Genomic DNA, 110,808 nt, shown 5'->3' on the forward strand with positions numbered 1-110,808 from the left:
CTTTAAAAAAAATGTGCTTAACAAATTTGTATATAACATTTATGCATCGGTCAATATTCAGTCATGGTGACTTATGATGAGAATCATCTGTTAACACTCTTTAATGGCTACTGGAAACACTAGATTAAGGTGTCTTGACATAATACTGTTTGTGTACATACATAATTAAAGACCAGTAGAGATTGCAAGAATGTATAAATCACCTTTAGCAGATAACTGGGACAATTAATACCCTCAGCAAAAGATGAATTGAGAATATAACACAAATTACTTAATGCTGGTTTTGTGAAGGGTTTTGGCATGTCAATTTGTGATGAACAAAATACTTGAACAAAATACAACAAAGTTTCTCTCTTCAGGATGCACAAAATCATGTCTCAGTCTTGGATATTTGTTTCTTAACATCTCCCTTCTAGAGAGCTGATTATTCCTGAAGCCAGAGTCTCCATGTGGATCTAGTGATTTTGCTAGATTGGCACACATAGAGCTTCTAATTAGATTCCAGTACAACTAAATATTTATAAGCATAACAATTGCTAGATGAACTCAGGGGAAGACATTGCTGTCCGTAAACAGAAACATGTCAATGACCTGTAGTTTAAGACCTGATATTGTCTAACCCAAATAACTGGCTCAGCATGTTCCTTGCCAGTGAACACACTAGTAGGCAGTGTCCATCTGTCACTCACACTTTGAGTATTTGCATAAGGCAGTCACCACGATTTTAATTGACAAACACCACATGTAAAACACCCAAGTTGCACTGATGTAGCAGTACCATCATAGCTGGAAAAGGAAAATCTGGCAAAATATAAATGCAGTTTTACAGTATGAAAGGCTTTCTGAGGGGATGTGCATTCTCAGAACATACAGGGATAAAGCACTGCGTTATACTTGTAACTATTTGAGTAAAATAGCATATCCGTGACTTTGATAATCACACCAATCTAAAATGTATACATTATCTCAAGGACTAAAACCTTTTCCATAATTTTCATGTGAAAATTAAATTTACGCGCAAAAAGTACTATTCTGCAAGATGAGAGGAGATAGGCTGGACTCATTTCTACAGAAATTTGAACTGAATGCACTTGTTCCACTAGCTGCTTACAAGAAACAAGGAAATTTGGCCCGAGTTACTTCTTTGTTTTCTTATTTTAACTTAATGATATTATTTTTAAAGGTAAAGTTAAAATGCAGTTCTATTCTGAAAAGGAAATCTGTAAATATTGTTTTATTATGTTTCTCTAACTGCAAACTACTCTTTTATTCTTTCTAATCGACAGCAATAATATCACCTACCTGAGATGCTTTTTAAGGCAAAATAGGTTTGCTGCAAGGTTTGTAAGCTGCAAAGTTACCATTCTGCAACTGAAAGTTAGTCAGTACCTAAGGTGAAATACAAACTAATTTGCAGATCCACTTCACTCCGGACTACTTTCCTGTAATTTTAACTATGCATTTTTAGCAAACATTAAAAAGCCTCTTATTTCTGTAAACAAAGAGACAAAGCTTACAACACATGCAGATAATAAAAAAAACATTGCTTTACTGAGACTTAATTTAGAATAGAAGTATACTTAAGTCTGCTCAAAATGGAGCTAATAATGATTTGTTCATATGTGGAGTTTCAATCAGTTACACAATTGCGTCTTCTTATTTGAGTCAGGTTTATTCAGCAGAAGGTCCTCTACAATGTCCAATGGCAATTATGACTGCTGGAGGAAAAAAAGATCTGAGGGTTGAGCATGAAATGTGTAAACATGTGAGAACCATAAACAGAAATTGAAGCACTATGCAAAAACAGCAATGATGAAAACTTAACATTAGTCCATATTTCAGTTGAAACAGATTGTACTCTACACTTCTCCTTGGGAGATACATCTAAATTTACACTTCAAATCAGTAAAGTGAACAAAAACCTGAAGTCATATCTGAATTTCTAAGCTCATGGTGTCAAACACTGGGGTGAGGTGCAGAGCAGCCTCTACACTCTCCCAGTGGTTCATGTTCACAGCCCACCCTGGCGTGCTGAAGCCCCGTGGCCTTCGGACAGCCTGCTGGAAAAGAGCTGGCAGGCAAAAACTTGCAAAGAACCTCCCTGGGACCTCCCTGCCCTCACTCAGAAGATGCGTTTCAGCTCAGGACCTCATCCTTTGCCTTTGTTCCCAGCCTCGCGTCTTGCTGACCCCATTGGCTTCCTGGCTTGGCCTTGGACCTGCCCCTTGTCTGGGACAGGTATGATGGCCACAGGTCCCTTGGCTGTCTCTGGTCATGGTCCCGACACCACACCACTGTCCTCGTTGGGGTGATGGGCCTCTGCTCTTGCTGGTGCAGCCGGCCTCCTTGTCCTTGTGGAGCTGCCTGCTCTCTTGCTGCCTGATATCTGTACTCAAAACAGATCTGGTCTTATATGCTCAAAAACAATTAGGTGTGAACTTTTTATTTATGGCTGTTAAAGATATGACAAATTAGGATGAAAAACATAATCACATGTTGGATGTTATAGACGCTCGTGACAAATTGGAGGAGCCAATTTGTATTAAATAAAGGATTGAATTTATTAGCAAGTGATAAGAGAGCAAAACAGTGCTGGGCGGCCAGGGAGGCAGTGCTCCGCCAAAAGCTCGCAACTTTCTGTTATAGCTACATTCCTTTTATACAGTTTATGCACCCCTCCCTTGTCAATCTTCACCTTGTCTTGTTTCTCTCCTTTTTTTTTTTCTTTGCTCGTGTAGGTTCATTATTGGGCAGATTCAGTCCATCTTCTCAAGGGGAAGTGTCTTTTTGATGTAGAATGTCTTTTGTTGTGGAGATGTGCAGTCGTGGTAGAGTTAATTCCCTTATCTAGTAAATTATAGCTGTTGTCTTTCTCCTCCTTATCGAGTAAGTTATATTTGTTATTTTTTTCCTTCGTGACTTTTATGCAACATTTAAGCAAGCCCTGCTTTTCTTTTTTTTTTTTTTACACAAAGCATTCGTTTAATCACAATGTGTGTCTTCCCCCTTCCCGATTAGTATGTAAGTAAATTATCATATTGTTGTTTTAACACCATTAGTCGAATTGATTCTATTCTGCTTTGAACAAGGGCTACAACTTTTATCTAAAATACATGGACGAAAGGTCAAGATTAGCAGTAAGACTTTTAGGGGTAATTGTGGAGAATGTCTCTACCCCCATGTGCGATTTCATGAACAAAGTTAACCCGTTCATTACACTGGAAGTCTATGTGTTTAAATTAATCTCCTATTTGTCAACATTAAACACAGCCCTGCAGTCAACTGAAAAATTATGTACAATTTTAACTGGTTCACACTTCCAGTATCTACCATAATAAGAACAAAAAAAACCCTTGGAGCTCACAGAAATTCAGCACGTTTGCTTAACTGTTTCTACTGCCACTACAATGCCGCTGTAATTAACTGACTGAGAACTCGAAACCCAAGACAGGCACAAGACTTTCTTAATCAAACTATGGACCTTCCTGATGGCACTGTCAAACTTAACTATACCTTTAATTCAAGAAATTTTTTTTCTTCATCTAGGCTATTCTAGAACTCAAAATTTGCAAAAGTGCCAAATAATGAGTCAGAGTTAATGCACATATTTCATGTACTCTCATTCAGTTCACATTTTCACTTGTGGATCTCACCTACCCAAAGTGGTTAAGTAATTATTTTCAGAATCATGGTGTCAGACCCAGGTGAGGGTCCAGGATCTTGGAAGAAGAAGAAAATAAACCCAGTAGCTTTGTAGGGAAAAAACTCCACAAATGTAAAAAAGGTCAAATAATGCAAATTGGATTAATATTAATCATAACTTCACAAAGATTTAACTGACCATTGCAGCACAAAATGTCACTACACTGTCACCCAATAAAATTCCTGTGACTGATTGAAAAAGAAGTTCATTTTTATCTCCTGTCATGAACTATTAAAGTGTTATAGTAAGCTATGTAAGTAGTAAAGAGACTGTTCAGCTTTATCAATTTTGACAGCTCACCCCAGGAAACATTTGCTTCCACAATAATTCAATGTTCTCATTATTTGTTGTTTATACAGTTTTTTACCTTAATCAGCTCTTCTTGAGCTTTCCAAAGGTCCCACCTCTACACCTCTCTAAAATATCAAACATATTACAGTATGTAGTCAGTATATAGCAGGAGTTTGCAGCATTATGCCTAATTCAAACAGGAAGTTTTAACATGCTTCAATAGCCAATAGAGCTCTTCTGAAGAGCTCCTTAACTACAATATTTTTGCCTTCTCCTGTCCCGTATCCAGTCTGCTGTTGTTTGCTTTTAACTTCCTTAAAATTCAGGGGGTTTTATAATATCTATGATTAAAACTCTCCTGCTAGATGTTGGTCTTCTACAGCAATTTTATTGCCACTTGTCTAGGTTATTATTACCTTTGTTTGTCCCTTTTCAGTTCAGAAAGTCACTCTCAGAATCATCATTCACACTTACAAATCACAGTATTTTGGCTTCTTAACTCTTGTGATACAATTTCTGACTTCTCATAAGCCTATGTTATCCTCCTTAATTTCTTTTCTTGTTTGTTTTTTCCCCAGTAACCTCACTATCTTACCAATTCTTCAGTGTTACATCTTTGCCTGCTTAAGGCTTCATGCCTTCTAATACGGCTCCAACACCCGTCCTAATCTGCTGAAAAATGCCACCTCAGACAAACAGGTGCAACAGTATATATATATGATCTATAATTGTCCGTGCATGACAACTGGCCATTAAAGCCATTCCACATATTTGAAATGTGCCAGATAGATAGCAAATCTGTGCTTCAAACAGCTAGAACAGTCAGCCTCTTCTCCTGTACCTTGGAAACTGACTGCACAGTCTCATTTTCTTCATTGCTGTTCAGAGTTATGCAGCTATTTCTCATATCTTGTGTAAATTGCAAAATCTTTGGAACAAGAAACATACACTTCACTCATGTTGATAAAAGTATCATTTAGAGTGGCCCTACACAGATGTGCTGATTGTGATTATTTACTAAGGTCTTAGGTGAGATCTTCAAGCTTACTTCATTTGCAGTGAGCTGTAATGCAAAATTTAACACTCACTGTAAGTTCCTCTGCTGGCTTTAATCAGCATTTTGTTCTGGACTTGGCTAGAGCTATCCAAAGATTAAGTTGTTTTCTATCCTACCTTTTCTATCTGAACCTTTGTAACTACTGCTAAAAAAAATGGCTCTTTGCATAAATCAGTACAGTTTCACAAATTGGCCTCTACCATTTCACATGGTGTTTTACTCAGGATGAACATCAGGCAAGTGGAAAAGTTACAGTGTCTTATGCTTTCCTAGTTGATATTCTTGCCATGACTCATTCTTTCTTACCTTCTAAAATTAAATCATAGTAAGCAAGCCTAAAATATTAATCTTTTATTCCACAAGTGCATATATACTTTAAAAAAAAAACACACATCAATTTAAAAAGTATATGCATTTACTGACATTTATGTTACTCTGTTTCACTGTACAGCCTTTATCACCTATGCTTTATTACCTATGAAACTAGTATGGTTTAGTCATGTCTTCCCTCTGAGGAAAATTAGATTTAATACTGCAACCATTTAATTTTTACTATCCCCTACAATTTAATTTTGATTTCACCTTGAATTGTTAATAACTTCTTCCCTTTATTCATTTGCACTTAAATAAAGGCAGAAAGTTCATTGGCAATGCAATGTCATTTCATGACTTCTACCTTTGTTCTTTCATTTTAATGTCTTTCACTTGCTTTATATTTTTTACTTTGAAACTGTTTAAAATTATTTTTCAAGGCTCTGTTCAGCTAGTAGTTAATTTCTTGTCTCAGGTTCAACACAAACACAGAGACCTGATGTTCCAGAGTCTGTTTTCCCATTAGCTACTGAAGAGCCTTCTCCACATAACAGTCTTCACTTTTATTTCCAGACAAAGTAAGAAAGCTCCATTTTAATGCAAAATAATGTCTGATGGTGTTTTGCTTAATAGATTTGCTTTTTGCAGTAGTCTTCTTAGTTAAAAAAAGAATACGAATGAATGAAAGCATCCGGGCAACATCTCATGGTGCATTTACCTTTTGTAGAGAGGTGTTCTTTGAAAGGAGTGATACACTCACTAGATCTGATGCATGACAATAGAAGTAAAACAAAGGCTGAATTAATCCCTCAGCAGAGAGTGACAAGAAACATCTAAGATTAGTCAGAATTGAGCTGTTCAAAATAAGAACAAAAGGCAATAGCTCTTCCCCTGCTTCAGTTTATTCCCTGTGTAGCATGTTCAGAGTCTACTAACTAATTCAGAGAAGAATGAATGGAATTGTATTCAAATTCATCAGCCAGAAGTGACATGTGCAATCACTAAGGTACTACAATTATGTTCAAATAATTACATTAATTTAAAGTTTTCTTACAAATTGCATGTAGATAGATGGAAAAAAATAGATAGATATAGCAGCAGGGGAGTTTAATTTTCCAGTACCCATGAGACCATCAGCTATTTTTAAAATAGTGTATACTGGGACTACTGGCAATGGTAATTAGGTAAAATTGACAAGGTACTCATTGTAACATATTATGACAGGGAAGAATTTGTATTACATGTCTACTTTAGCACTTCAACATATTATAATCAATTAGCCTTATGGCCTCAAAAGGATATTCAAGTTCCCTCTCCTTTAATGTTTTGTAACTCTATTATCTTTTCTAGGGTATTACTATGAGTATTTCTGTACCATCAAGCTATTTAGAGGAGTCTCTCTTTAAAATATGGTTTACATCTCCTAACCACTGGCTTGATGACTTTTATCCCAATGCACAGCTAAATAGAAGAGCTCTTGCTAAAGCAGAAAAATCTTGCAGCATAATTTCCTGTTTACCTTGAAATACAAGAAAACTTTGACACTTCAAAAGTACTCATTCTTAGTGTTGGGCTTTTGATTTATTATTTGTTTGAGAATTATGAAGTTTTGATCTTTTTGCTTTTGTTAGTACTTCATTTTGGTGTTTCTCTGAGAGAGAGAGAAAAAGAGTTTAGGAACATGTTAAAACTGACTCAATACTTTACAATCTGTGCTTGCTTGAAGCTATTAGTAACACACCATCAGAAACACTAGATGCCTGCCTAAATTTTACACTAATGCCTCCTAGATTAAAGGATTTTTTGACATGTAAAACAGCACAGGCAGGCAGCCTAAGAGTAACTACAAGAGAATACTGCATTTCACTTGATTTTTTGTTTGTTTGTTTTAAATTGGTTTCTAAAGAAAATTAATGGCTTTCTGACTTTGATCATTATGCACCAGTGGAGAGGGAAGTGAAAAGTGCTTTTTCCTTCAACAGTAGTCACAACCCCTATTAATTTAAACACTGTGGAAGTCTTCAAAACCGCCTATAAGCTATTGTTATTCAAGCAATAGTTCAGTGTCCTTAGCTGAATTGGAAGCTCTCCAACACAGGCAATGTGCAATCAAGCATTTAAGGAAGTTAATACAGCAAACAAGTCTTCTGCTTTTTAAAACTTAGTGCCCATGGAGCATGGATACATCTTTGTTCTGTGCCAGATTTTTTATAATTCAACAGCTTTCTACGAAAATTCCTACTTAAAAATCTTGACAGATATAAAAAAAACATAATTCATAACTGTAAAGCTAGAGTATGTAACAGCTAAGACTTTCTTTTTGGTCTATGCAATAGTCTAGCCCAATTACAAGAGAATTGCTTCAGTGGTACTTTGTGTGCTCCTTAAATGCACAGGAGCATATATGGGAGGCAATCTCCTTTTGCCACTCATTTGTCTTAATAATAAATCACAAACTCCAGGTTCTCTGAATAAAACCACTGTATTTGGCTAGCACCAGCAGTATCTTTTCATGCAGACTCTGCACAGGGCTGCCAGTTCATTTGCTTTCAAAAACTAGTAAAGCAGCTCTTCAACAGGAGGACAGCTATAAGAAATTCTAGGTGATACTGCTAAGCTTCTTTCCATAGCTTTACCTCACAAAAGTCAGGTTAGCAACATAGATCTGGTTTTAAAATCACATTCTTCTCCATGTCATACAAAATGCTAAAGTAGCCACTTGTGTTTCAGATCATGCGTGAGAATTTTACGTTTTTAGTAATACAACTGGCACCATCTGGAAAGCTGTTGTACAACAGACTGAGCAGAACTGCTGATGGGGTCTCTGAAAACACTGCTAGTCTGCACTAGGCAGTAATAAAATTCAGAATTTCAATATGCTAAGTCTGATAACATTACACTTACAGCACTGATCAAGGAACTTCCTGCACACATAACAGTAGCCTCAATCGCACGTGCCACTAGTCTAGTATCTGTGGTGTAGTAAGTCTCAGACTTTGATCACATAGTATTTTCACAAAAGCTACTAAGATCTGAACTTTTGAAACAAGTTCTCTTTAAAAGTCTTTTTACTCTTTCTTTACCATATCCTCCCAGTGTTTTTCTCCTGATGTTCATCCAGTAACACAGGATATGCAAGTCAGCCAATGCATTACCTTCAGGAGATTCAGACCTAACAGAAAAAGTTTGAAGTAATAAAGGAAATGAAAACAACCCTTTTCTTTCTTCAGCTGTGTACTGAGAAAACACCCAGAAATAGGAGGCACAGTCTTGAAAAGGTTGTCCTCTGGTCAAGGCAAAGGACTGGAAGCCAACAAATTTCAGTCTTTTCCCTAGCTCTGTCTCAGATTCTTAATAACCTTGGGAAGTTTTCCACAGCTGAAAACAATGATGATAGTAACTGCCTAACAGCCTCAGAAAGTAGTCATGAAATTTTATTCTTTAGTGCTATTAAGAACAATGAAGTGTTTTTCAGAAGGCAATGAAGTACACAACACTATTCTTTCCACTTATAGTGGACTGTAAGAAGCATGACATCTGGCAGGATGACCACTTTTCGTTCTGGGTTCATGTCTACAAGTATTTAAGACTGACACCTGGGACTCCCCCATTTTTAACAGTTTTTGAAGTATCACTTCAGTTCTCTGCTTCTCTGAACAGAAAATGAGAAGGCCCTACCTGCTCTCCACAGGATTTTCTGTATTTTATAGCAGTAATGTAAGATTATTGACTAATGCTATAATCATTTAACCTTGTCTGCTATTGTTTCCAAAGTGTGCAGACGACTTTTAATATACAATTGTTGGCATACCTCTACACAGGACAGTATTGTCTTGCTTGCAAGACAGTATTGTGCAAACAAAGTTGCAGAGTGTGAAGGTGTACAAATTGATCCACATTTGAGCATGAAACTAGGCATATGCCATCTATGGAACTGACTGAGCAGCAGGTCAGAATTAGATTATTGCCCCCAAATACTAGCTTCTAGTTAAAAACACTTTCAGACTAAGTAGTTGTGGAGAAAATGGTGCCTACAAATGCTTCAGGATCAAAATTAGGAAGAACTGAATTCTGTATGTGGGGGCTAAGAACAGAGGGGAAAGGAAAGGCTGGGATTCATTGTTTTTGCATGTTTATGTTTGACATGCAAAACTCTTCTCTTTTTCCATTCAGTGTAATTACTCACAATGCTCATAGTACAAACATGTCAATGACAGAAATTGTATGGAGTCTTTAGAAACAAGTTTCTTGTTAATTTTTACTAGAAAGAACATGACTGATATTAGATCACCAGTTTCTAATGAAATGTTGGTCTTCCTGAAGGTTGTTGGATTCTGATTAAAATTTTACTAGAGCTACCACAGCTCCACATCTTTAGTGAATAAATAGTTGTTTTATTAATATTACTCCCAAAGCTTATTGTGAATTTTCCACAGGAATTATTTTACCTAAAAACTGATTTTCCGATGTAAAGTCAAAATCAAATATTTCACTGTAGGTTTGCCAAAAAGGACATTCTTATTTTTGAAATAACAAAATATTAAATAGCATTTCCCAGGCACTATACTGCATTATGGAAATTATATGTCAGGCTTCCATTCCATTTTGGCCTAGGGTCTCCAGATAACGTTTCTCACAATGCAATAGGAACTTCTCTCCATTCAAGCTGGCTGGTGCTACATGAGGGAAAAATTTGAATTCATCACAGAAGGAACTGGAAAGCAGGAAGGACCCTGGATGCAGAGGCATTGCATAATGTGTTCACATTACTCTTTTCTTCCCTTGTTGACTGCTGAAACACTGAAATGCCATCTTACATTAATTTAAAGAAAAAAAAGCTGAGACCTGACTGGTATCTCTCAAAGCAGTGTCTGTCTGAACTCCTTTCTGGACAAAACAGATCCTAGCCTCCATTAATCCTCCTTTGCCACACTTTGTACATACTACACTCTTTTAACTCGTAGCACAGATTTCACTTTCTGTGTTGGACCATGCTGCAAATACACCAACTTTGCTATCATTTAAGTGCATTCTTGGTGTGGAAGTAGTTTGTGTCAGACTGCCACTGTCAGAGTCCCTTTTCTTGGCAGCCCATGAGTGACCTGCCAACATGCTCTAGAGAAATTGCAGCTTCACAGAATTCTAAGAAAAATTTCACTCTTTTAGAAAAATATCCTATACAATTTTATTCTCATACCCCATTTATATGTAAAAACCTTTAGAATTTTCTGACAATACTTGTTTGCCTTTTTTTTTTTTTTTTTAATGAAGATCCAGAGACATATCAGTTTCACTAAATCTCCTTAAGAAACAGCATTTTCCTAAAATGTTTCCACCAGAGTCTTGATGAGGTGGGAGACAACTAGTACTGAAAGTTCTTGTCAGTGAAACCTAGACCAGCTCTAGCAGAGTGCCATATCCTGACAACTCTTTGGAGCATCTTGGCTGTTGTGAGGCAAGTGCTCTCAGAAGGATTGCTGCCCACTGAGTCCCGGTAGGTGATTTTCCTGTGAAGCATGACTTAGTCCAGATCAATAGACTGGCAGATCTATTTGCAGACCACAATCTCTAAAACACCTTTTGGAACCTGAGAATAACCTCTCAGCCTTTTTTGCTGCCTTTCTTCTTTCATAAAGTTGGTTAGAGTTTTTCCTGAGAGAAAATATGTAGAATAAAAGTGAGTGCACATTCGCATGTCTGGTGGTGTAAAGAGAAAACATTGCAGAACGTTGTTGCCTGACCACAGTTTCAGGGGACCAGAAACTTCTTTTTATTTCTTTTTTCCTTTTGGCAGCTCCATTTCATTGTGAGGCCCAGACAGGGCAGGGAAATAAGGGAGTACAGAAAGTTCAAATATGAAACAGATGTTGGGAAGAAGTGTTGAAACAATACTCAATGTCCCAACAGCTATTTGTTTCAGCACCCTTAATATCCCCAGATTCTCATGAAAATATATTATAACAAAGCATATATTAGTATGGTGATGGAAATGAATACCACATCAGCATTTAAAAAGTAACCTTATAAAGTAAAAGGTACTGAAAACAGTATTCCATATTTGAATAATTACTTATGAACTAATTGATTTGTGAGTTACATAATTACATTCTAACCTAACAATACAGACCTTGGTAATATGATTTTATAGAATCATAGAATCATTTAGGTTGGAAAAGACCTTCAAGATCACCGAGTCCAACCATCATCCATGCCCACTACACCATGTTATGGAGTACCCCGTCTACACGCTTTTTTGAATACCTCCAGGGATGGTGACTCAACCACTTCCCTGGGCAGCCTGTTCCAATGTCTGACAACCCTCTCAGTAAAGAATTTTTTCCTACTATCCAACCTAAATCTCCCTTGCCGCAACTTGAGGCCATTTCCTGTCGTCCTATCTGCAGCCACCTGACAGAAGAGACCAGCACCCACTTCGCTACCCCCTTTCAGGTAGATGTAGAGAGCAATAAGGTCTTCCCTCAGCCTCCTTTTCTCCAGACTAAACAGCCCCAGCTTCCTCAGCTGCTCCTCGTAAGACTTGTCCTCCAGGCCCCTCACCAACTTGGTTGCCCTTCTCTGGACACGCTCCAGCACCTCAATGTCTTTCTTGTAGTGAGGCGCCCAAAACTGAACACAGCACTCGAGATGCGGCCTCACCAGTGCCGAGTACAGGGGAACAATCACCTCCCTGCTCCTGCTGGCCACACTATTTCTGATGCAGGCCAGGATGTCGTTGGCCTTCTTGGCCACCTGGGCACACTGCTGGCTCATATTCAGCCAGCTGTCAACCAGCACCCCCAGGTCTTTCTCTGCCAGGCAGCTTTCCAGCCACTCTTCCCAATTTTGTAAGTAATTAGACAGCAAATTATTCTGAAATTAAATTTATAGGTAAAAACATAACTGAAATGAGAGTTAGCAATTAAAAGCTAACCTTCCAGGAGCTCCAGCAGGAACTTTTGTGACTACCATGGTAGTACTCATAGAGTAAACTAAATGCCATATTAAATCACTAATGAACACAAAGACTTTTCTGAACTGAAAGTCCTATTTTGTTTCAACAGTTGCAATGTTGACTGACCCAACCGAGGATATTCATGCATCATTTTTATCTCTACAGGCAAGCTAACTGCCATTTTTATTTAGAGGAACACAGCCATGTCTCCACTGAGGATCTCAGAGCACATATAGCAAGACAGCTTTTCTATCACACCGTTATATACACTTCCTGCTCCATATGATACATGAGCTTGAGAAGAGAACATGCCCTATGGAATACTTGCTCCTTCATTTTCTTCCCTTGTAAGAGTTCTATGTCATGTTGCATCCAGGTGATTGCAGGTGGTTGGTTAGGCTGTCTAAGGGGTTTTCAAGGGCAACTTGTCCAGATGTAGTTTTCTGAAGGGAATGCCACCTCAGACCCATTACTGCTTGCTATCATACCATGTAAAGAAGTCAAAAGGAACAGCTGAAGAAACATATTTCTTACCTTGGTTGCGCTGCATCTGGTTACATATCTGACCACTTCATATACATGTTCATGTATTTATTATATTGGTTGAGTTGTGTTAGAGTATATATCTCACTACTTCATGTATTACAAATCTTGAGGTTTGCCACTTTTTCTGCAGTAGTAAAGAGGTTTTTTTCTAAAAGAGTTCAAACATTTGAGTAATTTTTAAACTCTACACTCTTACTTCAGCTGCTGTAATGTGATGTTGCAATTTTGCTTTCAGCTACTGCTCATCATATTCTTTGCCACAAACCATACTGGCAACAACCATTTGTAATGACAGCTCTCCTACAGAAGGCTGCTGCAATAATCACCCTGGTATCAAGCAGCTGGAGTGAATCAACACTAATAGTATTGTTAGTATAATTCTGTTCCTCACGTTTCTTGTTCTGTTGAGAACTAGAGATTACAGACATGAGTTGGTGTTCACATCTAAACCTGAATAACAATGACTTGTAGATAGAAGGATTGATTTTACATATTTCAGAAGATCCCAAAGTTCTAACCATAACTTATTTTTACTTACAAAGAGGTGAATATTAAAGTAACCTTTAGACAAACCTTGGTGGACTTTTTAAAGAAAAGTTTTATATTCCCAAGAAAGTACAGGATTTAAGGATATATATACAAAAGTGATTTCTACCACTGTACAAAGCTGCAGGGTCTTCATGAAAGAAGGCAGTTTTACAACTAAGTCCCTCTCTTTGTAAAAACTGAAATAAATCCTTAAACTCAAGATCATATCTAAGCATTACATTATATGCATATATATATTTTATACATATGAGTTTATATATGTCTACTATATGTAAATATATACTCTAAATAAACCAAAGCCTAAATTTTGGAAGAACAGATGTTAAACTTAAAATACTAGAGAATATTTACTTACAAAACAAAGTAAAAACACCTGACTGGTTTCTTGTAACTTTAAATAATATCAAGGATCTTGTGATTGAACTCAGCTTTCAAAAACTTATTCATAGATTTTTAATTTACTCAGGTATTTTCTGGGTCCTAGGTATTAAACACAGTTAAGTGAAAAAACTCCAGGGCAGTAAAATCAGCTAAAGATACACAAATGTTAAGAGTTTTATCTTGAAAAAGGGATCTCTCGTGACCTGAACATCTCTGCATCTCACCCCTGCTGTCAAGATTTCCCTTGAAGACTGAAAAAGAAATAATTCTTTTAATCAGTGTGAACTTTCAGAAAACTTGTGTGAACTTATAGAAAGCTGTCCCTTCTAGCAGTGCTAAGCCCTTCAATAACTCCAGCAGTAGTCTTAATTTTCTTTCTTATAAATAAAAGGATTTCAGTATCAACACAAAAAGAGGGGACACACATGCTTATAAACACTTAAAAGTCTCCTTCCATCAGTGAATACTTCCTTCCCAAGGTGCTTCCAGGTTTTGGTGGTAGAAGACAGGCTGTTTGTTAGTAGGCAAAATTTGTAAGAACTGTAATACATGATGAGATCTGACTGTTGAGTGACGTCTGAGGGCATTGCTCGGTGATATTAAAAGCTGGAGAATTTCTACTTCCATATCCACCTTAATTAGTAGTTGCACAACATAAAGTTACAAATATCAGCTTTACATTTTTCATCTTTCTTGTAAAAGAAAGGACACTTACTGTTCCAATACATGTCGTGTGCCCCATAGCCCGTATCATGTCGCTAACTATTTTCACAGGCTACTATTGTTATCATGTAGAAATACCACACATCAGACCTGTGACATAAAACCTGCTCACCATACTTTAACAAGCACTTTCATGGCTTTGTATTCATAAAGCAGACAGAATTTTGCCAGTATTCCTTTCAAACTATCATAAACTATTTTCTCTCTGCTGACTTAAGCAGACTGAAAATCCATTTGATCAACATATCACAAAAAAATATGCCACAAAATGTATCTGAACATCCATGTAAATGAATGTTGGTGGTTTTTGGACCTCCCACTGATAATAGCCAGTAACAAACTCTGTAGGATTTCTTCGTTTAGATGCATCATCTTAATTGCAAATAGGCTGAGAGTCATATAAAATAAGTTTTTACAAGATTAGTGCATTTTTTCAGCTTTCAAACCATTAGGGGAAGTACTGACTTCTGGTGCCAGTATAATCATTCCTGAATTTACTGAATGTGTTCAAAATGTCTTTAACACTTCTTGCCATTGAACTGACAAACATAACAATGAAAGAAATTTAGTTACAGAGGCTCTAAATGATATCCTGCAGGGATGAGCAAATGTTAATAAATTATTTGCTGAAAAATCCAGCTGTAGCCAACTGAGAGCTATCAAAATTTGGGTTAATCTTACTCATTTCAGAGAAGAAAAACAGAGGAGTAGAAACTGGAATTCAGAAACTAAGGGAGAAGATATTGTATCATTTACTCAAAGTCCAATGGTTGGGTCTATTTCTACTTTATCCTTCAACACAGGCACCAGAACAAATATTTCCTATGCTAGTAATATAAACATCATGTTAGGTTATATTCCAAGGCGGATTTTTTTCTTTTTGAGGTCGCTCCATGAATGTTTTTATCGGATTGAAGAGACAGAGAAAGTGAGGAAGACTCTATAACCCATTCCTTAAGGAATATAACACAGAGAATACCAAAACCTGGACTCTATACCTTGCTGTAGTGAACAGTAAATTTGCATAACTTCAGAAGGCAGATACGAGATCAATTCATAGAATAGCTCAGAAGTTCATTTATAAGATCTATGAGGACAAACCAAGAGAAACTGCAGTTCCTAATGCATGATCAAACTTAAAGTTTCTATAACAGACTTGATGGAAATATTCAATATTAATATTAATTAATTAAGAATGTGAGGAGATATTTTCTTGTGTATCAAGAACACATATGCTTTCTCTAATGTTCAGGATGCAAAGGGAAAACTGCTGAAGATATCTAAATTTTGATAAAATCAGAAAATGATAATTTATCACTTCGTAGTGATAACATTACAAGAGTAATCTACCACAGACAACCCAAATCAGGGGCCTCAGGTGGAGCAGGCATCTTATGAGTCAATAATAGAATCATCCAAAGCATCACACAAGGCAGCAACTGGGGATTTTTAACCATTCAGACATCCGTTGCAAAAACAATATGGGAAACCAAAGACTGTACAGCAACTTCTTTGAATAAAGTGGTGGTAATCGATTGAAAAATTCTTCTTTTCTAGATGCTCTTCTAAATGCTATTCTACACAATAGGAAAGATGTGGTTTAAATGGGAAGTGCAAAATCGGTGTAAATGACCACTATTAAAATTTATAATCAGTAAATTCTGAACTTTTTTCCTTCAAGTTTCCATGTTTGACACTAGGCCACAAAAATAAATTATTCACACAGCATTTTTCAGGCTACATGTGAAAGGTGAATCTCCTCATTCCTTCTGCTGTACTTGTATAGTCCATGGAGGCTCATGTATTACTCTAAAGCCTGTATAATCATTCAAAAAGCAGTGTGGAAATTGGCTTCTGGTCTTTTTCACTGATTTTTCATTTTAATGGCTTCATGAACAAACTCATCATTTCTAAAAGTAATACCTGCTAGAAGTAGCAGAAAAATCCCCATCGGTCAGATCATTATAATGAGACTAACCCTCTGTCTCTCTCAAACCACTCAGGACTCTAGAGTAATCTTAATTAGTGAGCTTTAACAAAAGACTTGAAATTAATTTGTATTAAAAAGGTCTGGCTAAGTGAATGAATTACTTACATGAGCTGAAGCCAAACTCTTTATGTGCAAAGCCTACACACAAGGGTGCTTGTGTGCTGCAGATTTCAGATACACTGATTTCAGCCACACCGATTTCAGCCTAGATTTTCTGGTTCCCAGTTGAGCTTATGATCAGCAATTAGTTTTTCGCCAGTTTTGAACTTCCAGCAGCCCTGAAATTGGGTTACTTGACCCTCACATAAATCAAAGCACCCTGATAGCCTGCTGCCAGTAACTGCAGAGAACAATTCATTGGCTAAGAGCTATCCTGACCTTGCTTCCTTTCCCCAGGAGCTTCCACGTCAGGGTGAGGAGTACAATCAGAAGTTATGCAGAGAAGTCATATGGAGGCTGAGCTACCAACTTTCTATCTACTTTCCAAAATCATTGCATTGCACAACAGTCATGCAGAGTCAGGCCTTTCACCTATAAATAAATGAATGAGGAACAGAAGAAGGACTGACATAACCTTCCTTTGGAAACTAGTAGTTAAAATGTTGTTAATGCAGTAGATAGGCCATCAAGCTGAAAAACAGACACCAAATTTATTTCCTTGGCTTGATCATAAATTTGAGCACGAACTTTGAGCAAGCCATTTAGGACCTTAACAAGTTAAATTCTTAAATCCTGAGCAGTCTGAAAAGACCTTCTTAACATGTCTGTAATGGCTGTCCTTCTAAAATTACCCTGAGGTGGGTATGCATCATTGGACAGCAAGAAATCAGAGGATGTGAAGTCTTTTCACGGGATTTCTTATTCATGTATTCATTTGAAAATTGCTCTTGAAATATGCTTCTTCCTGACTGGAACAAACGGAATATACTTGTTCATTTTGCAGGCATGACTGCCATGAATGGAAGAATTACAATCAGATATTAATCAAGATACTATTACAGGCTGTAGGGATTTTGTACGTTCATTGGCAGAGAACCAGACAAGATCACTATGCGCATGCATTTCTTCATAAAATAACTGCTATTCATTCAGAGCCTTATATCACCATAACTGCCATCCACTTATGGATATTCACTTATGGTAACCATTTTCAGGAGAACTCATACACATATTTACTTACTATATCAAACCAGTCATCGCTTTCCAAAACTAATAAAACCCAAGACCCTACAACCAGTCCCAAAATATTGCGACTGAACGATTGCCTGCCACTGTTGTCAATGCTTTGAGGAGTTTTCTGTTGCAACAGAAGCAACAGAGGGGACAAGTAATTAACTTAGCTGCTCTGCTATTCTATTTGCTTCAAAAGAAACAAAATCTGTGCAGAGCTGTGTCTGCATTGTCAGCTGTGCAGATGCTGTCTCATCAGCCTTATGAAGACCTTGTGAATGAATTCCTGTAAATTTGTCTCAGTAGTACAAAAGACTTTTTTATTTATTCTCTCATGTAGTATCAAAACAAAGTCACAGGTCTATGGCGCACATGTGCGCACACACACATGGGAGTCAAACAGGAATAAAAAAGAAACACTAATGTATGATATCTTCTTTATTAGCAGGCTTGACAAATTTGCTAATGCTAAAAAAACAAGATAAAAAAGCAAATAAGAAATTAGAATATTCTTCCTACAGTTATTATAAATTAAAATGCCGAGGTTAATAAAACTGCTGAATTGCTGGCTGAAAACATCAACCATTTGCAAGAGAAAACGAAAAACAACAGACGTTACTACTTACACATTGTTTCACAGCTTATTGCATCAAAGACAGGCTTTTATTACAGAAATGAATGATAGATCAAGTTAGAACCAAGATGAGATGTATGTAATTTAGGCAATTTGAAAAAAGACAGGAAGAAAAATCAGGAATTCCCTGACAAGCACCAGGCATAGGTTGCACTCAGTCTACCCTTCAATGGACTGAAAAGTCAGGCCTACTTTGGAAAGTGTGAAGAAAACCGTGGCAGGTGCCCAAACTATTTATGCAGTAATAGCATCCATGAGTCTTACATGTTCTAGCATATTCCTCCACTTACTTGCTACAGAAAGAGAAGTCCACCTTCTTAGAAAATCACATGCTGGAAAGTGAAAAGTCAGAAATAGGAATGCATCCTCTTTTGTCCACAGCATTCAAGTCTGTTGACTGACATCTCTTTACCATTCCAGCAGAAAGCCAGATGACCAAAATACTAGATTCTACCACTGATGTGTTCCCCCAAGATGTGACATTAAAATTGCTCAAAAAAACCCAAAGAATTGAGACTTGCATCATAAACACTGATCAGTTAGGAACTGCATAGATACTTCTTTCCATCACTTTCCTATGCTCTATTTCAAAATAGAAAAATAAACACCCAAATCTTACTTATACCCAGGTTTTGTTACTACTATCAGTTTGTGCCCACTGTCTTTTGTCCTATCAGTGGGCACCACTACTTCCATCAGGTATTTATACACATTGCTAAGAGCCCCCTTAGCCTTCTCGAGGCTGAACAGTCCCAACTGTCTCACCTACTCCTTAATGCTCTAGTCCCGTAATCATCCTCATGACCCTTCACTTAACTTGATCCAGGATGTCCACATCTTTTTTGCACTGGGGAGCCCAGAACTGGCCTGAGCACTTCAGATGTGTCTCACCAGGTCTGAGTTTAGGGGAAGGATCACCACCCTCAACCTGCTGGCAGCACCTTTCCCAATGCAACCCAGGAGACAGCTGGCCTTCTTTGCCATGAAGGTGTATTGCTTGCTCATGGTCGGCTAGTATCCACCAGGACACCAAGGTTCTTTCCTGCAAAGTTGCTTTCCAGCCTGTCAGCCTCCAGCATAGATAGGTGCAAGGGTTTACTGCTTCCCAGGGACTGGACTTGATAGTTTTCTTTGCTGTATTTCATGAGATTTCCTCTCTGTCCATTTCTCCAGCCTGCCTACATCCCTCTCAATGGCATTACAACCATCTGGTGTACTCTTCCCAATTTTTTATCTTCTGTAAACTTGTTGAGCATGCGCTCTGTCCTACTGTTAGTGAAGACGTTAAATACTATTGACCCAGTACTGACCTCTGCAGTATACCAACAGTTACTGGCCTCCAGTTAGGTGGTCTTCATGCTGCTATCAAAAACATTTTTGCTCAGCAGTCCAGCCAGTTTTTGATCCACTTCACTCTCCCTTTAACTAGTCCCTCCTACTTCAGTTTCTCTGTGAGGATGTTAATGGGACACAGTGTCAAAAGCTTTACTGAAGTAGAGATAAACAACCACTGCTCATCTTTCCCACCAAGCTAGCCACAACACTGTAGAAAGCTATGAGGTTAGTCATATGTGGTTTCCTCATTGTAAATCTATGCTGACTATGCCCAATCAGCTCTTGTCCTCTATATTTTTGTAAATGGTTTTCACTATTATTTGCTCTGTTCATCACCTCAGCAATTGAGGAGACGCTGCCTGGCCTGCAGTAACCCTGATTTTCCATCTTGCCTTTCCTGAAGATAGGAGTGACATTTGCTTCTTCCAAGCTGTCAGGAATCTTCCCCCTGCTCCCCCCAAGTTGGTCCCACCAGGACCTTTCAAAAATGACTGACTAGTGACAATGGACAGCTTCCCCATCAACTATGGGTGCATTCCAACAGGTCTCATGGACTTGTGTATGTCCACTTCCTTTAAATGTTCCCTAAATCTGATCCTTTAAACCTGATCCTCCTCCACCAAGGATAAGTCTTCCTTGGTCTGGACTTTCCCACTGGTTTCAGGGACCTAGCATCCCTGAACGCTGCTCTTGCCAGCAAAGACTGGCAGGAAGAATGATTGATTACCTTGGCCTTTTTAATGTCCTTTATCAGAAATCTCCTGACCACTCATCAGTGGGCTCACATTTTCCCTAGTCTTCGTTTGGCTGCTGATATTCCTGCAGAAGCCCTTCATGTTGCCTTTCATGCCCCTCACCACATTCAACTACAGGTGCTTACCTGGACAGTGTCTCTGTATTCCTCCCAGGTTATCTGTCTCTGTTTCCACCATGTATGCTTCTCTTTTACATTTGAGTTGGTCATATTCTTTTTGTTCGTCTTGCAGGCCTCCTGCTGCTTTTGCTTGAATTCCTTTGTGTTGGAATGGTTCATTATCGACGTTAGAGGTGGTGATACTTGAAAAATCAACCTCTCCTGGACTCCTCTCCAGAACTGTACCCCCATGAGATTCTTCCAAGCAGCTGCCTGAGAAGGCCCAATTCTGCTCTCCTCAAGTCCAGGGTTGTGATCTTGTTTCTTTTTTTTTTTTTTTTGTTCCTTTCTCTCAGGATCCTGATTTCCACCATCTCAAGGTCGCTGCTAGCAATGCTGCCCCTGACCTTCGTCTTGCTGATCAGTTCTTCCTTGTTTGTATATATCAGGTCCAGCAGAGCATCTTCTGTGATTGGCTCCTCAGTCACCTGTGTTAGAGAGTTATCATCGACACTTTCCAAAAACCTCCTGCATTGCTTGACAGCTGTGGCTTGTACTGCTGCTGCAGATAGCGGGGTGATTCAATTCTGCAAAAGGCTGTGGACATGAGGTTTCTTTTAGTTGTCTGAAGAAGGCCTCACCCATGCCCTAGGGAGTGTATGCACAGCCACAGGGGAAAGCTGGTGGTGGGGAAAGTGGGGCCAGGTGAGGGGGCTTAGGCCAGCACTGGCACCAGTGCTGGCAGGGGATAGTGTGTGCAGCCACACTACCCTTAATGTGCCCAGTCTGGAAAGCTAAACAGGGACGGGTCTGGTTAGTACTGGGGTGGGAGTCCAGGGACACCCTTTTGCCTCTGCTGCTTTCCGTTCTGTTTTTTCCCCTTCCACTCTTGCCCTGGATTTCGCTTTCCTCACACACTATGTGGAAATTGGCCAGATGGGTGCTAACGGGTGTAGGGCCATCCTCCCACCTCCTTTTTGTCCTGCCAGTGTCGTGGTCCACTGCGTCAGCACCTCTCGTGCTGGCATGTAGGCTGGGAGACTGTTAAGGAGGCACACACAATCAAATCCAACAGGTGTTAAATATTTATTCTTCAGTAAAAAGTTAGAACTCTGATAACATTAGTGAACCACAGACTCAATGATGTAAGGGGAATTAGTACTACACAGCCTACTTAAGAATCCTTAAGATTTAAAGGTGATGACTCAAAATGCATATATCACTCACCTAAAAGCTGAGGGCTCCCTCCCTCAGGGAGTTACCTCAGGCAGTGCCCCGATCCAAGGAGGTGTCCCTGACAGCAGACCGCTGCTCCGAGGAGGACTGATTCCCACATGTTCTCCGGTGGGACCCCGTTTATAGCCCTGTTGAATCTGACCTGTGGTCATTTAATACCTATTGGCCAAGAAGGTCACCTCAGTGTACCTGGCATGTCTTAATCGGCCAGTTCAACTTTCAACCTGCAGCCTCTAGGTTTGGGGTTTTTTTTCTCTTCTCCCTGCCTGGAAAAGTTTTGTTTCCTGCTGGGGGGAGCGTACTGACACAGAGATGCATCCTCCACCTCCTTGGGGTGGGGGGGTAGAGGTATGAGGAGGTCTTTCTGCCCAACCAAGGTGGCGGGGGAGCTTCCTTCATCCCCTCTGAGGGGCTGGGGCAAGTCCCCAGACCTGGCCTGGGTGGAACATGTGATGTCCTGGGAGGTGGTGGGACGCAAAGGCAGGAGGAGGCAGGCAGGGCACTGACGGCAGAGCACCAGTGCTGTGGGTGTGGGTGGGGAGCACGGTGGAAATCGGACACTAACCTAGGCTGGGCCTTGCTGGTACACAGCACCCTGAGAAGGCAGGCAGCTATGGTGCTTTGGCCCGCAGCACAGTGCACCGCTGTGGGCAGCTTTTGTGCGGCAGGAGCTCTGGAACTTGGGGAAGTTGTGCTTTGCGGAGGGGATGGGGTGCATGAAGTCATCTGGAAGGGGGGCTTCATCTTTGTGTCAAGAAATAGTGTGGCCAGCAGGACCGAGGAAGTGATTGTTCCCCTGTACTCGGCACTGGTGAGGTTGCACCTCAAGTGCTGTGTTCAGTTCTGGGCCCCTCACTCCAGGAAAGACATGGAGGTGCCAGAGTATGTTCAGAGAAGGGCAACAAAGCTGGTGAAGGGCCTGGAGCACAAGTCCTGTGATGAGTGGCTGAGGGAACTGGGGTAGTTTAGCCTGGAGAAGAGGCTGAGGGGAGACCTTATCGCTCTCTACAACTACCTGAAAGGAGGCTGTAGCGAGGTATCAGTCTGTTCTATCAAGTAACCAGTGATAGGATGGGAGGAAACAGCCCCAAGTTGCACCAGAGGATATTTAGATTAGACATTATGAAAAATTTCTTCATTGAAAGGGTTGTCAAGCACTGGAACAGGCTGCCCAGGGCAGTGGTGGAGTCACCATCCCTGGAGGTGTTTAAAAGATGTGTAGGTGTGGTGCTTAGGGACATGGTGTAGTGGTGGGAATTGCCAGTGTTAGGTTTGCAGTTGGACTCAATGATCTTAAGGGTCTTTTCCAACTTAAATGATTCTATGACTCTATTAATTACCTGAGAACAGCCCAACACTAAAAAAAACAATACTGCCTATGTCAGGGGAGTGAGAGACTGAAGGAGTTAATGTCTCAAACATTGTGGTGGGGCAAGTTCTGCTTAATGACTAACTCTGCATAACAAGGAACTCTGCCTAGCAAGGAACCACAGGTGAAAAGAAGCCCCTCATGTAAGAGAAACAAGCCTGCGGACACCAAGGTCAGTACAGAAGGAGGGGGAGGAGATGCTCCAGGCGCCAGAGCGAAGATTCCCCTGCAGCCCACGGGGAAGACCCTGGTGAGGCCGGCTGTCCCCCTGCAGCCCATGGAGGTCCACGGTGGAGCAGATCTCCACCTGCAGCCCGTGGAGGACCCCACGCTGGAGCAGGTGGGTTCCCAAAGGAGGCTGTGACCCCATGGGAACCCCACACTGGAGCAGGTTCCTGGCAGGACCTGCAGATCTGTGGAGAGAGAAGCCCACGGAGCAGGTTTTCTGGAAGGACTTGTGACCCTGTGGGGGACCCACGCTGGAGCTCCTGAAGGACTGCAGTCCATGGAAAGGACCCATGCTGGAGCAGTTCATGAAGAACAGCAGCCTGGGGGAAGGACCCCAGGCTGTTTATGTAATACGTGATCCATTGGCAAAGATTAAATTTACTGAGCTTTCAAGCTGATTGGCTCGGCCTTGGCTGGCGGTGGGTCCGTCTTAGAGACGGCTGGTATGGGCTCTCTCTCTCGAACACAGGGGAAGCTTCCAGCAGCTTCTTACAGAAGCCACCCCTGTAATCCCGCTACCAAAACCTTGCCAGACAAAACCAATATATTCCACTACCAAGCCCCCCCAGCGGCACAGGGGCACATCTCAGCCAGACCCAATACAGCAGTACTCATCCAAACTCTGATTATGAAAAACTCATTTGAGTTACCAAACTAAGGCTTCACTTGAAAAACGAGCAGCCTCCACCAGCTCACCTTCTGGTCTGTGGAGTTTGAGGAGTTCTTTGACTCAACTCCCTCCTCGAGAGAGGAATGCTGGCTAAATTCTGCTCAGCTCCACAGACAACTCCTAGATCAGTTTTAAAGGAGAGAGATAACAGACAGAGAGCCTGATTAGTCAGATGCCCCTTGGAATACACTATGGGACTCCAATCTCCGAAACGCTTTTGTATGTAAACATGATGAGAGATGACACTGACTCAAACACTGACTTTTAATTACCCCGGGGAGCTCTGAGGAAACACCTTGCGGTATCTGGAGTAAATCACATTTGTTTGTGATTTCAGACTTAGGTAGACAGTAAATACCAACTACACTCTTCATATTTCTGAGCTTTTCTTCACAACTACAACCCATGCCAAGATTCATCCTACCTAACCTATTTTTAATTGAGGTATTGTAAGTTAAGAATCTAGTCACCCTACACTTGTATTACCCTCAGCAACAAGATCTTAGATATGCTTAAGTGCTCTCTGGAAGTATCCCTTTGTCTCCCTCTGAAGGGAATGGAAGGGACAATTAATGCTGATTTGACTTCTCATTAAGCATCCCGCTTAAAAGCCTAACATTGGATGTAATGAACTTTGGCCTTCAGACTTTTCAATACAGAAAATTTATGCTTACAAAATTTAAATACTGCAATAAAATGATTTCTGAATTGTCAGAGTACAATGAAACTATGATGCTTTGCTTTATATTTTCGCATAAGTAGCTAAAATTATTCTATGGATGTTACATTCTCTTCCATTTTAGCCAAGAAGTTTCTCACCTATTCACCTATTCACACCTCTCCATTTGCACTAATGACTCCATGCTATTCCTGATCCCACTTACTTTCAATTTCATACTACAATTTACCCTTTCCTTGCCCACTCATTCTCTGCAGCTTTTTCTTTACAATGCAGTCAGCGGACAGCCCCACTAATCCCATCAGTCACCTCAGCTACTATTCCATAAACCCTTTCCCTGTTCACCTCCAAGTTCCATTGCCCACTTCCGAATTCCCTTCCAGGGACTCAGTAGGACTCTTCCTATATAGCTTTCACCCTAGATGCCATATAGACTCCCAGTGCATCTTTTACTATGAATTCCAACCTCTCTCTGAGCAAGAGTCAGACCTGCTTCACTCTCTTCTTTTCCAGCATGTCAGCTGTTTGTGTACTGTGGCAAAGACCCACCGTTAATCTTGATACTGTATGCTCATGCAGCTTCTGCCCATTGACTCTCTTAAGAGTGCTTCTGCAGCATTAATTTTCAAGTGATCCTCCTGCAAGGGATTGGAGAGGGCTCAGTCTTTTGTCCTTTTCTACCCCTGAATCTTACCATCAAGTAATCTTTTCTGCTATCAAAAATTCAGCAGTCATCTCTGGACTGATACATACAGGTGTACCTTTCTAGTCCAAATTCGCCCCTCAGTCAAACTCGTGTTTCAGCCTATCTTCCTGCTATCTTGTCAGGTCTAACCACCAATGGGCTCCTGCCCTAATTTTACCCTCCAGCCATTTCTCCCATGTCCTTCCTGAACTGATGACAGCAGCACCATCCTTTCAATAGACATATACTGGGCATCAGAGCCCATATACTGGGCCTTGAATATTCAGGGAACTTGCTGCCTAAGGCATAATGATTTTGCCTCAAACATACGGTCTCTCCTATCCACTCATGGAGCCAATACTCTCATCAAAGGTTCTGTTACCACTTTTGTATTACTATTATTGCCACATCATAGTCCATGCCCTTGACTAATGCAGTTCTGTTCCTTTCCACTGTATGCATAGATCATCTTCCTAAAAAGTAATTTTCACCTTACAACCCTTCTCTTTGCAGACTTCCCTATGCATTAAATACAAGCTTCTTATTCTCACCTTCAAGATCTTATATTCTTTCCCAGACACAACTGGAGTCAACAGAAAACTGTGTATAGACAGTTATTACGGTGAGGTGAGGAAGCAAGCAGTGTCAAACCTGAGGTCTGCCTCTCAGTGTCGCTCACTAGTGCAAGCAAGTAACAGTGCCATAAAGATGACATTCATATGGCTTCTGGACAACTCAGAGCAAAACAAGCTTGAGTCTGCTTCAAATACGAGCAAACAGTATTTGAAATGGGAGAACAGCACTTTCATGTCTGTTCACAATGTATTGTGTATTTACAAGGTAGTATGAAAAGGACAACAAACACACATTAAAATGGCATTAAACTAGGAAATGCAAGAAGGCAATAATTCTTTGCAGAAAACCAACTATTACATGCCCTTCCTTCTCTGTTAGATGTCAAGCTACTTTTATACTTTGAAGAATCTTGATTTCTTGGTATTATTTGAAAAACCATATTTTGAAATAGGCTTTTTACTGTCTTAGAAACGTTATTAAAATGCTGGCACCTTTCACACAAGAGGTTTTCCTCTATGCCTTTGGAATTACTGCCACCGTTCTGGAATACCTTTTAATAGCAGTTTCAGTTGGATACATTGACAGAATCCACTGCTTGCAACGCAGCTACAAAAACAGCTATACCAGACAACATTACTCCTCTGATGGAGTATTTCTAGACTCTCCTATATTTAATATTTTAAACTTTTACAAAGTCTTAGCCCATCATATTAAAAAAAAAAAAGATTATTTTTAACATGTGAAATGCTTTCCATTTAAGTTTCTTGTATTATATTCTCAACACACAGAATCTACTATGCCATATGTGTATGTATGAGTCCAGTTATAACTGGACCTTATTCCAGTCAAGACAGCATGCCACAAAATGCTAGTGTCATTATTTTTGTAAGGGTGTGTTTTGTGAATGCTATGTAGTTGCTATAATATGAGTGATTTAATGCATTAATTCACAGCAAAAATCCAGTCAACATGCTCTTTAGAAAAAGATTAGTCAGAAAATGCAACTGGCCTTGTTTTTAACACATTAACAAGCCATACATGAATATATAGTGAAGCTGGTTAAAAATTTAATCATCATATTGAAATGTGAATCCTTACTTATGTAATAAAAAGATTGAAAAATATATATTAAAAAATGCCTTGGTAGTTTATAAAAACATCTTATGAAGTGAGTTATTTTGACTTTTAGGACAAAATAGGAAAATTGGCTCTTGTTATTGCAGACTTATTTTTCTTATTTCTTCACTTGTAAAAATTTTTGTGTCTTCATACATGCTTACTGGCTACTGCCCTTGTTATGTACACACTAGAACGTGCTCTTCAGTGAAATTCACTGTATATCAATCCTAAGGGATCACATCCTGCTGCTATCAAAGAAGCAGAATTAACTTTGAGATTGCTTCCTATTTACAATTTATTCAACATTCAGCCACACTGTGAGCACTTAAATTTAAAAAATATTTCTGAATTTAATGAATATTTTAATGTATATGAAAAACAGAGCCTGGAAAGATGATCTTGAGGTGAACTCCAATCTGGAACATTAAGTTTAAATGCGTAATGCACAGTTTTCTTCTGCAACCCATCATAAATCACTTAACTCCTACAGCCTACATTTCTAAACCCTACATGCTTTTATAAGACGCAGTTTCAGTAGTTCACCTGGGTATTTCAGTTGCTTGTTTGTGATGCTGAAATTTTCTCTTACTACACATATGTAGAGACCCAAGTAAAAAACAGGATCCTAATGTTAGCTAGATCCTTTTAAGTTTTATTATCATTTCCAAAAAATAATATAATGTCCAATAAAAGAAAAGGAGAAAACCCAGAAGAGGTGCTTTGGTATAAGCAAAAAGCAACTCCTCTGGGAAAAGTCAGAGCACAAGCTGCTATAGAGGAAGCTACAAGTCACAGCACACCTTCTGGTTTTGTGGTCCTCAATGTCTAGTTAACATTATTGGCACTTGCATTCTGTGAAACTTCTTCAGTTTGGTTCACAAAACCTGAACAATTAATTGAAATTGCTAAAATTTACTTATTGTCATTATCAATACAAACCACACTTAATGCATATTTCATTACATCTGTACTGTGCATATGAGTGGAAGTGTCTGCAATAACCACAAATTTCAGTAAGTACTCCAAAAATACGACTTATATGCATGGCCTCTGGGATCAAGGCCAGATGTAGCTGCAAGATGCTCTGCACAGCTGCTACCACATCACGTAAGCCTGGAGAGTGCCAAGATAAAGGGAGGGAAATAGGACCTAGTCATAACCCCCTTTTTCCTTAAATAGCTTACCACTCCAACTCCCCTGTATTGTTCTGCAACATATTATGTCCTACAAATACATGCTGCTCTGCCACGTGCACACACAGGCAGCTGTTCTTGAAGTAGCGAAGATGGTCCAGAAAAATGTGTTCAAAAACTGAGAAAGCATGCCAAAATATCTGAGTGAAATACTGACATGAAAGGAAGCAAGGTCAGAACAAAGCATCAAAGTATGAAAGTGTTATATGGGGCAATGCCTCAAAGCATCCTGACTGTGACAAGCTGACAAGAAAATCTTGACTTAGAATGAATTTAAGTCAAAAAATCTTATGACAAAGAGCCAATGAACCAGCTGTGAGGCACAGCAATTCTGAACTCTGGAAGGCCACTGAAGTTTAAAAAGATGAAAGTAACAAAAACACATATTTTCATCAGTGACTGACCGAGTAACAAGAAAACAAAATTGTTGGATGAAGAAGGGCCAGAAGTATGTCATTAGGGTCTATGAGAAACTTCCAAAGCAAGTTATTTCAGTGTCCAGAGGAAATGGAAAGGAATAATGAAGTTATGACCCAGTAGGCTACACAGACAGGGAACAACTCTGATGTGAGGCCAGGCTGGCACTGGATGGAGTCACAGAACCGCAGCTGGCTCCGGGTCCTCCTTTTGTCTTTCTCTTTGTTAAGGTGCACAATGGAATACAAGACTGGCATATCTAGGAATTAGTTTTGCATGAAAGATCAAGACAAAGGGAAGCACCTCTTTATTTTCCTTGGAAGTACAAATCCAATCTAGGTATGAGAGCATATTCTTTAATTTTTAAAAATATATTGATGCTGTTGAGTGCATCACATCCAAGACTGCTTTATATACAGACATAATCAAATGCAGCTACTTCTCATGTAGAACACTATAGCTGCTTGCCAGCAGTAGTGCTAAAAATCAAAGAATACTCTATGATGGTCAGCTGACTTAGGTAGGCTGGGTATAATGGCCCAAGTCAGAATTTTTCCAAAACAGCAGCTGTGGTAAATACATACCCCTCCCCAGCAGTTAGAGCCAAAGCATTCTCAGCAACTATACGTTTAACCTGAAATTCAGCCACTGTTGGAACAAAATAAATTTACCATATTATGAAAGGATGGGTTCAAAGGAGTTTCAGCTGGCTCTTTATTGATCCAAATGAAACCTAGCCTGCTACTGAGCAACCACTACCACTTTCTGAAACACCCTAAATGGAACTCAAAATTTTACTTTGAAGGACTTGCCTGGCCTGATCCCACTTGCAGGTAAGACTTAATAAAAATTACAGCCAAAAGTGATTTAGCTGCAGTTCACTTACAGGAGATGCCCAAGCACTAGTTAGAAATCAAACATTAAACTATAACAAGACCTAAACGCTAGATCCTGCAGACAAAATGCATTACAGAGACAGCTAACAACGGTTGTATTTGCTTAAATAGTCAGACTTCAAAGCAGAATTCCATGCACAACAGTGCCATCCAGGGGCCAACTAATTGCTGGTGAACGTCCGAAGAATTTCCTGAAACTGATTTTATTCGTATAAACAAAAAGGGTTTACATTTAAAACAATTTCCCCAAATACTTTCAAATATGATCTCAGTTCTTTTGAATACTGCAACAGATAAACAGTAACGTGAAACAAGAACTGATTCATTCTCTAGACATGCTAAGACTTGCTTACATTTAGGCATGAGTTGTGTAAAATCCTGTTTCAGTAAAACAGAAAAATATTTGTAACAATTTAAAACAATTCCTTCTAGCACAATAAACGAAATAATGCGGAAAAGTTCTCAAGACACTTTGCCAAACTTCTCAGACTGAGATCTCGCAAAGTCCAAAACACATGCTCAGCTCCACTTCACTACAGCTGCCTAAAACTGTGTATGAAGTTTTACAGAGCTGAAGCGTCAGACGACTTCATTTCTGCACAACCCACAGTCTGCCTTCTGCACACATGGAAAACTCAATCTGAAAACCTTAAAGCCGTTTGAAAATGGAGGCTGGTTTTGTGTCATAGGGAAAAGGAGAGGGGGAGGATAAGGCACAAAGTCTAGAAACGCAGCACCGTTCACCGTTTACGCATGCAGCGTTTTTTAGGCTGGTTCTATAACGGCAGCAGCAAGATGAGAAAAGCAAGAATCCCATAATGTTCCTAAGATTATAAACAATTTGGAGGGGCAGATGTCTCTGCAGTTTAAGGGTTCAGACGCGTACACCTTTTTCAGGTCTATGGTCCAGCCAGCTGACGATGCAACGCAGCAGCATAAAACGCAAGCCACGAGTGAGGAGTTTCAGGATCAACCTCATGCGAGGCGAGCCCTTTTCCAAAAGGCGAGCCCTTTTCCAAGAGTCGCCCCCGAGGCGCCTCAGACGGGTTAGGCTCGGGATCCTCCTCCTGCCCACGCTGCTTATGACCCGCGAGAACCAGAAGAAAACCCTCTTTACCCCCATTTCTGAAGGAAACGGGACTCCGGGCGGGCAGGGGCAGGGGGCCGCCTCAGCCCGCCGCCTCAGCCCGCCGCCTCCCAGGGCAGGGCCGCCGCCGAGCACAGACGCGCAGGCGGCCCCTGGAAGCCGCGCGGCTGGGGCGGGGCCGGAGGACCGAGGCCTTCGAGAGCTGGCCTAGAGAGGCTCTGGCCATTGAGCTTCAGCCTGGAGCGGGCCTGCCCCGGCGCGCGCGGCGCATGCGCGCGGTTTCGCTTCGCGCTGCCTCTGCAGCGGCGTGGGGAGAGCTCGGGGAGGAGGCGGCGGCGGAAGGCCGGGCCGGGCCGGAGGACGGCGGAGCTCTGCGGGCAGGGGCCGGCGCCATGGCTCCCGTGCTGAACCTCAACAACGAGGTGAGCCACCTGCCCAGGCGTCCTCTGGGGTGGCCGTCGGGGGGGCGGTTGGGAGGCTTGAGCCGGGGAAGGCCCGGCGGGGCAGGTGGAGGCGGCGGCCGCTGGAGGGGGCCGGGGCACCGGGAGGGCAGGGAAGTGGCAGAGCTGTGCAGCGGCGTGTCTCCCTGCGAGCGGGCCGGGCCGGGCCGGACTCGACCCGACCCTCCCCAGGGCCGGCGTGGCTGCCCGGAGCGGTGGGGGAGGCCCCGGGGCGGCCGCGGCTGTCGCCGTCGCCTGGGGAAACGCTGCGCGCTCTGCTGGCTATCAGCGAAAGGGCTAGGGGATGAGAATAAAGATCTGTCCTGCGAAGATAAACTGCCTTTAGGGGAGTGCTACGCAATTGTCGACACGTGTGCTTCGGTTCAACACCCTCTCACTGGGTCGTCTTCGTGTCGTGTCATGTCTTACCCTGTTTGTGTTCACGCTGAAGTTTTGCAGGTGGTTCTAGTAGACCTACTTAAGTTTCAGCTGCCTGTTTCGTGGGTAGCAAAGGTATGACGTTGCCCCATTTTCTTGGAGGCAGAGGGGCTGAGAATAAGAAATCAGTGGGTTAGAGCTAACTTTTTCCTGTTCTGTAAGAAGTTTGGTGGTTCACGTTTCTCTCAGAATTTTTTCCCACTCTATAGCGTGAATTAAATTAGCTAGGTGCATTTCGTTTGTGGTAGGTTTTGACTGCGCATTTGCAAATCATTGTGTACGCTGAGTCTGGCACAACTAAACTAGCCTCTTTAAGTTGTTGCTGCAACACCTAAAGAGTAGCTGACAGTTCTTCTGAGCACGTGTTGTGTCAGCTTCTGCAGATGGCGTTGTGCCCTTCCAGGATTCCTAGATAATTCACAGTATGGTTAAAATAACTATTTGTCATCAGTAGAACCAAAACGACAGATTATACAAGCATTCTCAGGTTGCGCTTGTATTTAAAGTAAGTTTTATGTTCTAGGCATATAGTAACTCTTGAGAGAGGTTGATTTGCAAGTCAAGAATTTAGTGAGAGGTAGCCTGTTCATCAGAGAAAATGTAGTTTGATACTGCGTAAAATACAGGTATCTACTCTGTAATTTATTACAAATTTTTGGTACTTGCTATTAACAAATGTAAGGTCAAATGTGAGTGATTTCACATTGAAATATACCAGTGAGTCATCAAAGAAAGAAGAGAGTGTTTCATTTATTGTTGAAGCGAGGATCTTTTTCGAATGATCGAGGTGGTGATTCATAGTCTTTCACCAAAGACATACTCGTATAACAAGGCATGAAAAAAAGACTCATTATTTGACTGAGGAATGCCCAAACAGTTCTTCAGAAAAAGACAGAATTCAGTGAGTTTCTGTACAAAATATTGGAAGATTTCTGTAAGGACACTGGGGATGCCGTTCCTTCTTATGGTTCAAACATCACCCTATCCTAAGAGGAAAATGAAAGTAAGTTCCTAGATTTTCTGGAGGTGGAAGCTTTCATCAGAGCTTGGACTAAAAGTAGGCACTCTCTAATAACAGGTCCATCGGAGACATAAGGTAGTACAGAGACTGAAATCCTGGATGCCATCTCACAAGAGGGATAAGGTCAGCTGGCTAGGAGTAGGATGGAGACCTAGTGTGAACAGATTAAACAACTTTTCCATTTCTACATGGATGCCTTTTCATAAGCATCAGAGCTGTATTAATTACTGTGGTGACTAATCATAAAATCTGAAATAAATGTTTTCTTTACCAATACCTGGATATCCTCTGTGTATTTATTACTGAGATGCCCTTGTAAGAATGCATTTTACTGGTAAGAAATACTTATCTTCCTCTAATAAAGGTGACATTGTGGAATTTGAGCATGAATAAAGCAATGATTTTACGAAGTCTGTTTTAGACAAACTGTTGGATTTTTCTTGTGTATTCTTCCAATTTGCTAAGGGAAAGATTTACTGTAATTACAGAGCAGCTCTACGCTATACACCTTTGGCATTCTGCAATCAACGAATGCTAGGAATCATAGAAGTTTCTTCCCCCATTAGGCTATATCAAATTGCTATGATGGCAGTTGTTGCAGAAAGAACTTTGTGACCCTTACATAGCTGATAAACTTGTTTGTCTTAGGTAGATTTACAGTAGTTCTGTGTAAGGCCTTGTAAATTCAGCTGTATTATATTTATGTACTCCGGTATTTGATTCTGGCAAAGACAGGCTTCTGCTATTCATTAATATCATAAACTATAATGGCCTGCTAAATAATGGGGTCTTAAGTAATTCCGGGATGACAAGTTTCAAATTTTTTTTTTACAAATTCATCTTGTTTTTACAGGAAGAACATATAGACTAAGAGCAGTGTTTCTCAGTAACATAATTTGGCACCTTTCTTAATGTTAATTGACCTTTATTTTCATTACTTCTTGTTACATGTTTGATACTTGGTAACTAACAATACAAATAGTTATTGATGTCCAAACATTTCTTTGTTCTGGAGTGTCTACAACATTACTATGAACTGTATTGTCATAGGTAACAATTGCACAGCATCTGCTTTCTACAGATAAGATATACTTGTTTATCTTATTTCTGAATGGGAAGGGTAATTACCACTTGAGTAGGTAGCTTCAGTTCAGTGTAATTCAGTGGCAGGAGTTGTTTTGGTATTACTGTCCTGGTGAAAACAAAAGCACCCTTACACTCTTAAGGGGACATTTTGTTAGTACAGTGTAAAAATCAAGCTTTTGGTTCCAGTGTTATAATGAAGTAGTGTATATGTGTTTTGAAATTAAACGACATTTAATTGGGTGATGACTTAACTTATCACCAAAGAAACTTGGAAGTTGAATCTTATTACTATGAAAATCTAATCCTCCAAGGAAATGAGACAAATAAAGGACTGTGACATGTGTCTCCTTTCTGACAGCTTTTGAATTCATTGGCTAATTTCAGAGAATTTGGAAAGGAGTAGAGACCTCCAAAGTTGTTGGGGTTTTTGTTTAATTATCATTTGGTTAAAGAATAGTGCTTCCATGAAGCGACATGCTCCCAGCTGTTCTGATCTAATAGGGAACAAAGAATGAAAATGTCATACTGTTTAGGTGACTATATGAATGAGATCTGAAGTTATTGTACAGTGGTAGGGATCCTGGGTGAAAATGAGAGGGAATTGCAGTTGTTGTGATGAGGTGAAATAAGACAGAAAAATATAAGAAATCAGTCATAATTATTAAGTTATTCACAGAATAATTAGTTTAGACATTCTATTAATAATTTCTATTTTTTCATGTAAAGTTGTTTATATCAGTGTAACAGCTTCAGAAACTCACATTATGTCCATGTTAACAAATGGGTATTGTGCCAAAAGTGTATAACTGTTCTTTTTCTTTTTCTCTAATTGCATATATACCTAGATAATAACAGAAAAAACCCCAAGATCTTGGCAAAACCCACAGTTAGCAAGGTCCAGTAATTTTAAGAAGCCATCATCTTGCTGCTGGTAAATAACATCATACAGTTTCAGTGTGACTGCATGACTGAAAAATAAAGATTTAAAAGAGTTAAAAAACATGAATGTTTTTGTAATTCAGACGTCCCATTACTGCATTTTCATTTCTGTGCCCAAGGAAGAGGTGGGGACTGTGGGGAGGAATTAAAGACTGCAGACAGTTAGAACAAAGTTAAACAATGAAGACTAGAGTTTTTGAGAAAGAAGGGGAAAATGCAGTGTATCATACCATTTTCTACTCATCATGTTCTTTTATACAAGGGAAAATATAACTTGTAGAATGAAAAAGTTCAGTTTTGAAATGGTAATGTATCAACTGCATATGATCATGCTTTTGTAGGGTTTGTATTAAGCCTAATTGATTCTCATCTCGTGTTTAATTTTATAAGCATGCAGGCTGAAGGAATCTTTTTAAAAAACTATTGTCGCGTGTATATGTTTCCTATTTTAAAAAGCTTTCTAAGAATTTTCAGGTGTCTTGTCTCAGAATACCTTCCAAAGTTAAACTTTTCTGGGAACATTTGCTAGATGGCAGCACGTTATCATCAACTGCCATGGACAAGGGCAAGTTTGAAGGGAGATAGCTCCTGTTTAATGTGAAAAATGATCATTGTCGATCAGCAATATACATTAGTACAAAACTGAAACTCTTGAATGGGACCCTCCCAGGTTTGTGTGTTTTCAGAACCCATACTTCTTAAAACTATGTTTTTCTGGTTTTATAATCATACTCTGCTATCAATATGGTGTGATTACAACAAATACAGTTTTCGCTCTGTTCCGCTTTTTTTAAATATTTATTTTAGAATTAAATTCTGCTTACAAATACCTTAAGGAATTAAGCTGCAGAAAGCCCATTAATCTAATGCAAATGATCGCTCTATGAGTCATTTTAAAAATAAGTATTGTAGTGTGTATCTACACAAGTGCTATAATGGCTGAAGTTGAATATTAGTAAGGCATCATATTATGTGATGCAAATTTAAATCTCTGAGTTGAGAGTTGTTTCTGTCTATAGGATGTATGAATTTAATTTGCCAAACCTGTTTCGGTATGGAAGCTTTGGTATCAGATGAATAGGTGAATTTTTCTCTTAAATTTGTATTTAATAATGAATTGCATGCATCCAAAATAATTTCTCTCTATAAAAATGTTATGGACCTCTTACTGAATTAGAAAAGGTTGAGCTTTATTTACAAAGCTATGTTTTTTTAGATAATAAAAGCTGATGTCTCCATAATGCTTGTCATACACAACTGAAGTGCTCTTTTTTTTTTTTCCTAAAAGGTAGACTCAAGATAAAAAATATGTCTTCAGAGTAATAGTGTGCACACGCATTTTTCAATCTGCTAAACAAAGTGCAGATTTAAAAAATGTTATGTAGGGAGCTTAGTAATGAAGCTCAAAGTAGTCGATTCCGTTCAGTAGTGGTTTGGGTCCCAACACTTTGTGCTGTGATACTCAGTGTGGCAATAGTCAGGCCCTTTTACTCTTTAGATTTAGGACTGACATCATGACCTCTGAGTTATCTGGACTGCAATTTAGATGAATGACATGTTTAGAAAGAAACCTGGACATTTGGCTAAGGATTTAGACTGGTGTACGGCAAAGTCAGAGATGGATATGAAAAAAATCAGACAAAAAGCTATGGGAACTAATCTTACCTTGTGAAGAAAGACTGACATACAGTCTCTGAAAGTCTGAAACTGCAGTCTGAGTTGTAACTGTTATTCTGTGAAACTTGCAACTTTTATCACAGTGCACCCAGAAGTAAATGTATATTTGGAGATGCTTGTGTAAAGGCTGGGTTGGTCTGGTGTAGCATGGATAGGTGTCATGTTCATCATTAGGTCGTCAGATGCATCTAAGATACAAATGTAAATAGAAAAACAGTTACTGAAATTGCATGTATACATGCCTTCACTCACAAATTGCTGAAGTGCCAAGTACGTGCTTTTAGAAATAAATCACTTTTGCTAATCAAAGTTTCTGTATAGCAGTGAAAAAAACCACGGTCTGACTGGGATATCAGGTGGAATTATTAAAGAATGGGAAGGGTGGACTTTGAAGAGGGTCATGCATTCCTCCTGAAACTGAATTGACTTGTATAGCCAGGAACTGCATCATGATTTTTGTAAAATGCCTTAAATGTGAAAAACCTGATTATTTGCCCATGCCAGTCCTTAGTGCATGATATATTTTTGTTGTTGATACAGTAGGTCCAACATGCTTGTATAAATGTCAATTTTAAATTGATCCAAAATGAAATTAACTTGGAAGTTTTCTTGTCATTGAATGATTACCATTTTTGCAGAGAAATATTCCATACAAAGTGAGTTTAAGACTTCTCCGTGGTATTTACTTGCAGTTACTTAAGATCTTTCTTATTTTCAGCGTTCTTCAGCATTATGACTACCTCATCACTCAGATGTGATACACCTTACTGTGTTTTCACTGACTTAAGATGACTTTGAGGTTTTGTTTATTAATGACTTATTTTTTTTCCACATTTTAGACTATAGATACTGGGATGGTTTTAACATTGAAAGTCCTTTCATATAAGGCATTTTGTGGAGAATTGTTTTGCTGTTCGGTGTGTGGTGTTGCAGACTCATGTGGTGTGCCCCCAAAGGAGTGTGATTCTCTGACTGTGGTTTCACGGACAGCTGGAATCACTGCTTCTGAAGCTACGGCTTCTCACTCTCCTTGCTCCTCAAACATTCCAGCCAGATGGTCCAGCCTCCCTCTTCTATGAGCAGAGTAAATTTTTTGTTAGGGTGGTTTACAGCTCCTGATTTAAGGTAGCAGGGTCTTACAACAGAGAATGAGAGCAGCAGGAACATAGGACCAGGGGTGAATCGGAAGGGCATGGAGGAGGGATGGAGACAGACTGTCCCCCTTCCACCACAGTGAGCCGTTCAGTTGTCTTGTGGGACTCTTAGAAGTGTGCTGTTCTTCATCTCACTTAAGTGTTTCTCTTTAGGCAGTGAAATAAGCCTAAGATTTGGGGAGGGTGTTCAACCAGCAAAACCTAAAATAGTCAGGATGGTTATATGATGTGCAGTTTCATTGTCTGGCAGGTGTTTAGGTTAAGGAAATTAATTAGTGATCAAGGCTGTAAGGGCAGGAGAACTGGAGGGTGCAAATAGGACGTCAAAGGAGCCTTTGTATTTGTTTGATCTTGATACTGTTATACAGTGAGTTCATTGGAAAGTAGTTACAAATCAGCTTGAAAGAAGAATTGTATAATTTCAGTGTTAAATAAGTTTGTATTTATTTTGGAAAATGTGACCAAGGATATATCGAGGGGGGAAAAAACCACCCTAGTCTCTTACCTGTTGCAAAAGAACTCTTAAAACAAGTTGCAGTCCAGTAACAAGGAAAGCAAAATGTAATTTTTCAGGAGTTTGTATTTCCCACAGTTATCAGAGAAATGAACACTTAGGCCTTCTTTCTTGGGGTTTCTTTAAAATTGCTTTTCGCTATCATAAACAAGCTGATGTCAGCATTCAATTTTTTAGTGTATCCAAAAGGCTAGATGGAAACTTTGAAAATAACAGTGACTGAGTGCTGTAGGTATTACGGTGTTTAAAGCAGTCTGAAATACTGGGCAGCCAGCCCAGTGTGGTGATCCAGGCTTCTCTTTGAAATAAAGTAGCTACCCCCAAAGATCTGTTTTTGTGTGTTATCCCCAGGGCTGTGTGGGAATCTAGGAGTTCCTTTAGGGCAGTTTAATATTCCTGTGCACTGACTTTATAGCTACCTAAAGGGGAGGTAAGGCATGAGGTGAGGTATCTGGCCACGTATCTGGTATCGGGTATCTGACTGAGCTGTGAGATGTCTTGCTGCTCGTAATTCAAAATATCATGCCTTCTCTCAAGGCTTGTCTCTAATGGGGAAAATGCTGCATTTTTTGTTTAATGGCTTAGATATTAGAAAACTTTCCAGTAGTTGAGAAAGCTGGTGTATTGGTCCCCTCAATCTGAGATGTGTTGAATCCTGTGATCTCAATGACCAGCAGAGTGCACTCATCACAAATACTAACAAATACTACTGCTGGGCTACTGTCGGGCAAGTAAGGGAGGTTTTATGGGGTGAGGGGAGCCTGGTCATGTATTTCACTGATGGGAGCATTTCCACAGGAAAAGTCCTTGGCAGTGTTCCAAAGGCTGCTTATCCAACAATTAACATAAAATGCATGAGCTCCCTCAGAGGAAATACTGGAACTCAGAACTCTCTAGCCCTGAGGAAATTCTTCTTGCTGGTCTACAGATGAGTTCCCTTTTGCTATTTTGTCTCTGGCTTGTGAGCCTTGTTTGTTCCAGCACCTATCCAGCATGCTGGCCAAGCCACTTGCTTGAAGTAGAAGCATTTGTCCTAGACTCCCTCTCATTGAAGAAGGCCTGTAATTTTAGGCTTTTCAGTTCTGGTAAGTGTCCCAACATCTAGGCTGTTCCTCAGATGGTGGACACAAGTTCCAGTACTGTTCTCAGCTATCTGATGGTATTGTTAAGCTGTATCAGAGAGACAGTCTCTTGGGCAGCTTAAGTCAGCTTTAGGTTCATCTGTGACCACTTAAGAAGAAGAATTATTCTTATCTAAGTGCTAACCACTTCACCTTAAGAATTATTCTTAAGGTGAAGTGGTTAGCACTTAGATACTTTGGAAAAAGTACAGGTGCCTAGGATCCTCTGTGGTCAAAACTGAAGCTGTGGGTGAATTCTGGCACTGCTAAGATTTGCATATCCCTGGCTTGCATGTGGTCTTAAATACTTCCTTGAAGCTGGTTATACAGTCTCATATATGTCACTGAAATCAGCCTAAAGCCTTGAAAGGCATATAAACAAGTTATGAGAACTGAGAAAGAATAAATTTCTACACAATTAAAAAACAAGTAGCTAATCTTTTCCATCAGTTTATTTCTCAGTATACTGGCAAATCAGTACTTTTTTCTGTAAATTACAAGTCTGTGCGAAGTTAGAAAGCATACAGGACTTTCTTTTTAAACTCTGGAATACTTGGCAGCAGTCATTTTAGCTCTATGGAAATGCATGTAAAAATTCTTGCATTACTTGTGTTACTAACAAATAATTCTAAGCACAACATTTTCTTGAAGTAGAAGAAAGTTGTGCTAGATTTGGGCTTGAATTCTGCTTAAAACAGTTCAAGTGTTAAATTACTGACATTCTTTTACAGACCATGTAAATGTCCTAAGGAAAAGGTCTTTTGAAAGCTTATGAAATTTCCAAACTTATACTCTGTGAGATAGAATTCTGAGGAATTGTGGCTTTTTTTTCCCTAGGAACTGTTCCAGCAGCTGTTTTTAAAGTTTCTAGAGTTGCCACATCATCAGTTATACTAATATTAACAGCAAATTCTGATCTGCTGCTCACACAGATTTTGCTTCAGCACATTACTGAAGCAATTAAACATGGCAAACTATGCAGGGTTTTGCTTCTGGCAGTGTTGTATACAGCCGTTATCAAACTACTGTACTTCAGGACAGAAATGAAAACTTTTCCTTAGCTCAAGTGGTTTATATAAAGTGTGTGTGGTAGGCCACGTAGACTAGTAAGATGCTCTCATAAAACAAAACATCTGTGGTTCCTTGGTGTGGTAGTGTACAATAATGAAAAAAACATGCAAACATGGTCATGGGAAACTTTGTAACTTTTATTTTAAAAGAACTGTGAGATACTTGCAGGACACAGTATAGTCTTTTATCAGCTGTAATTTATGAGTATATATGCACGCATAAAATAACAATTTAAAAAAATGGTTCTGTTACAGTAAATGTGCTTACTGCTGTCATTGCAGACATCTTTCTGCGACCTTTGCTTTGCTGGGCCTGAAGCTTGCTGCCAAATGAAGAATGAAGCAAGGCTGAAATGGGCGTAGAAAGGAAGGGGTGGTGGTGGGGTTTTTCCTAATAGAATTTGGGGTCCTGGGGGGAGGGGGGACATTCCTAGAAAGAGAATAGTAATCAGTTGTGAATTTATTGCAAATTGCCAATTGGTATGGCAATGATAAAATTCCTTTCAGTTTGTCTTACGCTGTCGGGGTCGGTAGTGAAGAGCAATTAAGGGAAGAATTTTTTAGTTAGGGTTTTCAGCATGAAAGTACCCAGCTACTAAGTTCAGTGACTTTTTTGATTGTCATTTAAATCACATAAGAGAAAGAGTTTTTAAATTCTTGTGCTGATTTTATATGCAAAAAATTACCGTTACATTATTTCCGTTGCAAAGATGGGTCAGGGGTACATGTTTGTTCATATGGCATTAATAACAAATGAAGTGTGTGTGTTTGTGTGTGTATAAATATATTCCACACTAACCCCTTAGAATGTAAATCAATTATCATTTTTTAGAATGCAAATATTCTGTTCATTTTTATTCTGGTGTATTTTCTGTTCTGTAGTCACCTGACTTAGAGGCATGCTTTTCTGTTCTGTAATTTTTGTGTTGAGTAAACAGGTCAAAATTGGGTCCAGCAGAATATTTGCATAATGGCTGTTAAAGAACTTCCCTTTCAATCACCAGTAAGCTTGATACTGAGATTTCCATGACACCAAATATAAACTAGGGGCTCTAATTCACAAATTGTAAGTTTTGAGTGTACTATCTAGAGATCTGGTTGGATTCATTCAGTTGTGTTGGAAACTAGTTCATTGTGTGTTTGTAGACTTGTTTGAATTCTTTTCATCTGTGGTCAAGCAAACAAAGAATTAGACAACTATGAATTTATGTTATTATTGTACAGCAGCTTGGTAGGGTGACAAATTAGATTGAAGACAGTGTGAAAGAGTTAAGTCTCAAAAATTTATTACCCTTACTAGGAGCAGAAATGAATAATATTCCAGTAGGAGCAGGAGCTCAGTGAGGAGTAAAATGTGAGGGACTTTTTGTTTCCTGTTTAATGATTCAAATGTTGGAATTAGGGATGTCTTTCTCCTAAAAGATATGTGTGTAAGGTGCAAATGTAAGCAGTGAATCTGGAATAGCTCTTTCTTTGGAAGCTATTTTAGAAAAAGAGTGCCATCTTATGATTTGGCTTACTCAGTTTCCAAATAACTCTAATAAAGAGAACAGGCAAGTCTCAAATAAAAGTCTTCAAACATGCTTTAAAATGGTTATAAAATTGTGTTTATTCCTTCATTATTTCAGTTCTTTTTTTTCTTCTGCAGTTCAGTAGTTTTTAGCTCATTTCTCTATATTCTGTCCTTGATAATTTCAACAGAGAATGAAAACTAGCCAGAAAAATAAAATTGACAATGGAAAACAAAACTTAATCCTCAGGATATAACTCTTGGTACTCTTTAAACTAAAAATATTGCAATTAAATTTATTCTGTCTTGAAAGTAAGTGTTCACAAGAAGGCCCACCCCTTTTAAAGAAAACAAATTATTTAAAGCTAATGGTGGAGCAGGGCAAACAGAAATGAGATTTTTGTATAAGCAATACATACAGTGTATCACTGGCATAGAGCTACCAGTAGATGCTGGATATGGATATCTGAATCTCTAAGTGGTTAGGGAACATTTTCCATTAAATTTGTATGCCATTATGATGTGTCATATGGTATCTCAAAAATTTTACTGTGATGACAGGCTATCTTCATTGTTTTCAGAATCAGCTATACCCTTGGGATCCACCCAGGAGTACTGAGGGAGCTGGTGGAAGTGGTCACAGAGCCCCTTTCAATCATTTGTCAGCAGTCCTGGCTAACGGGGGAGGTCCCAGTTGAGTGGCAGTTAGCGAATGTGATGCCCATCTACAAGAAGGGCAGGAAGGAGGATCTGGGGAAGGACAAGCCTGTCAGTCCAACCTTGGTGCTGGGGAAGGTTGTGGAGCAGATCATCTTGAGTGCCATCACATGGCACATACAGGACAACCAGGTGATCAGGCCCGGTCAGTGTGGGTTTATGAAAGGCAGGTCCTGCTTCACTAACCTCCTTCCCTTCTATGACAAGGTGACCAGCTTAGTGGATGAGGGAAAGGCTGTGGATGTTGTCTACCTAGACTTTAGTAGGGCCTTTGACACTGTTTGCCACAGCATTCTCCTGGAAAAACTGGCTGCCCACGGCTTGGATGGGTGTACTCTCTGCTGGTTAAAAAAACTGGCTGGATGGCTGGGCCCAAAGAGTTGTGGTGAATGGAGTTAAATGCAGTTGGTGGCCGGTCACAAGTGGTGTTCCTCAGGGCTCATTATTAGGGCCAGTTCTGTTTAATAACTTTTTCAACTGTCTGGATGAGGGGATCGAGTGCACCCTCAGTCACTGTGCAGATGACACCAAGTTGGGTGGAGCATTGATCTGCTTGAGAGAAGGAAGGCTCTACAGAGGGATCTGGACAGGCTGGATCGATGGGCCAAGGCCAACTATATAAAGTTCAACAAGGCCAAGTGCCGGGTCCTGGACTTGGGTCATGACAACCCCATGCAGCGCTACAGGCTTGGGGAAGAGTGGCTGGAAAGCTGCCCAGCAGAGAAAGACCTGGGGGTGCTGGTTGACAGCCGGCTGAATATGAGCCAGCAGTGTGCCCAGGTGGCCAAGAAGGCCAACGACATCCTGGCCTGCATCAGAAATAGTGTGGCCAGCAGGAGCAGGGAGGTGATTGTTCCCCTGTACTCGGCACTGGTGAGGCCACACCTCGAGTGCGGTGTTCAGTTTTGGGCCCCTCACTCCAGGAAAGACACTGAGGTGCTGGAGTGTGTTCAGAGAAGGGCAACAAAGCTGGTGAAGGGCCTGGAGGACAAGTCCTGTGATGAGTGGCTGAGGGAACTGGGGTAGTTTAGTCTGGAGAAAAGGAGATTGAGGGGAGACCTTATTGCTCTCTACAACCACCTCAACGGAGGTTGTAGTGAGGTGGGTGCTGGTCTCTTCTGTCAAGTAACCAGTGATAGGATGAGAGGAAATGGCCTCAAGTTACAGGAGGGGAGGTTTGGATTGGATATTATGCAAAATTTCTTCATTGAAAGTGTTGCCAAGCACAGGAACAGGCTGCCCAGGGAAGTGGTTGAGTCACCATCCCTGGAGGTGTTTAAAAGATGTGTAGGTGTGGTTCTTAGGGACATGGTGTAGTGGTGGGACTTGGCAGTGCTAGGTTAACAGTTAGATGTGGTTACCTTAAGTGTCTTTCTAACCTAAATGATGCTACAGTTCCTCTTCGCTGTTTTATGAGAGCACATCAGAATAAGTCTGAGGACATGTACAGATAATGCTAATGTAGGAAGGAATGGCTGAATAGAGACTGGTTGCATGAGAGGCTGGTAAGAACTGTTTTTAATAGCAACTGGTTCAAAGGAATGAATAAGGGATTTCATCCAGAAGCAAAAATCACTAAGGGACTGCTGCAAAGGAAATGAGTCGTGTAGGAGCAGGAGAGTATAACTGACACTTAGTTGCACGATAAAATAGGAATTCCAGGCTATATAAAGCAAAAGGGCAGTTAAGTGATTGCTTGCTTGTGGAGCAGTTCAGAAATAATGAGAATGATAGAAGAAGGAACGGAAGAGAGAGATAGCTGGTAATTTTTTAAGTACTGCAACAGTCAGAAATGATAGGTGGGTAATGCGATATGTTGAACAAGAGGAAGTAGGATGAGGAATGTGGAGAGCTCATAAGGAAAGGAGACATGTTTGGTATGAAAAAGCTGGAGACTGAAGAAGAGAGCAGCAAGCTTTAGAAGAAGGGAATCCCCCAACAGAACTGGCACTTAGTGTGGGAGAGAAGTTCTAAATGGCTGGACAATAAACATACCATACCTAAAATAGATGGGTAATGTGAGAGCCCTTGTTCTGTTACAAAAAAGAAGATTTTTCAGGAGCCTTCAATCACTGCTTTAAGTTGTTAGTAACTAATACTGGGATAGTTACACAACCTCTTGTGGATCTGGTGTCTTGGCAGCTGCCTGGTGGAGAACTAATTGCTTGAAGGTATAGTTTTTAAACAAAAGAGTAGTGTCTGTCAGACATCTGGCAGGGATATTTTAAATTCTTTATTCCTTCTACTTTTCATACTTGTCCTTTTCTCCAGTTTCTATTTTGTGTCATGAAGAAACTTCCAGGAAGAGTGCAGATTATTAGATTTTTTTTTTCCTTTCTTTTTTCTTTTTTCAAACACTGACTTTCCCATGTGTTTGTGTTTATGAAAAATTCTGATAATTAAAATGTGTTTGGTTTTTGGTTGTGTTTTTTTTTTAATCTGTTCTCAGGGAAGAACACTAACTGATGTAGCAAGGTAATTCTCCGGGTAATTCTTCCTGTCCTTCCAAAAAGACTGAGAAGTATGTTATATGGTAGTGCTGTTAAAAAACCCTCACTTTTTAAGACTTTTTTGGCCTAATCTGCAATTGCTGTGTGAGATAAAGAGTTCCCACAAAAAGGCAAGTCATAGAGACATGATAACAGAAATCACCTTAATGGAAGAGCAGGTTTTTTGTGGGAAGTAGTATACTGTTTCAGAGTATGGCAGGCCAATAATATTGAAGAACATTTGAAGCCAACAGAAGCTCATCTCACATTCTGGTGATTTTAGTAGTCTTTGACAGAGGCTGAGTATTCATCCTGTTTGAGTAAGTCAGAAAAATCTGTGATGCAAAGCTGGATTTCCCTTACATCAGTCGTTATCAGTGTGGTTCCTGAAGCCATGGCTTTTGACTGTCATTGGTCTACCCTAGGTCTGAAGAGGGGTTGTGCTCATTGGATGTGTTGTGATATGTGTATTTTATATGCATGCTAGTGGCCTTGTGCTAGGGAACATGAAAAACCTTGTGCTGGACTTTATAGTCCATTAGTAAAAGTCTGAAATCTACTTTTGTTAGCATTTGTTAAATAAGGAATAGACAAGAGTTTTTTTAAGAAGGTATGCAAAGGTACAAAATATTTTGAAAGTGGAAAACTACGTACACATCTTTTCTGTTCTTTCCCTGTTTTCTTGTTCTTTCATTTCTTTTTTAGTAGCGGATTTCTTCATTTGAAAACATGAATGTGAAATCCTTATTACATGTATCACCACAGCTTTTTTTTTTCCAGGCATAGAAAAAAGTGCTTTTGATTTTTTTTATTTTTTTTTTTCCCCTCCCTGGAACGTCACTCACTGTAACTTTTATTTGATCATTCTATTGGACTAGACATCATTCCTTGCTTTTCTTATACTCTGTCATTCCATGATGTACCTCTCTGCTTATCTTCCGTGTGATGGTTTTTGTTATGATCTTGTGACGCTAGTTATATAGATATTTTTTTTTCCAGTCTAAACTTTACAAGTGTCATATTTGAGCATCAGACAAGGAAGTAGGAACTCCTGGGAGTTGCAGATTAGAGACAGGAGAAAATTTTATTCTTAGTTTAAAGTATACTTGCACAACAGAAATTCCTTTGGCTTGTGAAGATAGTGTAGCCCCGGGAGAACTGCTTATTCCTCCAACTTGCATCAGCACTGGTGATACTTAGTCATATGATGAAAATTAGCTTTAACTGTTGCAAGATTTAACTTGAGTTGGTGTTTGCTTCTGTCCAAAAGTTAATTAAACTTAATTAAACTCAATACTGAGTTTTCACTTCAGCAGCAGGAGTTGGTAGTTGAGACCTTCCCATATTTTGATGGGAGTTTTCACATACCTAAAGAACCTTCCTGCCTTTTGATTTCCTATACTCATTCCTCTTCCATGTATGGACAGGGACAAACATAACTGAGGAGGAGTTTGAAGAAAAGTAGTTTAGATTTTTTTAAAAAGTTTTATTATTTTTTTTTATCATAGTAATATCAGTTACTTTTGAATTTTTCACAAAAACAGGTTATACATATACTTTACAGACAATCTAAAAATGGTGGTATTTAGTTCATTTTTTATCCTTTGGATTTATAGAGAAACTGAGAAATGATTTAACAGGTATTTCTCCAACTTGATCACTCCTCAGCTAATGCTGAGTTTTGTTTTATTTAATGAGCTTGAAACTGTTTTTCCTTTATGATTCCTTTATGCCTTCATAACAACAACTACATAGTGACACTGAAATAGAAATTTTGAAGTGGATGAGTCTTAGTACAAAGTGAGCCGTTGTGTTGAATGACAGTTTCACAGAAATAATGCATTTTCTGGTAATACTAAGATAACGAGGTTTTGGCAAATATTGTGCTGCTATAATGTTGCACAGACTTCCCATTCTTTCCCTGTTTTCTTAGCATGTGAGACTAGTGTAAGCTGAAGGTCAAAAGGTCAAAAACATCAGTCCAAATAACATGGTAAGAATAAAACATACTGTATGTTCAAGTTGCAGAACCAATGATACCTGGAGTCTTACAGCTTTGAGTCCAGTATTCCTTAAAACTTCATACCAGTATCCTCAGTTATTCCTTTGTCTCTGTAGTTTTTCAGTCTATTATCCTTGGAGTTGCTCCTTTTGAGCACTAATCAGTAACTAGTTATGGCGTGTCTCCCACCTGTTTGGCTGATCAGGAGATGTGACTGGTGTTCTGTAGCTGGTTCAGAGCCAGACGTGCTGGCGAATGAGTGTGCATGTACTAATTGGCAGCAAAAATGAAAAAGATTTGAATTCTGCTTGTGTATTTCTTCTATGCTAGGCATGCTAATTTTAGTCTTTATCTCCTACTTGGCTACCAGTTTTTACAAAATATGTAGGACCTCTGGCCTGTGCTTGTCAAACTTGGTTTCTGTTTAGTAGGCCCGGAAGTTACTGGGAGGGTTACTGACAGGCAAGCAATGTGCTGACAAACTTAATTTCTTCAGAAACCAGGTTAACAAATTTAATTTGAGAATACACAGTTTTGATGTTCCACTCTTTCAGGATAGCTGAGAAAAGTTGTAATGTATTGGCTTTCAGGACTCTTGAGGTTTTCTCTGGTGAATTAGGAGGCCAATACCACCCACCATCGCTTTGCAAAAATGATCATTAATTAAACTCAATTGGAAACACTGAGCAATAAATAAACTTTGAAAATCTAAATTTTGAAACAAAGTTGAGAAGGTGGGACTTATGATGCGAACACAGTATGTTTAAAATGTAGGCTAGATTATGCTTTCCTTCATTTTTTTGAGCATGTAAATAATTTATCATAACATTAGTGTTACATAAAATTAGCTATACAAATTGATGTAATGTTTAAAGAACTTCAAGTCTAAACTATTAAAAATCAAAATTATACATAGAAGAGTCAGCTTGGCTGGCAGTCTTCAGAATTTCCATCTTAAGCTTTGAGTCAGCTTAGGTGCTGATTCTCTGCTTGCTTTTAAAGCCCATCATAAGCTATGCCACCTTTCTAGATGCAAGTAATTGCTTTCCGTCGATGTTGTACAAAGCACTTCCAAAATAAATGAATGCATGAATAATATGAGATCAGTTCTACCAGCGCAAAAAGAAGGGACAGCTTGCATTCTTGTATGGCTAATTGGCATACAACTGCCACCCTCTCTATTGCCCCATTCCCATTCCATCTCTAATCAGTACTCTACCTCAGCAGACTGATCTTACAGCTGGAGCTGAGCAGCTTTGTTGTGGTTTGAAAATTAATCTTGATGTTTTACTTAATGGGAAAGCACACTTGCATGCTAATCTGAGTGAGACAGTATAACAGTTGACTGTTTGGCCATAGGATATTGGAGGCCTCCACGAATGCTGAAGTCATGTAGTTCCTTGAAAGTGAACTGTAGCATGCAAAGAACAAGTGGTTGGCCAGAAGAACGGTATGAGGTTGCTTGAAATGCACATCTAATCATGTGCAATTTACTAGCCTATTATTTTGAACTTCATGAGGTTCAACAAGGCTAAGTGCAAGGTCCTACACCTGGGTCAGGGCAAGCCCCAGTATCAGTATGGACTGGGGGATGAGGGGATTGAGAGCAGCCCTGCAGAGGAGATACTGGTGGATGAAGAACTGGACATGAGCCAGCAATGTGCACTCACAGTCCAGAAGGCCAACTGTATCCTGGGCTGCATCAAAAGATGTGTGGCCAGCAGGTTGAGGGAGGTGGCTCTGCCCCTCTGCTTCGCTCTGGTGAGACCCCACCTGGAGTACTGCGTCCAGCTCTGGGGTTCTCAGCACAGGAAAGCCACAGACCTGTTGCAGCAGGTCCAGAGGAGGGCCACAAAAATGATCAGAGGGGTGGAACACCTCTCCTGTGAAGAAAGGCTGAGAGTTGGGGTTGTTTAGCCTGGAGAGGAGAAGGCTCTGAGGAGACCTTATTGCAGCCTTTCAATACTTAAAGGGGGCTTATAGGGAAGATGGGGACAGACTTCTTAGTAGGGCCTGTAGCAATAGGACAAGGGGTAATGGTTTTAAACTGAAAGAGGGTAGATTTAGATTGGACATAAGGAAGAAATTTTTTACAATGAGGGTAGTGAAACACTGGAAGTGGTTGCCCAGAGAGGTGGTAGATGCCCCATCCCTGGAAACATTCAGGGTCAGGCTGGATGGGGCTCTGAGCAATGTGCTCTAGTTGAAGTCCCTGCTTATTGCAGGGGGCTTGGACTAGGTGACCTCTAAAGGTTCCTTCCAACCTGAACTATTGTATGATTTTATGAATATTGAACAGTCAGGTGCTGTGTGGAGGTAAATGTAAATGAGGGAAGGTAGAGAAGAATATAAGGGAAACAGCGCTGTGTTTACAGTTTGCCAAAGTTTATTCACTCTCTTGGCATTCCCCTCTTGTAAACATTTCTACAATGCACTTTTTCAAGTGGCTGATACCCTATGACTGAGACAATCAAACTGCGGTAGAATAAGGGAAGATGATCTGATGCACTGGTTTGTCCGTTCAGCTGAACTGCTAGCTGGTTGTTCTGCTGCTGCTTTTCTTGCAAGATGGAGTGATACTTATTCAGATGCTTCAGTTTTACATTTTGTTGCAAAGGGTTTGGTACTTAGTAGACATCTTGCTGGCTTATGTAGCAAGGACTGTTGCATCCCTTAGTTCTGTCAGACAAACCCATCCTGTGATGTTTTGGGGTTTTTACAGATGGACTGAATTTAACTCGCGTTTAAAGCACTTGCTGATCTGGTACCAGGCAGTCGGAAGAGAGAGTTCTGGCTCCTCGCTGGTGGTTAAGCTAATACTGTGGTTCATGAACTGTGGTAAGTGAAAGGGTGGTGAGTGCCTAACAGCATTACTCAGGCTCATTTTTAGATAAAAGGAGGTTAATCTTTTAAAACTATACATTAACCTGAGTCATGTTGTAGTTTTAAAATAGCCTCAGAACAGGGTTATAAGTTTGTAAACCTCTTTTGACTGTCTTTTTTTAACAACTGTGCAGTTTCTGCAGACATGTGCCTGTCTTACTTGAAGTGGAAGAAGAGGAAGTAGCAACATGACACTGCATCTTTAAAGGAGAAGAAACACCTAAAAAAAAAAAGAATAACAATTCCAAGACAAAGCAATCGCCACCACCACCGCCACCACCCCAGTTAATAGTAGAAACACTGTTGTTGCATTTCTGCCTTGGTTATGTGAAAGGTGTCATACCCAGTTTTCTACAATTTTCTTTTCATGATAGTAGTTCAACTTTACAGGTTTGGATAATGTTTGTGATTTGTATAATTAATGCAAAAAATTACACAGATTGTTTGTGAGTCAGTATAGTTAAAGTATTGTGTTATGCTTCAGATTATGCTAGTAATGTAGAGATTCACAATGTTGCCATGGGAGCAGTGTTCTGTTTTTCATCTGCTTTTAAACAGTTCACCATTTGAAGAGAAAAGGGGAAAAGTGCCTCATCACTTATTGTTTATTCATGTGTGTTCATCCTGATAATTCTTACATCACTACTGTAGCTTCTGCTATTACTGTCTTCCTGTGAAATCAAAGCATAAGGGGGTGTGAAATTCACATGTGGCTTCTAGCTAGAGCTCTCGTCTAATTAAGAAATCCATTGATTTGAGCTTGGCTGTGTTGACTGCCTTGATCACATTCCCCTGTAACATTCCATGGAAATATTGTTAGCAGAGTGCTAACTGGGGGTTTTCAAACTCATGTCCAGCTGATCAATTAAATACAGGGTTAGAAATTGCCTTGAGGTAGCCCTCTGGTTTGGAAGACTTGTTTAATTTTTATTTCCATGTGGTGACCTATGCACCGATTTATGTAATATAGCATCTTTGGGCTAGTTTATGATGGTTGTTTCTTATCTGGATGTTTAGAACTACTGCTGTTTGTTTAGGGTTTAGAAATGTGTCTAGCCAGCTCATGATCCTGGTTTGGACTTGAGAGCTCAAATGCTTTCTGAAGTACTACATAAAGCCTGACTCCATACAGTGAGACGCTGACTTTGAAGCAGTAAATCCATTAAATTTTGGTCTCTGGCAACAAACAAGTAATTCTAGAATAGCCTTACTTTCTCCCAACTATCTGAGATATTCAGAATTGCTTTTCAAAACCTTTAGATGAAAGTGATCTTTTCTAGCAGTCTGAGTACTCATTGTGGTTTCCACTTGCAGAAATTATGCTAGAAATGACAACTGTTCTCCATGCAGGAGGAAACACGGTGCTGTATTAAAAAAAGAAACTTGTATTTCAGTGCTCTGGTTGAGAAAGTACAAAGAAAGCAGCATGGACAGACTGTGGAGGAAGTGTTTGACAGTAACTCACAAGGAATGTGTGCATTACTTTTCCCGTGAGAAAGGCGGAAACATGCCCAAGTGGGCAGTGTGCTTTTTCCCATTCATCTTTAGCAACCCCCCTCAGGAACCTGATGGGGTGAGTGCCCAGAGGCCTGAAAGGCTGTGGGTGTTTTGCTTTGCGGGTTGCCTCTGGCTAGTTTTGGGCAGCAGGGTGCTATATTTTAATCCAGAAAAAGTTGCCTCGTGTTTCATGAACTTGTCTACATTTTGCTAGCTGTATTGTGGTATAATTCAGTCCACTTGGTTCAAACCTGTTTGCATGTAGCTGAAGAAGGCAAAGGCAAGATTAGTGCTACACTGGTATGGCACAGACACTAGCTGAAGAAACTGTGTGTTCCTTAGCACTCTATGCTGGGATTTGATTGTTATATTAAATACAGGCATAGCTCATTTATCATTGTCTGGTTTGTTGTAGCCCCTCTGTCTGTCTCCTTCTGTACATTCCCACTTTGCTCTTTTGCCCTGGAATTAGCTAGTATTTGTGGACCATAAGGGGAAACAACAGTTCAGGAAACTGATCTGGCTGAAAACGCACCTTGTTTTGTTTTTTTGTAAGGTTAGAATGTGTGTGTGGGGTTCTTTTCTGTGGATATATATTTGTGTAAAACTGTCCTGGAACTAAACAACTGAACCCTGATACTCCACATAAGTGCATTTATGTTGTTCTTGCTGCCTTTACCTCCCTACTTATACATGGTTTTATAATACAGATATATGAAGCTGTAATAAGTCTAAGACTGGCTATTTCCAGATATTCTGACATGTATAAAATATATACTGTAATATAGTGATTCTTTTTCTAAAAAAGAAAAAAAAAGTAAACTTGGCAATTCCTAACTTTTCCTAAGAATCTAAAAATCATTAGATCTTTCAAGCTGACATTCCAGATAATAGAGAGAAATATTTGTAATGAAGTTCCAGAAACATTTTTTCACTTAAATTATTCACTCAAAAGATTATGTACTATTGTTAGTTCTGGCTAATATGTGATCCAACTGCAGGTGTTTTGAATTTTAAAACTCTCTTGTTGCCAAATAGCACCAAAATTAACGTTTAGAATACTCTGTTGCCATGGTAATTTCTTAGTTAGAAGACTGCCAAGTAACTATAAAATGAAACCAATGCTTTTGGTGTGCCCTAAAACGAGGAAAGGAAAGAAGATCAGTGAGAACTGAAACATTACTTAGTTCCATGTTTTTCTTGTAGGTATTGGAGAGACCTTGAAAGCTCAACTTAAATACATTTCACTTTATTCTTTTTTAAGCTGGATTTCTTAGTTTGACATTTGTTGATGCATAATTTAAGCAACATACACAACTGGTTTTGGTGTGTTTTTAATGACTCCCTTTCCACTTTAGCAGTGCTGCTTAAACTTGAGGGAATTCAGAAGCAAATTTCTTAATGCAGTAAAATCTAAAAGCTATTGTATACCTTTGGGCACATGTAAATAATTTTTTTCCTTTTGCTTTGAGCCATTTTGATCTTAATGGATCAGACTCGCATATCAACTTGCTAGGGTTCTCCTGGCCTGAAAGAGCTCCACTTGGACTGAGGTATAGCTTGTATCTACGATTTCATTTATCGCTATCATTCATTCACTAGACCCAGTTTGTGCAGGTATGTGGTAATTTGTTGATAGCAATATGATCAGGTATATTTAAAATAGATTCTTTCCTGAGATAGAATTTACAAAGTAAATTCTTGATGTTTTCTGGTTGTCATCCCACTCTCAGGTGTGACGTTCACCTCAGATAAAGCCTGTTAGCCGTGAGAGTGCGGGAAGAAACTGAAGCAGAAAAGTAAACTCAGAACTACCCTCTCTTTTTTTTTTTTTTTTTTTTCAGGCATCAAGTGATAGAAAAGGCATAAGAGACCTTATATTGCAAAAAAAGACCTTATATTTGGCCATGTCTATGTAAAATTACAGAACTTTGCTTAGGAATGATATTTTCAAATTGTAAATGAAATTTTTTTGCAATTGTTTCTGGACCTTGGAAGACAATTTGTATAGGAGAGACTTTACCATGCTGGGGGAGAGGAGGGAGACCTCTGTTTAATGGGTGTGCGTTTGTATAACATTATGGATATTTCAGAACACTATAAACTCTTACAGTTAGTTTTTTCACTGGATGAGGTTAGGTGCAGTGTCATTCCTTGAGGAGAACAGAATGATTTGTCTTTTCTGGTTACTTGTACAAGTACTAGGACTAGACTGTTTGCTGGCATAAAGTAGAAGTGGATGAAGAAACTCCAGTCTGTCTAGTGCTGGTTGTTTAAGGATTTAATAATTTGTTTAAGTGCATTATTGGGTCAGGACCAAAATATTCAGCACCTCATGGGCTGAAACCCAAGGAGAACAGTTATATGTGCTTCACACTGCTCAGAGGAAAAAGTCATGGCCGTCAGCTTATTGGCTTTCATGCATTTTGGATAGCTGGGGCCAGCTGCATAAGTTAACTTCTATTAACTTTGAGTTAAGAAGAATTTAAGACATTCTGGGTCTTCCAGGTATTCTCATGTACAGTACTAGCTTCTGTACAGGGTAACATGAAAAAAACACTTTTCATATTGTAAATCTACACAGTTCTAGTATTTCAGTGTTTTTTAATAGAATACATTAAACAAGTCATGGGCAGAAATATGTTATTGCCTATTTTTTTTCTCTTAATCCATTGGATTAATATTTTCTGAAGAATGGTTTGGTTGGGGGGGGGTTGGTCAAGTATAGTTGATGCTGTAGTTCAGAGTAGACACGTACCTTTCTTGATACATCTACAAATCTTTAGTCACACTTTCCTTTACTTTTTTCTAACTGGCTGAACACTAGCTTAGTTTGGAGGCATGTTGCCTGTACAGACCTCAAAACAAGTTTCAGAAGTGGCCAAGTATAACATTTTATTCTAATGTAGTGTTCCTTTGAGAACTTTGCTGCTGTTGTCTTAAAAATGTGAAGGCAAATACCTTTGACTCATGTGAATTTGAATGTAATATTGCGCCTCTACTGTCACGTTGTCTACATTGTTTGGTGTGTTTTTGTTGCCATCACCAATATGAGGACCATTCCGTAGCAATTTAGGTTTTTCAAACCTAAACCAGATTTTTTTTTTTTTGTTCTTTCATCTAAAAATACCTTAGGTTTCTCTTCAGGAAACACGAAAATATTCATAAAAGGTTTTTTGCAGCAGCTTAATTGTGTGGGAGGCTCTTAAAATAACTTTCTGTTCTATTACACATGTGTTTTGTCTTGTATTGTATACAATAACCATGTCCCATTAATTTAAAAGGGATAATGTATGTGATCGGAAGTCCTTTCCAGTAAGTCCAACACTGATTCAGGCACTGATTCAGCCCTTCCAAGATTTTTGTTAGTTGAAATTAAGTAGTTTGTAACTATGACAGAAATATCAGTATTAAAACCAAACTACTTTCTTGCAAAAAAACCTAGAAGGAAACTTAGAGATCAAAGGTACAATTAAACAATCCTGTGTCAGCTTCTCTCATTCTGTTCCACCTACTTGGGCATGAGAAGGTCTTGGACATGCTGAGGATTGGGGGAGGTTTGATTGGACTACCACACAAGACAGTGAAATCTGGGAATGGTTATTCACCCATCGGAGGAAGGAGGAAGCAGGAATAGGAAGGCAAAGTGGCTGAAGCTGTTCGTTTCTCCCTTCCTCAGCTGTAAATTCTGGGTTAAATATAGTTCTTGTGATGCCTTTAAGCACACATTTGTTAGATGCATTGTTTGCTGGAAATCACTCTCTTGGTTTGACATATATCCTCTTCTTCCTTTGTACCATGCCAAGTATACACATCCATCTAAAAATGGGGCTCTTTATTGCTGGATACTGCAGCTACTAGCAGTGAGTACCGGGAGCTAGTGTAGGTTGTGCTGAAGTCAGCAATTGCTGTTATAATCCCCCTCAGTATTGTGCACTCCTTGGGCAGAGATGAGGGGGTTTCTAGTTCTTGTCTGGCTAGTAATCTGCTGATCCCATGCTGTGGTCTTTGTTTGCCCTTTTTCTCTCGAAACAGCAGCAGCTGCTGTCTGCCTATGGCTTGCGTGCAGTTGGCTGGTACATGTCATGTTTTGTGGCAATACTTACTGTAGGTTCCAAGCTGTTGTGGTGATGGAAGCCTCTCTGTGGCATACCTGCAGCCATGGAATTTTTTTGCATTTCATATTTGTTTAGGATCTAGTAGTAATATAAATACTTACAGCATACTGTGGAAGGCACAGTGCAGAATAGATGTGATTTTTATTCCTAACCACAGCTTTTGAAACAGGCTAGTGTGCTTTCAGGCTAGTATGTGTTACTCCCTAGGCTTGTTCTTAAACCTAGGTAGTAGGTTTAAAAAGTGTCTTCATTTCCCCTATGATTTCTTTTAGATCTAATAATTTATATATTTTCTATATCTATTCTTACTTTTATATTATCTATTCTTACTTTTATATTACCTATTCTTACTATTTAAGAATTGTAATTAATAAGTATTCATCATTAATAAACACAGATACTTGTTAGAATTAATAAATAGTAATGGGTTAATTGCCTTGTAGATAATGTTTTCTTACAGAATAAAGAAATGTTTTCAACAAAGGAAAACATCTCTTTTTCTTTGTTGCAAGAAATCCTTGAAGTGGTTATTTCCACTTAGAATTGCAGGCTTCCTGAATTTCCAGGAATCCTAGAACGTGTTGCTATTGATAGAAGAAATTGTTTGCTTTGAGATTTGCCTGTGATTATAATTACTCGCTGGTGTTTACTGTGACTTCTAAGTAGACTAAAAAACCTTATTGCTGGGTCTTAAAGCAATAAGTCTGGCCCTGACTTACACTGCAGCCATTCTAAGTTTCAGTTCAAAGGCTTTTCCTTTTCTTGTTGTCTTTTCTTAACCTATTTATAAAAAATACCTTAATTATTATGAGTAAATATTTGTAATTACTTTTCAAAATCTACTACTGTTCAGGGATGATGGTGGTATTGCTTTTTTTTTACTCAAGAGCAAGTTGCCTATCTCACTTTGTTACAGGAGAGGCAGATAGCTCAGTGAGTCTTGGGTGCCACCCTGGTGGTCTTAAGCCCCATTGTTTCAGGCACGCTGTAAACCTAAAGCAAAACTTTTTTGATTTCTGTCCCAAAGAGTTGACTGCTTTCTTGAGAACTTTATGAGTACTTCCAAGAACACAGTTGATGCATACTGTCCCGTGTGAAAGAAGTGACTGCGGATTACATAAATTGATATTCCTAGTCTGCCAAAGAGTGAATACCTTCCCTCATTCCTGCTGTCATATCTCTGTACAGCCTTCATTGGCTGGCAGCAGGGGAGGCTGGGGTTTGGCTTTTGTAGGCCCCAGAAACATGCTGTGTCTGCATTAATATTTCTATTAAAAAACACATTACAAAATATTTTTTGAGAGAAAGTTAAATATACTTTGTGTTTGGATACACAGTAACTATTAGGTAAAGTATGAGTTATTTAAATTCAAATGTGTCCATAGCTTATGGATGTTTTTAATGGTTATTTAAAAACAAAACAAAACAAACAACCCACCTCCTCAAACTTTTTAAGAAGGCATACCCAGTTTGCATCTGAAGTGAAAAACTCTTTGAACGTACATAGTATCTAAGAGGTATTCAACCAGAAGAGGTTTTATTTTCTTTCTTCCATTTAGAAGATGTAATACAGGGAGCTGTGATAATTCCATTCAATATCTTATAAAAAGAAATGTTTACAGGCTCAAATGGCACAATGGTGATGTTAAGGATTTCTTCCTTAGTGTGTGGAGACTTGAGCAGTGCTGCTCTCTAGCAGAGACTTAGCACAGGTGCCTTTTGGCACGAGATTTCTGCTGTTAACAGAAGTAGAAGTGCTTGTAGGTAGACCTGTGTGCACAGGTTAACCGAGGTTAAGTACTGACCTTGCTGTACCAATTTCAGAACAGGAGACCAATTTTAAGTCATTCATTCTTGTCCTGAAATACCTTCTTTGCCTTTTCCTTGCTCTCTGTGCAAGTGCCAGTAATGCTCGCCCAGTAGAATTCCCCTCCCCTACTTTTTGGGGGAGCACTGTTCCACATGCCCCTCCTCTACCCTGGCAGAGCTGGAGCTGGCAATCAGCATATGCCCCTCTCTAGAAATTGTTTTGCTCTTACTGATTCAGCCTTCAGTAGAGCCACTGCTGAGTACAGTTCAGGGGTTAACTGCTTGATGCAAGTTTATAATACTAATATTCCTGGTAGAACTGACTTGGTGGTGCAGTTGCGATCAAGTAATCTTTTTTACGTTATCTCTAAGAAATTAGAAGATACCAGCAATCTGAAGTAAAGAACTTCCTTGAGAAAGAGGTGCCAACTTATTTTGAAACTTATCCCACTGGATAATTGTAAGAGAAATTTGGCTTTTTGTCAGGAAGACTGGTTTTTGTTTGTTTGTTTTACTATTTCAGATTTTCTACGTTTAACTGTTAAATACAAAATCTTAATAGTGACAGTAGGATACATCTGAATAAATAAGGGGTTTTTTTGAGTTGTAAAAAAGCAAGGTTGTAAGTCATTATTGTCTCCCTGTATCTTCAAAATGTGCATCATTGACAAGACAATGCCGAGGCCTAAGGCTTCCCATGACAGAATCTAATAGCAAAAGATTCCAAGGATTTGTCTGTTTGTACCATCTGTCTAAGAATAACAACTAAACTTCTGGTTCTTTTATTGTGGGGCAAGAAATAACACCAAAACATCATTGTCAAGTTTTCTTTAATACTGTATACTTTGAAATACATTTTGGGAACAGAGTACTGGGTAGGATAGGAAGTTGAAAGAGACTGGAGTAGGTTGGAAATCACTTTGATTTTATTTTCAACAAAAATCATTCAAATACATAAAAAGATTTTCATATCTCAAATTCTGTTCTATAATAAATAAAGTTTAGTTTGGGAGTCTTTCCTTAGTCTTTCAAACTGTTTCATAACAAAAATGGTTTTACGTATTATGTACTAATGGAAAAGTACTGGTGCTGTTTCACTGGGACAAAAATAAACAAAGTGAAGGCAAAAGGTGAGTCTTTTCAAATCTCAAGCACAGTCTAGCTCTAAGAAAAATATTAAAGTATGGCTAGTTAGGAATGTCTTGTCTTCTGTTTAGACCTCAGACACATTTTTAGACTGTTGGTTGTTCTTCCTCTGATGTTTATGGAAGCAGTTTGATTTTAAATGAAATCTGAATTAATTTGAACTGGGATTTGGTTAGCAGGGGAATGCACTGTCTTTTCAAAAATAGTTTTTTGTTGAACTAATTTCTAAAATTTAAGTCAATGTAATGGATGTATTGTATATGGAAACTAATCAAGGAAAACAAGCTTTATAATGTCTTCCATCTTTTTGACAGGTTGTGAAGATGAGAAAAGATGTGAGGAAGGCCAGAGTCCTGACTATTCGCAGACTAACCAGACACATTGGGAAATTAAAGTTGAAAAAGTCAGTTTTAAATATCTGTGTTCTTGTTTGTGTGTTTATAAATGACACAGTATCTTAGTTGTTTTCCCAAAACAGAGAAGTGGGAGAAACATTACATATTACATTTAAAACTTAAGGCACTGTGATACATGAATTGTATTTGTCTTATTCTTACGTCGCTTTAGATAGACTAAAATTACTAACTAAAAAGCCATTTCATAAAGCAGAATTGGGACAACATTTTTTAAAAAGGGATTTAGTGTATTGGAAGCTAATCCAAATCACTTACAGAACCTTTTACAGTACTTTTAAAAGCATTAGGCTTTAACTTTTAGGCTGTTCGGCTGTTGAACGTAAGTTGTGCAACATTTTCTCTCTGCAGTTGTCTGCAAGGTTCTGTAGCAAAAAATATTGTTCAGTTGGCATAGATATACAGGTCATCCTTGAGTTTTAATAATTAGTATTAATATTTAAGTAAATAGTTAAAACATTTTGTAGATTATGTTTTTAAAGATAACTGGCCCAAAGTAACTTACGACGTGTCTTACTGGAGAGGTTGTAAGATATACCTGTTACTGCGTTCAAAGTGTAAATTGAGTGTACTCTTCTCCCACAATTTTAGCAGATTGTGTGAAATATGAAGCAAGCCCAATGATCTTTTATATTTACATATCACAGATTTTAAAATGTAATTACATTTGAGATATCAGTGTCTCCTATGTATTGTTGGTAGGAATTGTAGTTACTATTTTCTAATAAAGTAACATTTGTCTTACTATCTGGTAAATCCTCAGTGTTTTTTCCTCTGTTCAGAACAGCAGAAGCATTAGATTATGTTCAACTCTTTGTTAAAATGTTCTTTTAACAACAAGGGAATGTGTTTATGCTCACTCTTGTGATATTTTTATTTTGCTACTTAGTATTAGCCTGTGGGGAAATAAAGTGAACAAAACCCAGATATTCTTTAATAAAGACAGGCTTCATTTGCAGGGGTTCAGAAGACTTGAAATTAAAGAACCAAAAGCGAGTTGAGAGGTTAATAGAAGAAATCCATGCCATGAAGGTAATACCATGTTTAGATATTATAATATTAGAGGCAATTAATTTTAATAACAAAAAGCTTTGTTTTCTGGGACTGCATTACTGAAACAACTTGAAATATTTCCAGAGTCGGCTTGGTCATTACTGTAACATAGCTGGAAAATTATGAATATTTGCATATTTCCATGTTTGCTGCATCTGTGTGGTGCTTGAAGTTTTTACTGTAACAGTTAAAGCGCAGAAATTAAAGTTCTCATGCTGCTCAGGAGTATGGAAGGCATTTTGTGTGCCTGACAGTACAGTATCCTCATTGTCAGTTCTTTTAGCTTTAAGTATGATGCTACTTGTATTTTACTTTCAACTCCAAAGTTCTGTAGTAATTTGAAATTTTAGCTGCAAGGCAATGGCAGTGCTTGAGCCACTTTTTTTTTTATCTTCAGCCTTACTGTCATTTGATACAGTTTTTGTATCTGATACTTTATGACATATCAGCAAATGCTTCAGAAATTTTATGACTTCATAATGTTTTGTACTAGTCGTATCTCGATTTTAGCTGATGCTGCTTAAAATGTTGTATGTTGAAATGAGGTACAAATTCCAGTCATAAGGCTTGAGCACAAGGATCCTGTACAGGCCAAGAAAGCTGTTCTCACATAATTGGCTGTTTCATTTGGTTTTCCTCCATGACTGTAGTGATTAAATCACCCTTATTGGGGGGAGGTGTGTGTGTGTTGGAGTTTGGGGTTTGGGGGTTTTTTAACCCTTCTCTTTTTTTTCTCTTTTTTTTTTTTTCTTTTTCTTTCCTGATTCTTGCACAGGTCTTAGTCTTCAAAAAAGCTGGTGACTGGTAGGGCTTCACTGACCCATTTAGATGTGCTTTGTGTCAGACTGATCGTGTGGAGTCATAGGGGGTTTTAATACAGTACTTACAAAAGAGTCCTCACAAATCAGTGAAGGGGCAGAACTGTACTAAAGGGTAAAGCACTGATCAAGCAGCATGCAGCATGACAGTCATATTGAGGCATTCTGCTTTTCTGGCTTGCCATCAGTCTTAAACTTGGTCTTGTGATTGCCTTTTTTTTTTTTTTTTTTCTTTTTTGGATGACACGTGTTTGTCTGGTGGAGCATGATGAGGATTCTGGAAACGTCTCTCAATTTGTAAGAGTATATGTATCACGTGATCAGGTGTGGTGCAGCACTGAGCTCACAAGCCCATGGTTTACAGGGCTTCTGTGAGGGCTTCTGAGAGGGTTTCACTGCAAGATCCGTTCTTGCACACATCTTCCAGAAACGTTCACTTTGTCCACATTGTGCTTTTCCTTCCATAATTGGCTCATGCAGACATCTTAAAGGCTGCCTACACTCAGGACTGTGTTGGCCAATACATTCAAGCTGTTTCTTCAGTTGGCATTAATGAGTGTAGGAGTTGTATTAACTTCAAGAGTGATTGTTAAGGGAGGATAGATTTTTAATCTGGAGAGCTGAAGGCAAATAAATTTTGCTTTGAAATGGTTTATAAAAAGGGAGGAGTCTTCAAAGTGAGCAGCTGACAAAGAGGAAAAGCTCTCCCACTTCTCAGGCAAATAGCTAGTAAATACTCTAAGTTATCAGAAATTGTGGTGTAAGTGGTTTTTTTTGTTAAAAAAAATGCGCTCTTACATTAATAATAAAGGTTGGTTTTCTTGGGGTTTTTTAGTCTTTAAAAATGAATGAATAGACACTTAATAGCTCAACAGTGTATTTGTTTCTTAGACAAAAGAAAAATTCCCGTTTCTTAAGAATCACAGCCTAAAAGGCACTGGTTGTTTACATATTTTTCACCAGTGTTGATTTCTAGACTAAGAGAGCTTTTTAGAGTTGGTGCAGAAATACTCCTCATTGAGCACAGAAGAGTAACAAGGCAGCTTTCACAGACATAATTGATATTATTTGAGATAGTGGGAGATTTTATATTAGTATATGTTACTACCAGCAACCTTTTGTCTTAAGTTATTAATCATAGGATTCATAAAGAACTCTTTGCATAACCTGAATGGATATTTTAGAATTTTTAGGAAAGAATGGACAGAATAGAGATGGTTAAATAAGGTAAATTGGTAAGTGGTCTATGAAGTTGCAACTTAAAGCAGGCTTGTATTATCCAGACTATTCTAGCAGTAGCAGTGTGTGGATCCCAAACACTTACCAGAGGAGATGCAAATCCTTTCAAAACTGATTGACTGTCCATGTGCAGAATATAGGAGTTGGTCATTTTCCATGTAACATGCAGGAGTAGTCCATAAACTTCTACTCGCATGTTTTATGTAAGAAAAAATGTCTGCCTTCTCTCATATTGAATGTTTAGTCTTGAGCTTTAGCAAGCTGCAAAGAGAAGTTCAGGTGAAAAGACAAAAACCAACAAAAATAATTACACCAGCCAAAGTGGTTTGGAGCCAGAAAGTGTCAGACCAGAGTCTGACGGCATGTATATTTTCAGATTAAAAGATTTCTTGAGATGGCTACTTAGAACTTCTTCATGGTTGGACAAAGACATGAAGGCTTGTTGTAGGTTGAAGAAAATACATCTTTGGAAGAAAAGGAAAATAGTACAATTTTTTTTCTGAGTTTTTCCCAGTTGCCAAAGACAGCACACCTCTTTGTAAAAATGCATTTTTCTTCCATCAGTCAAGAGCGGACCCAGACCACCTTCCCCTACCACATATCCAGAGGGAAAAAAAGCCTTCTGGGAACTGTTGTCATGAACAGGGTCTTTTGTGAAGGACTTTAAGTATCGTGATTATCTCCAAAGGCATGAGAGGAGGATTCCATTTCTCAGGGAATTTGTTTCAAGCTCAGGGAAGAGAATTCTGGGACCTTGACACAGTTGTTTGAAGGTTTTAATGTGGTGGCTTAAGTTTCTCTTACTCGGGGAAAAAAAATCTGAGGGGTTGAAATCCCGATAAGGGAGAATTCCTTGCTTTCTTAAGAATTACATTTCTTCATTCAGCTGCCTGTAAACCCACAAACCTTTTATACTAGTTCATTTACTTGGGGAATTGGTTTCTTGGTCAGCACAGTTTCAACATGGCTGTTGCCACTTTGTGGAACAACTATTATCTTTCATCCAGACTATAAGAAAAACAAACAAAATTTAATTGCCTGATGGTGCATCTGTTGTTAGAGGATGGCTGCCTGCAGGACTTGTAAGAGCTGCTGTCCTTCTGAATGAGACAAATGTGAACTTTCAGTTACGAGATCTTAACATCTCTTTCTAGTGTGGATCTTTACTAATTACAATGTGATATTACAGGAAGGACAAAATGCTTGCTATTATTTGATAACTCTTATCACTAACTCTTGGGATGCTTTTTTCCTGTCTTCAAGCAGGCTCTAAACAGACACTGCTGACATAATTTCACTGTACATACACTGTTTCCTAGGAGTGGGACATAATTAGATGCTCACTTTTCAGGTTAAATACTGTGTCTGTGTCTCCTTTTTTTTAATATGCTATACATACTCACACACGCATAGTTCTTCATGTATTGAAAACCGAGGAAGTGTTGGTGCTGGTCTGTATTAAGAAACTTTTTGTTACTTGAATTTGAAAATAACATATATTGTTGTGTTATTGTTGGAATGACATTTATTTTTTTATTCTATATGTTTTGATTCTATATGTTTTCATTGTTAGAACTGGAGATTAAAAATAACTTAATTGGCAAATACAATAATATCTCAAGCACAACAATCAGAAGTAAACATTGTGGGAAATGAGAGCAGTGAAAAATTCCAGCTACGTGGATGCAGGAACTGGGTTAATTGTTTGCAGGAGTTCTCGAAGCTATTGGAATAGTACACTGTTTTTTGAGTTCCTCAGATTTTGCTTTGCCAAAACCGAATAAAATATTTATTTAATGATTCATGAAAGATGGGAAAAAAGAACAGTATGATCCTTTCTAGTCCTACTATGATACTGCTTTTTTGAAATATAAAATTGTGTATACTTGCAGGAATTTTTTTACTTGTTTGTCAGGCTTGACAATACTGTAAAAATGGATTGATTATCCATTGTAGAGTACCTCTTACCATATTTAGGAGGCTATAATATTTTAAAAAGTTTCTGTACACAAAAATAACTGATTGTCTAGTGATTTCTTAGCAGTGTGTAGCTTATATTGAATTGTTTAAATTTCTTTGCTGAAACTTCATGTGGTTGCTTTACTGTGTATTTAGGAGTAGTTTTTGCCTTCGTCTTACAGTGAAAACCTTGGTATTATGGCAGGTGTTGCTATAGCAATACCATGTTTGGAGGGTGCCCATTAGTAAGATATGGAAGAAAGACTATTTGCAGTGCTTAAAGGGAAAATCTCCTTCAGTTGTTGGGAATGAGCAGCAGTTGGTTACAACCGTTGTTAAATGGCTTGGAAAAGTATGTTCTCTATCCTGAAAATTATCACTGGAGAAACAGATAATGCAATGTTTTTGTTTTAGTGCGCTTAAAACACAGTTTTTATCACAGAATAATGAGTTTAGTACAAGAGATACAGGAAAAAAAATAATGCTTTACTCTAAATTATTTTCTCTAAACTTTATATTTTAGCAAGATATGAACAGAAGTAGAGGTAAGTATGAACTCCAGTATTACTGTTAAGCTTTTGAAAGCCAAATTGTTTTGTAAAGGTAGAGCTTCAGTCTGAAGGATGTTTTCACAGTCTTTGGCCTTGGAACAAAAATCATCTGATTTCATCAAAGTAATAGTGATATGGGTGAGAAAGGGCTTTTGGTTAGGACTAGGGTAACTGATGCTTTTGCAGTAGGTCAGCCTAAGGAGCTTGATAGATCTTTCTCTTAGTATGGTCTTTTTGCATGGAATTTTTGTATCCTGAAATATCAAAAACCCTTATCATTTTCCTCTAACAGTAGCGGTTTCTTTTTTGGTTAATGATTTCATCTCCTGTAGCCTTGGTCTCAGTTAACATCTCACTGTAGAACTGTTTTCAGTAAGAGTGAGGACTCACGCACTTTTTTGCTGTTTTGCTTTTTCCTTCTCCTAGCATATGTTTCCAACAACAGTCTTGCATATTTTCTTTCATAATAGATCACAGACTTTCATATTAATGTTATAGAATATTTAACCTTTAAATGTTTTTGAAAGAGTAATGGGAAGCTCTTAAACTGTAGTATAATCAGCTCGGGAAGGGTCCTTGATACTTCTCAACAAAAGATAGAGGCAGGGGCGGTCCGGCTTTCACAATGGTATGGGCCAGATGCCACTTATAGACCATTTCAGGGAAGGAAGAAGGGATAGTACTCAAAGTCATTCAGCCCTCCTTCAACGGAGCAGTGCAGACCTTTGGCAAGTGTCTGACTAGTTATCCATGCATGATGCATTTCCCTGCGGTAACACAGGCAACTTGGTGCTTTGAGTGGTGGGGAGGTCCATGTGTGCATTACTAAGGCATACATATGCAGGAAGTCAGGCACTTTTACGAAACACTAAATTTTACTGCTTGTGTTCTCAACAGCATGTTCTACTTTGTCAGTGGTCCTACACAGCTTTTCTAGGTAAGGTGTGCCGTAGCAAAGCAGGTTATTTTTGTTGTACAAACTCTGAATATTCATTTTAGAGACAGCTCTGATTTTGTCAGGACTGAAGTAGAAAGCTATTTCAAGTAGGAAACACAATGTAAAGAGCATCTAACGTAACACAGAAGAAGCCAGCATGGATAAACAGTGTGTTCCTGGGCCCAACACAAAAAGGAAGTCCACCAAAGGTGGAAACAAAAACAGACTACCTGGGAGGAATGTATACACGCTGCCTGAACACACACAGATAGTGTTAGAAAATAGAAAAATCAGTTGGATTTCCGACTACTGAGTAAGTCCACTGGGAGCGAAAGTAAAGCTAAAGAAAAACAAGGATCCATAGCTCAGTGAGAGAACATAGAGAAGGGTGACATATTGAGCGGGTTTTTTTTCTTGGTTTTTAGTGGTTAGTTCTGCCCTTTGGCTTCTCAGTTTCCAGACCCTACGAGCAGAGTCTGTGAGAGCGAAGTGTTACCTACAGCAGAAAATTATGCCATTAAGGAATGCATAATTCAGTTGGACATATACAAGCGCATGGGACCAGATACCTTGTACTTGGGGTGCAGAAAGAGCTGACTGATGTCATGATGAGGCTGCTTTCATTGTTTTTGAAAGGTCAAAATAATTGAAAAAGGTTACTGATGTTTGGAAGAAGGTAAACATCATGCTTAACTTCAAGAAGGAGGATCTGATGGTCAGTCTCAACTTAGTATCTGGGGACTTTATGGAGCAAGTCTTTCTGGAAGCTAATTCCAGGAACAGGAAAGACAGGAAGATGACTGGGAATAGCCAGAGTGGATTTACCAAGGGTGAATTGTGCCTGACTGACCTGATTAATTTCTGTGTCAATGAGACAAGAAGGAAGGCCTGTCAGCTTCAAAGGGATTATAGTTAGTGGTAGAACATCCAACTGGTTGCTGGTTACAAGTGATGTCCTTTAGTGGTCTGTACTAGTACCAGTACTGTTTAGTGTGCTAGTAATGCCATAAATGATGATATGGGGTGCATTCTCTGCAGGTTTATGGATGATACCAAATTGGAGGATATAGATGATATGGTTGCGAGCAGGGCTGCTGTTCAGAGGGATTTGTACAGGGTAGAAAAATGAGCTGAGAGGAACCACATGTAGTTCAAGAAAAGCAAATGCATAGTCTTGTATATGGGATGGAATAGTTCCATGCAACAGTCTAGGCTGGAGACCATTTGGCTAGAAAGCGGCTTTGTGGAAAAAGGCCTGGGTCTCCTGGTGGACAAGAAGTTGAACATAAGACAAAAAAAGTGCCGCTGTGGAAAGGAACACCAACTGCATTGTAGGCTGCATTAGTGTAGCTGGCCGGGGTTCTTCCTCTCTGGTTGTGGTGGGACTAAAGCTGGAGTGCTGTGTCCAGTTCTGGGCTGCCAGTACAGGAAAGGTATGGATTACTGGAGCAAGTCTAGCAGATGGCCACCAAGCTGGTTAGGGGCTGGAGGGTATGATGTACAAGGTAAGAGAATTGTGTTCACAATTAATGACAAAAGGCTAAGGGCAAACCTTGTTACTGTCTGTAGCTACTTAGGATGGCCTAGGAATATGGAGTCATTCTTTCTTCAGAGATGTCCAGTGGAAGAATGGTGGGCATAAGTTGCATCCTAGAGACTTCTGACTTGCTTGTGTGGGGAGGAAGGGGGCAATTCACCACTGGGATGATAAAATGCTGAAAGAGGTAGCAAAGAGAGGGTGTGGGTGTTCAGTCCTTAGAGATGTTCAAAACTCAAGGGTCCTGAACAGCTTTCTCTGTGTAGAGCTGCTTTGGCCAGAAGGTTGCACTAGATCTGGAGGTCTCTTCCAGCCTGTGTAAGTCTCTGTTTACACAATCATAAGCAGGAGGGATTTTAAAGTTAGGAACAGTAAAACTGTAGATGTACAATAAAATATTTTAGCTCTAGTTAGGGGTGAAAACTATCTCATTCAGTCAGTTTTCATTTTTGGTCTTTAAGAAATAGCTTTGGGAGTAAGTCAAAAGAGTTCCATGCTTAGGTTTTGATATACATGAATAACTGCTATACTGTATATTTACCTTCCAAAGAGTGTGTGTAGGAGCATCATAAACAGTATTGAGTATAGGCAGCTAGATCAGGTGCTTAAGAATATGCTGTGTGGAGCAGTACTGTACCTCTACTTGTCTGGACAGTGGAATTTAATACTGCTTTAATTGATAAACTTACAGATAGTCTGTTCTGTGCTAGTTTGTATTATTGAACTGGTACTACCCATAAATAGACCTCTTTTTCAGAGAAGATGTAAACAAGTGGTCCTTAGTACTTTTTCAATGCAAAAATGGCAAAGTTATTTGTACGATAATCAATGTCTCATGACTGGAAGTGGGGAAGAAAGCAACTTGCATTTCGGTATTTAATTGTTTGTGGCATAGTGTTTTATCATCCTTCCCATATGAATATTAAAGCACCTTGGGTTTTGGATTAGAAGGGAAAAAGGGTTGGTTGCTGTAACTTCAAGGTCAGGGTTTTGTCTCTTTCGCTTTTACGATACGCTCTCTCTCCAGCTCATCTATCAAGACCATGATAGGTGGTTGAATGGGCTCACTGATACCTTCTACTTATTTCTAATCATGAAGTTCCATGGAATTCCTCTTCTGTGATACCCTTGTAGGAGATAATTCCTCAGTAACTCATGAGCATTTTGTTTCAGAAATATTATGACTTTTTGATATTGAACAAATTCTGACTTCAAAAAACTTCTTTCCTGCTGATTCTGTAATTAAAAACATTACATTAACGTTGAAATAATGAGCAAAGACAATGTTATGCTTCCAGAGAGAAGTAAGAGAGTCTGAACAAATACAAATTATTCCTGCAGCAAATGCAGGTGTATGTAATTGCTCTCCAGTCAAGACAGTAAGGATTTTGCTTCCAAATGGAATTTACTTCATGGCAATATGTACATGAGCTTATCCTTAGAAGCAAATGATGACAACTTCTTTTTATCAAAACACAAATGTTTTGATCTTCATAGCTGAAGTGGTATAGAAGTGTACAGAAGTCATAAGCTGAATGACTGTCTGGTGGGATGCCTTTCTCAGTGTTTATGAGGTCTGAGGCTTGGCTCTTGATATTCTTGTTTAATAACAATGAGGGAAGAAAGCCTTGTCAGGAGACTGCATAGTCTCAGTATACCCGCTTCCCTTGAATATTCTTACCTGAATATTCTTAAAATGGTAAGAAGGCATGTTGGTATACTCATTGACTGAGTTCTGTTCTGTTCTTAATCTTCATAGTATTTCATATTATTCTCACTGATACATTGCTTCCATTCATGTTTATGCTAAAAAAGGAAACCCCATATTTAATTGTTTTCCGAAGTCAGTCTCCTGTTTGCCTCTCTTGCAGGGTCAAAATACCTTAACTGAGCAAGCTTGACAATCTCAGTGTGAGAAAGCTGTAGGATATGATACATTTTTTTCTAGATAGTAAGCATGAGAGAATACTTAGAATTGTAAGGAAAACTGAGAGGAAAATATAGGAGGGAAGCCTTGTACTGTACAATTTTAGTTTGGAATGAGAAAACAACTGACAGCCGTTCCTACTGTTTTATTTCATTATGATAACAGAAGTAACGACTTTTTTTTTTCCCACACCAAATACTGCTTTAGATAGCCTAATAAATGATGGGCTGCATTTCTTAAATATAAGAGTCAGTAAAAATATCACCAGCTTCATTTTCAAGACTTCATCCTTGACAAGATACTTAAATAGAAGCAGTAACCATGTGCTTTTTTTCTTATGCACTAGATTCTTAGTTACAAAGTGAAAACAGATCACAAAGGCAGCTTTTTGTTGGATTTGAGACAACTTAAGGAAAATATTAAAGTAGGTTCTAAGTAAAGGTTGTCAACGTTCTTAAAAATATGGCTTGCAGATGAAGCTTTTTCCTCAAGTCTTGCGTAAGAATTTTACTATCTTATTTTTTTGTAAGGATGCAAAATAAGCTATTTTCACTTTTTAAAAAATATGGCTTGCAGATGAGACTCCATCTTCTTTCTGAATTCTGCATAAGTATTTTTATTGTTTATTTTAATAAAGAGGCAACCTTTGCAGTAGTACAAAAAAACAAATTAATGCAACCCATATGCCTTAATTTATTTGAAAATTGAGCAGTGACAGCAAACCAAAATTCTTACTATTGTTGTTATTCAAAATGACAGAAGTGTCAGCATGTTGCTGCGCTCATTTTGAAGATACTTATGCATATTCCAAATAGATACTTTTGTTGTTGTTGACTTCTTTCAGTATCCCAACATGTATTTCTCTTAAGTACGCCAACTTGGGCCTCTTCATTAGCCTTCTCTGTAATTCATCTGAACTTGAGATAGAAAAGAATGTTTCTGTAAGTGCTGCAGACCTTTTCTTTACATTTTGGCCATCCCATGCTGAGCTGTACTAATAGTTGCCAAATAAGATGGTCCTTGTGACATCTCTGAGGCAGTTCTAGTTAATTTCTTGCTGTATACTAGCTGGTCTTTGTACTTAATTTATTCTGAAGAAGCTAAAAATAATTATCTCCAGTAAATAGTGAATCTACTTAGTATTGCGGATCAATATTAAACTGTCTCAACATCTTTAATCAGCTGTTCTTTTGGGGACTCTTTCTTCTGAAGGGATTTCCCACAGAAATTAGGTCTTTTGTTCTTCACAGTTATAAAAGAAATTATTCTTGAATATTGTAGTAAAGGCTTTATTCTTGTTTCTTCTAATTGGAGGGATTGTGTGGGACAGAAAAAAAGAAATTGGATACCTACTATAAATATCTTTTATAGTCACTTGGAAACTAATTCAGGTGACTGCAGCTGCTATGACTTCTATTATAATTGATGCTTTTGTGTGTAAAATCTTAACTTCCCCCACGGTTGCCTCCTGCTTATGAAAATACATAAAGTCTGTTCTGGGAATGTAACACTAATGTAAATATGACTTCAGTGCTGGACAGACTCATTGGCACTTTTATTGAAGAGTGGATTTAGTGAACACATGGATGAATAGATGAGGCAGAATAATTGTACCTTTAGGAGATGGAAGTCATGAAAGTCGTGCCTTGCAAATCAGTGGGAGTTCTTTGAAGGAATAAATACATACAGTGGATGTTGCTGATTGAGTCTGTATATTATTTCAAATTTTCAAAAAGCCATTATCCAGCTTTCACCAAAGCCTCTCGTGGTTTTTTGTGGTTTGTTGTTTTGTTTGTCTGGTGGGTTGTTTTTTATGGTTTTGTTTTTTCTTTAAAAAGCGGTTCATGGATATGCGTTTTCTTCTTTTAGTCACAAAGTTAATAAGTGGAAGAGGGGAATAGATGGTTAGCTTTCATAGTGTTGGAAAGCTAACAGTGGAGTTCTGTGGAGATAGTGCTGGAAATGATTCAGGAAAATAGAATGAATGACAGAGGTTGATGATCCAAATTTCAGGATAGTGAGGCTGCTAACACTAAGACACTGCAGAATAATATTACAAAACTGACTAAATGGGCAATAAAATTACTAAAGAAATTCAACAGTGATAAGTGCAAAGTAATGCATGTGGTGGTGGTGAGAATTACATTTCCAATGGTTCATTTTCACTGGATTGAAATTGGCCATTACCAGTGAGGAGGTGGATATTGGAGTTACCATAGATACCTGTGTGAAAATGCTGTATTGTGATTTGGTGTCTTCAGACAGAAGACAGTCTGTTCCTATTTAAATCAATTGTTTTACCGTATACTGCGTAAGTCCTCTTAGTGTATTTAAAAAAAAAAAAGAAAAGAAAAAAAGAAAAAAGAAAACTAGCATGACTATAAAGAAAACTGTCGAGGGTGATCAGAGATACGGCATAGCATCTACAGGAGGTGTAAGAAAATTGGAATAGGATTCCCCAGGATACAAGGTGAACTACTGATGTTGGAGGTTTAGACATTTCATGTATTTGTCTTGTATAGTTCTTCTGCACTTTGTATACCAACATTTTGCTCAGGAGCTTTTAACAGCCAATTTGGAAATCTGTAGCTACTGAAAACAAATCACATTTTTCATATTTTGTTGCCAGATCTCTTTCCACCTTTACCCCTCACCTTGAGCAAATGAGATAGCAGGTTTGTCTTGCTCAAGTTTCAAGACCTCTAGGAAAAAGGACGAAAAGTAATTTATTTTCTTCCACATGGTGCTTTGAAAGACCAGAGGAGGAATACTTTTCCTGCAGATAGTGCATACTGGGAAGAAGAATGGAAAAAAGGAGATTCATTTTTTCTCCGTTGTGTATAATCCTTGACCTCTTCTTCTTTTATGCCCTCTGGAAGCAGACGAAGGGGCTGTGTGTACAGCTCTGTGTATTCACACTCTTCTACCTCTTTCTCCATCTCTCCAGGTTCTTCTCTCTTCATTATTCATTTCTGTTTTCATGTCTGTTTCAAACCAGAATCTAGCGGGTGGAGATTATTAGCTGCATTGCACCCATTTGTCAGTTACTGTCTTCACTGAGAACGTTGTGAGAATATAGCACATCCTTTTACTGGATGCTTTGGTGGTAGTCTTCCTGGCTCAAGCTCCTGCTGGGAGAAAAGAGGCTAGACTGAGAAAGAGGCAGCTTTCTGCTAGTTGTTCATAGCGTCCCCTTCTGGCAGGTAACGTTGTTTTTCTTCTAATTTTTACAAAAACAGTTCATCTGGCAACCAGCGGTACTGGCAACAGTTGTGAATACCGGGGATAGTAATTCAAAACCGAAGATAGTTCCAGCCAACACAGGACTGCTTGGAAATATGTTAACCCTGAAATTGTATGTGGTTGTTATTTTAATATTAGAAAAGCAGCGTGGAACAAATTGCCAGTACAGAGTGAAATTACAGATTGTACCAGTGCAAGTGAATACTGACAACTCAGAACTAAAAGGCGTTTGAAGAGAATTCTAATAATGATAATTTTGGCATCATTATGCTTGCCGTACTAAATAATCCAGTGAGCTTGGTTTTTCCTTTTTTTGTAAGTTTTCTTTGAATGCTTGTAATTGTAGTTTACTTTCTTAATATCTTCTACTTCTGAAATTGTCACAAGATTACAGACTTGCTAACTTATTTGTATCCTGTGGTGAAAACAGTGACTTGCTCCCTGAATGTGGCTACTGAATCAGATAGGAACCTCCGAAATTAAACAATTCATTTTAATATAATTGACTAAGTAAAATGCCAAGTTCACAGTGTTCATCTCAGTAGGCTGATGTAATTGCTGGCGTTTGACTTGCATACTTCTTGAAATATTAAATTAGTTTATAAACGTGGCAGAAAAGAGCAGCCTATACTTGCCAAATAAAGTTTGGGTATTTTACAACAGCTTAAACAAACTAGCCATGTTAACTCATCTTCTGGGGAGTTGTTTTTTCTTTTTTTTTTTTGTTATTAAACTACATGAGTAAGTAGTGTTTGCCTCAGCTGCATGCTCTGCTTTTAAGAAAGCTTGTACAGCATAGCAGAATAAGGATATTTAGCCAGAGGAAGGTAACCATTTGGACAAAATTATATTTACAGGAATAATGTGTAGTTTTATTTGATGTGGTTTTTAATAACTTTGATTTTCCAGAGAGCAATAAAGTCAGAAAACTGTAAGATTTTGTAGTGTGAAACTTAGTAGATGAAAACTCAAAGGTTGACATTGAATTTCACTTGGATCTAAAATGAGACAGCAATACTGTAGACATTTAGTAATGTTTAAAATTGGTGCCAGCAAAAACCTGACACCAGTGTAGTTTAAAAAAGAACAATTGCGAGACAAGTTCTACTTGAAGTACATTCTTGTATTCCCAATGAATAACTGTAATTTTGGAGTGCTCTTTTTTAACAGGTTAGTAATAGTTAATTCCCAAAGCAAATGCCATATATTCCTCTAAAGTGAGATGGCTGTACAGCTTTCGATTTTTTTGGAAGTTCTATTCTGATAATTTCCTCTAGTGACTTCTTTGGTTTCATAATTTAAAATGAGAATTAAGTTTTCAGATTTTTTCTTAATCTGTGCTGTAGTATTCCTGCCCAAGTTGTTATTAATCCAACAAGGCTGAAAATTAATGATTTCAAGGAAGATTATTTTTTATTTTGAGAAGTCATATATTAAAATAAAAGACAAGTTAAACAAACATTAAATTCTATAAAGCTTTTGAAAATGTAAGGCAATTGATGAAACATGCGAAGTCATTAAAAAATACATGACATTTTCTTTAGTGTATGCTTCAGGAAAATTAGCAACTGTAGAACCCTTTCTTTTTATGCTTTCCTTCCTCTTTGTAATACAGAATCTAGATATTTGATAAGTGAAAAATACTGTAATTACTGTAGGACATAATAATAATCTTAAACCCTAATGATACAGGGGAATGTATTTAAATTATAATTCACCTAATTTGTCTGCAATTAGAGAGAAAATGTCTTCATTTCTACTGGATAAAACCTCTGGTTTCAGTATGTGATGATATAGAATCAAGTCATCCAGTCAGGTTGCCGGGAAAAGCATTGTTGGCTAGACTGGTGGAACAAAAAAAGATCTATGGAATTCTTCTTTGTTGTGGTTTTGTTTTCCTGTAGTTGTCTGTTCTTTATGACACAGGTATTTACAGTAAAACTTGACTTCTATGGAAAGTTAAATCTGTATATCTAGACTTTGAAATTTTATCAGACTTACTACATTAGCTGTAAGCTTAGCAAAAGCTTAACTTCTTGAAATATTTACTAAAAGAAGATGCCATTCCTGAAAATGTGCAAACTTATGAAATACTATTTATTCAAACAATATTACTAAATATTTGTAAGACTGGTAGTATGAAAACAGTTTAATAGCAAGAAGTTCGCACAACATGCAGACCATTGCTAACTGGAAAGACGTTCCTACCCCCATTGTAATGTGAAATGTCATTTTCACTTAGTAAAAAAATACATTAGTAATACGCTTATTTATTTGTCTTGTTTATATTAATTTTGAGTGCATATATGCCTCAACACACAGTCTTTGCTTTGTCAGTATATTACATTATATGAGATGAAAAGGTTTGGGAATCCATCTTCCCAAACACATTCACCCTGTGGTTAATTATTGTCTTTTATGGTCTCTGTTAGCACCCAGTAGAGTTATAAGCTTTACATGTTTGCACCACTTAGATTTTGTGTCCATCTGTAATTTAAAAAGCAAGGGTTTATGCTGTTGAGGTGCCAGTGAGTCACCAGAGAAACCATGACAGTAGCTCCCAAATAGACTCCCTCACTTTCTCTATCTGAAAAGTGCAGGCAGTGGTGTAAATATGCACAAACATCGAAAATCCTGAGTGTCATCTTTCCAGGAAGAACAGTGAGTCAACCTGAGCAAGGCTAGTGTAAGTAGATTAAGCATATCTTATCTTTCACTTCTTTACCTAAGCATTTTATAAATGTTCTGTTTCAAGTATTACATTTAAATGCTTTTAATTGCATTTTTTTTAAATCTAGCATGAACTGAGTGTAGCTTGAGAGGCATAGCAAGGCCCTTCTCTGTGTAGTATGGGAAGATTCTGTAAAATGGGGGAGATGAAGTGCTGAAGTTTCCCAGCACATCCTCTGCCTTGAGCCTCAAGTGTGATACTACACCCAGGAATGAATCCCCATTTCAGCTGCATGGGCCAGCAGGTGAGCTGACACTTCCAGGATTGGCGAGTGCAGGTTTTTTCCAAATGACTGTTTTAAAAAAAAAAAAAAAAAAAAAAAAAAAAAAAAAAAAAAGTTATGAAAACTTTTACGTGGAGATACCTACATACTTACTTGACTCATGAAGGGCAATAATATTCTGAGCAAGTGACCTGGCGGTCTGTATAACTTATTAACTTTCTGGGCATCAGTCAAATTCAGACCTGTGACAGGGACAGCCCTAACATCCTAGACTCCCTGTCAATCAGTCTACCTCTAATGAGACTGGGTTTGGCTCCCACTGGATTCTCACTGGTGGATTGAAAACCTCAGTCCTGCTCAGCAGTAATTTGAAACTCTTGGTAACTGTGGCATAATGCTTTCACATCCACGGATGTGAAGTGTTATGTAAAGTGTCTGTTTGCAGTATGCTGCAACAGGAGGTAATGGCAGGTCTTTTTGGAATCGAAATGCTGAAATGCTGGATTGAATTCCTGATGAAAAAAGTCTGGTTTTTACTTGCCACACTTTCAGATTGTGCTGTATTTTTAGTAGAAATATATAGGTGCGAAGACCAGAGATTTCTAGGGGCTGCCAGCAATAGAATTTTTAGTATCAATGTAGTGCTACTATATCCATTTAAACTAATATATCAGCTTATATTTTTGTTAATTAGGAATGAAACATTTTAATGATTATCCAATCTATTTCTTAGCACCAATTAAACTAAATTGTGTGGTTGCATCATTTGGGCATTCTCATGTTGTCATTCAGCCAGAGGAGATAAATGTGGGTCTGGGATTACTTGTCACAGTCAACAAAAAAGGAAATCATAAAAACAAAAGTTTGAGTCTTTAGGTGTCAAAAGTTTTCAGAAGATACAGTCACAAACAAATAGCAAATAACAGTGTTCTGAGTTTACCTAACATCAGGTTACCATTAGGGAAATTTGAGACAAATCAGTAGACCTCTCTGGAAGGATTTTATGTAATTTAAAGGTGATGGACAAAGATGAGAGTGACCTGGATTGCCTAGATTCCATTCAGGAAAAAAGTAAAGCCAAATGGAAGATTAAATTTCCAGGAGTAAGGAAGGCTACAGGCTCTTTGTCTAGAATGAGAGTTCTCTTCTTCTGTATGATATTACCAACACAGATACTGCATCCCATTTTATTCATATTTTTAAAGTTGTAGTTTAAAAAAATGAGAGCAAATGCAGAAAAAACTTACAGAGGTTATATATAGACAAATTTTCATTCAGTGGTAGGTGAAGTTCAGGACATTTAATTACTCAGAGGGGGACTTGAGAGGTGACTTGGTAATAGTTTGTAAGTACTGGCAGGAAGGCAGCCAGCTACTCAAAAGTGCTTAATTTTGTCTGTTGGTAAAATTACACAGTGATTTTATAATAAAGCAGATATCTCAGTGTAGCAGTGATCTGTTTAATGAACTTACTAATAAGCTTAAGCTGCACTTAACTAGACAATATCAGATTTATTAATTTTAGCCAAATTCCCCTCCTGGCAATACTATTCATTTTGGTTTCACATATGGTAAAATGGGGGCTTGGGGGGATATGGCTTGGGGGGTGCATTTATTTTATTTTTTTACAGAGGCAGAGCGCCATTTAGTTTGTTATGGTAGTCTGCTAGTGAGACTTACATCTGTAGAAATTCATGTGTGTGTATATATATATATATTTGGCTCACAGTTAACTGACAAAAGATTTGTATTTGTAAACTGTCAGGGGAAACAAGTGTGACTTTTTCTTCATAATCACATTGGTATAACCAACTAGAGTACTGCATTTCTTGAAAACAGGCCTTCACAGGTGAGACAGATTTGTTCTCTTACCATGGATTTAGTTTCTTTTTGAAAAGCATGTAAACTTTCAGGTGAACCATGGCTGATTTATTTCACTACTTTGAAAATCACCTGCTTGTAAGTGCATCATCCCATTTTTGTGTACTTTCACAATGATAGTATTTACACTGAGTCAAAGACTACTTTTGCTCTGAATGATTAAAATACTGTACTTTTACAGACTTAGAGGAACAAATTGATTATGACAGGAAGCTATGCAGTGATTAAATTATAGAATAAAGAGTTGAAGACCTGTTCTGAAATGACATGGTTTTGGTTTTGGTTTTTTTCCTATCCCTTTCTCCTCACTAAGGAACCGTATAAAAATGACCGAAAACAGCAAAATGCGACTGAATGCTGTGGAAAAAAACTTTGCAAGAAAGTAGTCTCAAACACCTGTCCAAGGGTAAAAGTTATAGTAATGTTTTAAGAGATATAAGTGCAGTAACGGGTAACAAACTACAGTCAAGATTTCACCAGAAGCATTTTATTTTTGGTATGGGTGTTCTGTTATCTACTCATATACGCCCTGATTATATTACTACTTTTTTTTGTGTGTGTAGAAATTGCTCCATTTTAAGACAAAAATCACACAAAGATTGTGTGTAAGGAGTGATTTCATAAGGAAAGGCTTAACACATACAGCTAAGGAAATGTGAAAAAATTATTAGGAAAATGAATGAATTGCATGATAAAGGTAAAACAAAAATACTAGTCAAAACAAAATTGAAATTGGGTAGTTTTTAATAGTGTGAGGTTTCCTAAATTTCTTCCACAAGCCACTGGCAAACTTTTTTTTTTTCTGAGTCATCTAGAACTGCCTTAGACAGCATAGCTGGGAATGCATTTTATGTGAATAATCTTGCATTTCTGAGATGTCTCAGAGCCTCATCCGACAGGGGTTTTTTGTGTCTTTCCTGTCTTCCAAAGGCTGTTCAATGAATTACTTTTCCATACCCAGTAAGTTAGAAACTGTATCTTCCTCAGTATCACTTGGATAGTGTCATCTGAGCAACCACAATCAATATGGGCACAAAATTGTATTTTCATATGCCATTTAAGCTTGACATACTTATGTTCAATATAGTCTTGCCTTTCTGTGTAAGACAGTTACTGTTTTGTAGAATATGTTCATCACTTTTTAAAAATGAAAAAACCAGTCTATGCTGTTCTAAGTTTCTGTAAGTAGTGGGGTGAGCTCGCTGCCTCTGGTACTGGGACTCGCTTCAGAGCTGCATGGCTGCCCCATAGCTACCCCCGCTGCATGCTGCCGTGTCCCTTCCTGTGCCTCAGCACTCCCTTTTGCCAGCCCAGGCTAGTCTTTGCCCACCCATAGTTACTTTTTCCCCAAATCGGTATGTCAGTGTGACTTCATAGGCAGTCTTGGCTTCATGTACTATTACCTGTTCGGTTACTTCAGTACTGTCAAGCCTTGCAAGATGTCCCCCTCAAAAGGTGCCCTGTACTCCACCTTTCCGTGAAGCTTGTCTGTTTTTCATGTAACTCTCCCTCAATGATCTGTAAAATCCAGCCACTCTGTCAGTTTCTCGCATTATCTGCCACGTCCAGCAGTTTTCTTATGTCCAGTAGTTTTCCCCATCCTGTTTATTCAGCTTAATCTCAGGCCAAGGCCTAGTCATCTGCCTGCAGCCGTGATGTGGTCCAACTGGCTGGTGGGTTGGTTTGCCCGACATCCCCCCGCCACCTGCCAGAGCATGGAACAGCTGCTCGTGCAGTGAATGCCTGGAGGAGCGTCGGTCTCCACATTGTGAAAATCGTCGAAAAATTGTGCAAATCCCAGCCCTTGAGGGGCAGGTTGCTGATCATACTCTGTCACCTCCACTACCTCCTTCCAGTCTTATCTTTGTTGCTCCTGTGGCAGTTCTTGGCTCAGCTCAGGCACCAGGACAAAGAGAGCTACACTCTTGTGCTTTGTGTTATGTACATCAGCCTGTAGAGAATCTTCCCTTGCTCAGGTCCCTGTTCCTTAAAGGGTTTCATGACAGAAGTTGAGAAGTTGAGTCTGTAATTAAAAGACAATAAGCTGTTTCCCTTGTTGCTAACTACCTGTTATCCATCAGCGTGCCAGTGTTTGGCAGCTAGGGCATTGGTGCCATTGGTGCTGGCAGTGGATCTGAAAGTCAGTAGCTCTTGTTGTAATTGTAGTCTCTTTCCCACAAGAGAAAACATGATCAGTATGCAGGGCAGAAGGATCTGTTGATCCCAACAGTTGTTTCTCAACATCCCTTAGGAGGCAGTCAGTACTTCAACACCCTATTTTTAAGGCCTTTTTTTGTTTGGTTTTTTTTTAGGTATTTGGGGGTTGTTTAAAATATTTGTCAGAGATGATTTTCAAGGAGAGTGTGTGTATTGGTTGGTAGGGGGGCTTTGTCTGTATTTACCTAATCTGGGATTATTGTGGGCTGGATACTTCATAAAGTAGCATACTTGTCTGGTTCCCTCTTAATTTTTGTATTCCCTCTTCACTTGGAACATAACACCTCATTAATCTTGGAAATTTACTGGCACAGGATGTTTTGATATCAGGTATTAACGTGATTTCAGAAAGCAGCTATAATCTGTGAGGGCATGTGGAAGGTGATGAGAGCATTCTTTGTTATGAGCCTCCAGTAGTGGACCTTTGCGATGCTAAGGGGATAACAAGCAAAGGGGGAAAGGATGAACAAAAACACAGAGAGGAACAGAGCTGGTGGACAAGGGATAACAGAGACAGTGACAAAGACAAAAAGTCTTCAGTCACTAAGTAACGGGCCATTAAGAAACAATTGGTATTGCTCTGGGGAAGGCCAGCCTGGACTCTGTGACTGATAAGAAGGACAAACAAGATGGACATGAGGATTTGGGGATATGGGAGGACCTGTGGACTATGCGAAACTTACTGAACAATTAATAGGTGGGAGGGGGTATCAGAGGGGCCAGTCCCAACCAGTGCCAGTCAGTACCCTTATCTGACCAAGCCCTGTGTCTGATCACCACAGACTGTCAACTTTTTATAAATCTTTTCTTAACTCTCTGTGTAATCTCACTCTTTATCCTGTGTGTGTAACTGCTGGAAGGACTAGGTGCCAGCTACTGGGGGGACCAGCATGAGTGGATGGTCATGGACTCCAGTGGGCCAGCAACTGGAGTTAGACCAGGGCTGTAGGTGCCCTGAGCCTGTGGTAACAGCAGCAGGAGCGGGTAAGGGTCTCAGCTGCAGCCACAGGGGCAGGAGCAGCACCTGTCCCAACTGGGATGCCAGGACACTGTGTGTCCTGGACGCAGCTACAGCTGAGACTGGGGCGAGTGAAGCAAGTGAGGCTTTCGGAGCAGCATCTGGACTGGGACCACAGGTGTCTGCTGCTGACGGTGGCAGATGAAGTGTCTGTATTTTTACGTGGCTTGACTTCATGTGGTTTGACCCCATGTGTGTGTCTCTTTGGCATGTGTAATTCACTAGCAAACTTCCAGTCGGACTAGCAGTGAGTGGGAGCGCTGGGTCCAGGCAGGAGTATCGGGTGGAGGACCTATGCTGGTGGTGTTTAGGAGGGAGCTGTGAGCATGGGGTGCCTATATAACAAGAGTACCTGTAAGACAAGAGTGTGAGTGCATGCATCTGCCTGCTAGTAGCTTGTTGCCAGCCAGCAAGTAGGAGGCCCATGAGATGGATAAAAGGGCTCTGGACCCAGGCAGAGGGGTATTATATGGACAGAGGGATATGCTGTGCTGGTATTTGAGGGATCCACGAGTAAGGAGGGATCCGTGAGGGATCCATGATTTGAGGGATCACGAGCATGTGCTCGTGAATCTAGAGGGGGTGGGAGGGGGCATAGTCTAAATAGTGAGCTTGAATCCTGACCAGATGAAAAGGAGGAAAAAGTCTGGGCTGACTGTACTTAAGTTCGTGCAAGTCCTGAGGGTGTTAACATGTGGGTGCTGCCAAAGGCAGTGCCTTGTCTTTGGCAGCTAGCTGCATAGCTCAGCTTCACTACTGGTTGAACCTGCCAATGCGAAAGCAACTGCCACATCTATGGACCTGCGACAGAGACCTCCAAGACTCTGGATGCACCAGACTGGGCTCCAGCAGGAAGGAATCCCTGGACTGGTCCCAGAGATGCTGGAGGTGGCAGCCACCTATAACATCCCTTATCATAGTTGGTAAAAGATGTTGTAATAGATATTCAATAAAAAGGTTCTCTTTGTGAGTAAGGAGTACTTGAGATACATGCATCTCAAAGCTGAGAAAACCCTACTGGGAAAAAATATCACTATATTCTTTTTCTATTTTCTTGTCTGCTGCTGACCATTAGTAGACACAAAAGAAATGTCTATTTATTCCAGTAGCTTGACCTATGTGGCTGCTTTTACAAAACCAGGGCACTGCTGAGGACTATGTAAGTCAAAAATGCTTGTTTTGCCTTAAATCTAAGAGAAGTGACAGAGATGCTTTATAAATTTGGGGGTTTTAAGCCTTAACAGGAGGTTCCTAGCCTCATTCTGTATACTAAACATTTCAGTGAAGCTCTATTCATGACTTGACATTCCAAACTGTAATTCTTTCTCCATTATTGTGCATGATTCTGCAATGTTAAGGGAATTCTGCAATATTGGCATATAAAAATTAAATCTTTGCCATTGTAGTGTAGGGATTTCTAAAGTTTACCTGCCTCCTCTCTGAACCAGGTTGCTGCATTTAAATTCTAAAGAGACAGGAAATAGGCAGTTTTATTTGGGATGAAGTTCATATACATTATCTTTTTTTTTTAATAAAGCAACAGATGGATTTAATGAATAGTATTGGGTTCCAGAGCTTCATTCATAGCTCCCAACTAACTATGTGACAATAAGCATGTCGCTTAACCACCGTGTCCTACTTTCACCATCTGTGAAACGCTTTGGAAGATCATGGAAAACTGAATCATAGGTCTTTTCCATCTCTAGATTCTATTAGGTCATCCAACTGTCCATCTGCCAGTAGAGATTGTTTCCTACATCCACCAGTGTTTTTCCAGTCTGGATTCTGTCCTCCAAGTGATTGCACTTCCACCAATACCTTTGGGAGATGATTTTGCAGACTTCTACACCTCTTTGTCGAGAAGCTCTTCTGACAGTCGCAAAAAGACATATTTTTTTGTTGTTGTTAATTTAATTTTGTTCTGTTACTTTATTCCCATTATTATATGCTTACTTATAGTCTTAAGACACATGCAATTTATACAACACCTTAAAGATCTAGGTAAGATGCAAACTCTCTATAAGGTATCTAATATATAGAGGGAAGGACAACATAAGGTTTTGAAACACAAGGTATGAGCCTTTTTAAGAAACTAAGCTACTTGGTTCTTCCTGAAATTACATCTGAGGAAGTGTGCAGACTGCTTCACATTCAGGACAGAAACAGGGTAGAATATGGAAACTTAGAAATGGAGCAGGATCTTAAATGAAAGTGTTGGAATACTTACGAAGGATGATTAAGTAGGGGAAAAGAGAGAAAGGAACAAGTATAATTTAGCTGTTGAACATCAAAAAAACATTTTTTTCCTAGATATTTGTAAATTATATTTCCCATAATTTGATTTGCATTTGAGTCTTTGCTAACACATTAATTATTCTTAGCCAATAGTTACAGTAGTTGCTTTTAAGCGTTTTCAGTTAGTGTCTTTCTTGTCCAGGTCTGAGCATAATGTTAACTACAGGTGCAGCCTAAGCACCTGGACATGTTTCATTTTCTCAAACTGTCATACTTTGGGCACTTCCAGTTTAGGTTTTCTTCTTTATTGACCACAGGTGTTGCAAAATTACTGTATTTTATATTTAAGTCATCTACTTTCCTGGAGTTTTAGAAATTCAGCGAACAGCTAATTCAGCAAAAAATTGATTTTCTTCAGGTATTGAAGCCACCAGCATTGTGATATAGGCTAGATCTAGATGAACGCTATCAAAATAACTAGGTTTCTCTGTACAAAGTTTTTTATTTTTCAGAACTATGAATATGTGGAAGTTATTTGGGCTCTGCATAACAGTAGTTAAACTGCTTTTAAAATGGCCATCTGGCAAACAACTGGTATGTAACATGATTTATTTGACGCAGTGCCCTAGGAGGCAAAAGCCAATATTCAGCGCATTCAATTGATAGGATTAATAGGGCATTTTGTAATACAACATACATAAAGTATGTATTTTAAAAATAACAAATCTGCCAGGGGGGCATGTTTCATAAAATATGCAACTTTTAACAAAATCCACTTGTCCAGGGTTTTCATTCCTCCATTTCAACTGCCAATGGAAATGCTTAAGTCCAGGAATGAAAACTGCATGTGTATTCAGTCTCTTCAGAAAAGGAAATTTTTTTTATTATTATTCTCAGCTTTATTTTCATTGTCTCAAAATTATATATTCACATATGTTGGTAAGTTCTGATGTAACTTCAGAGTCTAAGGTAAGTGGGGCATTTCAAACCTTCCAAAGTTTATTTGTAGCACAACAATACAGGCAGTTTAAACATTTCTGTAAATAAAATCACCCTTTCTGCATATTTCACTGTTGAAAGTCTTTGTTGCCCTCAGTAGTAGTAGATACAGTCAGATTAGGTGTAAGTAATGTTTTGGAAGTCAGTAAATGTAGTATTTACATACACACAAAAAAAATCTCTATATAACAAACTAATTTTTTTTTCCTTTGAGATCAGTGAGAAATGCCATGAAGTTAGAATGTTTATGAGGAAGGTAAATCTTAGAAAGATTTTATAAAGTCTGATCATAAGAAGAATAAATATATCTTTTGTCCACAGGAAATAAAGCCAGATGAAGTTACCAGACTTGCTCTTAAGACAGAAGTTAGTTTTGAAAGTGTCTGCAGAAAGGTAAGGCTTGTTGTTTTTTGTTTTCTTCCCCTGCTTGCATGAGTGTGAAAGCGCTCCTTAAGAAAAGGTGCATATGTGGGTGGGAGTATGTCCATTTGCACAGTGTGTTCTGCATGTTATATTGCATCTTCATTGTAGACCTTACTTCCTTTTCTAAGGAAACTCATCCACTTGGACATACATGCAAAAAATTGTGTAGTTGTTTAGTACAAGTGGCTTGTCACCTAGGTTGATGGGCTACTCTCTAGTAACTGGAATAGAATACCAGGAGGCATAGTACTGTTTTTTCAGTATTTATAAATAGATTTGTTTTGTTTATATAGTACATATACATGGTTTAGTTAGTGTAAATAATCTAAGCTTTCAATAACAGCTGGGAAAAGGCTCTAAATACTTTCAGATTCAGGAAGAAGTTTCCACATGAACAAAATGTGACAAAACATGATGCTGAAATAAAGGTGGAATTTTAACACCCCTGTGACTCGTTAATTTCAGTGCAATATTTCTCCTGAAGTCCACTGATGGTACATTATTAAATATTAACTAACTAGTGATGTCTGTAAGAGATGAAATGAAGACATACAAGTGGGAAGATGCTTGTTGAAATGAGCAGTTGAGGTTGAGAGCAGACAGGCTCTCAGTCTAAAAGAAGAGTGAAGAAGAGCAGAAAAAAGTACTGTTTTAAGGGATGTGCTGCAGAAGTGATGCCAGAAAGCAATTCTGAATCACAAAATATCAGTACATGAAATTGTATATTTTCCTCCACATTATCCTAAATTCTGATGTGTGGCCCACTGAGGGAGTCTGAAATCTGAAATGTTTATAGTCCATAGGCTAAGTTTTAATGTAGAATTGGATCATTTCCTCCTATAAAGGCATCATTAGTATGTAATTAGCTTGCTGTTGCAAAGCACAGTCATGTGTGATACAGTACAACTATTAGCATAGTGTGCAGCAGGATTTCCGTGCTTCATGTGAGCAAAATCAAGTTAATAGGAAAATATGGGAATTTGGTATTTCTGGAGCAGTGTTTGGATGGAAGCATCTTACTGCTTTTCCTTCTCTTAATGATAGAAGAGAGTAAGGAAAAGGTCACAGATATAATGACATGGAGCTAAAAAGCAGCATTCTTCTTTTAAATGTATTTGACCAAGATTTTCCAGTCTGAAGGTGAGCTAGTCAGAAACTGTTTACTATAATGTTAGAAATGGTGCAGAAGTGAAACTTATGGATGTGTGAGGACACATGGAGAGGGATTTCATGCTTGAAGAGGGATGCTAAATGCAAGTAAGACATTTTGTCACTTCCTGTAGGAGATTCTTCTGCCAAGAATTTGAATGCATCAGACTCATGCTGGTTGCATAAAGTATAAAAGCCCCAAAATGAAACAATTGATGATATTGTTTTAAAGGAATTTACAGGTTTAGAGTTGGAATTTTATTTTCTAAGAGGACAATTTTATTGCAAATAATACAGGAGGAATATTATTAATCTTTCTAGTTTATTTTGTCCCAATATTTTTGATGTATTCATAGTCATGTCTGACTGTATGCTTTCCATATTTACTTAGAATAGGCTTTCATTTAGCTGTAATCCTTGAAAACAGAGCACGTGTTCATGGAATTGTTTTGGGTTTTCTGTTACTTTCTGCTGCTGGTCCTGGTTTTCGGTGGTATAAAAGTCTGTTAATCTTACACCTTGTAGTGAATGGGTCTCATGTTTCAAATAAAGTTTATGGATGCTTTTTTAAACCCATAGAGGGTTTTTAACCTCACTGCAGTGGAAGAACATGTACAATTAATTATTACAGTACTGTTGGCAAGTGGTGGCTAAGTCATCATAACTTTATTTGTTGCTATTGGTTGGCCATAGCATATCCCCAACTAAAGAAGACATCCCTTCCGTGCTTTAACAAAAGTTAATTTTCCAGTATATTATTTCTTCTTTCCACACAGTTAGTTATTAAACATACAATTAAAATTTTTTTTAAATCATTGATTTTTCTATCCCTAGCAATATTCTGTAGGTCACATGAAATGCAGACCACACTGTTTACCTTTTCATTAACTTGAGTTTCGAAATATTTGAAGGAAAACATCCTGTGGCTGTTTTCATTTTCAGAATAGGTTTATTTTCATTGATAAAAGCCAATCTGCTTTTAATTCACTATGGAATGCTGAATATTAGTTTTGCGTAATGGACATGTAGTCAAGATATTTGTTTAATTCCTTCTGCCCACTGAGATTTTATGTTCCATTACTATGTTCTCCCATATATGTTTCAGAATAAGGTAAGCATACTTTCCTATTTAAAAAGCGTTTGCATAGATTTAAGTCAAGTAAAATAAAATTGTGCTAAGTGTTTAGCAAGTGCCACTCTAACTTGCGTTCTTATGATTTAGCTGTTGATATTACTAGGAATATTGCTAGTAGGCAAATCAGATTTATTATAGTTGCAGAGTGAGTTGGCAAGAGTCACCAGCCACATGACACAAGACTTTTTCCTTTTCTAATTCATAAAAATGCTATAGGGCTTACCACATTACTGTAAGACAAGAAGCAGTAGGTGAACAGTTCTTTGTGCACCTCTGCTGAAATATTTTTAATCCGTTTTAATATTACTGCACCTGGCATCATTGCTATCAACAAGTGATAAATTCTATTGTAAAAACTGTAATGAATGTTGCCATGCAACTTAAACTAGCCCTTATCTTATTGGTGCTTAGTTACAGCCATTGAAAGATGGAACCTGTCTTTTCTAGGTTTTGACTAAGTTTTTGTGCACTTTCTGTACACAGCTGTGTACTGTCTGCAACAAATATATTTGCCAGTCATTAATAAAATTAAAAAACATGTGGCAGATCTGTTGTCTAATGTTTCTTTTAAACTGGTATTTCCAGCTGTGATTGCATTTTGAAGTGTTCTTTACAGCATATGTACCTGAATTGTTATGGGAGGGTTGGTTCATTAGTATTGTGCTCCAGCACACCGAACTTAAAAATTGGAAACCTAATCCTAAGAATGCTGTTCATTACAAGCAGGAAACTGAGTTGGGAACTGACAAAGGTCTGAACTGTTGTCTTCAACTTATTGCTAACCTAGGTTTAAGGTAACTTAGGTTAAGATAGGCAGGATAGGTAGGTTAATGTGTATCAATATTTTTCCAGTGTTAAGAGAAATTATATGTATTATCTGTGCTGTTTCTCCCGAAAAGGAGACATCAGTCCACCTGTGAACACCTTCATCATAACCACAGTTGGTTTTGTTGCCTTTGCACTAGTGCTAACAGATATTGACTAACTTATTGTAGCATCTCAGTTATTTTTTCTTCCAGTAAGTCTTTGGTATATAGGACATGAGGGAAAAAAACAACCTGGGTTTTAAACACTGAGAATGACAGGATCCTGCTCCAGCATAATGGAACTCAGTACTACAAGCAACAGCCTGGAGTGTCATCTTGCCTTAAGTCAAAATACTTCTCATTTTTTCTAAATAATAAAGTCTATGTGCTTCAAAATTCAGCAACTTTCAGATTTGGCGGAGGGAGGTGGCGGACACAACACACGTGCAACTGAAACTGCAAAGAACTCTTCTTTGAGTGAAGACTAGTGTACCAGTATACATTGTTGTCAGAGCTTGAATTGAGCACATGCTTCTGATTTGCAGAAATACCAACAAATATTCACAGATAAATACATCCTCTATTTTTTGCTTCCGGATACAATCTTCACATAATCTTAGTAGCATAGTTTTCCTTTTTTTGCACTGAGCTCTAATCTGTGGTGCTTGAGAAGAGTACCACATTTTCCTACTAAGTCCTGTATTTTCACCTGTTACTCCAGTCCTGTGGTGTTTGAATCATGCAGATGCTTGTCTGCAAAGAGGATTCTGCATAGCAAATTTTGAGTATATTGTGATCTTCAAAGTTCGTTGTGGCCATGCCACATCCCTCTGAACCTCACAATTACTGAAAAGCTTGCCACATTTTCTAAGTGTGTTAAGAAATTTCTTCTAGACCAGAAATGTAAGCCATTACCAGCTCTTAGAAGCTTTGGGTTTTTTGCTAATGTAAGGCCTGGTGAGCTTATTTCGGATTGCTTCATGTTCAGGAACCAACTTTGTCTTGTTTGGAATTTAATAGGAATTCAAAGGCTTTAGAAACAGGATCTCAGGCAGCTCATGCACGGTCATAGAGAGACCAGGATTTGACTGAGCAGCCTGGCTCAGAGTATGATTTTGATCATTGGAAGTTAAAGCTGCCTGATGAGGACAGCTGTACTTAACATGATTTTGAATAGATGACATTAGTGCTGTCTAGCTTCAGGTCCAGGTATTTTTAATGGATGCCCAAAGGCTGTTATGCCGCACTTAAAGTTCTGGGGGTTATTTCAGGAGTGAGTGAATTTAGTATCTATGGCTCTTTACCTATATGGCTCAAATGAATTTGGGATTGGGGAACCAGCTAAAATACTAACAGTAATAAGAAAAGGTTGTCTGTGACTTAGAGAGTTCTACTACTTTACATGTGAGAAAATCCTGTTTCATTTCCCAAAATCCTCCTTAAATTAACTGGGTCTCTGGTGCAGGACTAAGGAAGTCCTTAGGCAAGAAGGACATGAGAAAGAGGTAGAAAGGTATTTCTGCCCAGGACAGACAGGAAGTTACAGGACTGATTATATATTTATTACCTTTATTTCTTTTAGAAGAGTGTTTAAATCATGTATCAAAATACCATTTCTTTATAAACTGTGCAGCCGATGGCCTGAGATTAGTCTGTTTATTAGTCCACAACGTTAGTGTCCATCACTAACGAAAAAAGAGCAAGGACAAGTGTTTGTATTGTTTTATGTTCTTCTTTGTAGATTTACACTGAAAATGTGTTTCATGCCAACTATCTGTGAAAGGCAGTTTATGAAAGGCTGCTAACTTTGAAGCATTAATTAATAGTAAGTAATTATTTGGAGCATCAGGTTCCCTAGAGTATATCACTAGATTGTAACCTCTGGTTACAAGACACACGTACAAGACATGGTTACACAATCAAATGCATAACACCTACTCTAACAAATACACTTACTTATTAAGGAAATCTTAAACTTGATACTGCTAGTACTTTTAACTGTGTGTCAGGGAAAGAAAGGAAGATGTAATTTCTGAATCGAGTAGAACTTTTGATTCAACACATCTGCATCAGAGGAGGAAGAGTCATACCTGTATTTTCTAACTGAAAAATATAAAGGTTTCTATTTTAGCTGTCAATCCTAAATGTATACTTGTGATCTTTGCCTTAATTTACTTTTAAAATACACTTTCTAGAGGAAAAGATAAAAACAAAACCTCCATATTCTCTGAGGATTTAATCTGAGGAAATGCACTGAATCATAAAAGGGGCCTGATGCAAAGTCTCTTGCAGTTTAATTGAAGACTTTCCATTAACTTCAAAGGCTTTGGATCAAGCACAGAATAGTTGCTGTCTTTCTTTTGGGCTTTGGGAGATTTTTCCACAACCTCCTCCCTTCTCCCACCCGCCCACCCCATCGAGCCTCCCTACAGAATTCTACTCACTACAAAAACATTCTGATTAGGATAGATGTTATTATGGATATAAAACTTCTGTTTCTGTTGTTAGTGCCTTTAATAGAAGCATAACTAGATAATTACTTATGTGCATTTTTTACATACTTTGCTTATGGAAATATTTTGTTTGCAATCCATAAACCATAGGGAGAGGACTACTGTATGAATCAGTCTTTTGTGTAATACTGATGTGATAGTCCATCAGCTTTGTATAATATGCTTATCATTAGTTCTTTGCACTTTGTTTTGTGGTTTGATTTTGGCAATGTGGGGGCAAATGGCTGGTGTTTTTGAGGGACACGTGAAAAACTTCATTCTCTTTTTTTATCTAAACTCTGGTTGTTGCGCTCTTCTTAAATTAGAAATTGTGTATAGACAATCAGAACATAATTATAAGAAGAATATGTGATAATTGCTTAATGATCACCTACCTGGACTCCATTTCTCCATCTCATTCCCTCCCTCCCCGCTTCTTTCTAAGTATCAATTATTGGAAACAGTGTTACCAACTTTACTTACTTTTGCTTTTTATTGCCTTGTACATACAAAGATGATTCCATTCTCCAAGACCGGGTTTATGCTCAGAATAGTAAAATAATAGTACTCCATTTATTTTCCTGCATGTTAAAATGTTATGTTCCTTTCTTATTTAAGTATGGAAATAAAGATATTCATTTGCATATCAGATACCAGATGTACTTTTCTCTATGTAATAGTTGCATCTGTCAACCTCTTATGTTTTTGGAAATGTGTTGCATTGATTTAATAGCACAATTTCCTGTAACAGGCTAAAATAATTGGCTTGATACTGGGATCGGTGTTGCGGAGTGGAATTCTTTTTGTCCTGAGTATTTTGATTCTGTTTGAATGGAAGTTACACTGCATGTATGAAGCCACTGTTTCCTGAGAATTTTCCATGTCAAACACCAGATGTTAACGTTAGAGGAATGTCTGTGGTCTTCCTAAGACTGCTGATGAAGTGAAGAATTTTGCATTCAGTGATGAATATCACATTCAGGCGTAAATACTTTCTCTGTGTGTCTGATTTGTTTTTCGTTTTCTTTCTCTGAAGGTTCCTCATCTTCCAAATTTGATCACTTGAACTGTGAGCTGTTTAGCATGTCTTTCATATATACTCTATATTTTGGAGCCTAGAATCTATTGCCATGGCTGCAACTGAAGTTTTATGTCAGTGTAAAACTAAGTCTGTCAATTTTTGATAAATCTTTCTCCACGCTTCTCCCACCTGCTTCTCCACCTGATTGTCCATCTGTCTGCTAGCCCAGCCAGTATCAACTCTTTCCCTGGCTTCCAATGGGAGAGTTCAGGCTCCTGTCTATGCTGTGTTCTGTCCATTGCCCTCCCACCTTTGGTTAGCCATTCTTTCCTGCCCCTGTGCTTTTTCCCTTACTTTCTCTGGGCCAATTTTTAGATCTCTTCTCTATTAGCCCCTTTGCATTCAGACTAGGCTGCCACCACACATGTGCCTCAGTAGGGTCACCGTTTGAGAGCAAGGAGATAGGCTTGACCAAAGTTACCGTCATTTTCAACAGCAGTGATCTCAAACTAATTACAGCTTGGATTTTGTCCATTCTAGAAGGAATCTTTTTAATGTTTGCTATTGAAATAAAACACAGTTTGGCAGTTTTTCACAGAGATACTATGTTTATGCCTGACACAGAAAGGATGTTTCCTGTCAAATTTTAAATTACTAATCCAGGGATTTTACTACCACTCATTTGCATTCCTTTGAAGCTGTATTACTTGATTTTTGTTGCCTGGCTGAACTGATTGTTCAAGGTTATTAAAGTGTATTCCTGTCCTTGGACAAGGCTCAATCTCAAAAGTGATGGGATTGCTTTTGGTTTGAATATGCTCATTTAACTTATTTGGGGTGTCAGACCAGAATGGGGGCAGGCATATTTTTGTCAATAAACCTCAGAGGGAGTCAGTGCACATTTTTGTAAGCAATATTTGCCTTGGATCATCTAGGTAATTCAGATACAATAAACACACTTGCAAGAGCATAAATGGACAAACAGGTAGGTGCACAAGAGCAGTGTTTTTAAGGTCAGATGTGCCTGTGGTAGTGATGTGATACATGGTGCTTCACAAGCACATGGCTGTATTTTTTCAGTCCCAGAAAGATTTATATCATGGCATTTACAAAAGACAAGTAACTCTCAACTTTCATTCCTATTTTAAATGAGCATTTAAGTGATGTGTATAAATATCTTACTGGATATGAGCTGTTATGGGAACAATAGAGGAAAATATTAGAAGTAATCTTGGTTTTGTGCTTTACTTGAAGAAAATGCAGGAAAAAATGTAGCGTAGGAAGAGGTTCTCAAGGTGTGGTGGTTGCTATGGCGTTTTTTTAATAAAGGAAGGCCAAGTTACTGGTGTCCAGAATCTCCTTGGTATCCTTCTCCAAAATATTGTTCAGACTTGCATACAATGCCCAAGAGGCAGGCAGAGATCCAGAATCTCAGTGCATGAATGAGAGTATGGTGTAGAAAGGAGAGATTTAGGTGTCTGGGGAACCTTTGGGGCAAGGAGAAGCTGAACAGGAAAGGTGAGCTGCATCATAATCAAAATTGTGCCAGGCTGCTGGCACTGAAAATTTTAAAGGTCATTAAGTATTCCTTTAATATCTGGTTCGCAATTACATAACCAACAGGGAGCATGAGGCTGCTTTTCAGGATGTCTCTTAAAGGCCAAGGAGGGAACAGCTTGATCCAATAAATATGGAAGGTAAATCAAACTGCCTACAGTGCCAGTTGATTAGCACCTCCAATACTAAGCTATAGAGAAAGGGTATAAATTATGAATGCTTCCATACCAATCCTTGAACTGAAAAAATTACTGGGGGGGGAACTAGAATACCTGACACAACATCATCACAGATCTAATAGATATCCTCCTTCCACCAGGTCTTCAAGATAATTAATGAAAGGTACCATCTTTACAGGGATAAGGACGTAGGATGTATGTGCATGATGATGCTCTGTTGGTGAAGCACTGTACTTAAATCTAACAGCACAAATGTATTGCAGGAAAAGAGAAACACTAAGAAGCCTTTTGAATGGAAGTTCCAACTGTCATAAAAGTTTGGTACTAGTACTGTGCTACACCCTCCAGTCAGAATGATGATGGTGAACAGAAAATGTTAAATGAGATTAGAGAAGCTACAAATTTAGGACAGATATTAATAGTGAGAGTTTTCAGTTACCCTTAATTCATTTGGGTACTAAAGAGAGCATCTTTGGACTGCATGCTCTATGTATCCATAGGGAAAGCAATCAGTTTATAAAGCTGATCCACATGAAGGGACAGGGAGAAGGATATGCTCAACCAAATGAGAAAGCAAAATATTTTCCCTGTCTTGCTATCTGTCTATCTGCTAATCCTCTTAAGTATTGGTACTCATCGAGCAATTTCAACCAAGGTTACTGGAGGTGGTTTTAAAAGCATTAACTTCCAACAGATTATTTTTGTATGAGAAACCAAGATCATTTTACCACTGAAGGAAAAGCAGCCGTAGTTCATTACCTCTTGGTCTTATTTTGAGAAGCACCATAGACTTGGCACAGAAGATAAGCGCAAGGAGAGAGAACATAAGGTAGAACATACATGATTTGGAATCTTTCATTATTTTGGTTGCTTAGAGAACTTAAAAGTGTTAAGATGTCTTTAATGTTATATAAACAATTGTAATCACTTATGTTAGAGACTGACAGCTACTCGCACATTACTAACTGGAAAAGCTGTTTCTGTACATATGCTTTGTAATGTGACTCAGAATTGCATTACAAAATCAGAAGAAAATAAATGACATTCCTGATATTTCTAAAAATGAAAAACAGCTGCTGCTGTCTTTTGCTTTTTATTTTTATAAATGAAACTCTATACGTTTTTCATTATATATCATATAACAATAAAATACAAAACCATTCCTACTTCTTCCCCCCTTTCCTATCCAGATCAGTTTTAAAGTGCTGCAACTCAGAATTAAGAAATTGATATTTATAAAAATAAAAACTAGAAAAAAAAAGTTATGGAATTAGGAGGGCTCTTTCAGGCCAATATGAAGCCCATCAGTCTACTAACACTGGAAAATTAGATGAAAAGTGCTGGAGGCACTATTGCTTAACTTTTTAAAACTTGAAGGATCAAAAATAGATGTTCTTGAATTACTGGAATTCTGTTTAAAGAAAAATCTTATCTGTTGGGCTGTCAGTGAATGTAGCTGCTAAGACCAGCTACATTAAAAAGTTACAGTTTGGTAAAATGACAGCATAAGTTTATGGCAAATTGCCTCTCTATGGCAATATTACTAGGTAAGGGAAAGTATGGGAAATGTGAGGTAACTGGTCACTTAGTGGAAGTATAATAGCATTAAATTTGAAGGGTGATGGTCTACTTTTTCTTGGGTTTGCAATACAAATAACTACATGACAATTGAAGTGGTTGAATGATTACACATTAGGAAAATTCTGCATGCCAGAGTTCAATAATAATAATGTAATGTCCGAGAAGATGCCTGAGAGCCTTTAAGCATAAAGGTGACTGTTCTGTGTGCCATATGGTGAAATACCTGCTATAAAATGTGAACATCCAGGATTTCCATTTATTTTCCATCCATCATCTGCTGATATGCTCAAGTAATATCAGAGCTTCCATATATATCTGACATGTGTTTATCATTAGAGTAAGTTTTGAATGCATATATTCCCTCAATAGACTTAATGATGGAAAATCTACATTTTGGTGCCAAAGAACTGGTATGTTTATCTCAGATGTTTTAATAGTTTTTCAGTGAACAGAATTTGTATTTCCATTGTCTTTTTCAGAAAGTGGCTGAAAAACATATAGATTAAAAGAAATCTGTTTTCAATTGTGCACGAAAATTGCAATGTGGTATGCCAAGAAATTCTGTCTTGTTTTGAATAGCATATTATAACATGGCCTACCCCTGGTTAGTGTGTGCAGTGTTCATGAAGTCTTTAAGTCATCTGTGCTTCCAAATTCCTAGGTCCCATATTTAGTTCCTTCAGCAGTGCTCTGAACATAAATATATCTCTCCTGAGAGTTTTGCCTGAAGACATTGACCTGACAGTACTTCAGTTATGTATAGGTGTGTTTCCTGGTGGTAATGCTTGTGAATTAGAAGGTCTGAGCAGGACAAGGGTAGTTGGCAGGGATAAGTCTTTTACCTTTTTACATTATAAATTACCTGAAATACACCTGAATTAAATTGGAGCTTGTTTTTCAAATGTTAGCTGGTTTTGAAGCACTTTGCATCTGTTTTAAATTTAAAAATGTGAACTATGTCTGCTTCCTCTGTTGTAAACTGTCTTTCATATGGTGCTGTATCAGGCTGCATCTGACAAGTAATAATTTGAGATTTGAGCATCTGTTTTACAGTGAAATATTGTAAGGATATCTCAAGATTACATCCCTGAACGCTTGGTACAGGGTTTTGTCACCAAATTGACTTTATAAGGAGGCTGGTGGATATCTCGGTTCTGAAACTTCTCAGGTTCATTCAAGACAGAATACTGTGAACTTACTGGGCCATTAGATAGTTTTAATAATGTGGAGCTTATCCTTGTATCTTGCTAATTTATTTGTTGTCATCTGCTTCCACTCAGTCTTTGGACATGCCCATGATGCACAGCTGGATCTTGGGAGCTCAGATGCATTCAGGTCGTAGTGAACTCAGACAATTCTGTTTCCTGCTCGGCTTGCAGCACTGCCTGAGTGTTATTGGTCTACTTTGAGTTTCTGCTGTCTTTTCCATAGCAAATAAGTATAAGTAATAATTTTTAAAAAATTTTGTTTTCCCAAATAGTGCTTGTTTCAAATTTCATTTTGAGATTGGTCAGCTTAACTCCCTGTTCAGAGTTAATAAACCACTGCCTATTTTGAGTCTCCAGACCCTCATTCTAGATGGACAGTTATGAGCAAATGATCTGTCAACTTCACTTTTCTGCAAAAGTCAGTGGTGGTTTCAGATCTGATATATAGTGGTTGTTAAACTAATTTATATATGACCTTTCCTCCAAGTATGTTCTCTGAAGAAGTCTATGTGAATTTTGTGGCAAAGACCTTTCTCTTTGTATTATTCACAGCTACTGCATGTTATCCGAGATGCATTTTGTTTCTATACCCCTGAAGTACATTTTTTGCTTCAGGGTTTCCGTTTCATCATATTTTGCTTTCCAGTTTACTTTCTCAATATGATTGTCTTTTGCCTGAAAGGGGGTGGGGAGAGTGGTGGTGTTTTCCTTTTTTAGTGGCATCTATTTTACTGTGCTGTGTGCCAAATTTTTTTGTTCACTTTGACAGGGTGCATATATTTTACATAGTGATATAGTGCCGCAACTGTTCAAATGTCAAAATATATGAAATGCGTATATTTTATACAAAGCTATATATAAAAACCAAAAACATGTAGGCTTTATACTGTTATATGTATTTGACTTTACATTGCTGTAAGTCAGAACTGTACATATTTTATACTCGTTAACTGTACTGGATGTACAATTCAAATTAGGTAATATTTTTACATTACAGATATTTCTTGATATTTTTTTTAGAATCTAATATGGGGAGTACTCTCTTCACAACTGCTTTCCACTGGGAGTTTGTCCACTTCATAGACACATTTGTCCATAGCTTAAAGTAATGTTCAGCATGCTTCTATGTTTTGTCAAAGGCCAGCAGAGGTTTCAGCGTTGGTAGTCACAATGAGTTGGACCACCACAACTGTGTGGGGGAGTTGGCACGGTGCTTGCTTTATGTCCTCTTTCATAACCTTAAGAAGTTCACATTTTTTCCTTAAAAAATGTCTGCATTGTTTGTGTGGGAATGCTAAACTGAGAGGGTTATAGACAGATATTCTTACTACCCCTGGAAGAAGTGAAGACGACTTAACAGCATTTGAGTTTTCCAACAGTCTTGCTGTTTGAGTTTACACCTAGAGTTGACCTCTTCTCCATGAGGAGATAATTAGGAATCCATGCCTGTTTTATTCAGGATTTTTTTGCTCTGACTTTTCTTTATTGAAACAATCATAGGAATTATTTTATGCATGAAGAGAAGAAGGAAAGAATTAATAGAAGATTAAGTACATCATTTGTACTTTGGCAGGATTAGGGTTTATGCCAAGCTCTGGTGTAGATCACTGTGGTAGCTTGGGATGAAACACTCCCATTTCTCTTTGACCATTTCCCAGTCTGAAAAAGAAGCATTTATCTGACAGTTGTATGGTTGGCTAAATTAGTTGTGACAGATTAATCAGAGAAACTCTTTACTTTTTTATACTCCAATTAAATATGGTCTTCTAACACTTGTAAAGTGCTAGGCTGCTTAAAAGTCCTTTAAACTTTTTCAGGTGCTTGGATAGCGGGTATTTTTTATCATGCATGCAGCAAAGAACAGGAAGAAATCTATTTTTGTTTGAATTTAATGCCTGTTATGAAATTCTTGGTTTAAAAGAAGATGAGCCAATGATAGAAACAAATTTATACTTCATGCTCTTTTTCGATAAAAGACAAGCCAAACTGGATGTACAAGTGAAGGTAAATCTAAGAAACAAATTGTGGGCAAAAGAACAGCTTTGGTCCAGACATGCAAGTGAAGTTAGGGCAATGTAGGCACCTTGATAGTATTTAGAAGAATCTCCTGCTTCTCCCTGATGATGGATTCAAGAGTCTGCAGAAGTAAGTGACAAGTTGACTGCCAGTGCTACTGCCGTCAGTGCAAGGTTGGCTAGATTCTCCAGACCTTTACCTTCTATTGTGTGCAGTTCTGCAGATGAGCGAAAAGATTGTCGAGAATACCCCATGTTGCCATGGGTCTTCAACTTCCGTAATGTTTGCAAGACAAATAAAGTATATATAAAAATACTTTCATGGTTGAATTACTATGATAACAGAAAACACTGTAAAACAATGTAAACTGTGGCAAACACTGAAGAGAGTAATAAACAAGAAGCCAAGGAGCACTTCAGGTTTACTTGTGTATCATGTTGTTTTGTAAGAAATTGTTCAGTTTTTCTTCTATTGTTCTATTACAAGACATTACCCTGCTGAGTTATTTTGCAAAGGCTTTAGATCTGTTAGGACGTACATTTTAGCTTCAATTGGAAATTTTTCATCAGTCTATTTTAAAAATTGCATATAGTCCAATATATAAAAAAAAATAAATCTGTTGAAACTTGCATGATTTCCTGAGATCCATACAGAAGTAATTGCCATAAGAACTTCTCACCTGTCTTGCTATTAAGCTTGTATAACTACTTCTTCCTAACACCTGTACCATCATTTTGATGTTACATGGAAAATTAGGAAACATTGAGTAAAAACTGTGTAAGAGTTGATTATAAATCTGACAGGTTTTGGCTATCCATTTCCTGTGCAGGGTCTGAAGCATTTAGTGCTGTTTCTATCCTTTGAATACTACGGGATTGCTCTCTGTTATTTCTGTATTTGGGAGAACCACTCTCTTTTAAACTCTTTCCAAATCCAACAGAGCCCTGTTTACTGCATTCCCTAATTGATCCATCCTCCTAGTATCAAGGTGAGTATATTGGGTTTATGTGGCAAGGTTTGGGGGGGGGGGGGGGGGCGGACAGACACGACACAACAGAACTTAGAAGCTCGTCCGTCCATCTGTCTGTCTGATAAAGCCAAAGCCAGCCTCCTCCAAGACAGACCTGCTGATGGCCAAGGCTGAGCCCATCAGTGACGGTGGTAGTACCTCTGGGATAACAGATTTAAGAAGGGAGGTGGGGAACTGCATGGCAACAGCAGCCAGAGGAGAGGAGGTAGAATATGTGAGAGAAAGAACCCTGCAGACCCCCAGGTCAGTGAAGAAGGGGTGGGAGGAGGTGCTCCAGGCGCTGGAGCAGAGATTCCCCCGCAGCTCGTGGAGGACCCCATGCCGGAGCAGGTGGATGCCGGAAGGAGGCTGTGACCCTGTGGGAAGCCTGTGCTGGAGCGGACTCCTGGCACAACCTATGGACCCATGGAGAGAGGAGCCAACACTGGAGCAGGTTTTCTGCAGGACTTGTGACCCTGAAGGGGACCCACGCTGCAGCAGTCTGTGCCTGAAGAACTGCAGCCTGTGGAAGGGACCAACACTGGAGCAGTTTGTGAAGAACTGCAGCCCATCAGAAGGGCTGATGTTGAAGAAGTTCATGGAGGACTGTATCCTGTGGGAAGGACCCCACAGTGGAGCAGGGGAGGAGTGTTGAGGAGTCTTCCCCTTGAGGAGGAAGGAGCAGCAGAGACAACATAAGGTGACTCTGTCCTCTGAGTAGGGGGAGTGATAGAGCAGTTTTGGTGGGCATCTGGTATCCAGCCAGGGTCAACAACCAATCTCTTGCTGTCGGGAGCTGAGACGCAACAATGCTGCCACAAGCGATACCCATAACTAATTGCCTCTCGTACCAAAATCTTCCCCGTGTCTGATGGCCACAAGTCACTTACTGTATGTCTTACAGACATAAAGGAAGAGGGAGAACTATCAGCGTTTCACAGTCAGAAAGTAACTTTTCTCAAGGGTCTCATTCCAAAGCAGTATGAGGTCATGGGATGGACTTGGGTGGCAGCCATGATCTGGCACCTTCAGCCACCCTGTGACTCCACATTAACCACATCTGGTATTATGAAGGACAGCTGTAACTAGTTAGAGCTCTGGGAGGAACGTGTGGATTAACAGGTTTTCTGGGGTTTTTTTAGTAGAGAAACAGCTCTTCTCCTAAGCTGCTACAAAGGGTATTGCAATGACATCTTGTTTTGGCCCAGAACTAGGGATTTTTTTATTTTTTTTTTTAGTGCTTACCCTGGATAGCATTATCTCTGCCATTATTTTTTTTTGCTTAAAATCAGGCTGTCGCTACCCTCAACATTAAACTGCACTTCCAGTTAGTTTAGAAACTTGAGCATGACATGGCTTCAAGGTTACTTTTTGTGTTATAGCTTTTGCCATGTACTGCACACTTGTCAGTGGGGTTTCTGACTGTTTCCATGTGAATGTCATTATTTTAAATAACTGAGAGATGATCTAAAATAACAGATGCAGGGCCACCAAGCATTACAAGTTTGGTAGCACTGTCCTTTGACCCAGTTGAAATTCTAATAGTATTCTTTGTAGTAGTATACTCTTCTAGTAGCTGTCTTGTTACAGGTCTCACCAGAAACAAGGCAATCCCCTTTTGTGCAAAAGTCAATTGAAGAATAGAAGTATGACCTTTTTCTTTCCTATTGTTGATTATAATTATAGCAGAGAGGGTACAAACAAACGTAGATTTGAGCAGGAAAAGGAATCAGAATGAAGCAATGGTCAGAAGTCTCCATTTCATATTCCCGAGTTAATCCCAGCTTTCTGCACTTTAATTCTTCCTGAAACTCTACTGTGTCAATCATGCTAACAAGGTATCCCTTTCAACTCCTGCAATCCCATCTGCCCCAGGCCCTGAGACACGCAGTTTCTCATTCTCACTTTATAACCTGCATTGTATGAAGCAGGTACTACCCACACAACTTCTGCTTGACTTTTTTTTTTTACCCAGTGCTGCCACCTCTCAGAGCCATTCCATACTTCTGCTGACCCCTGTTCCAGCACATCTCAAAACTTGGGTTATGAATCTGTTTTTATCTTAGCAAGCTTGTAATGTCCATTCTCTTCCCAATCATTGCCACATTGTACAAAGTTTGTCTCCCTGATGTGGGGCATGTGTATGTGTTTGCACATGTGTAAGTTATACAACTGCTGCTTTAATATGCAATAACTGACAAGTTATGTTTTGAGGTTTTTGCATCTGCGTGCACAGCTAACATTCAGGATTAAGAATGCTTGTTTATGCAGTTTGGGTTTCTATTAGTTTTAAGATATTTGAAAATATAGAGATCAGTGCAGTTAATTCAGTTAAATGTCCACATGGAGTTTAATGAGTCATGTCAGTGATGATAGACAGACGTCTTTAATACTATATACAGAAATAATGCATCGCTTACAAAGACAAAAAGTTTGAGGAGACTGACTTTGAGGCGGTTCTGTATGTAGCTTACAGTTGCTCACTGAGAAGTGTGATTATACACTGCTCAGTTGCTTTTTTCACTTTGCAGCACCTCAGTTGCACACTGAATGAGGAGGAGTGTTCCTATGGAAAGTACTAGGATATGCCTGACTGAAAAAATGAATAATCCAAAACAATACAAGAATTAGCAGGAACATGTGAGAATAAAGATGTACAGTTCCAGTATCTGCATAATTAAATGTGCTGGGGGCAGGAGGAGGGGGAAAGGGTGTTCATGCTGTAAATACAGTTGACCTTTTTCTGTTAAGTTTTATTTTCTGCCAAGGTTTTATATACTGGAAAATACTTGAGGAAAAATAAATTGAGCATTGGACGTGCCAAAAAAATGGAAAAATGGGAAATTTTAAAGAATGTGAATGTCATATTGTATGTTTGTTGGCTACTGTCTATCAGTGTGAGTAGTGTTTGTGAAGTATTTTGCTATAAGGAAAAAATGTAGTTATTCCATATGGATTGGCATGTATATGCTTAAACCCATTCTATAAATACTTGAATTAAAGAACACCAGATGTTGCACAGAAGTTGCTGCTGCTTTCTGAACTTCATGGTATATTCTTTCAAAACCCACAGGAAGTAGCTGAGGGAAAAAGTGTATTAATTAAGTTCAGAAATAGATTTTCCAGCTATAGAAAAATCTCCAAAGAAAATAGCGTTTGATCTTCAGAAATGTGAGCTTGCTGTCCCAGGAATCTGGTGGCAGCATGCAGCACTGTCACATGGGGATCAAAATTCAGATTTCAATTTCTCAGAGCTAGGCTAGCCTGAAAGTAAGCCAGTCTGTGGCCCTTGGAAATGGACCCATCTTTTGACCCATCTCCTCTGGCCAGTGTTCATAGTTCTGTAGACAGTCTACAGAGAAAATATTTTTCCAGTTTTTCTTGATCTGAAGAAATAACGATGTAATAGCAGAGACTTGAGGAGAAAGGAAGGTACTAGAGTTCCTGTATGTTCTGCACTTCAAACATGAAATATGAGTGGACGTACCTAGAGTATGTATTGTATGCTCTAGAACTATTGCAAAAGAAATACAAATGGGATTTGCTTTGCATTGGTTGAGGAACAAGATCTATGTTTTGCAAACCAATTAAATGTTTCTGCATTTAGAAGTACTGTCTCTGCTGTAGCTGTAGTGTCATCTTCTGCTCTGTTAGTTGGCATGAAGTATCCATCTGTCTTTATGCAATGAATACATAACTGTTTATACTAAGTGGCATTTCTTCTGCTGGAAGAAAATGTACATACAAACAAGTAAGATTCCCCACTGAGCACTCATGTCAAGCAAATCAGATACTTTAAACATGCATTGCTGATGTATTAGGTAGTGTTTGTGTCGTGGTTTTGAGCCCAGCCAGCAACTAAGCACCCAGCAGCAGCTTACACCCCACCCCTGCAGGATAGGGATAGCATTAGAAGAGCAAAAGTGAGAAGAACTCATGGCTTGAGATAAAGACAGCTTAATAAGTGAAGCAAAGTTGTGTGTGCAAGCAAAGGAGAATAAGGAATTTATTCTCTACTTTGCATCGGCGGGCAGATGTTCAGCCACATCCTGGAAAGCAGGGCTTCATTTCACATAACGGTTACTTGGGAAGACAAATGCCATAACCACAAACATCCCTCCCCCTTCCTTTTCCTCTCCTTGAGATTTTATTGCTGAGCACAACTTGATATGGAATGGAATATCCTTTTGGTCAATTTGGATCAGTTGTCCCAGGAGCGTTCACTTTCCAACCTCTTGCCTACACCCTGCCTGCTTGTTGGGAGGGCAGAGTGAGAAACAGAGAAGGCCTCGATGCTGTGCAAGCACTGCTCAGCAATAACTAAAACATTGGTGTGTTACCAACTTTAAAATGTTTTAGTCACAAATCCAAAGCACAGCACCATCTTGGCGGCTATGGAGAAAGTTAACTCCATCCCAGGGCAGAGCCAGTACAATCTCCACCCCTTATTCCCTACAATATACATACCTGTGACTTTGGCTGCATCACGGTAGTCGCTTAGGACAGGATAGGCAGTGTGTCCTGTTGAGTTGTTGGGTACCAAAACCAGCTCGTCACAGGACACCTTCCCAGTTCTTTACGAGGTTCATCATCTGTTGGTTTGGGTGGCTTCTGCTGTAGTACTTCCTGTAGCATATAGCTCAAATCACGGGTAGCAACAATTTAAACATATATCCATTACAGTACCACTAGGAGGAATGGAGGAAGGTGTGTCTTTCTCTTGCAAAGAATTCCAGTGCAGGCTTTAAGAAATCTTCCTGCTAAATTTGTGTTTTACAAGCCTGTTACACCTTCTTTCCCTACCTTCAAAAGAAAAGAAGACAAAACTGCCTTTGGAAAGTCTTAGATACCTCTCATTTTGTTCTTCAAGTGAATTGATAACAAGAACCTGTAAATAAGATAGCTTTTACAATGTGTCATACCTGTGACTTCTAATATATAAAAAAGGAAGTCAGAAATGGAAGCAATTCCTACCTTTCTCCTTTTTCTTCTAATTAAAGCATGAAGATCATATTTGTTCTTCAAATCAGTCTACAGAGTTCCAGTATTCTACCACATCAAATTCAAGGTGGTTTGTCTTTAAGATCAGGTTAGACCTTGCCTCCCAACCACTTTTAATGTATATTCCTTCAATACCTGCTCTGTCATTTTACCTACTTTTATGGCATCCATATTGCACCTCTTGCAAGCTGCTGTATTTCTTCATGCAGAATGCCTTCTACCAATATGATGGTTTTTATTCAGGGGCTTCATTAATTTGCTTTGCAGGGGTAAGAAATAGTGAAGGTAAAAATCAGCATGTTAGCTCTAAGAGATGTGTCTGGTATGCCTTTAAAATAAAAATCATGTTATCCCTATTCAGTACCTGAAAAATAGCTGATTTGCATGTCTGTCACATTTCTGTCAATGTTTGGGCAGTCAGATTTTTTCTCATTTAGAATGATAGTAGTACAGGAAAAAATAAGAAATATTCAAATATTATAGTGTCATAAGTTTTTTCTCTTGTCCAATTCGTAGTCCAGAATCGTATTAGTATGCATTGTAGCGTAACTGATACAGACCTGTATAGGTATTCACTGTTCTATTGACTTCACATCTTCGAATTTATTTTGTGTAGCCAAATTGTACTGCAGCTGAGCGAGCCATTGCAAGACTGGCAACACACCCCCTCTTGAAACCCAGATTCATTGAACTTAAAGGTATGAAATATTTTATTAACTCGTTTATGACTTCAGTAGCTTACTGTTGTGTTACCTTGTTCCTGTATATTCCTGACACCAACAACTAGTTTAAAAAGAAAAGTAAAAAAAAAAAAAGGTGCCTGTAGTTACCTTAACTAGCTGCAGTGAACCAAGTATCACAAGCTTGTAGTCATTTGTATTGGTTGAAATGGGCTTATATGTGACAGTATGCAATATGACATTTAATGTATAGGGTGTAGGGCAAACAGGGCTCATAAATGGAACTCTAAAAAATCAAATTGATATAATGGAGTATCTCTAAATTGTATAGGACTGAACTAGCAATGAGCATAGTAACGTGCTGATACAAAGGTAAAAGGAGCATTACAACTAGGTTTCCAAAGGCAGCTAAAAGGTTTTGCAAATTACTCCCTTAAACTTCCCTGGAAACTTCCCAGAATCCTTAGGGGATCTTTCCTTGTTCTTTAGGTTATCTCCTGTTCTCTTTAAACTCAAAGTTTTGGACTAAAATTGATGTTAAAAAGGGTTAAGTCCTAGTAATAATGTCAGAAAGTTACTTTGTTAATAACAGAGCATGTCAAATACCCATTTAATTATATCTGAGCAATTTACTGGGTTTTTGCAGTTTTTACACACAAAGTAGTGCCCTAAATGAGCATGATTATCAGCTGAAAATTATATTCTGGAAGAGAAGTTCACAGTTAAACCCAAGTTTAACAGTGTATTCAGTTGGTAATAATTTATTTTCCTAACTTTTGTTGATGCTGTACTCTAAGGTACTTATTGCCCCATGTGTTGAGTAAATGATTGATAAGGACATTCAAAATACGCTTGCTCAGTACAACATATTTAACTTAGGAAAATGTTTTAATATATTAAAATAACTTATGGAAACTCATGTGTAGCTGCAACAAAATGTTTTTCTTCTGTCCCTTGTACAGCTGCTGTAAAAGCTTTTAAGGATGAAAGAAAGAACCCAGCAAAAGCCACTCCTTTGAATAAAGCTAAGTCAGAACAGCCTAAATCAGTGCAACATTTCAATAGCAATTTGGATGACCAAGCTCATAAACTAGGTCAGAAACAGAAAGGATGTGAACGCAAAACAAAAATGAGTAGGAAAATAGAAACTGACAGGGTGGCTGAAGATCATTGTGACAGTGAATCTGAGCAGAAAACTGTGGAAATTGAAAAAGCATATATTCTAGAAGAATCTTCATTTCAGGCAGTAGAAATGCAAGCAGTGACTCAGAATAAAACAGGGAAGAAACTTGGCTATCAAAAAAGGAAAGAAAATATGAGCATGAACAAATTAAATGCAATAAAAGAAATAATTAATGATGATAGTGACCAGGAACATCCTAATCAAGAGGACTACTTTGATGATAGTACTGAAGAGAGGTTTTATAACCAGTCATCAGATTCTGACAATGACAGCAATGATGATTTCTTCATTGGCAAAGTAAAAAGAAAGAAAAAGATAGCAGCAGTTACTGATCATTCTTCAGCAAAAGGAAAGGATAGACTTCAGAAAAACATAGTGAAGAAAGAAAAGAACAGTGGGGCAGTGCAAGATTTAATCATGGAAAAAGGAAAGCCATGTGCAAAAGCAAGCAATCTGGAATCAGTGTTCTGCAGTTCTTTGTCTACCTCTAATCAGAAATCTCAAAACAGAAGAAGGTAAACCATTTCTTTTTGTTATGTTCTCCATTTCCTCCCTCCTTCCCAGTAATGGAAATTGTTGTGATTTTTAGTAGCCCTTTACCAAACAAGGAGAATTTCAGCACAAGGAGAATTTCAGCCAATTACAGCTTAGAACATTTTCACATAAACTATACTGCAGTCTTCTTGTGCTTTCTTCACACTTATGTATTTTTCATATTCACTTAGCACTGATGTATGCATAGGATTCCTACCTAGACCTGCATCCAAATTAAATCACTACTGGATACTTCTATTTTTATTTCTTTTTTAACAAAGAGGAAATAAAGTGTAAGGGTTTTGCACATTATGCTTGAAAAGTCATTGCACAGATGTTTTGGTCATGACAATTCTCTGTTCACAGGTGTTTGTCATATTACAAGCTTCCTGAAAAATCCTAAATTCTCTTTTTATTTTTAGAAATACTAAAAACCACCCTCTCAAAAATGGAAGAACAGGTATGTATTACTTAACCTGGTAAAGTTATAAAAGGAAAAACATTTTCAGATTTTGTTGCCTCTGCAGCCTAATCATGACAGCCTTTTTTTTTGTTTCATTTCAGTTTTGTGGCACATATTTTAACATTGGTTTTTAAAATGGTCAAATTGTTGAGCTTTCATTTTAATCTGTGGATGTTGATTGCTATTTCCTATTTTTGCATATTAGAAATACTTAGAAGTAGGGTTTATACAAGAAAGTGCTTTTCCATCTGACTTCATGTTGAGCGGTTAGTGTTACCTGTGCACAGGTAAAGGTGTCAGATTATGATATTTAACAAGTTGTTTATTATATGAGTAATTCCTTCAATATCTCCTTCAATATTTTATTCTATTTGTAGTATATGGTTCGATTTTGGAATTCATTGGATCAAGGGTATCATTTCAGTCTTATTTTGTTACATTGTGTAATATCTCATTGGTTTATTCTGAAGAAAAATGTTGAGACTGTGCTGAATATTTGTCTACACAAATTTCCAATGTGGTCAGTAATAATAAATCTTAACTATCTGCAGTCTACCAAGTGACAATTTACTGGCCTGCAAGATGAGGAAATCTTGCTGTGAACATGCAGATGAATCTGATCCCCATGGCTCATTAAGAAATTCTTGAAAATACCTGCAATCCCAAGGTAGTTTTAACATATTTTTATGACGGTTCATGATGTGGTTAATGTTTTATTCTGTACTTCTTGGACAGCTCTTCTTAAAAAGGAACCACAGCTCAAGAAGCAACCATTTGCAAAAGCTGCAGGTGTTAAATGTGACAATAAGACAGCATGTTTGGAGCAGCCTCTTCATCCATCATGGGAAGCAAGCAAGAGGCGCCGGGAACAAATGTCTCAAATTACAGCATTCCAAGGGAAAAAGATTAAATTTGATGACTAGACTATATGTAAATTGAGATTTTTAAAAAGGATGCGTGCAGATTTGCACCCCATGGTATTTTCTTACAAAGTAACAGCCGCTGTTTGAACATTTTTGTTATACTGTCCTTATCCTTTGCAACCTATAAAATAGCAACTGCTGAAACTTACCATCTGTTACTAATGAAGATTGCCTCATGTATTCAGTGTGCTGTCTGCTGATTAATGTATGCTCATATGGTGTTGGTTCACAAGTCCCATTACGTAGTGCCACCATTTATGAAATACTCTAACTTGAATGAATGGTTTTTAGGAACATCATTTGTGCCCTGTAGGAATACTAGAGATTCTGGAGCTTTTTTTGTGTATAAAAATGTACTTTAAACTATATGAGGACTTGAATGTCAAAAGAGAGGGGAAAATACAAAATATTGAGGTGATAATCCTAGGACTGTATTATCAAACACATCTCAACTGAGAAAAAGTAGGAGATTCTTAAACTTGAACAGACTTCAAAAATTCATGAATGTGTCAGGTAGCTGGAAAAGCCTATCAGAAGTATGTATGATATGAAAATTTCTAGAGAGCAATAAAATACTGGCCTGTTAAATTGTGATCTCTGTCCTTTGATTATACTGCCAATTTGAAGAACTGGATACTTAATACTATTGTCCTGGTGGATATATCTGTGTGCTCCAACATGTCTGTCTTGCACTTCCTGAAAGAATGCTGAAAAACTGAAAGGTCTTTGTACACTAAGAAACATTTGACTTTTAAGTGCCATTCTGAGTTTGAGAGTTCATGTGATTGGGATATGAGGTAAAATCTTCATTGTATCTTTCTTCAGAGGCTTTTCCTACTGCTTAATTGAAACAAGTGCTGAACTTGTAATTAAACTTTAACAGTGTTGTTTATTTAAATATAGTTATCTTCCATACTCTTGTATCTTTCAAAATCAAATTAATTCAGAAACTTGGTAAATGACTGCAGTAGGTGTAAGATAATACACTGTACAATTCATGTAGCATTTTGTAATGCCTAAGAATAGACCTGCATCAGACTAAAGGTCCATCTAACTTAATATCTTCAGCCACAGTCAAAAAGGGATGCTTTAAGCATAGGGACAGAGGAAGTACACAGTGATACATCATCCAACTTCCAACTTGTCGAGCTTCCAGTTTTATAGCTCAGGGACATCTTGCGATATTGTAGCTGATTGTGTTTAATAATCCTCAATGGATTTCTTTTCTGTGGATTTGTCTGCTCGTAAATCCATGAAAACTTGTGGAAGCTGTAATACCTTAAGGTGTAGAAGTCCGTCCTATGTATGACACTCTTGGTGAAGAAGGCCAGCAGCCTCCTGAGCTGCATAGAAAGGGTGCTGCCAGCAGGGCAGGGAGGTGATCCTTGCCCTGTACTCTGCACTGGTGAGGCCACATCTGAAGTGCTGGTTCCAGTTCTGGGCTCCTCAGTACACAAGGGACGAGGACAGACTGGAATGAGTCCAGCAAAGGGTGACCAAGATGGTTAGGGGCTTGAAATATATGACTTATGAGTAGAGACTGAGAGAGCTGGGACTGTTCAGGAGGAGAGGCGGCTTGGGGGGGATCTTGTCAATGTGTATAAATAGAGAGGGGGGGGCGGGGGGGGGGAGGAGGGGGGGGGGACTGTAAAGAAGATCGAGCCAGACTCTTCTCAGTGCTATCAAGTGGAAGGACAAGAGGCAATGGGCACAAATTGAAATACAAGAAATTCTGCTTAAACAAGAGAAGCCATTTTCAGTGTGAGGGTGATGTAGCACTGGCACAGGTGCCCAGAAAGATTATGGAGTATCTATCCTTGGAGATACTCAGAACCTGATGGGACGTAGTCCTGGGTAGCCATCTCAAGGTGACCCTGCTTGGGCAGTGGATTTGAGCTAAATGATACCCAGAGGTCTCTTCCTACCTCATCTACTCCTTGTGACTTTGTACACTTAGGACTGAGTCAAGTGATGACTCCCTAACCATCAGCACCTCCAGGGGAGAGTTATTGGATGTGTCTAAAACACATAGTCACTGTTTAATACCTCAGTGTATTTCACTTGAGATGATATTAGAGTCAAATGGCATGAACAAGTTCAGGTTTTTTAATGTAGTGTTACTCTGTTGCTGGTATGGCCACCTTTCTCTCTCCCCTGCAGACTTTGGATTTTAAATATATATAGCCCAGCAACTTCTGCCCATTCTCCCATTCTGTGTTAACTTCTTGAAGGCTAAACATTCCACTTGGTCCATTTCGTATTACTATCTAGGCATGTCTTTGCCCCACTTGGTTAGGCTTTCTTTTCTGCATCCTGAAGAAGTATCAGTTTATGTGGTGTTAACTTCCTGAATGTCATTGCTGCTCAGAGGAATTAGAAATTCAAATAACCTTCCATTTCCCAGTGTTTTTTGTTGTTATTTTCTCTGTACCATATGGAACAACATTTAAGGTCAGAAGCATCAAAACAAAACATTGAAACATGTTTACTCTGGTTTTGTAGGGAAGGATCATATTTTGTAGAAAAAGCCATGCATTTACCTGCTATATACAGACTAAGTTTTCCAGAGGCAAATGCTAATCCTTAATGCTTTAAATTAAGTAAATAAATCCTAGCGGAATGTGATGCCAAACAAATGTTTGGTATGTGACTTCTCTGGTTCCAATGAAAGGCAAGAAATTTTTCATGGATAGCTTATCTTTCTTTTAGCAGATGAGGACCCCATTTTAAAAGTTGATTCATATTAAAGACAAAAAAAGTTAAAGATTGCAAATAGTTTGTAAAAAAAAAAACCAAAACTCTTTCAGGAGCTTATGTTCTAAGGTGCTTTTTTGCATATGCTTAGAGATCTAGGAGCATTGGTTTATCTTGGCATTTGAGCAAGTTTCTTACTCGATTCTTACAGCTGTAATTTGTGGCCACAGAAGTCTTCCTGAAGGAAGCCTGACTTATCAAAACATCTCTTTTTTCATCTTAAAAAACACTTCTGAGCTTTTACTTTAAAGAAAAGAAAGAAGATAACATACACTGAACATGAATGAGAGAAGAAAGATTAGGTTACTGGCATTGCTTTGTATTTTAATGGGTTACTACTACTTCTGGCGGGTGCTTAGTGACTCACCTGGATCACAGCCTTAATGCACTATACAAATGAGTAGTGGTGGTTGAAGCTTGATAATATTTTTTATGTGCAACTGGGCAATTTTTTTGTGAACTGATAAACCCCATGAACTTGCCTGGACATGGTTGATAAAGTTCAGAACATTTTCTCGTTGTCATATTAACATAATGTTGTCATTATATCCATGATTTTAACATAACTTGTATCTGTAATACTGTTTAGTCAGGGACCTCTGACAAAGTACTACCAATTTATTTTTATAGTGATATGGAAAGTTACTTCATTCTGCAATGACTAGTTCTAAAAAACCTCGAGAACCATGCTTTCCAGTTCAGTACCATACCATAGAAGAAGTGTTCTCAGTCAGGGTACATACTGTCAGATACTACTAGACTGCTTCAGCTGCCCAATTTTTTCACTTCAGACTCACCCACAAAACAATCTCAAATCTTTTAAGAGAGTTGATATTAGTTTAAGTGTGTTGGGTTTTGGGGTGGTTTTTTTTTTAAAGAAAAACAGGTGTACTATTGCTAGCACCAGTTTGAAGTTTTCCAAGCAGGCATAAATATTTCGCTCATCAGTTTCTATGGACTGATGAGGTCAAGAAAAATAGGGCTTGAAAGAAAACTCAGTTACAGCAATACTTTCTTAACCAAAAGTGTTGGCCTGCTTTTTTAATTGTAGACTCAGGATAGATCATTTTGTGATACTAGGCAGGTGATCTAATGTGAAAATGAGATAGCAGAACAGCAGGTGGAAGTTACTTGGAAACTAGGAGATGCTTTATTTTCTATAAATTTGCATATACTTTCTGCAATAAATGTATGCATTTTTGACTGCATTTTTGTATTTGCATGGATTCTGGTCCACACCAAGTTCTGCACTTTAGGGATAGCACTTGCAGGAATTCTCAGTTTGAAGCTCTTAGCTATAATATGTAGTAGTATAGGAATAATATTGTTAAGTAAATTCTAGAAACATCATCACAACATTGTTTTTATCTGAAATAATTCTACATTTATTTTATGAATTTTAAAAAGTTATGCATTGCTTTTGCCTCCACTT

At 38.6% G+C, this 110,808-nt stretch overlaps 1 protein-coding gene across 6 annotated transcripts; it reads left to right on the forward strand.

Annotated features, from left to right (window-relative positions):
* Positions 1–30,929: 30,929 nt before the first annotated feature.
* On the forward strand, positions 30,930–107,210 carry SRFBP1 (serum response factor binding protein 1). Of its 6 annotated transcripts, XM_049794985.1 has the most exons (10): positions 30,930–31,073; positions 49,552–49,667; positions 49,847–50,046; positions 58,597–58,685; positions 59,655–59,727; positions 83,584–83,655; positions 103,456–103,537; positions 104,482–105,217; positions 105,659–105,696; positions 106,435–107,210. In XM_049794985.1, exons 4-10 carry the CDS (start codon positions 58,606–58,608, stop codon positions 106,620–106,622), a joined length of 1,269 nt encoding a protein of 422 aa, XP_049650942.1. In that variant the 5' UTR covers positions 30,930–31,073; positions 49,552–49,667; positions 49,847–50,046; positions 58,597–58,605; the 3' UTR covers positions 106,623–107,210. The 6 variants fall into 6 exon arrangements, with proteins under 6 accessions (XP_049650942.1, XP_049650941.1, XP_049650946.1 ...); XM_049794984.1 differs by lacking the exons at positions 49,552–49,667; positions 49,847–50,046; XM_049794989.1 differs by lacking the exons at positions 49,552–49,667; positions 49,847–50,046; positions 106,435–107,210 and adding an exon at positions 106,251–106,390.
* Positions 107,211–110,808: the final 3,598 nt, after the last annotated feature.

Source organism: Accipiter gentilis, chromosome Z, assembly GCF_929443795.1.
Source record: "Accipiter gentilis chromosome Z, bAccGen1.1, whole genome shotgun sequence".
Lineage (NCBI taxonomy): Eukaryota > Metazoa > Chordata > Aves > Accipitriformes > Accipitridae > Astur > Astur gentilis.

Excerpts from the sequence above, each read along its gene's own strand:
- SRFBP1 (XM_049794984.1), top strand. The coding sequence starts at position 31,044 with ATGGCTCCCGTGCTGAACCTCAACAACGAG. Across the intron at positions 59,728-83,583 it reads AAGAAATCCATGCCATGAAG|GAAATAAAGCCAGATGAAGT; the intron begins GTAATACCATGT and ends TTTTGTCCACAG. Across the intron at positions 103,538-104,481 it reads CAGATTCATTGAACTTAAAG|CTGCTGTAAAAGCTTTTAAG; the intron begins GTATGAAATATT and ends TCCCTTGTACAG.